General features: G+C 40.6%; 1 protein-coding gene across 2 annotated transcripts; it reads right to left on the reverse strand.

The window, feature by feature from the left end:
* Window positions 1-34,458: 34,458 nt before the first annotated feature.
* On the reverse strand, window positions 34,459-117,570 carry MFHAS1 (multifunctional ROCO family signaling regulator 1; the record flags this gene model as incomplete). 2 transcript variants are annotated; one of them, XM_080710740.1, is made up of 3 exons in its annotated part: window positions 34,459-34,492; window positions 44,230-44,356; window positions 114,573-117,570. In XM_080710740.1, 3 exons carry the CDS (start codon window positions 117,568-117,570, stop codon window positions 34,459-34,461), a joined length of 3,159 nt encoding a protein of 1,052 aa, XP_080566866.1. The 2 variants fall into 2 exon arrangements, with proteins under 2 accessions (XP_080566866.1, XP_080566867.1); XM_080710741.1 differs by lacking the exon at window positions 34,459-34,492 and having other exon boundaries at window positions 44,302-44,356; window positions 114,845-117,570.
* Between the last annotated feature and the right edge of the window lie 26,609 nt (window positions 117,571-144,179).

The raw sequence follows: 144,179 nt of genomic DNA on the forward strand, positions 1-144,179 counted from the left end.
GACCCCTACTCCTCTCTGAAATTTCTAGAACTTCACTGATCATAGAGAAAGTGTCCCTTAAGTTTTAAACTCATAGAACAGAATTTTGTAAAAACTATACACTCCCTTACCTAATTTCCATCACATTTAAGTAATTACAAAAGATGTACTTTTTGGTGTCTAACGTCAACATTCAGAAATAGTACAGACAGTCTCTGGCTTAAGGTTTTTTAATTTTACAATGGCAGGAAAGCAAAACACATTCAGTCAAAACCATACTTTGAATGTTGAGTTCTGATCTTTTCCTGGGTTAGTGATAGTAGTAAGACACCGGCAAGGGGCAGTGAGCCACGGTTTCCAGTCAGCCTCTCTGACTCCAGGGGAAGCAGCCAACTCTCCACATAGAACGATGTTATGTGGATTGTTTGATAGGTTAGACGTGTTAAGGGCGTATTCAACTTACCATATTTTCAGCTTGTGATGAAAACAGCTATGTCTGGACATAGTACCATCATAAGTCAAGGGACATCATTGTTTTGCTATATTCAAATGAATTCTATATAAACATTTAATGACTACCATCATTCATTTTAATGATACATCCATGAGTTCTTCTTTTATGGTAAGATATATATTTTTACTGCTTGATTCCCTTTAATTTCTACCAACATTTTATCCTTTGGTAATATATTTCTTTAAGCTTGATGGTCTTTTTTAAGCTATGCTTCATATTTCTTCATATTTGTTGGCCATAAAAATGGATGAATCTGAATATATATAATATAAATATAAATATATAAATATAAAATATATATAAATATAAAATACATATATAATTTTTGTGGTACTAGGAATTGAACCAGTTGCTTTAAAAAAATATCTTAAGCCAAGGGCATTCTACCTCCGAGCTACATCCCCAGCCCTATTTTTTTTTTTTCTTTTGGAAACAAGGTTTCACTAAGTTGCTGCGGGCCTCACTAATTAGCTGAGGCTGTCCATGATCCTCCTGTCTCAGCCTCCCAAGGACTGGGATTACAGGTGTGTGCCACCCTGAAAATCATTTTGCGAGAAACCCTTGTAAAGTTTCTGTGTAATCGTAGCATTACGCTTACTGCAGCTTGAAAACTATTCATTTGGGACACCAGGACTAGAGGTTCTTGCTGAAAATACAGCCTGCTAGGGGAAGCCTTATGTAGCAAGATGTCAAAGGTATTTGGAAACAATCCACCTTTCTAGGTCAGTGTTTCTCTAAATGGGTTTTTTGGATCACCTGTATCAACTATTATCCATGTATTTATTTAATATGCTTATTATACAGATTTCTAGGCTCTGCCTTAGACCAACTGAAATGGAATCTTTAGGGAGTGAGATCTATTAAACTTTATTTAATAAAGCACCTATGTGTTTCTTAAGTATGCTTAAGAAATACTCTGTATTGGAGACATTAATTCTATTATCTGGATCTAGTTTGAGCCATCAGGAGAAGGCATACTTAGCTATATTTTCTGGCCACAATTACTTACTTAGTTTTCATTTTATTTCTAAGATTTTATAAAACTCACTATAAGAAACAGATATGTGCATAACACAATTATTCTATCAGTCCGTTAAATATTACAGTATAAATTAATATATATTTATATATATTACCCACTCTCTATCATAAGCCTGGCTAAACAGTTTATATTAAAAGGTAGGGCTTAGAAACATAGTATTTTCTTTGAAGTTCTTCTCTGAGACTCAGTTACACATTGTAATTAAAAATTTTCCTCTAACTGATAGAATATCATAAGCTAATTCAATCACAACATTTTTAATTTCATTGTTTGTTTCTTTATAGTAAGCTATGCTTACATCTAAACCTTTGGCAAAAGTTTCTGTAAAATAGGCCAAAACATTGTAATTTCCTTTTTTCACATTTTATTAAATTTTTCTGTTTCTGTTTGTTAAAATAATATATATTAATAACATAAAATTTTTAAATGCTTGATAAAGTATGAAGACTAATCTATACTTTTACATTCTGAGATAGCCAGTTAATAGTTAATTTATTATGTTTCTTTTATTTATTTTCTATTCATAGGGAGTTTTTAACAAAATTGCAATCATAATATATAGTGTAAATCCTAGTTTGCTTTGTAATGTCATATTTATAAAAAGCAGTTAACTATGTCATTAAATATTCTTGATTAATGTGATCTTTATTCTTTTGGATATAACCAAAATTTATTAGTTGTTTCTAGTTTATTTTCTACTATAAAACAGTAGAATAGGAATATTATATACAAACTTTGTGCTCAGCTGGGATTGTTTTCTGGATAAACTCCTAAGGTATAATAACCAGATCAATGGGTATGAACAGTAAGTCTTTTGTGATCTTTACCAAATCACACATTATTTTATTTTATTTTTTTGAAGATTTAAATGAGTTTTGTAAGAAGTTAGAAATACAGAAGACAGTTACGAGGGGGTGCTTCGAACAAAATCACCCACCAAATCACACTTTAGAAATTACTCTGAATCATCATAATTCTCCATTCACCCAAACTCCACAACAACAAAAACCCACCCATCCCCTTCCACAAACCTCTTTTCTCTATTCCTGTTGCCCTAGTTCAAGAAGAGTGATCAGAACCTCCCAGCCCGCAGGTCCTGCTGCAATTCCTCAGACAGACTCGCCTCCTCTTCTCCTTCCTCTCCCTCTCCTCCCTAGCCTTTTTCATTTCCACATCTCCCAGCCAAGTGACTAGCACGTCTCTGTGCTTAATACATAGTGCTTAATACATAGTAAAGAATCAGTTCTAAGTGGGAGATAAAATAAGATGGGGAAAAGTGTTGGGGACTTCTCTATGATACAGTTAATGCTCAATTATAGATGCTAATGAAGGAATCCGTGGTGTGGACTAATACAACCAAAAGGTAAACCCCAAATCATTCCCATTTGGTCATAAATAAAAGTATAAACTCTTTAGACTACGTGGTGAGGGCGGGTCTATGACAGAAGTGCAGGATTATGGGACCGAGGATGGGGTTATGCTTCCAGTGTGGGGAACCGTGGACTATCAACATGAAATGCCTGAAGCCCTATCTACTGAGAACCCTGGGAGCCCCTAAGAAAATAGTAACAAGCCAGGCGTGGTGGCTCACACTTAATCCCAGCATTCCGGAGGCTGAGACCAGAGGATCATGGTTCAAGGACAGCCTCAGCTACTTAGTGAGGCCCTCCACAACTTAGTGAGAACTTGTTTCAAAATAAAAAGAAAATAGTAACAAGATGACTTTGGGATGTTTGTGAGGATATTGGAGACCCTGGCTGGCATTTCTAAACCAAGCCTATTGAAGCTCTGTACAGCTGAGGAGTTAGTGGTCTGATCTCAGTGGGGAAAAGAAGACCTTGCTACTCATGTGTCCAATATCTGAGAAATTATTTTAAAGGCCTTAGTATAAGATATTAAAATTAAAAGAGTCTGATTACCTACTGAAATCCTCATTAGTAGCTGAAAATGCTAGTGGGTAAAGAATACTCAACATCTCAGTGAGAAGACCCCAAAGCCTTAACACAAAGCAGCTAAAGGGAATCAAGCAATTGCCTATTATAACCACCAGGTGGCAGAGCAGAACGCAAAACGCTCTGCACCACAAGCCCGGGTCTACCCGGAGATGGTCCCATGTCTGGAGGAGGGCGCAGAGTCAGACACCATTGAGACTGTAACTCGAGACCTTAATTTCACCCTCCTCCCAATTTACACTTAAAAGTACTTCCAGAAAAAAATGAATTATCTGATAGGATGGTATCTTGAGAGCCAATTACTAAATTTCCAGGAATTAAAAAACTTTTAATTAGGATTAAGTTACATAAATTGCACTTATATAAATAAATAATTTGATAAATTATATTTAATAAATACTCAAAACTCACCGTTTTCTGTTAGTTCATTTGACTGTTTTCTGTGTTCTTGAGGCTAAGTATATCTATTGTGATCGTGCAATATGAATGCTATATAACGAGGCCCACCTCTCTACTCAACTTCACATTCAGTGTTCAGTGACATCAAGTTAGTGACTGGGGATTGGCCAGGAGAAGAATATTGACACCATGGCAATATGCAAATTCTACAAATCAGCTCTTCAGAAGGCTGGTTGTTAAACATTTATTTAACATCATTGACTGAAAAATAAAGACCTTCCACCAAATTATGCTGGGAGACAGAGGGAAAGTCAAGCCTCAGAATTAGCTTCTGATAATAATTAATACACAGCAAAGTGAAGTAGCTAAAAGCAGGGTCTCTGTAATCAGGACTCAGGCTCCAAATCTGTGGGGGGTGTGTGTGTGTGTGTGTGTGTGTGTGTGTGTGTCTGCTTTTGTGTGTGTGTTGCTTAGAATTGAACTCAGGGACATTCTATCTCTGAGCTGCACTCTCAGCCCATTTTACTTTAATATTTGAAAACAGCATCTCACTGGGTTGCTGAGCGCCTCTGTTGCTGAGGCTGTCTTCAAATCTGATCCTTCCTAGCTCACCTCCCAAGTACCGGGATTACAGATATGCGCCGCCAGGTCTGGATTTTCCTCTGATATTTATTAGCTGAATACTTTGGGGAATCAACTCTCTATATCTATCTCTTCACCTGTAAAAAGGATATAGCAGTGCCTACTTAATAAAGTTATTATATTAATTAAATGAATTAATGCATACAAGTTACCTTAAATAGTTACATGTTAGCTATTATTATTGAAAGGCAAAGAAGTTATGAATACCAGTGATGCAGAATCACAGAGACACATTTAAATTCTTAGGCCTTAGAGCCATTTGCTAATCTTGTTATATTTTTCACCTTTAATTTTACATCATGATTTAAATTTATTTTCTGAAAAGGGTTAAACAATATTATATTTATTATTCAGGATTAATGGAATCATAAACTTTTACTACCTTAATTTACTTTTTTCAATATTGGGGAAAAATAAAAAATTTCCAGAGTTCTAAAGGTTTTATCCAATTTCTTTTAATATTTTGTAAGCATCAGAAAATCAATTGGGCCGGGCGTGGTGGCGCACGCTTGTAATCCCCACGCTTGGGAGGCAGAGACAGGGGGATCGCACAGTTTCGAAGCCAGCTGCGCTGGCTTAAGAGACCCTGTTTCCAAATAAAAATATAAAATAGGTCTGGGAGTGTAACCCGGAAGTAGAAGGGTTTCCAGGAACCCCAGTACCACCAAAAAAAAAAAAAAAAAGTCTTAAACTGTTCAAGTTAAACAGAGAAATTGTTAGGACACCAGATTAATACAAACTACAAGTATCATTCCTCAAATCAGGGCATCAAGAAATTTTATTTATTTATTTATTTATTTATTTATTTAATTTACTTATTTATTTATTTTGGTACTGAGGACGGAACCCGAGGGCCTTCTGTCTCTTAGCTACATTCCCAGCCCTATTTTATTCTTTTATTTTTAAATAGGTCTCACTAAGTTGCCGAGGCTGTCTCAGCCTCCCAAGTAAGCATCCTGATTACAGAGACCATCCATGCTTGAATGGTGGCAGCCTTTGAGAATAAATTCAAAGAATGATCTCTCACAGTGACAGGAAGGAACTAGAAGAATCTGGAACAATGAGACATGTGACTCTCTTGAAGCCACAAATGAAATAAAAGATAGCTTTGTGATATGAAAAGCTTTGTAAGCTAAGTACGGATTTTGATTGATAAAAATCCACCATGTCTGCAGTCACCTAGTTATAAAGATTTTTCTGGAAGTTTTGAAGAAAGGTGGAGTGCAAGCCACCCTCTGGAATCCTGACCCGATGAGTCATCATGGTTGTAACGGTGCCGAGGGCCCTTTTCCTTAGTTGAAGTAAAATTTGTTGAATTGAGAAAACTAATCGCTTAGGTTGCAGCTTCAAACAAATTTTTATTCCAAAGGCAGTAGAAAATAAAGGGAAGAGAAGAAAAACCAGCGTGCCTGGCAAACATGCTGGAGAACCCCAAAATAAAACTCTGCCCCCGCCCCTCCTTCCCCAGCCCTTAAATACAGTTCTTTTATTGGTATGTTCTTATCAATGTTACTAAGGCAGTGGGCTAGTAACTTATTTTTTGCCAGGTGGTGTCTCTTTGTCTCTGGATAGTGCACTTACTAAGTACAGGGGCCAATAATCTCTCTTTTTTCCATCTTCATTTGGATCAGTTGCCCGTCAACTCAGGGTGCTTTGAAATAACACAGAGTTTACATTTACCAGGCTGGGTCACAAAGAAGAGCAGGTGCACAGAGGTGCTGACTGCCGCAACGTATTTATTTCTAAGGCCGAAGGCTTCAATGGTCTCTACAGGCTTCTAAGGGTAAAGGCCTTAATTGCCTTTACATGTTTACTATAGGTTAATCATTACAGCAAAGGGCAGAGAGAGAAGGGAGCCCTGCGGGGTAACAGCTGCCGGCCCTCCCTGCCTGAGTGCCTGTGCAGCACCGACTCTGGAAGCCTTTTACATTTTGGGAATCAATACCAGAGCAGTTTTACCACACAATGAGCACCATCGTGTGTGAGGCCAGAGGAAACTGCAATGACCTGCCAACGTCACTTCTAACTGGCAGGAATGGGAAAGCTGCGGACAGTGTGGTTAGGGATACCAAACCGACTCATAAGCCAAACTGCAGAGTTCAGGCCACAGAACTTTCTGCTCACACTAGCTATATATTGGGCAGAGATATGTAGATATAGACAGACAGACAGACAGATAGATAAGTACTGGGATTAAATCCACAGGCATTATAGGTCTGAGCTATAACCCCCAGCCCTGTTTTATTTTTTATTCGGAAACAGGGTCTCATTAAGTTGCTGAGGGCCTCCACTAACTTGCTGAGGCTGGCCTTCAACCTGAGACCCTCCTGTCTCAGCCTCCCAGGACTGGGATTACATGTGTGTGCCACCGCACGTGGGCTCAACTCACATCTCTTCAATTCATTTACTTCACTTAGTCCATCAGATTTATACTTTTTAGTTTTCTCTTATGTTTGCCAAGCATTGTGAAAAGTGCTGTTTGAAAATTTGTCTTCTGTCATATTCTTCATAAAATTAATTTAAAAGCCTATTTTCTAATCAAGAGCTTATAGCTTGATGAGAGGTATTAATAAATAGAACCACTTATCTAACAAAAAAAGAAAATTTATCTTAACAACTAAAAGGAAAAGAATCGTTTAGAAGAGCATGTTCTAAAGCCAGGCGTGGTGGCGCACGCTTGTGATCCCCGCGCTTGGGAGGCAGAGACAGGAGGATCGCGCAGGTTCAAAGCCAGCCACGTGCGCTGGCTTAGGAGACCTTGTTTCCAAATAAAAATATAAAATAGGTCTGGGAGTGTAGCCCGGAGGTAGAAGGGCTTCCAGGAACCCTAGTACCACCAAAAGAAGAAGAAGAAGAAGAAGAAGAAGGAGGAGGAGGAGGAGGAGGAGGAAGAGGAGGAGGAGGAGGAGGAGGAGGAGGAGAATATGTTCTATCAATCTGTAAGAACATTTTTTTTTTTTTTTGTGGTGCTAGGAATGGAACCCAGGGACATTCTACTTCCAAGCTACACCCCAGCTGACTTTTTTATTCTTTATTTTGAAACAGGGTCTCACTGAGTTGAAAAGGGCCTCACTAAGAAGCTGGGACTGTCCTTGAACCACGATCCTCCTGTCTCAGCCTTCCAAGTACTGGGATTACAAGGGTGTGCCACCATGCCCGACTGAAAATTTCCTTTTTTGAAACACCAAATGTCACTGTAAAGGTGCAGACAGGCTGCTCCCAGTTCACTGCTCCGGGCATCCGGGGCTGTGAGAAGTGACAGAGCTCCGCTGCCCCTCAGCACGTGCACGCTGCCACTTTTAGAATCCCTCTGTCCAGTGTACTCAGTGCCGCAGGGGAAAAGCACGTGACGTGCTAAGCCACCGGGGACTACAGCTGTCCATGTCACCATTCCATTCAGAGCTATTTTGGCACCACCACAGCTGCTGGGGGTCCAGATGGGTGTACCACGCGTGAGCAGAGCAGAGGCCGGGGACAGGACAGCTGACCCTGGGGGCACTTTGTGCGGCATACCAAGGCCACAGACCCCAGCAGCACCTTTTAAAACTTAAATTAATGTGTATTGTAAAAAATAATACATGTGTGTAATCCCAGTACTTGGGAAGTTGACACAGTAGGATCGCAGGTTCAAGAACAGCCTCAGCAACTTAGTGAGACCCTGTTTCAAAATAAAAAGAGCTGGAGGTGTAGCTTGGAGGCAGAACACCCCTGAGTTCAACCCCCAGTGCCACAAAATAAATGAATAAGTAAAGACTCATGGTTGAGTAGTTGTGAAATATAAAAGTATAAAAATGAATTTGAAATGTTCTAATTCATGCAATTCCATAGTAGATATAAACACTATTAAAACCTTTGATAAATTTTCTTCAATTACATTTCTTTGTGTGGTGTGTGAGTGATTTTTTTCTTTTTTATCACTGACATTTATTTTGAAGTAATTCCAAGATTACAGAAAAGTTACAAAAATGGTCAAAAGAATTAGTTCAATATACTCTTCACCCTGATTCTCCAGATACTCACATTGTACCACATTTGCTCCCACGCACACCATAAGAACGCATAGATATTTCTTCTTAATCAAATAATGGTAAATTGCAAACATGATTCCTCCTTCCCTCTAAATATTTTGTGTGTGCTCCCTAAAAAAGACCCATCTTATACAGACATGAATTTGATTTCTCAAAATCAGAATGTTGGCATGATGTTACTCTCGTATTTAATCTATAGAATTTACTGAATGTCACAAATTGTCTCACTATCATATACATATAAAAAGTAGATAGACGATATAGAGATAGATAAATGATTCATATATATTTCATACATGTGTGAGGTTTTTTTTTTTTTTTTTTGGTGGTACTGAGGATAGAACCCTTCTACCTCCGGGCTACATTCCCAGACCTATTTTTTTTTATTTGGAAACAGGGTCTCTTAAGCCAGTGAGGCTGGCTTCGAACCTGCACGATCCTCCTGTCTCTGCCTCCCAAGCGCGGGGATTACAAGCCTGTGCCACCACGCCCGGCATATGTGAGTATTTTTTCTGGATATTTTCTCAGACTTTTTTTGTCTGACTTTGCCATTTTTTTTTTTTCTCACGGTACTGGGGATGGAACCCAGGGGCATTCTACCTCCAAGCTGCACCCCTAGCCCCATTTTTTATTCTTTATTTTGAAACAGGATCTCACTGAGTTTCAAAGAGCCTCACTAAGTAGCTGAGGCTGTCTGCAAACCGCAATCCTCCTGTCTCAGCCTCCCGAATGCTGGGATCACAAGCTTGTGCCACCATACCCAGAAGTTCCTGAGATTTTTCTGATTGGATTCATGTCATGCCTCTGTGGCAAAAATATCACAGAAACAATATCACAGAAACAATGTCATTTTTTTCTTAGTGCCTTCTGTAGGGATAGACACTCTGAGTCTATCATTACTTTTGATCTAACTTTGATCACTTAAGGTGGTATCTGCCAATATGCTCTACTATAAAAGTTACTATTTTATCTTTGTTATAAAAGGCTATCTAGCAGGAAAAAATTAGATACTAAATATCCTATTAATGTTCAAGATTTTTATCCACTATTTTTGCCATTCCTTGATAATTCCTTGATAACTCTTGCCTAAGTAAATTTTTATGATGGCTATAAAAAAGTGACTTTCCTATTGTTTGTTTATTAGTTTGCATTCTAGTGTAACAAAGCATTTTCTCCTCTCTTTATTCATTTGCTTATATTAAAATTGATACAACAGGGCATAGTGGTGCGCACCTGTAATCCTAGTAATTAGAAAGTTGAGAATGGAGTATTTCAGATTTAAGGCCAGCCTCAGCAACGTAATGAGGTCCTCAGCAACTTAGTAGTGAGATCCTGTTTCAAAATAAAAAATGGAAAGCACTGGGGGTATGTTTAGAGGAAGAATGCCTCTGGGTTTAATCCCCAGTAACACACACACACACACACACACACACACACACACACACACACACACACACGTTGGTACTCACAGATTCCATTTTTATTCCATGAATTATAATCTTTACTCTTTGTTCTGATTCTCAAATTGCCCGAGTTGGTCAGTGGAGCTTCTTCAGTCTGGCTTCTGTATCTGTCTCATATGTTCCCATCATTCTTTGAGTGTTTCTTTACTCACGTGCACAGCAAAATACTCCAACTTTGGTGTCGATTCCTGAAGGAGTTCTAGTTCTTTTTAATGGAGGATGGTATTTAAAAAAACAGCTAAAAAAATTAAAAAAACAAAGGCCAGAGAGGAAAATAACTGAAGTTGAGTAAATGAAACAGAAGCAATAACTTAATACATCACCAGAAAAGAACATTTCATTTCTAAAATGATAAATGTATTTTAAAGTAAAATTTTAATTATAGTAGCTGAAATACTAAAAAAAAAAAAAAAAAAACAGCTTTGGGAGCTAAATGTATGTCATTGGTTTTAAACACTATCAACAAACAAAGCCAGGTATATATGTCTATGTCCTGAATTTCATCCCAATTCCTATATTTATTTATTTATTTATTTATTTATTTATTTATTTATTTATTTTGGTGGTACTGGGATTCCTGGAAGCCCTTCTACCTCCGAGTTACACTCCCACGGGCTACAGTCCCAGACCTATTTTTTTAACATTTTTATGTGGAAACAGGGTCTCTTAAGCCAGCGAGGCTGGCTCCGAACCAGCACAATCCTCCTGTCTCCGCCTCCCTAGCGCGGGGATTACAAGAGTGCGCCACCAAGCCCGGCTTCTATATTTAAAACAAGGTGTTTATACTGATACCTCCAATTCCAGTCTAATACCTCAGGGTATGTTCTAGCCTTCTCCAATTGTATATTTTTAGTTCCATTCTCTGATAGTAAAAGCCTCGGATATGCATAATTTTAGAATTCCTAACATATACTACTCTGAGAAGCCTACTGACTCCTGCAGTTGCTTGTAGTTTGGTACTGGGAATTGAACACAGGAGCATTCGACCTCCGAGCTACACTCCAGCCCCATTTTTTTTTTTTTTTTTGACGTGTGTTACTGGGGATGGAACCCAGGGGCATTCTACCTCCAAGCTACACCACCAGCCCTATTTTTTATTCTTTATTTTGAAACAGTGTCTCATCTGCGGTCAGATACCTGTGTTTGCAAATACTTGATTAGTTCCTCATGTTCAATTTCTGATAGCTACTGGTTTAAATATTGTTGATATTATTTGTTTCTGTTCTTAACTCTATTTGAAGTAGTTCTCCCAAATGCTTATTAATTCTATTTATTAACACATTTATTTTCTTGCTAATATATTTATTCTTTGAGTATTTGACTCATAACATGGTTTTCAAATTTAAAACTATTGAAAATTTTACTCATTCCTCCATTCTTCTACCTTATCCCCATAAACCTGCCCTGAAGGTGACCAATCTGATTTATTTTTGGTCTATTTTTCCATGATTCTTTTTGTACAAATAAGCAGATACATGTATATGTTATTTACCCACTTCTTTGTTACACAAAAGGAATTATACAATAAATACTTCTTTGTACCCTGCTTCTCTTTTTTTTTTTTTAAATTTAACAATATAACCCAGGAATCACTCCAACTCAGTTCTTTTTATATCTGGATAATACTCCATTGTGTAAATATATCTTTTATTTAATTCTTTTCTTATATTCAGGCACCTAAGTTATTTGCCATATTTTGAAACCACAAATGCTGCTGCAGTGGATAATTTTGTGTATATGTGCATTTCATTTTTGTACCAGGCTACCTGATTCTACTTCTCTAATAGAAGATGATGTCAAACTTGTAAATGTGAACAAATCTCCTGGGTAATAAATTGGTATCTCACGGAAGTTGTAAAGACTTTTTTCTAATTCTGAGTAGGACTGATTATCTTTTCACATGTTTATGGTATTTTTTACATTTTGCTTTGTGAATTATCTATGAAGTTATTTTATCCTTTGTTCTATCTGGTTTGGTCTACTGCCCTTAATTTTAAACAATTCTTTATATATTAGGAATATTAGCTTCTTATCTGTGATAAATGTTACTAATCACCTCCTAGTTTGTCAATTGTATTTTGATTTTTTTGAAAATTTTAAGTTGTGTATTTACATGTATCAATCTCTTTCTTCCTTTTTTCTATTATTATTATTATTATTATTATTATTATTAATAGTACTGGGAATTGAATACAGGAGCATTCTACCTCCAAGCTACACTCTAGCCCTATTTTATTTTGTTTTATTTTATTTTATTGCATGTGTTACTAGGGATGGAACCCAGGGCATTCTACCTCCAAGCTGCACCACCAGCCCTATTTTTTATTTTTTTATTTTGAAAGAGTGTCTCATTGAGTTGTAGTAGCTGAGGTTGTTTGTGAACTGTAACCCTCCTGTTTCAGCCTCCCTCCCAAATGCTGGGATTATAAACTTGTGCCATTTATGCCTGTCTCCCAGCTCTATTTTTTATTCTTTATTTTTATTTTATTTTATTTTATTTTATTTTATTTTATTTTATTTTTGTGCAGTACTGGAGATTTAACCCAAGGGCATCCTACTTCTGAGCTATACCTCCAGTCCTATTTTTTATTCTTTATTTTGAAACAGGATCTCACTGAGTTGCAAAGGGCCTCACTTTGTAGCTAAGGCCGTCCTCGAACCACGATCCTCCTGTCTCAGCCTCCCAAATGCTAGGATTACAAGAGCGCACCACCATGTCCAGATATTCTTTATTTTGAAACAGGGTCTTGGTAAGTCGCGGAGTGACTCACTAAGTTGCTTAGGCTGGCCACAAACCTGCCATCATCCTCCTGCCTCAGCCTCCCAAGTACTGGGATTACAAGTGTGTGCCGCCACCCCTGGTTTAGGCTATGTTTTTTTAAAATACTGCATTTTGAGCATATTAAGTAAATTATCTAATTTATCCCCTATTTTTTAACATTTGGACAGTTGCTGATATTCTATAATGTAATATATATCCCTATAGATGTTTGAACTAAATAGCCGACTATTTTCTACAGAACAACTCTCCAGAAAAAAGTAGTAGACAATTTTATGTCAATGAACAAGTTAATAGATGTGAATAAATTCTGATACATAAATATGATGAAATGCTATTCAACAATAAAAAGGAATTAATTAGGTACATACACAAATCTAGATAAACTCAACAACCACCATGTTTTTATTTTAGGCTATTTTTATGCTCATGTTTATCCTTTACATACACATTTCCTCCAGAAAACACATGGGATCATTCTACACTCACTCATGTGTCTGCACGAGTACAAGCTAACAAAAATTAAATTAGAGAGCAGGTGTGTTACTACAGAACTACTTTCTGTGGATGCTTTTCAAGCGCTACCTCTCCTGGTGCATTTTATGACAACATATGTTTGCAGGTACAGGAAATGACACTCACACCATTTCTGTTTAGTTCCATCAGCTCAACTTCCTCCACAGAATACTGTAATCATCCATTGAACTCTGTCTAAAAACTATTTTATATGTGGCCGTATTACTTTAATAATATAGGCGCCCTTTATAGCACTTTATGATTACACACAGTTGGAGGACACCACTGTTTACACTACGCTCTTATAAAATAGAGTCCCTAAGTGGGGTCACTGCGTCCCTAGCAAAGAATCTGTCTAACCTCGTCAACTTTATGGACATTTTAAGCCCTGTAATATTGGCCCTTTTTCCCTCCCATCCCCTCATACACAAGCTTTTGAAAGAGTCTCTGTAAAGACCTATTATGCCAGTATTCCTAGTGAAGCCTCCTTCTCTAAAGGCTTGCAGTTTGGTGGTCTGACTCAATGGCCGCAAGATCATGCTCCTTGTGTGTCTAGTGGGATCTCCTTTGGGATCTCCTATAGTGTGTCTCTGCAATGTCTCTCAGTGGCCCAAGTGTTAAAAGTTTGTTTCCCAGAGTGGCTCTATTGGGAGGCGGTAAAACTTTAGGAGGTGAGGCCTAGTGGCCTCTACTGCATCCCCTTTGAGGTTACCCCCAGGCTCAGAGGCAGGGAGCACACCAGTCGTGGACTGAAACCTCCTAAACAAACACTTTATTTTAAAGTTGATTATCTCAGAAATCTGTTACAGTAAACTAATTATACTGATCCTTTTTTATTTTGAGGCCTGTCCTTAGTGGAAGATGTAGAAATTCTGATTTACTTGCAGCCTGGAGACAGTTTGGGGAGAAGGAAGGAATAAAATGGAAATGGGAGGATTCTGTCCCAGAGAATAGCAGGGAAAGAGTTAATGATTGTTATCAGATCTGGAAAAAGGAGATGTGGTGGCCTAGTGACTAAGGCTTCAAGGATCTATTGGACTGACTGCAAATCCTGCCTCGAGGACCCATCCTTCTCCCTCGCCTTCATCTCCAGTATTAGGGGGCTTTCAACACTAATATATCTGCTGATGTGGATTCACAATCCAGTGCTCCTGTGGCACCCTGCACTCTTTCAGGTACCTATAAAGCAGGGGTCCTGCAGTGTGAGGCCCAGGGTGACGACACCAGCAGCACCTGGGATACCAGGCCGACTGAGCCAAAGCCTCAGGATGGAGCCTGACAAGCTATGATTTAAGACACACTCCAGGTGCTTTCTGATGTGTCCTAAACTTTAAGAACCACTGCTACACTGGAATTACTAATTAACTCATGTATAAGCTCAAGATGGCAAGTTTCTTCAAGACAAAGACAAATGCATTAATCTGTGCACTTATAGTACAAATTATCTAAAATGTTTGTTGAATGAATAAATGAGTGAAGCAGATAAACTCACGCATAGTCCTAAGAATTTAGCAAATACTCAGTAAGTACTTGTGACAGAATCAGACTTGAGGTATGTGAATCTCTTATGAACCAGAGCCAATGAGACACTGAAGAAAATCTCTCTTGCTCCAGAAATAAAGGATAACCAGACGTGGACACAAACATTGCTCTTGACACCAAGACTCAAGTACATTTAAGAAAATGTGTATTTATTTTCTGATGGAAAAATAGAATACAACTTCATTGTGAAACAAGTAGAAAAGTCAAAGAAAGTATAAGGAATAAAAAAGAAATATATCTCTTATTCTACCACCTTCTGTTTATTTTTTATGCACCTTTTTATGTATCACCCTCAATTCTGAGGCTAAAAATAAAAATTCTTCTTATTTTTTTTTTTTTTGGAGGTCTGGGGATGGAACCCAGGCGCATTTGACCTCCGAGCTACACCCCCTGCCCTATTCTTTATTCTTTATTTTGAAACTGGGTCTCACTGAGTTGCAGAGGGCCTCACTAAGTAGCTGAGGCTGTCCGCGAACCGTGATCCTCTGGTCTCAGCCTCCCAAATGCTGGGATTACAAGCGTGCGCCACCACGCCCGGCTAAATTCTTCTTTTCTTTATAAAATCATCATGAACTCAGTTCAAAATACTAGAAAATACAGAAAAGCATCACGAGGAAATAACACAAACAATAATTTCATTGTCCAGATATATGAATACCCTGTAATGTATCCCTTTAGACTTGTGCCAACACGTGTAGCTCATAGACCTGTATAGGATCTGTAATCTCCTAATCTGTGATTCCACTCGCTCCTCCAGCCAGCTCCAGACACTTCATATGTGATTTTTTCCTGCATTGTGAAATGTACAAACCTGCTCCGTGATAATCCACAAATCAAACTTTCAGAAAATCTCATACTCTGGACATGACCCTAAGGTCCAAGGCTTGGAATCTGCTCTATAGTTGTCCTTAAAACCATCTTGACTTCTTTAGGATGGGTAAACTCCCAGGCTGGGGGTGCTGCAATGTTTGTAGACTTTAGGGTGTTCACAGAGTGAAAAACCTGTCCCGAGAGAAAGCATGGGATCATCCAGCCTTCTTCCAGGTGGGTCATGTTGGCTTCTGTCAGCATCCTTCTGTCTTGAGCAACGCTGAGGATTTCACCAGTCACCCACGAATGGATGACTGTGCTTCTTACTGTTGCCTCAGCACATGCCTTTGAAAACAGATGGAGTGCTGCCCCCACCGGCCTCGGGACTTTCCATTAAACCTGTCTACACAGGCTGCGACTTTGTCATCACCAGCAGAGAAGACCGTGGCTCTCACTCGCTCCTTCTCGTTGTGTCACAAGGGAAGGAGGCAGTGATCTGAGGTCAACATCAGGTGCTTCAGTTATAATGACTTTTTATAATTTTAATGTAAAATTTATTATGAATAATTTTGGAAGTAAGTGTAAACAAGGCGAGAATAACCTGTTCTCTCTAATCTAAATTAATCAAGCATTTGCCTTACATCTTTTGGTCTCTGTCTTTGTTTTTACATGTGTTCAAAATATTGTGTGTAACACTTGAAACCTCACATTCTGCTTGAGATTATAGCAGAAATGTTTGTATGTTAATTATAAAGCATTCTCCTAAGCATCATGTTAGTGACATTTTCAATCACATACCTTGCCCAATCATTTCCCCATTGCTGCTCTAGATTTTGCTGAAAACATCTTTATATGTTTACCTTTGACCATCTCTCTGTGGTCTTCAGACAGATTTCTGATGAAAGAATTTGGATGCAATGGCAATTTAGGATAGATATTCCTCTCAATTCATTTCAGAGTGGAGTGACTTGCACAGCTGTGGCCTCAGCCAATGAGTTCAGAAGAGACAAGCTTCAAAGGGACAGTGTTTGGGAACATCCAGAGCACTAGATTTTCTGAGATGTCAAAAACAAGGTAGATTTACTGGTATGTTTTCTTTTAGCTTTCTTTCTCTCTCTCTCTCTCTCTCTCTCTCTCTCTCTCTCTCTCTCTCTCTCTCTCTTCTTTCGTGTACTGGGATGGAACCCAGGGGTATTCTACCTCTGAGCTATACTCTCAGCCCTATTTTTTATTCTTTATTTTGAAACAAAGTCTCACTGAGTAGCTCAAACCAATCCTCCTGCCTCAGCCTTTCAAGTACTGGTCCTTTTAGCTTTCTTTACAATCACACCCGAGAGCAGGCCCACTTTGGATTCCATTTACAGGGAGTTTGGCCTCAGAAAAGCCTCTTGTCAGTTATATTTCACAAACATGAGTTTCAAGAACAGCATTATGGAGATGCCCCAAGTGTAAGCAGTGCTGGTGAGGCATTGGATGGCCTGCTGGTTTTTACAAGCCATCACTCTTCACAATGTATAACCTCTCCACTTAAAAACTTGAACATTCAGTTCTTTTCCCTTGAGTTTAAAAATAATACTCTGATAAAACCCTTGAAGATCTCATGGATTGGTTCACTGACTGTTTATGTTACTAAGGTCTCAGCTTTCAGCAATCCTAGAAGCTGTGCCACCCTAACGCCATGTATGGATAAGAGGAGCCACTGTCACGGTCTCAGCCAAACCCCATTACCTCAGGCCATTGTGTGACAGATGCAGGGTGAGTCACAAAGAAAACCAGGTCACAACATGCATGTGAATCGGCACAATTAGGAAAACGACTCTAGTGTTGACGGGTTGCCTACATTAATTTTGTAGCTGTGGGATAACAGCCTAATGAACTGGCATAGATTCAACTCAAAACTGGCAGAAACATTAGGCAATAATCGAGGACACAGATGAACAAACTAAGGCTTGAAGAAGTCCAGAGAGTACCCAAGGTCTCATGGATGCTTAGTGGCTCTCTGGACCTTTAACCAAATCTGTGGTGTGTGTGTGTGTGTGTGTGTGTGTGTGTGTGTGTGTGTGTGTGTGTGGTGCTGGGGATAGAACCCAGGGGCATTCTACCTTCGAGCTATACCACCAGCCCTTTTTTTATTCTTTATTTTGAACAGGGTCTCACTGAGTTGCAGAGGGCCTCACTAAGTAGCTGAGGCTGTCCTTGACCCATGATCCTCTGTTCTCAGCCTCCCGAATGCTGGGATTATAAGTGTGCGCCACCACACCCGGCTCCCATTTTTATTCATTATATTGAAACAGGGTCTAAGTTGTGGAAGGCTTCACTAAGTTGCTGAGGCTGGTCACAAATCTGTAATTCTCCTGTCTCAGCCTTCCAAGTACTAGGATTACAGGCATGCAACACCATGCCCAGCTTTTAACTAAGTCTTCTGATTGCAAATTTGGTAATCTTTCTAGTACTCTGCCATCTGCCATGGGATCTTGGCAAGGTCCCATGGGCATTGGCAGAAATGGTCAAAGGAAAACCTCGGACACATGAGAAGACATCCTGTATTATTCATTATGTTGCTCCTTTGTCCAGTAACAGAGTTACGGGAAATTTTCTGGTGCATGCCTACTGAAGTCACTTTGCATATTTATCTCTCCAGAGGAAATAAAATTCACTTAAGAATGCATTTCCTTAGCCCATATTTAGTTCTTGTGCATGATAGGACAACTCCAAAGCAAGATTCTTTTCCATTTAGATGGAAACCAATCTACAATGAAATATGTAACCAGAGAACTGTAATTTCCTGACCCAAACATCATTAAACCTCAGCAATGACATCGCATTAGTTTGTTTTCATGTAATTGTATAAACACAGTGTTGCCGGTTCAAAGCATTTGGAAGTGTTTCATTATGCTTTCTTCCTAGTTGTGCAATGCTGACCACTTGCCAAGGCTGAAAAATAACTAGCTTGTCCGTGAACTAGTGATAATTCAGATTATAGATGGCAGCTGGACTAAAATTTTTAATTATGTGTTTCCATTTCATGATACTTTAGGATATGGAGTTATAGGGGTCACTTTTTTGTAGTACTGGGGGTGGAACCCAAGGGCTTTTCTACCACTGAGCTATACTCTCAGACCTATTTTATATTTTATTTGGAAACAAGGTCTCACTAAGTTGCTGAGAGCCTTACTAAGTAGCTGAGGCTAGTTTTGAACCTGTGTGATCCTCTCGTCTCAGCCTCCCAAGTGCTGGGATTACAAGCGTGTTCCACCACGCCCAGCAGGATATAGGGTTATAAGGACTCATAGTCAACATCCTGGGTGTGGAAGATGGCAATAATAAAGTCAATGTCCTTCTTCCTTTCTCCCGCGTTAGCTCCTCACAGGTTGAGTTTAACTTTAACCAGTATGTAGTAAATGAATCCTACATAGAAGATCATGATGGCCCTAGAGAGGAGGAATCAGGCCTGTTCCCTGTCCTCTAGGAGTTGGAGTTCTTGAAGATAAAATATATATACAAACACTTTGAGGTTTAAGTGTTATGAAAGCCACAGAAATGCCAAGCAGAACGGGAAAGAGGGCAATTAATTCTGCCCGTCCATCTGTGGAAAACTTTAAGAAGGAAGTACCATTTAAGTTGGGCCTGGAAGTGGGTACTGGTCCAGCTGGTGAAGTAGATTCTATGAAAAAGAAATAATTTGAATAGGATGAGTCAATGTCACATGACCATGGATGGCCAAGCACAGGGAATGGGTTATAGTCAAGTGATCCAGTATGAGTATCACACATCATAATCTCCAGCCACAAGAAAATCAGCTTTCTCAGAGGGGTTTCTGTGCTAAACTTCTGTGGTTCCAAACTGCAAGCAGCACCCAATGACTACTTGTCTTAGTTTATTGAGGCTGCTATAGAGACTGGGAAATTTATTTTAAAATATGGAAATTTATTTCTTACCATTCTAGAGGCTGGGAAATACAAGCTCAAGACCACCAGTAGATTCAGTATCTTGAGGTGGAAGGACCAAACTACCCTGCTTGGGCCTCTAAAGAGGCGCTAATCAAGTCATGAGGTCTCCATACTTATGACCTAATCATTCCTAAAGGCTGTGCCCCTTAATACCACTGCATTGTGGGTTCACTTTCAACCTATGAAATATGAGGACACACATGAGACTATATCAGTGCCCAATAATGGAATGAAGTTACTAATGAAGGAATATTGCTTTACTTGGAACTTCTGGTACAAATGTAGGGATGCATTCAGTTCTCTTTAGCAATCCATGGGGCTCTGGGGATGTGGGTCATGTTAAAATTATATTTGCTTTTTTTTTTGCGGTTCTGGGGATGGAGGGGCATTCTACCTCCGAGCTACACCCCCTGCCCTATTTTTTATTCTTTATTTTGAAACCAGGTCTCACTGAGTTGCAGAGGACCTCACTAAGTAGCTGTTCGTGAACCGCAATCCTCCAGGTCTCAGCCTCCTGAATGCTGGGATTAGAAGCATGCGCCACCATGCCCGGCTTAAAATTATATTTGGACAGGCACAACGGAAACAACTCTAGGCAACCCGATGGTCTGCAGACCCAGACACAAGGTGTGGTCCCAGGTGTGCTTTCCTGCATTGTTCACCCCTTTCAGCCAGGTGCTTCTGCTTTACGCAAGTCACTGCCAGGAAATGGCCACTCTGCCCTCTCTCCATCACAACATTCCCTCTCCTGCCTTTAACAGTATTGGTCATTCTCATTTTTAATGCCAGCAGTAGAAAATTTTCCAATCTGGCCTCAAAGTGCATACCAGGCCACCAGAGGTCCATGTGTATTATGAGTCCTGTATTACCAGCTGGCAATACTGGACTGGCAGAGGGACAGCTGGGGCCATGTGAGCAGGTATCTTCCTTGCAAGCAGATATGGTTGACTCCTCATCTGAAGTACCCCTGCAGAGGCAATAAAATTAAGCTCATTTTAAGCTAATTGGCCAAGGGGTTTAAGCTATATCCAGCAGGCACGATGTCCTGGAGGGCTTTTATGCAGATATGTGCTATTGCTTCCATATTCCTTCATGTTCTCTGACTCTAGCCTGCCACTGCCCACAACCTAACAACCCACTGGCCTCAAATCTTTTTTCTTTATTTCCATCCTGTGTTTCTATTCGCAATACAGATTACTCCACTCTACTTTGATTCCACCACTCTGCCTGTATTCTCGTGGAAACCTATGCCCCTCCAATCTAGCATAGGGAGAGATAGGTGGTGTGGAGATATTGGTGTGTATAAGGATGAACTCCCTAAGTGAACTGTTTGAAATTAAATGCTACCCCCAGCACTCATTTGTCATGGGACCCTAGGCAAGTCACCCGGATGCTCTGTGTCCCAATTACTTCATATATGAAATGGGAATAATAATAGTACCTACCTATTTGGGACTAAATTATACCTGCCCAAATATTCATATGTTGAGGTCCTAACCCTTAATAACTCAGTGCATGATTGTATTTGAAGAGAGGGTCTATAAAGGAGTAACTAAGGTTAAATGAGGTTGAGTGGGCCCTAATCCAGTATGACTGGTTCTCTTTTATATAAGAAGAAGAAATCTGGACTCAGATAAGCACAGAAAGAAGACCACATGAAGGCCCAGCCATCTACATACCAAGAGGCCTTTCTTCAGAGTCCCCAGCAGGAACTAACTCCCATACTTTGGTCTCAGACTTTGAGTCTCCAGAACTATGAGAATAAAAATTTATGTTGTTCAGGTTGTCCAGACTGTGGTACTTTGTTAAGATAATGTGAACAGGGAAGTCCATTACCTCATGTGGCTATTGGGAGGATTAAACAGTCAAGGAACATAAAAACAATTGCAGCAACAATAAGGGTTAGCAGTCAGTCTCCCAATCTCCAAATCCTCTATGCTCTCCCTCTTATTATGACTGCATAGTTCATGTACTACAACGTGTGAGCTCCTGCTTCCGCCAGTTCCCTGACATCAGGTTGACTTTTCCTAATTTTGATGTTCATAGCAAAGCCATAGTGATACATGCATATCCAAGATGTTGCTACCAATCTCACTAACATGTATGGTGGAGGATGGGCAGCGGGGTGGGATCTGGAGGGAAACACACTGGTGCTATGTGCATGGGTGTCTATGTCACGTCAAATCTCATTAGGATGCATAGTTACAATGCACCAATTTTTTTAAAAAAGAAACAAAGATGTGTGCACCTACTGTCTTCTTCTGGCAACGTGGACACAGGAAAGAACTAGAAGTAAATTCCAAAAAACTGCCTAACAAAAATTAAGTACAGCCAGCCATGGTGGTGCATGCCTGTAATCCCAGTATTTGGGAGTTTGAGACAGGAGGGTTGTAGGCCCTCTCCAACTTATAGAAAACGTGTTTCCAATTTAAAAATAAAATAGGGCTGAAAGTGTAGCTCAGAGGCAAAATGCCCCTGAATTTCATCCCCAGCACCACACACACATACACACATACACACACACACACACACACACACACACACACACACACACACTACAAGTCCTTAGAATAAATTCAAAGCAGTATTAATGAACTATTCAAAGTAAAATTTATTTACAGTTTTTTTTTCTCATGGTCATGTATAATAGGAATTCTTAACTGAAGTTTTCATGACACAATGAGGCCCCTCCAGGCCTCTATCAATCTGTTGCTACTGGTAGATTAGAAACTAAGGACTATACAATATACTTTTACACAGTGGCATTATCCCTCTTCTGCCATTTTTAACAGCTTTATTGCTCTTGCCATATAATCCACCCACATAAAATATATAATTGAACATTTCTATATTCACAAGTTCATCTAATTACTACTAAAATCCAATTTTAGAACATTTTATCCTCCCTAAAAGGATTTTTAACCCATGAACAGTCATTTTTCTATCTTTCCTCTCTCCGTCCCAGGAAACCCTTAGTCTTTCTGCCTCTATTTGACTATTTTGGATATTTGAATAAGTGAAATCATATTTTATATAAGTGAAATCTCCTAGGATTGTCTTCTTTCACCTAGCATATTGTTTTCATGGGTCATGCAAGCGATAAGACATATCAATATTTTATTACTTTTTATTGCCAGATGATAATTCATCATATAGCTATGTCACATTTTATTTATCCATTCCTCAATAGATCTCTATTTGGGTTGTTTTGACTTTGGGAATAATATTAATAATGCTTGCATGAATATTTATTGACAAATTTTTGGATGAGCATATGTTTTTGTTTCTTTTGGGTATATTTAATTTTCCCCATGGCTTCTACTTCATAACCCTTTTCCAAGGTAGGTCATAGAATAAGAATTTCCTTTTCCCAGGGCAGAGCATACAAATTTTGAATTTCTATCTTGATGCTGGACATAAGAAATTCTCTGACCTACCCTTGTCTAATAGTAGTTCACAAAACCCTGGTCATTCCAGCATTCCAGATGGGTCCCAAGCATGCTCTGGAGGAAGGTCTTCTGCACAGAGGCCTAGCACACTGAAGTAGACAGGCCTTGCTGGGTTTCTCCACACACTCTATTAGCTTTGCATCGTACCTTTTAGTCCAGTCATATTTTAGCATGGTTGTCCATGCCTTAATCTTGCTCATGCAATGAAGTCCCCATAATAACCCAAAGGGCAGGTTTGCAGAGCTTCCATATAGCTGTGTGCATGGGGTTCCCAGAAAGCAGAGCTCCTTGAGAGGGTAATTCATCCTCCTCCCTCACCCTGTTCATCTCTTAATATGTATACTTTGGAACATCCTTTATAATAAACCAGTAAATATAAGCAAGTGTTCCTCTGTGTTCACTCAAGTTAATGAATTGCTTCTGAAGAGGGGGTAGTAAAATCTCCAAATGATAGCTGCTCAGTCGAAAGCACAAGGCATGCAGGCTATTAGGCCTGAGCCCTCAGTCTGTGGGATGTTGTTTGCTGTTGACTGAAACACTGTTATGGTACACATGACTTTATATTACAATTTTATGTGATATAGAACCAATAATATAATTAGATACATATTGCTTTGTGCAAATGTTTTTTGAAAGTCAAGAGAAGAAAGGTGAAGAATATGCAATTGTGTAGTTATCGTTACTTTTACTGGGTCTCACTGAAGTCCTCAATCTGGTTTTCCCTCTTAGGTTCATTTGGTCTAGCTGCCCAGAGATTCCCCTGGGGTCTGCAGTAGTTAACTTATTGGGCAAAGATTGTACTTAAGTCCTTTTGTCAGTTAGACTTTGACACTCTGCTGTTGGATGTGTGTGGAACTTGGAGTTTACATTCATATTTCAGGGTATTTGCAATATTTTTGGCTCTGCATTCAGCCAGGAGCAAGGAGCTTGGAGCTCCTTCTCTGATCACTCCAGAGAGGGCTGGGCCCTGGACACTATTCCAGACCTCCAGGAATGCGTGTGGTTTAAACTTGGCTTCCTGGGTTGGAGTAGATTACTTTTCACTTGGTGTTTACTCACAGGCTGTGTTTTGGCTCCTTGTCAAGAGGCTTCTGTCTTCTGTGTGTTGGTCTGCACAGGGTCTGGGAAATGCTTTCAGGACTACTCTGCCTCCTGCAATGACAGGCTCCAAGAGAGTGTAGCCTAGAGCGTAAGCATGGCCTCCGGAACCCCAGGGCTGCCTGTGTTCTCAGGGGCACTCATCTTGGCTCTTCCCTGTCTATCAACCCTCCCACTTCTCTGCTGCTTCACCTGAGCCATGAGCTACCAGCCTCCTTCACTGATATCAGTGGTTTTAACACCCTTAGGCACATCCTGTCCAGGCCCCGTGGGCACCGCTCTGGAGCTCTCTCCCCTCATAGCCTCTTTCCATTGGACAAAGCCTAGTTCCTGCCCACGGTGAGAATCTTCTTTAGGAATGATACTTGTGCTCTGCCAGTCGGCTCTGGGGAGGTGAGGCAGCAGCCTCTGGTCTTCCTGGCATAGAGTCTGCCTGTGAGAGCTGAGTGGGGCGGTTGGGCTGTATTCTTGGCCCTCTGTGCCCCTTCAGTGTAAGGAGGTCATAGTCTTCTCATCCCCCCCTCTCCTGGCATAGAGCTTCTGCAACAGGGAGCTAGGGAGGACCAGAAAGGGCCTGCAGCCTGGCTCTCCCAAGGTGAAACTGTAGTCCCAGGAGTGGAGTTGAAGGAAGAGGAAAACCTCTTACTTGGCCACATCTGCCTGGAATAGAGGGCCTGGGATAGATCTTCTAGAACTAAGAGCTGGGGAAAGGGCTGTGACCAAAATATCTGACATAGTAACTTGGAGGAGGAAAATTTTATATTGGCTTATGGTTTCAGAGGTCTCAGTCCATGGCTGGCAGACTATTGATTTGGGCCTGAGGCAGAACATCATGGTGGAAGACATAGCAGAGGAAAGCTGCTCAGCTATGGCAGCCAGGAAAGAGGGAGAGAGGAAGGAAGGGAGGGAGAAAGGAAGGGAGGGAGGGAGGGAGGGAGGGAGGGAGGGGAGAGAGAGAGAGAGAGAGAGAGAGAGAGAGAGAGAGAGAGAGAGAGAGAGAGAGAGAGAGAGAGAGGAGGCAGGCAGCCATGGATAAGAAGTAGTCCTTAAAGGGTACACCACAAATGATCTATTTCTTCCACCCATGCCCTGCCTGCCTACTGTCTCTACCTCTTTTCTGTAGTCCATTCAAATTATGAATTATATAATGAATTAATTCACTTGTAAGAAGGAAACACAATCTCTTCTACTGAAGTTACAAGATCACATGGAACCTGCAGACTTCCCTTTTGTGGCTGTAGCTTAGTTTGCAACGTTTGCACACGTGTCCGAATGGTCCACTCCTAATATACTGGTTTCATGTTTCTCCTTTTGTAAAATCTGCCAATGAAAACTATCCAACAGGATTAGATTGTAAAAACCATGCACCATGCACCGGCTAATGGGCGCGGCATAGTGGCCTTCACATTAGGCTATAAAGGCTAAGTGGATGCCTGCCCAGGGTGTGCACCCTTCTGCGCTGAAGTAGATTGCCTTGTCCAGTTACTTTTGGTTTCATGAGGGCTTTTTTTTTTTTTTTTTGGCAGCTTCCCTAAAGTCTATTTCTTACACACTAATGAGATTAGAGTTCTCATGACCCAATCACTTCCTCAAAGCTCCACCTTTGAAATTGCTACACTGGATACTATTAGATCTCCAACCCATGAGCTTTCTGGGGACATTCCAGATCCATACCATGATACCAGGTAAAGGAGGTCACGGCTCAAATGTCACCCACTGAATGCTCTTGCCAACATTTACTATAGTTTCCCCTGAGTATCCATTGCAGTATTGGTTGTAGAATCCCATTTGTACATCAAAATCCACAAATGCTCAAGTCTCATATAAGATGGCATAATATTTGCATATAACTTATGCAAACTCTCCCACATACTTTTAATCATCTCTAGATGACTTATAATATCCAATACACTCTAAAGGTTACATAAATGGTTGTTTAGGGACTGATGAAAAGAAGAAAGGGAATGACAACAATAAAGAGTCTGCATGCTTGGTACATTCAATATTTTTTTAAATTTATTTATTTTATTTATTATTTTTTTGGTGGTACTGGGGTTCCTGGAAGCCCTTCTACCTCCGGGCTACACTCCCAGACCTATTTTATACTTTCTTTTTATTTTTGGAAACAGGGTCTCCTAAGCCAGCGCGCCTGGCTTCGAACCTGCGCGATCCTCCTGTCTCTGCCTCCCAAGTGCTGGGATTACAAGTGTGCGCCACCACGCCTGGCTACATTCAGTATTTTAAAAAATATTTCCCTTCCATTGTTGAATCTGTGGATATGGACCCCAAGAAAAGGAAAGGTCAATTATACATTTCCTTGAATGAATGCTTCATTTGTTGTATGTCTTTAGGATAATTTTTAGAGACTTTATATAACCGTACTTTATTTATTTATTTATTTATTTATTTATTTATTTATTTATTTATTTATTTATTTTTGTATTGGAGATGGAACTCAGGGGCATCTACCTCTGAGCCCCATCCCCAGCTCTTTTTATTTTGGAACAAGTTCTCTCTAAATTGCTGTGGGTCTCACCAGGTTGCTGATACTGGTTTTTGTTTTGTTTTTTGTTTTTATTTTTGCACCTGGAATTGAATCCAGAGGTATTTTACCTCTGAGCTAACCCCTCAGCCCAATTTTATTTTTTGTTTGGAAACAGGGTCTCACTAAGTTGCGAGGGCCTCTCTTAAGTTGTAGAACCTGAAATCCTCCTCCCTCAGCCTCCCAAGAACTGGGATTACAAGCATGCGCCACCATACCTGTTTTTGTTTTGTTTTAAAAGAAATTTCTCCTTGTTGAATTGATGCGCTAGGGAGAACTGCCACTGAGCTCCTCCCTCTGCTGCGGGAGGTCCTGCTCAGCTGCTTCCTTGGTGTGCAGGTGGAGGAGGCAGAGTGAGAGCATCACTGGCTCACAGGGCATCATGCAAGCCCCTCGACACATGCAGCATATGTGGCCTGTACCCAGTTTAAGTTCATGCCATAATTTCTCAAGAACTGAGCACAAAATAAACTCAAGCAATTTGTTCTGTTCTATGTATACCAAATCAGTTAGTGAGATTTTGTTTTTATTTCTGAGGGAAACAGGTGAGTTTGCTTTCTTTAGTCTCGCATTGGTAAGAAGAAATGTACAGAAAAAATGTATTCCATCAATGAGTGTCTCCTAAAAAATGTCAGTTTGCAGCTGGGCATGGTATTTGTAATCCTAGTACTTGGGAGGCTGAGACAGGAGAATTGCAGATTCACAGACAGCCTCAGCTCCTTAGTGAGGCCCTCTGCAACTTAGTGAGACCCTGTTTCAAAATGAGGAATAAAAAACAGGGCTGGGGTGTACTTGGAGGTAGAATGCCCGTGGGTTCAATCTCCAGCACCACACAAAAAAGTCAATTTCCACAAATCAAGTTAATTTTTTAAAATATTTACATGAAATTCTTTGCCTGCTCTAAGATATTTAAAGATGCATAACTTGCTTTTGATTTCAAATTTTAAAAATTAGCCAGGCGTAGTGGCGCATGCTTGTAATCCCCGTGCTTGGGAGGCGGAGATAGGAGGATCGTGCAGGTTCGAAGCCGGCGGCACTGACTTAAGAGACCCTGTTTCCAAATAAAAAAGTAGAAGGGTTTCCAGGAACCCCGGTACCACCAAAAAAAAAAAAAAAACAAAAAAACAAAAACAAAACAAGACAATTTTTTTTGCTTTTCTATTTTTATTTTTTTTCCTGTTTCAAAACAATTTATTTGTATTACAAATGGATACATTTATTTATTGATTTATTTTAAAATTTCTTATTGAACATAAATGGTATACATTTAAACTATACTTGGTGCCCTCTCTGCCCCCCACCCGTTTTCCCTTCCCCCCCTCCCACCAAGATTGTCCAGGGTAACCATGCCATATTCATAATTTTACACATATTCGGATGTAGACCCTCATTAATCAAGATCAGTCTTCCTCCTCCCCTATCTTTCCATTCAAGCTTTGCTGGTATTTCTCCTCCATTACATGGAGTACCACTGGTATCCTCTAGGTTCCCTAGTTTGGGCATATTAGAGGGAACATATGTACCTTCTCCTTCTGTGCTTGGCTGGTCTCACTTAACATAATGCTCTCCAGGACTTTCCATCTTCTTGCAAATGATATTATTTCGTTCTTCTTTATGGCTGAGTAGAATTCCATTGTGTGTATTTCCCAGAGCTTTGCAATCCATTCATCTGTTGATGGAGACCTGGGTTGATTCCATATTTTGGCTATTATGAATAAAACAAGACAAATTTTAAAAATAATAATTTTAAGCCGGGCATGGTGGTGCACATTTGTAATCTCACCATTCAGGAGGCTGAGACAGGAGGATCGCGGTTCGTGGCCAGCCTCAGCTATTACATAGTGAGGCCCTTTCCAACTCAGTGAGACCCTGTTTCAAAATAAAGAGTAAAAAATAGGGCTGGGGATATAGTTAGAATGCCCCTGGGTTCCATCCCCAGTACCAAAAGAAATAATAATGTTATAATTTTTCTATAATCCTCCAATAAACTTTTCTGGCTGAAATTTTAAAACTGGCAAAAGTGTCTTTAAAAGCTTTTGGAGGTCCTTGAAAGGGCAAATCACCCATGCTTTTCTTGGGCTGCATCAGGGAACTTTCTAGACAAGTGGTTTCAAATGCTCCCTATTATGTTATGCACACATGCCCACAGAAGTTTCATAATTTTTGCTTCACCCTCATGATTTCTTCTATATTTTCATATTACCTGTACTTATTTGATAGTTTTCTAACACATTTTAAGATTTTTTTTATTACTGGGCATTTGCTTTAAAATATCTTAATGTATTTTTAATGGTAGAACACTTGCTTAGCATATGCAAGGCTCTGGGTTCAATTATCTAGAGCCAAGATAATTTTTTTTTAATGTGTGTGCGTGTGTTGCCATGCTGAGGATCAAACCCAGGGCCTTGTACATGCTAGGCAAGTGCTCTATAACCCCACTGAGATATACCCCGGCCCTAAATGTATTCATTTTTAAAACAAATGTTTTGTCACTAATTTAAATAGACAATAAATACAATGGGAATAAAACATGTTAAAATTTTAGCAAGATACTATTAGAGGCTCTGAGTTTATGGTTTGCTTTCTCTATAAAAATGAGAACTCCTAATGCATATGATGTACTTTAACAAACATCAACGTCAATCACTAAGCCAACATGAGAAGGAGGGAGAGGGAGGGAATGGGATGGGAATTGGGTAAGGGCTAGTTGGGTGATGTGTGCATGTATGCCTCCACCATCTTGTACCACACTAAGATGTATGACTACAATGCACCAATAAAAAAATTAAAAAATAAAATGAGAACTCTACAACAGAATGAGATTTGCTGTCCTTAATTAGTGAAATTATACTTAAATCTTTTCTATCAAAGGAATAGCTTGACTTAGGTTCCATTTTGTAGAAGTGCCATTGTGTAACCTTGGGTGTACTTGTATTTTTGTAAAGATAGCATTTCCTGGAAATTGTGAGTGCCAACCTCACCTTCAGCATCCCCTTCATCCAATGGCATAAGCAAAAAAGGAGTGAGGCCACACTCCTACCAATAGGAGCACACCACTAAAGTTCTGCACTGGAAATAAAATACCCAGTAGTTTTCTCTATGTTCTTCTTGCATCCTTGACTTTACTGGCAGCAGGATCCCTTTTTACTCATAGTAAAATATGCTTTACTGAGCTGCTTTCAAATATGTATCTTTTCTTACAATGCCATGGAAATTTATTTCTAACATCAGTGCTTACTGTCATGAGCACTTTACACACAGCATCTCACTTAATGAGATAGACTGTTTTGCTCCATGCACGAGGAAACTGAGGCACAGATGATGGCAGAGTCAGGATTTGAACAGAGGCAGGTAATTCTGCATCACTTCAACTGCCTCGGGTCCCTGCGGGCAGTTATATGACAGGGCATGTGCACACTTCGGCAACTCTCTCTTCTCTCCTCTTCTCTCCACCCCCCCCTCTCTTCTTCTTCTTCTTCTCTTCTTCTTCTTCTTCTTCTTCTTCTTCTTCTTCTTCTTCTTCTTCTTCTTCTTCTTCTTCTTCTTCTTCTTCTTCTTCTTCTTCTTCTCCTCCTCCTCCTCCTCCTCCTCCTCCTCCTCCTCCTCCCTCCTCCTCCTCCTCCTCCCTCCCTCCCTCCCTCCCTCCCTCCCTCCCTCCCTCTCTCTCTCTCTCTCTCTCTCTCTCTCTCTCTTCAGTACTGGGGATGGAACCCAGGGGCATTCTACCTCTGAGCTACACCCCTAGCCCTATTTTTATTCTTTATTTTGAAACAGGGTCTCAAACTAAGTTGCAAAGGGCAGGCTTGCCCCAAATCTGCAATACTCCTGTTTCAGCTTCCCAAGTACTGAGATTACAAGCATGTATCACCATTATAAAACACACCATTTCTCAAACTTACTGTATCTCAGGGGGTACATGTTAGCATGTCGGAGTCATGAATGTTTCAAGGGACATTTGGAAACTGGATTAGGTTCAGGGTTAAGTAAAACGTCAAATTCAAACGTAAGTACACTGGAACCTACTTCAAAATCTCACAACTAAACTAGGCATAGCAGCACAAACTTGTAATCTCAGTATTTGGGAGGCTGAGACAGGAGGATTGCAGGTTCAAAGCCAGCCTCAGCAACTTAGTGAGGCTGTTTCCAAATAAAACAGGGCTGTGGTGTAGTCTAGAGGTAGAGGCTCCTGGATTCCATCTACAAAAAGCTCACTAGGTGGTGAAAACAGCCTTGGGAGAGAACCATGTATGTGATAAGTAATACACTTCTAATTGCCAGCTCTGACACCTGCTTTGCTGTGTGACCTGTTCAGCACATTTAAAGAACTCAGTTTCTTTATAAAGAAAGACAGAGGTTGGATTGATGATGTATGCTCAGATTGTGCTGTCTCCCTCACCAGGGGACAGCAGTGGCATTGAGCGTCAGTCCTGGTACCTGGATGCAGCTGAGAAAAAGCCACTCACATGGAGCACATTTCTTTTGCACTAGTCGTTGACACTCAGACTGTCAAGTGCTTTTGGCTTTTCAATGGTAGAGACATATTCGAATGCAGGGCACCCAAGGAGCCCACTGGCCTTTCTAGGGCATTGTGACAAGGCCCTCCAGGCTGGAGCAGCCCCTTCATTCCCTCATCCCCCATGCCACAGTGCCTCACGCTGGGCTTGGCTGGTCTTGGTCCTCTGCCTGGAGGCTGCTGCCACTCAAAGAAGCAGCCCTATTCCTTTCCTCTCTGTATCTGTTCATCTGTGTTTTTTAAACACAGGATGAAGAGGGCCTCTCACCAGGACCCTAGAAGCCTTTCTTTCAGCTGCCTAGGGATATTGGGATAAATACTTACCAGGCTGTGATGAAAAGAAAAACCAGGGAAAGGGAACTTCCAGACCTATCATAAATCCCTGAGCTTTGACTTAGGAATATGTGGGCTCACTGGGAAAAGATCTGATTTAAAGACAGAGGCAGCGTCACGCTGGAGCACAGCTCAGAGGCAGAGCACTCGCCAAGCATATGCAGGAGGCCCTGGCTCCATCCCCAGCCCCAGTGAGGAAGCCAGTATTCCAGAGGACTCCGCTGCCTTCCCTTGGCTGAATCCCCAAACAGATAGAACCACCGACCTCATAGCTCAAACTTAAGAACTAAACATATAAAATAATCGCTCCTTGATAAAATTGCAACTAAAAGCAAACAAAATCAGAAATAACTAAACTCTGGGAATATCATCGCTTAATCATTTTTCTTTGTATTTTTATTAAATCTTTTAAAATTTCTGCCTGGTTACCACAATGAACTGGGAAACCACAATTACAATTCACAGACTATGGCATGAAAAACAACACACTCCATCAGGAATCACATCAAACTCTTTTCTCTTTATTCATTCAAAAGAGAGTCCAACACACAAGTGTCAAATAGGAGCACTGTCATTTTTTTTTTTTTTTTTCTTAGAAGGGGGAAAACATTTATTCTGGCAGCACTTTAACAATTCCAGGAAGTGGCTTTGCTACCACAAGTTGCAGGAATAGAAACCATAACAAACTTGGAGGGCATCTGTTTGAGAGGCAAGTTGGAAAATTCCTCTTGTGCTTACGTGAATTGCCTGGCAACCTCAGAGGGCTGCTGAGCCTTCCTGGGTGCTGAAAGAGAAAACGGAATTTCCTACACAGATGTTGAAAACTCCCATAGAGCAGAGTGTTTTCTGTATCCGACCCTCCCCTCAGGCTGAAGCGGGTTCTCACGTTTTTCTGGAGCTTTATGTGGTCACATAACCCTCTATCCTGCTGACTCTACAGCCGAACACATGTGACATGTTTCCTCTTACGCTGCTTCTCTGGGGTCCAGGCGACAGCACAGAACATCACTTGTCAAAAAATAGCAAGAACATGGAAATCTGTATTCATGAGAATAGCAAACACTTGAGTGTGTTGACCAAAGGGGTGTTATTTCTGTTTTACATGGCCCTCCTGGGAGTTAGCCCAAAATCATACACTTGAGAGTCTTTTTCAAATGATTGGTCAGAGTTGGTTGATTTGACAGTGTAGGAACTGTCTCATGCCAATTAAAAGTCTGTTATTGCCCAGCAAGTCAATGGTCTATAAATCAATTAAATGTTACCAATCAGGTCACACACATACACACACATACACAGAGAACTGTGACAAAAGGATTAACCAGGTTAGTCTTGTGTCTGTGTTCTAAAAGGAAAATGAAATCTCAAACTTGGAAGTGTCATATTCAAAATAAAAAATGCAAAAATAATCTGATTCCACTTGATTTTAAGAGCCTAAGAAATCATAGTTTTGTAGCTGGGGCTTCTGGAGTCAATGTAGTTCACTCCTGGGGCAGAAAATATTCTATAAAAATTGATTTGTGATTTCTCAAAACACAGTTACTTTATTTTTTAAAACTATGTGGAGACTGCACAGTGGCATTCTAAGAGTCAATACCTTACAAAAAAGTGAAAGAGTAACACCGCTGACTCACTCTGTCTGACACTAGTGAGAAATAGTTCTACACGTTTTCTATCAACACGTGGAGGAGGCAGATGTAAACAGAGTCCTTTACATTCTTCAAAGAATGTGCTACTACTGCAGCATATGCTATTTGGCCCCAATTAGGAGATAAGAGAGCAATTTGTAGGGTTTGTTTTTTCAATTTTGCCTCTTGGAGATTTAAAAATGAGGGTTTTACTAGTTCTTGGCAGTAGATTGTCCAACAAAAGGCTCTGTAAGAAAAAACAGCCAAGGCAGGATTCTGCCCCCCAATTAGGAAGCTCACTGCCCACAGGTCTTGCAGCATGATGTGGGGTACAGGGGGCTCACAATGCTCTCTACTAAATTTTGAACCCTGTTCTCAAAAAGAAAACTACTTACTAGCAAAGCCCCTTGCCTGATTCAGAATTGACTCCTGATTATCTTAAGATTTTGGAAGACTCAGGTTTTCCATGGGCTCTATCCTCTTTGGTCTCCAAGAGCGTCCCATCTCTGCCCTAGTACGTATGATATAAATAACTTGCCACCATGTCCCTTTAATGAAGTGATGGGAAGGGACACTGTCTGAAATGCACACCGAAGGGTCCTGACTACTGGAAATTTCTACAAACCAATGCTAAATCCATGGACTAACGATAGACCTCTTTTTCTTTTTCCTTTTTTAAGTCTGAAAAGGCAGATTAAAGAATCAAGAAAGAACCCAAAAGTCTTACACTAAAATAAGAAATAGGCCCCATCTTGGCACAGTTCTCATGCAAAATATTGCACCCAGTGTTAACTAACGCTAGAAGCTTCAAACAGTATAAATTTAAATGTATTTGCATATTATAAAAATAAAGATAAACATATACATATTTTACACTAGTTACGGAACAGCAATGAACATCATTCAATCCCTCTTTCACATTGAACAGAACTGAAACCCGAGTGCTCTAAATACTGCCACTGCACTGGAACTATGGCTTATGTGCACGGAAAACAAAATCCCTGAGAAGCCATTCGACTTTTCTTCTCTTTTCTTCAAGTAGTGCTGTCCTTGGAGGATCACAGTTCTGAGGTTCCGGTTGTGAAACATTTGCTCCATGTTCTCTTCCATCCTCCCCCTCCCCTGCACCTCCCCACCTCCACAGTGGTCCCTGAAAGTGCCCTGAGGACATCTTCGCTCCAGTTCTCAGCACCTGTCGGGGCGCGGAGAGCTCGCCAGGTACAGGAGATGGTCCGGGTGAGCGCCCATGCTGTTTTCTCTATGGAAATTCCATAGCCACAAGTCACTGGTTTCTGTGCTTTTCACCAACGTTCTTCCTAGATGAGGTAGATGAGAAGAAAGCACAGAAATGACCAAAGGCAGCGAAGAACGACAGTCTTAATTACAAGAAAAGAGAGTAATGAGATGAATGGATTTTCTGCATGAATTTTCATTTATATTTCTAGAAATCTTTATAAATATGTAGATGTCAGGCCACCAATATCCCCACAAGAGTCTCTTTTGTAAGTTAGACAAGCATTTCTGTTTGTAATGTTAGGCTCAGATCAGTCATAAAGAATGTTGCTAATTGGCTATCGGCAGCTATTCCATTGTAAATTTACAGCAAACTGGATTTCTAATTAACAACCCAAGCTCAACACACAGAACTGCTTCCTCTCAATAAACATCCATGGGCACAACTAAATAACCCTCTGGGAGTAGAAATACACACTGCTAAGAAGGGAAAATGGATGTCTGCACGGACTTAAAAACACGATTTTATTTAAAGTATTATAAACAAGGCTGCCTGCTCCCCTGAGCCACTCCCCATTCACACAAACACTGAGGAATGCGAGAACACATGGGCATCTAAACGCAAGAGCCCACTGCTCCCAGTTTCAGCGTTTTTCCACACTGACACCACTCTTTCTGTTTGTATCCTTAAAGAAATGAGACTTACCTACCTCCCTGCTTCTCTATCTCAATAAACTCATCCTTCAAGATCCAACTCAAATACTACTGCCTGAAAGGAACTTTCCCCTCATTCTTCCTGGTGGAGTTCATTCTTCTGGGTGCTTAGAAAGCTCTGTTCATACAACCTTTGTGGCAGGTATTATAACTTAATAGTAACTCAACACTCACAAGTTTGTCTAAATATTTCTTTGAATCTCACTACTAGATTCTCGAGGGTAGGGTCTCTCTTGGTTATTTCTGCATCCTCAAAGCCTGGCATGCCTCCTGGAAGGCAAATATCCAACAAACATCTACTGAATGATGAATACAATCTGATGAAAAAGCCACAGGTAACAAGTAGCCAAGATACTCTGAGATCAATACCATAATGGAGGAGTATAAAAAGCAATAAGAATATGTGCAAGGAAAAATAACCGATGAAAGTCAGAAGGCTCCGGGACGGCTTCCCAGAGGAGGTGACACAGGACACATGGCCATAGGGACAATGGGCCTTTACCAGGTAGGACAGAGGGGTGGCAGCCAGCTGAGCACTGCCCTCCCACCAGAGGGCATTATAATGACTCTCTTCCACAGTAAGGGAGTGTCTCCTGGGTCCCCAGAGTGGTTGGGGTCTGACTGTGAAGAGCTTTGTGAACCATGCCCAGTATTTTGAACTTAAGCCTTTATAGAAATGAAAGCCACCCAAGGCTTTTAAATAGGGAGAGATAGCCGGGCGTGGTGGCACACGCTTGTAATCCCCGCGCTTGGGAGGCGGAGACAGGAGGATTGCGCAGGTTTGAAGCCAGCCGTGCTGGCTTAAGAGACCCTGTTTCCAAAATTAAAAAAATAGGTCTAGGAGTGTAGCCCAGATATAGAAGGGCTTCCAGGAACCCCAGTACCACAAAAAAAAAAAAAAAAAGGGAGAGATATGATAAGAACTGTAGGTTCAAAGGACAAAAGATTAGAGAGTACAAGGCCTGTTGGGACTCAATCATAAAGACTATTGCAGAGACTCAGAGGAGCGTCTACAGGAAAGCAGGAGGCTGCAGAGAAAGTTAAAAAACCAAATTCACCTAAGTCAAAGCAGACTGCAAAGATGGGGCAACAGGGCTCGGGACAAACTGCTCATTGGGAAGAGAGGAGAGGAAGGTGTTGAGGCTGACAGATCCCTAGCTTGAACAGATGGGTGCAAAGCTCTGCCATTACCTGAAACACATGGGCATCACAGAAAGATGAAGAGCTTTGGGGGAGGGAGGCAGTGAATTCAGTCCCACACCTGGGAGGCCTCTGGGCCATCCAACAGAGCTGCCAGGTAGGATGCTGGAGACTGAGGTGTGGAGCCAAAGGCAGGCCTCAGCCTGGGAGACTCCCAGGTTGGAGAACCTGCATCTCCTTGGATGCCACGAGGGAATTTTGACTCCAGGTATTGAAACACTCAAGCTGAAAATGAAGCCATGACATATACTAATCCTAACAGTGTCTTTCCTTTTCTATATTCTGATGCTTTGAAATCTGGGGCCTTCCTGACCCTGGCGAGAATGGCCCTCCCAGGGGTAGCCAGTTTTGGAAGTATAACCCTGCCAATGCACCTCCCATACCAGCCAGTCCAGACCCTAGACCCCCAGCACCTCTTTTATTGGCTTTTATGCTCTGGGTCACTATCCACTTGCCTGAATCATCCCAGAGCCAGGTATCAGACACCTAGGGATAGCCTCTGTACCCCAGAAAACACCGAAATTCTTTTAATGAGCCAATCCTAAGCTCATGTATACTGCCTTGTTCATTCCTTCTGATGGAAATCACAATAAATGCTCTTGCCCACAGTTGCTCCCTCTTTTTCTGACTGGTGGTGACCAACCCCAGTGCTGCCCTGTGTACCCTCCCGCCAGGGTGTGGCATGCCCCCTTTTTCAGGGACCTGGGGTAATGAGCTATATTTTCGATGGCATTCTAGGTCTTATTATACTTGAAGTCGTATGAAGAATACACTATATCTTAAAACACATAGGCAAGAGAGAGCAGCAGTATTGAGAAAATAGCACCTAACCAGGAGCCAGGATGCAGACTGCAGATCCAGCTGAGCATGAATTAGTGGCTGTGATTATGAAAAATACCTTCATCTGGGATGTGGTGCTCTCTGCCTTATGTGGCTTAAGGAGTTTCTAGTAGGATCCGGTGAGTCAGGGGTTTTGTTCTGAGAAGTCTATCCAGATCCAGTAGGTGTTTGTGACTATAATAAGAGAAAAGAATGCCTCTCATCTCCCCTCCTCTTTATTCCAAGAAGATAGGTTGGTGCACTGGGGTTTACTAACAGTGCTTTATAGGCAGACCTTCCTGTACTGAACCTTGGCCCTTGCGTAGTGTGTGTGGGGGGCAAGATCCTTATCTACCTATCCAGCATACACGTTTAACTTTTTGTTGGGCAGGCATGTCAATTTTTGAGCTGCTAAGATAGATAAGTCAGTGAGTAGATTTTACCATAGTATCTATATTTGCAGAGAAATTTTGTTTTTATTTTTATTCTGATATGCCATCCACAGTATTTACACATGTATTCCTAGTAGAAACAATAGTATCTAATTATATGGAGTATTTGTTTGTTCTATGTAAATACTAAATGCTTTACCTGCAATAGTCTATATATAAGAGGTAAGCTCATAAGATAAGTATTTCCATTATCTACATTTTATAGATATCTAGAGTAATGGTACTAAAAAATAAAGATTCAAATTTGGAAAACACAATTCTAGACCTCAAACTACCTTAAAAAAATAAGAACAAACATGGCTTTAAAAAAGCTATAATCTGAGTTAACCAATCTGGGCTGGGATTTTCTGATGTTATATTTCTGCAAAGTATTCAGAGTACATTTTTTTTTTAAAGTATTAGAGATTAAACTCAGAATTTTGTGCTTGCTACATTAGTGCCCTACCACTGAGCTCCATCCCACCCTCAGCCCTGTTTGGGTTTTTATTTATTATTATTATTATTATTATTATTTTTTTTTTTTTTTTTTTTTTTTTTTGCGGGTCTGGGGATGGAATCAAGGGGCATTCAACCTCCAAGCTTCACCTCTTGCCCTATTTTTTTTTTAATTCTTTATTTTGAAATAGAGTCTCACTGAATTGCAGAGGCCCTCACTAAGTAGCTGAGGCTGTCTGCGAACCATGATGTTCTGGTCTCAGCCTCCCAAATGCTGGGATTTACAAGCCTGTGCCACACCACACCCGGCTTTTTTTTTTTTTTTTAAATTTTGAAACAGGTTCTCAGGAAGTTGTAGAGGGTCTTGCTAAGTTGCTAAGGTTGGTGTCAAACATGGGATCTTCCTGCCTCAGCTTCGTGAGTAGCTGGGATTACAGGTTCCACTACAGTGCTCAGGTTAAACTCAATGTTTAAAAAACTACTTTGTTTCCAACAAAGATATAAGATTACTGACATACACAAAATTAAACAAAAGAATAAAGCAGTTTCCAATTCCCAAATGTGAGTGGATTTTGGACAAGTGAAAGATGAATAATCCTAGGATGCCCTGCTGTATGGATTCTCTTCATCTCCCACCCCCCAAGCGCTCCAGGTCTTTAGGCGGCCTTACCTATTCCAGAAACTCTCTGTGCTTCCCAGAGACTTACCCTTAAAAACTGGTGCTCCTAAAGTCACAGAGTGGGTACAGTAAAAATGATGGCAAAAGGGAAAGAAGCACTATCTTTTCCACTTAATTTTCCAAGAAAGTATGAAGATACCTAAGCAGAGAGGGGAAAAATTCCAACGTGAATGTGGCTGATGGGAGACTAAAGGATTAAAAAAAAACACAAAATTTCTCCTAGCCTGTAAAAGGAGCAAGGCAATGAGGTCTGTCAGTCCTGGTGCAGGAAAGAGCAAACCAATGCGACCCACCCCACAGGTTTGCCCACAGATATCTGACCATCTCCACCTTGCCTTCCGTGTTTCAAAGTTCTGTGGTCAGTGCAAAGTTCTCCACTCTGATAAAGCCAAATTCATTTCCTCCATTGCTTTTTAAAATGCTATCAAGCCCATACTAATGAATCTGGGTGTGCTTAGACATATTTTGTCTGTTTATTTGTGAGATAAAAGCCACAGAGTCTTCAACCTACTTTTTATAAAACGTTTTTTGAGTTGGTTTTAAATATCATTAAGTCACTGCAAAAATTCCTGTGCAGAGCAATCATTGTACTTTTGAGAATACTTACAAACAGCCAGTAATGGGAATTTAGTGCGTTCTTGCTTGAATGAGAATTATACGTATACAGGCAAGAAGCCAAGTTTTTAAAAAGTAATTCTGAAATGCAGCATCTCAGCCTTGCCTTCTCTTATTATTAGTATTTTCTGGAAAAGGCAAAAGCTTAACCCAACAATGTTCAAACCAGCTCACTTTTTCCTAATTCTGCAACGCATGGCCTGCCAAAATCGGAATTAACTGCCTTCATCACTCTGAGAACTCTCGCCACTCACCAGACAAGAGAAGGCACAGACAAGGTACCAATACAAGAGAAAGGTCAACGGGCAGGAAATTAAGTTTATAAATCCTTACTTCCTGTATGTTAGAAGGTCAGCCATTAAAAAACCGCAATGCAAGAATGTGGGACACACTCCAGAATTCCAACCTGTTGAATTCTGTCTTCTTTACAGAAAGCATTAGTTATGTGTGCTTATCAAGCAGTTTATCCTGGAGAACACAGTTTAAATGGTGGAGGAAGAGGTTGGTCTAAACTTCTTTGGAAAGAAAGAGAAACCTCCTATAGAGGATCTGAAAGTGAAAATGTAAGCGACAAGCTGCCATTCACCCAGGAAGCTCACGTTCCTTGTGAACTACAATATTATATGTCTCAACCTAGAAAACAACTAGACCAAGACAGGAATTTACAAGTAAAAATTTAGAGAGATTATCCATCTACTTTCCTACTGAGAGTACAGTCAGCTCCTAATCTCCCTGAGTTCCACATTCTCAGATGCAACCAGTTGCAGGCTAAAATATTCTGGGGGGAGGTGCTAGGTGATGGTATGTTCAGACATGTACAGATTTTTGTCATTATTTCCCTAAACAATAGAGTATAACAACCATTTATATAGGATTCGTACTGTACTAGATATTATAATAAGCAATCTAGAGATGACTTAAAGTATTTGAGAGGATATTTATAGGTTATATACAAACATTCTAGGTCGTTTTACAGATTCTGGTATCCCAAGGGAAGAGGCAACTTGGAACCAATCCTTCCATGGGTAGCAAGGGACCACTGCATAGTTTTGCCTTCCAACTCTTAAGGTTCAAGGTTTGGCTTCCCTTGAATAACTGGGTTGCTACTAAGATGTTCTAAAGAAGGCTTCACTCCTTCCAGGAAGCTCCACCTCCATGATCAAGTAAATAAGAGGCTGGTAGTAAATAAGAGGGGGTGAAGTTAATCAGTTGCCTTTGGACTGAACTGTGCTAGGGACAACTGTGTTTCTGTGAACATCTTTAAAATTTAGACATCTTTTTAACACCAACCAACCAGGCAGTAAAGCCATTCTAGAAAGTGATACTAAGAATACTTACTGATTACATGGAGCCAGATATTGTAGTAGACACGTTATGGCAATTAACCTAAGGTACCTTTTTGGGGTGATGAAAATGTTCTAAAATTAGACTTGTGGTGATGGGCTGCACAACTGTAAATAAACTGAAAATCTTTAAATGGGTGAGTTTTATGGTATACTAAGTTATTCAGTAACAGTAGGGCTTTAAAAATATGTATCTGAATAATCCATATCCTTAAGGAAGCTGGAATTTTTTTGAGCAACTCAGGTGTATTTGCTATGAGGTGCATGTTCAACCACATCAAATGCAGATGCCCTTAAAATCAAGATATGCAAAGTATGAGAGTTACTCATATTTCTATCTAATTATCAGCAAAGACAACAAAAAGCCACTCAGTCCCTGTTTCTCCCTGGAGGGTGAGATGTGGGGAGGGAGACGTTTCACTCAGTTTGAAACCTTTTCTAGATAAACGTTGGTGAAGATCTCAGCCACCAACCACTGAGACAAGTCACAGGAGTAAATCACATTCCCCAAATTAAATCATGAGCTACTATTCCCTATTCTCTACTTGTCTCCATGGGGGGAAGACAAAGAGTTTTATACAAGTAGAAACAGAAAATCTTGGAATCTGTAAGAAAGAACCAAACAACAGTCATTGATTTTTTTCTTTATAAACTCTACTGCAGCAACATTATTTTTCATATGGCCAAAGGCAGGCAGTTAAGTGGCAAATCTCTGATTGACCTATAAAGGAGAGGAGTAAATTCATCTGAGAAAAGCTTGGATGATATTTTTTAAATTACCATAAGAGCTCCATCAATGGTACCTGGGACCAGTCTGGCTAGTGCCTGTCACTCTCAACCCTTTCCTGACTTCAATGACGAATGATACATTCACCCTGCCTGAGAGTAAAGGGACAACTGGAGGCTGACAGCAATGTGGCTGCATCAGTTCTGTCTTGGTGCTGCCAACTGGATGTTGACCAGAGAAAGGTCCGATAGTCAAAGGTCAGGTCTCACTGGCCAAGAGCCTGCCCTTAGAGATACAGACGATCTGAGAGATTAGAAAGTCCAGTGCACACACATTAGAATCAACTGGGTGCTTCTGTGCTTTTTAGACTCAGGCTTGGTCTCTTCCCCTGGATGATCTGATGTACGTGCCTGATAAAGAAAGACTAGTCTTGTCCTCTACGTACATTTTATGGGATGACAGAAAAATAAAAGATTATTCTGTAGTTAGTTACCTGTAGTGTCAGTCTCCTGAGTTCTTGTGTCTGCCAGGACCTCAAGTCTCAGCCTCAAGACCAAGCTCTGGGGACTTAATGACTCTCTTCTTGACAGATGTCCTCATCAATTACCCTGACTCTCCCACTTCCAATAAACTCCTGTTCTCTTCAACTTTAGACCTTCCACCAGGCCTGGCCTGGTTTCTATGTGTCTTTGTTTTTATTTTGCATTAACAGCTATGAGCCATTGATGCTTACAGGACACGGGTATAAAACAGGATGGCATAGAACACAGGCTATCATATAAAAGCATGCTTTTATATAAATGGTCACAAAAGAATAAATTTCTCCTAACCTCCATACTAAAAAAACAAACAAAAACAAACAAAAAACAGTGTGTTCCTTCATTTAGAGTTATACAACAAACCTGCCATCCATTTTATGATACTTTTTCTTGAACTTATTCCAGAATCAAGCTATTCAGCTTGCTAAGTCAAAAGTAGTTTGACTTAGCACCTAATGGTGCTCCCTCCAGCAATGAGAGGTCTGAGGCTTCTGACTGCCTAAGATTTTAAAGCTACTAGTTCACCGAGGTTCAATAAACTGTCAGAAAGGCTGATAACATTATTTTTGGGTTGGTGTAAGTGCTAGCTTTCTGTGGCAGTACAACAAGAAGCCCATGGGAACACACTGATAACACTGGCTTGGTGCCACTGTGGTTTCTTGTGCAAATGGACATTGTAAATCCTACCTCTGTCTCACCTATTAAATGGCATGTGTCTCTGGCAAAACAATAGGTGAACATCTTTCTTGGCTCAGAAAATTTGTGCCAGTAGAAAATGTATTAAATAATTATTTCCCTCCATTCCATACCCTGCTGGTTCTAACATACCATCCTTACCCTTATGCCAGGTGTACCTAAAAGGAGTGAGCAGTGTACACAAATTCAAGTTTTAAAAAATAGTAAAATGTCTGGATTTTGTTGCTCAGGACAGGAGATATTCTAGTTAACAGGAACTTACTATGTAACCCTACTCCAATATTTAAGAAGCACTTCAAGATTTCACAGTGTCTTAGGTCATGTCAGGATGAACTCTACTCAGCACATGTTAGATAAAATAGCTTTCTAAATATAGCATTAGATGAGAGTTTCCCTTGGTGTCCGGTGATATTTTCCAGCAAAGATGGGTTAGGAGTATTCTTTCTGTCTAGTGAGTTGTCCAGTTTAGAGGAGGGAGCATCATGCCGCCACCACAGCTGCTGATGTGGGACAATGCCTCTAGAGCCCCTGGCAGTGCAGACAGCACCCCGAAAGTAGGAGAGCTGCCACCTCCAGGATGAGGTACAGTTCCTGCCACACAGAGCTCTGGCATGTGGTTGCATAAATATGTCCCAAGATGATGATATATCAGAGTTCTCAAATGTGAACTTTCTAGCCTCCCTATAAAAAAAACCAAACTTATATATGACACAATAATTCCGCGTAGCCAGCCAGGCAGAAAAATTAAACTTTACCACATAAATATAAATACTTGGCTACCTGGTAAGTCATTTTGATGATATCACCCAGATAATAAGATCTAACCCAAGAAGATCTGTGGCTGCTACTGTTTCAGATACGAGGTACATGGGCATTTCATCATAAGTGGCTTCCTACATTCCTAGTTCTAATATGTATTTATGTAAATTTAAGCCCGGATAAATAGAATAAGTTTTATCCAGAAAACTCAGCTCACATTCGATCCAAGTTAGTTTATGTGTGCATTCTCTGACTCTAAATCTCCTTTAGAAGGGGGTGGTGGAAAGCTACACAAGTCTGTGATTTCCACAGACAGACTAGAAAATCAGAACCCTGTAGCAAAAAACAATTTACTACAAAATTTTTAGCAGACTTTCCTTACTTAATACACCCTTGCTGTTCCCCAAAATGAGACCCACTTAATTACACAATGACAAGAGTTAAGAATTCACTTGGGTGGTTTGGGGGTTTGGTAATGCTCCGCATGGATGATCTTGGAGAAAAATGCTGTTTTGGTGGTATATACCATCAAGTATACTGAAGAGTAATGAACTGCACATTTTAAATGAGCATATTGTGTGGTTTATGAATGATAACTCAATAAAGCTGTTAAAATTTTTTGTGACTTTATCAGCGAAAATAAAATTTGCAAAAAAGAAAAAAAATGACAGTTCTTATTTTTCTGCATAAGCCTTGGTGTTGATATCACTGGTAAACACGTCAATCCTCGGCAACTTCTCAAGGTTTGTGCAGATGTAGTTTAACTTGGCTTTTGGCTATCACACCTAGAGAGTCTGGGTCTGGAGTGAGGAGCAGAGGCCAGAGGGGATCTCCCAACTCACTTGGAACAAGGGCTGATCACAGTCGGCGTAGGTGGGTAAACCAAGGCAACATTCACTCGTTCGCTGCCATTCTTAGGGCAAATGATCTCTGCCACCCCTTCTGGTCTTGGCTGGCTCAGCAACTCCCCTGCAGGAGGAGAGAAAAAATACATTAGGGAGATGTGCTTTGTAAAGAAAAAAAATACAATGACGGGTTGGGAAGACGAGAAAGGCAAGTAGTGAGGAAGGGAAGGGCATGTAGACAGTAGAAGCAGAGAACAAAAGTTCAACCAGAGGGATCAGCAGAGCTGGCTTGGCTCCCACTGCCTAAATTCTCATCTGCATCACCATGGGGAGGCACCTGTGTTATGACTGATGGGAAGGCCAGCCTCTAGACAAAGACAACATCTGCCGTGATCCTGCTTACCTTTCTTTTCACGGAATGACTGTGGAGATCTCTATGAGCCAGGCTCCCTAGAGCTCTGCCAAGGAAGTGCTTATAATTAGGATTTGGGGCAAATGGGACTCAGGCAGAGTGCAGCAGCCTCTCAACAAAGCCCTGCATGCAAATGAACTGGACACACAGCAGACTAACGATGTTAACAAGGTAAATGGCCCAAGAGCAGCCCATCACCTCCTGGCAAGAGGATTTCCTGGCTATGTCTGCATGCCAAGCTGAAAGCACCCATGAGGCATTGTCTTACAAATAATGGGTCCTAGTAAAAACAGAGGATCAACCTGATAGAGGACCACAGTACCTAAAGAAAATTGGCCACCGCACGCCCTGGATGTAATTTTTCTACAGCTAGATCATGAACTCTCTAAAAGCAGTTCCATCTTCAACTTATATTCCTTAGTTTCCTTAGAGCACTCAGTAAGTGGTTCTGGCTGATGATGGCACATGATTTTGCCTTGATTGCCCTAGTCCAACCTAGGGAGCTAATGGATCACACCAGGGACATCAAAAGGATACCCACAAGGGAAAGGCACTACTGGAATTCAAACTTCAATTGATGGTTGTCATCACTTCTATTGCTTATGTGACATTCTAGAGACCCCAGAGTATGCAGGGAACAATAACAGAGCTAAAATTCCTCAGTACAGTCTGTGCAAGGTCCTGAGGAAGATTTATCCTTATTTTGTTATGCTGCATATCCAAAATCATCAGAGAAAAGGTGCAGGATCAGGATGTGAGCTTGGGAACCAACCTCTGGGCCCTTACCTTTGGCTCCCAGCCCTAGAACCTCCCCAAAGAAGGGATTGCTTCTCTAAGCTTCAACATATCTGTCCTGGGGGAGCAATCTAAAAACCACTATTTTAAAATAAAGAAAATAAATATGTGTACATATCCCATAGTTTTGAAATCCACTAATCTGTTGAAGGACATCTTGGCTGGTTCCACGGTTTGGCAATGGTGAATTGTGCAGCTATAACACGGTTGCTCATGCATTAGTTTGGTATTTTGGCTTTCATTCTTTTTGGTAGATACCCAGAGGTGGTATTTCTGAATCATATGATAAGTTTGTTTTCCTTCTTCTGAGGATCTTCCATACTGTTTTCCAAAGTGGTTGCATTAATTTGCAATCCCACCAATAATTGATTAGAGCTTCTATCTCTCCACATCCAATCACTTAAAGTTTCTTTCTTCCTTGGAAGTCCTTCTTTTAATTTCCACAATGATTCCCAATTACTAAAATTCTGAAAGCCAGAAGGTGAGTAATTCTGACAAGATGATCCACTCACAACCAATTTTTTTTAAATAGAGGTCACTTGGATCTGGAAATCTGCTGAGATATAATGTGTACACAATGGAATTTTGCCCAGCCATAAAGGAGAACAAAATTATGGAATTTACAGTGAAATGTCTCAAAAAATAAGAAATCAGATGCTTTCCCTACTGTGCAAAAATGAGGGAGAAATGGGTAACATGAGGAACTCTAGATGAATAAGGAATCCTATAGAGCAGCAATTAAGGTGACCTATCTGAGGGGATGGGAGGGGAAAGAGTGAAACTCTTTAAAGCACATGATGTACTTAAACAAACATACCAAAGTCAATCAGGAAACCAAGTATGGGAAGGAGGGAGGAGGAGGGGAGGGGTTAGGGATTGGGTAAGAGCTGATTGGGTGATATGTGCATGTATATCTCCACAAGGTTTTTATTCCATTAAGATGCATGACTACAATGCACCAATAAAAATTTATTAAAATAAAAAATAAAGAACTTAATCATCAAGCTATTTACATTTTAGGAAAGATTTTAATTCCAGATTAGAACATTTCTTATATGGCTTTGCACAGTAGGAATGTAATTTGAATTCCTTCACCAACAAAAGTTAATTTAGCACTATCAACCTGCCTGGTGGATATCTGGTTGTCAGAACTGTTTTGATTCTGAATGCTGAGGCTAAAACAAAATAACCAAACACTCAGAAATGCCCCTCAGTGCCTTGAAGCTTTGGGAACAATTTGGAAAGTATTGTTGGTATGAGAGTATAATCTACCAGCCAAACAGAATGAGGTCAATTAGGGGTTTTAGAGATGCCCTTTCTCTAAGAGTGCAGCTCTACCCAGCTTCACAGTGGGCTTTCTTAGCCAGGTCAGCAGACAAAACCAGCATTAAAAAACAAATTTCAACACTCTTCTTCACCTTCTTCCTAAACCCTCCAAAGTAATGACAGAGGTGACAGTTACAGGTAGAAGGAAAAGTAGATCACAATCATGATTACCTCTATGACTCACAATGACACTACCCTAGGAAGTTCTAGATTCTCTTGATGAATAATACAGTGGAAGCCAAGCAGGACCCACACCCTGGGCACAAATGACACCTTCTATTGCTCCTTTTCTAGTAGGTGCTCCATGTCCCATGTCCAGTGAACAAGCTCAGCCTTTCCTGATTTCCCTAGTAGTAATGCTTGCTTATTAATTACATATTATTTTTGTCTGAAGGACAGGAAAGGAGAAAAAGATGAGTGTATATCTCAGTATCTCAAATACACTAAACAAAGAGCTGCATTTGCTCCATAGGGACCCTGCTGGGAAACCACTCAGGTCTCCTCTGGATTAACAAATTGTGAGCTTACATAATGTCAGTCAATATATATAATGGCCTCCATTATGGCCTTCCCACTTGGGAAAATGCTGGGTGGAGAACATGGAGAAGGGCTGGTCCACATGAGGAGGAAGATCTGCAGGCCTAGCTAGAACATGCTAGGGACAAAGATTCTTCACATTTGAGAGAAACATTTTGTCACTAAAAGTGAACCAACCTCTAAAGCACAGGTAATGAATGTGTCCTCAATTCCAACTGCCTGGATGAAAAAAGGGGTATAAGAAGGTGCGCCAGTCCTAGTTTTGAGGTCTGGTGGCTTTGTCATTGGCTGTGTCTTTGCATAGTGACTCAGGTTCTCTGAAATGCCATCCCATGGCAGGACATTGTGAGCCAAGCCTGATCACTAATGTGGTGGTAGGGAAGATCAATCACTGAGTGCTTTTGGGTCAGCTGTTTACATGTGTCGCCTACATAATAAAAATGATGCTACTATTAGCTGGGCATGGTGGCGCATGCTTGTAATCCCCGCGCTTGGGAGGCAGAGACAGGAGGATCGCGCAAGTTCAAAGCCAGCCGCGCTGGCTTAAGAGACCCTGTTTCCAAATAAAATATAAAATACGTCTGGGAGTGTAGCCCAAGGTGGAAGGGTTCCATCCCCAGTACCATAAAAAAAAGATCCTACTATTTAAACAAACAAAAAACACTCTCATAATTAAGAAAGCAAAATATTTTTCAGTTTTTGGCTGATGATAAAAGATAGTCATTCATAATTCTAACATTATTAACCTGCGATTCTTTGTGTAGGTTATAACTATATACATATGAGATCATATTGCTGCATTCATGACTTCATTACTTTACATTTGTCCCCAGCTATAATGTGAATATTTTGAATAAATATTATTACAATGTGAATGCTCTGAGTAAATATTATTCAAGATCAAAAGAGATTAAACAAAAAGTCATGGCTTCAAAATATCACACAACCCCCAAAACATTTGTCAAAAAAAGTCGGTCAAAGAAAACCAAGAGTTAAGATCACTATCAAAAATTTCTTTTCAATTCTCTACCTGAATCCAGCCCCTTCCTTCACAGTAGAAGTACACCCTTCCCTTTTATAATGTTTTTCTTTGTTCTTTTGTTCACATACAGACAACCCTCAGTAGCATTCTTCCCTGTGCCTTTCCAGGATTAACTACTTGAAATTTCCTTTCTTTCAGTGCCCCTGTGCCGAGCACCTGCAGGGGAGAAAGAGCCCCCCCTCCAGGTTGCTCACCCCCCTGGAAGTCCCCCTGCGGTGCAGCCTCAGGTCTCAGCAGCTCCAGAGCCCCTGGGTTAAGACCCAAGCAGAAACTTCAGGAGGATTCCACTGTGAAGTCTGAGGCTCTAACAGACAGGAAACCAGTATTCCTGGAGGCCAGAATAAACACTCCTAAACAGCAGGTGATTGTGGCTCCTGTGGAACTTAATCACCTGTAGGAAAAATGACTCCAGGAAAGCCGCAGGAAGCTCAGTCGCCTAGTAGGAAGGGCTTTGCTTTCGATTCAAAAAGAGCCAACAACAAAGTAAAAGATTTTTTCATATCACAGTTCTTTAAACTTTCTGTTCTCAGCATCTTCACAGCCCCAGATAAACCTAGACACATACGAGCTGCAGTAACCAGTACTATATAAGAACAAGAAATTCTCTCTTTAGATTTTGTATGAGATTTCATTAGGTGTAGCAAAGTAGCCCCATGGGGAGCCATTTGAAACTTGGAAGAAGGGAGTTCTGCTGAGAAAGCAGTCATGCAGGTGGCAAACGCACATAGTCAACTGTCTGCCTACAAGAAGTGGTCAGGGCTGGTTCCAACAGGTTCTGACAAATTTATACAGTCAATCAATAGCAGGACATAGTGTGTGTAGCAAAAGCCTGGGGGACTGAAGGCGCAGAGGACAGTGGAGTCTTCTGTAACACTATTCTCTCAATACTGGGGCAATGACCTGGATCACTGGGCAGCTTCTGTTCCCTAGTGGCACTACACTTGGGTAAGCCCTTAGGAAAATGCACAGGTACTTCCACCATCCTCTCTCCCTGCTGCCCCTTGAAAGGCCTGACACAGTCTGACCCAAGTAGATGTGGCGTGGGGACGGAGGAACAGAATGCCCTCGCCTATTCCCACCATTCACTCATTTAGTGTGCCTCCCCTAGACGTGCGTCTCTGCCACTTGGCTCCCGTCTAGTGGCTAAGAGTTTATATAAATACAAATCCACCCAAGAAAGGAAAACTATTTCCCTTTTTCCTGCTCTGGATAAAGTTCCAGCAGACTTGGCTAAAGATTAGACAAGCCTCACAGATCAAAGTGGGTTGAGGGGAGGAGGGAGCCTGAACCCTGCTCAGCTCTGCCCTCTCTCCTCTGCCAGTGGGATCTTAAAAACCTGCTCTGATGGACCCGAGTGCTTTCAAAGGGGGACTGTATCTGGGTGGCCTGTCACCTAGTTCATACAGGAAAAGAAACGGCATAAAACGTTCTCCCTCCAACATTAGTTTTCAATGAAAAATGGAGGAAGCATGATCTGCACGCGGAAGCACCGGCCAAAGGCCTCTCGCAGTCAGCCTGGTTCTGAGGGCCTAAGTGGGCTCCAGGACTAAGCAGAGCCACGCGTCGTCCTTAGGGATGATCAGAAACCACACATTGGCTTCTTGTCTCCTAACAAGCAAGAAGACAGGGATCTCAGCAACTTCATTTCCTTCCAAAAGTGGGGGGGAGGGGAGTGAAAGTTGAGAGAGCTGAGGGTTCCCTGAAGGGCCCTGGGGCACATGGAAACCCCACAGGCTTAGGGTCACACCCACATCACCTTAGGCAGGAGTAACCCCTGACATGGCTGCACTTCCATACTTTACATAGAAATAATATCTCATACTTGCATAAATAAGCACAGCAGAGCAGTATCCCGGAGCGGGGAGGGAAGCTCTCCTCACCAGGAGCATTTCTTTATCTTCTCCTGCTCCAACTGTCATTCTCAGAGATGCGGCCTCGACTTGAGGCCATATTAATCATCCATGAAGACTTCAGAAGCACTAAGCTGTACGAACCTCTGTGATCCAAAACTCCTTAGCCCCATCAGCCCCTGAAAAGTTGTTAATCAAGAATAAGAATGAATTTCATGTTATTCCTCAACTAGCAAACGGATGTGGCAGGTGTACAGACTGAGCCTTTAACACTGCCACACAAGGAAAAGAATATAATCATGGAAGCGTTCAGCCAGGAGGAAGGTGTGGCGTGGCCAAGGGGGCTGGTTTCATCAGAGGATAGGCTGGCGTGGGGAAGTCTCCTTTGCAGGCAGCTTCACAGTGGTACCTATGCTGTATCCTCGCAGAGTGCAGAGAGCAAAGAAGCTCAATCTTTACCAGGGCACTGATCACACCCACGAGGGTGGAGCCTCTAGATCTACTTGTTTCCCTACAGCCCCACCTTTCAATATCATCACAATGGTATTAGACGCCAACATACACACTGTTAGGGGGCATGGACATTCGGAATTATAGCAACCATTCTCCCACAACCAAACGAAATGCCTGACAGATTCCAGGAAGGCAAATTTAATGCATCCTCCCCATGAGTTTTACTCCATAGCAACATGAATCTTATAGATCTAATCTGTGGAAAGAAATGCCATAAAGACATGCATGCTTTGTGTGATATTGTTTTTTCAGAATCTAATTTAATTATGGTTAGTTCATAATTAAACTAACCCACTGTGATGGTCCAAAAGGGAAAAATATACACTATTGGATAAAATTCAAGCTGAGGCTATAGTCAATGATCTAGGACGTTCTAATATTAATACTATCTAATATCTAATAATAATTGACAAGAGATACTCTCTACCAAGGGCTGCTAAATTGTGTACTTCAAATGAATTAAATACAATTGATCATTTTAAACTTTCAAGGTACAGAGATAAAATGGAAAAACAGCAGTTGCTGCTGCTAAAGACAAACGTGGAAGGGCTGACATTTAGGATCAGGCAAGTCCAGGTAAAGACCCTTTTCCCACCTCTAACTGGTAACCAGACATGCGAGCTCGGCCTCCTCCTCCTCTTCTCCCCCACCTCAGTAAATGACTCTCTGCCTGTTATAAGGTTAAGAGCATTCTATCTTAAAAAAGAAAAAAAGGTTAAGAGCATTCTAATTTAAAAGTGAACCATAGGCATAGTTCACCTATTACTATTTTACCAAACCTCAAGGACCCAACAAGGCTAAGGGTAATTGGAGATAAAGACACTAGCTCCTTTTAGCATTGAAGTGCATGGCAAGTTGGTGGCCAACTCACTAAATTAGCTCAAAAGATTGCCATCTTCTCTCTACCTGGACTGGAAATGACACTATTTTTGAAACACTGAGCAGAAAACAGAAAAACAAAAAAGAAAGAAAGAAAAGAAAGAAGAACTGGCACAATAGTCCCTGTTATCTGTGAGGAAAATTTCCCTGCTGTTCATGGAAGAAAAAAGGCATTTTATTTCTTGAGCTAAGAAAATATACCCAATTATATCTAAGCTCTTTAAAGAAAGCCCAGTGGGGATTTTCCCCATATCAGAGATGATTAATCTAGTAAAGCCATTTAAAATTAAAAGTACACACGAAAGCTAGAAAGAAATAGATAACAGGAGGAACTCTAAATGAAGAAGGAGAGCCTATACAGGAGCAAATAAGGCGATCTAGCTGAGGGGATGGGAGGGAGAAAGAGGGAAACTCTCTAAAGCACATGATGTACTTAAACATATCAAAGTCAGTCACTAAGCCAAGCTTGGGATGGAGGGATGGGGAGGGAATGGGGTGGGAATGAGAGAGAGAGAAGAAAAAAAAAGAGAAGGGAGAAGAAAATGAAAAAAGATGAGAGTTCTGAAAGCTTTGGGGAAGTTACCTAGCTGCTCTGAACCTCATTGTCCCCATCTGTGAACTGGGCATAGTAAATGACAAATATATACCTTATAGAAACACTACAAGAATTAAATGATGATATTTACAAGTGATCTGATCCTATACCAGGCACTTAATAAAAGCTCATTAAATGTTTATTTCTTTCCTCGTGCTGAAACATAAGAATCAAAATTCAGGCATGAATAACTTCTAGAAAGCTAGGTGCCTATAAGAAGAGAACTAGAAAGGCCTCAATTCCCCTATTTTCTTCTCTAAAAATTCCATTGTTACTGCCACACCCCTATACACCAATAACTTTTTGCTAATTTCTTCTCTTCTAGGCAAAATCACATAAGCATAACTGCAACTCTCTTTTCTCTCAGCTGACAGTATATTACCCACAGCCGTGCTCAAATGAGAATTATGTTTACTTCCAATTCCTTTACTCCTCTAATGTCAACGTCTTTCTCGTTCCCACTGGCCTCACACTCACACAAACATTTTTACATAAATGCACTCATGTTGTAACTTCTTTGAATGGAATTCTGCATTTCCTAAATACCCTCCTCAAGTTCCCATGGAGGTGAGTATGCATGTTCCTGCACCAGCCCCATGGCCTCCTCCAGGCTCTCCCAAGTACCCAAGGCTTCTCAGAGTCAGGGGAGGCACCAGCCATGGATGCCTGGGCAACCCCAGCCGCTTGCCAGCCCGTTTAACATAGGTGGGTGCTGGCCACGTGCCAAGTATAATTCCAGGCTAAGGCTGTGGTGCCAATGTACATCATGGAATCAATGAAAAAGCAGAAGCCTCTGGAGGCTTTTAACAAACCCAAATCATACATTTGATTAAGGCCAAACAGCAGAAGTGGCAGAGAACAACAGCTCTCGAGCAAGTAAAGGACTTCAATGTAATTGTCCCTTCCCTTCTTCCTTTGAAAGACAGAGGGGACACATGAGTCACTCAGGCAAGTGGCCAGACCTCAGCCACACACACTGGTCCTCTCCTGCCCTGCCTCAAGGCTCAGCGGGCCACTCCCTGCCATCCTGGGGCGGACAGGGAACAGCTGCCAGATGGAGCCAGAGAGAACTGCGGAACAGGGGCTGCTGTGCAAAGCTCACAGGGAGGCTCTGAGCCCCTATGGTAGGAGGTCCAAGAAGGGAGAAGGGAGCGGAAACGGAGAGTGCTCACTACTAAGCCTAGTCCTGCCTCACATTTTGTGGTGCTTACGTTCCATCACGGCAAATTTTGAGGATTGCAAGTACTAATTTAGAGCATTTTGACTTTCTGCTCCTGCTTTATCCAGTTTCACTTTCTTTAATTTCAGTTACCAGTGGTCCATGGAGGTCTGAAAATATTACATGAAAATTTGCAGAAATAAAAAATTTGTAAGTTTTAAATTGCATGCCATTTTGAGAAGCATAATGAAGGCTCTCACCGTCTGGCTCCGATCTGCTGGGGACACAAATTTTCCCCTTTTTCCAGGGAATACACACTGTATAAGTGATCTGCCATTAGTCACTTAGCCAGCTTGGTCATTGGACTGCCACAGCAACATAGTGCTTGTGTTCACATCACCAGAGTACTGAAACCAAGGTACTGAGTGGCCACACTGCCGGGCATATGGAAAAATATAGCACATACAGGGTTTGTGCTTCAGGTACCTACTGGGCAGAGAGGGTCTTGGGATGGGCAAGACTACTGCATTAGAAATTCACTGATTAACTTGAGACAAGCCTGGCATCAGCAGGAAGGTAGAGTGTTATCTTTGATGAGTGGCTCTTTATTCATGACCTTCTGGCAATAGGTCCCTGGTAGTGTTTCTGATGCTCCAGCCGGTCTCCTCATCTCTACCGCCTGCCTCACGGAGCTGCCATGAGGACCTGATGAGATCTGTGTGCAAGTGTTTAGCACAGTGTGACCCTGGCCCCAGAACTAGGCCAGTACTGCCTACCTGGCCATGGAAGGCTGATTCCTTGATGTGGTAGCAACACGCAGCCCAGTGAGAAAAGCTGACATAGCCGGGTCAGGCTGCTCGCTGGGGAACTCGAAACTAGGGTGAGAGACAGAATTAGTCTGTGGTAGGTGACTGAGGTAGGGAGAGGTGGGAGGTTCTGTTTGGATCACATGGGAGCTGTAGAGGAAGCTGCTCTGAGATGAGAAGTAAATGGAGCAAGTCCTCGGGGAGAGACAGAGACAGCACTGTAGTGTGACCATGTTCTGGTCACAGAAAGGGATGGAGGGACATAAGATGGGAGTGCTGAGATGGAGCAGGGGATGGGGCCAAGTTTAGGAACTGAGATGGGGACTGAGGACTCAGAGGGGACACAAGACTGAGGTAGTCAGGGGCTGAGGAGGGGACAGGGGACTCAGATGGAGTCAAGGGACTGAGAAGAACAGAGGCTGACACAGAAACAAAATGGGGATGGGGCCCAAGATAGGGACAGAGGGATTAAGATGGGTCAGAGGGACAGACATAGGAACAAGGAGACTAGGATGGAGGTGGAGTATAGAGATGGAGACAGGGGACCAAGACGGGGACAGAGGACTCAGATGGGATAAGACCAGGATGGGGCTGACAGCTCAAGATGAGAATGGGATCAAAGTGGAGACTAACAACAAGAATGACAGCATAGGATTACCTACAGTCTCGGGACCTGGAGACAGGTGCTGGGTCTGGGATGGAACACACAAGGAGAAAAGCTGAGAGGAAGGTAGACCAGCCATAGATTCCCAACCAAGCACACAAGGAAGGCTTGTACTTTTCTTCCTACTTTTAAATTCTGGAGGTCCTTTGTCATAAGTTTGCTTTTTCTCTTAAATTAACTCAAAAGCTCTAAGTAGACTATCCCAATTAATAAGCTGCTTTTATTTATTAAGAGTCTGTCATTCTTTTATTATTACTGTTATTGCAAGTTACTGTGTGGTCCTAATACATTATTATCAAAAGAACCTTGGAAACCTTGGCTGTAAGAGACTCCTGTCACTGAAGCCCAGTGGGCATTCTTGCTAGAAAAGGAAGAAGAAGAAGTTTGGGGTTTGACTCTGGGTGTGTACTGACTCCCTGCATGTTTGTGGACAACCAGAGGCCCTCAGGGCCTCAGTCAGCAGCAGAAAAAGGAAGAGACTGAACTGGTTTATCTCTAGGACAGCTCCAGCTTTAAATAGTCTGCAGCAGCTTAAAATACTGTGCAAATGTATTTTCTGCTTAATTTTCTAGGCTTCTCAAGTTAAACTCCTTGCAAATTTAGCATGAAGTAGAACAATCTTCTAAGTAGGGCACACAAACATGTCCTTGGCTCTCCCTGGCCACACTCAACGCTAGTTCCCTCATTCTCCCATCCCCACCCTTGCCACAAGGTACAGAATCCAGCTGGCACCAAAAAGGACCTTATCTGTGAAATCTCAACAAACCTACAGTGGTGGAGCTGTCTCAGATTTAGCACAGAGGACAGCCAGGGCCAAAATAAGAAAAATAAAAATTTTAAAAGAAGGAGAAAAAGAAGAAATTATCTCTCCAGTATAGCCCTTCCCAGTGTGAAGGAGATGTGTCTGTCTCCACGGGCTTCAAAGAACTTAGCCATGTTATGCATAACGTATGAGTCGAATACCTACATAAAAGGCCAGTTACTCTGTTCTCCATCACAGCAAATTTCCCCAGCATGCAGGAAACAATGGCAACTGGTCCAAAAATAGGTGAGATTTCATTTTCTACACAAATAAAAATGCTTTTCAGTTCCCACTTAGCAAACAGTCCCCTTTCAGAGCTCACAGCTCCTTGTCTTTAACCAGACCTAAATATTTACATTTGTTCTGACACTCTGGCCAATGAATGCCCCCAGCCTACTCTGCGCCTGCTTTCCAGAAGAAATGGGGAAACAGGCAGGCAAACTCCTGAAATAAGGCCACCCACACTCTCAGGCTACACAAGGAGCAGACTCCTGAGGTCAATCTCTGCTTAGTTCAGTTATCTGGAAAAATGTTAAGTCACGTACGCCAGGCCCCCTCCCCGCACACAGGGCACCCCTTGGAGTGTCACCCACTGCAGGAGGGGAAAAGGCAGGAAAATGGATGGAACTAAAGAATATTATGCTACATGAGATCAGCCAGTCTCAGAAAGTCAAGATTCGTGTGTGGAAGTGAGAGAGAAAAATAAGAAACAAAACTGGATCAGAAATCGGGTGAGCAGGCTGGAGGCAGGGCCTGAGAAACCTAGAAATGAGGTGCATACCAATGTGGCCCTAGCCAGAGGCCAGCACTGGCCTTGAGGTAACAGAAGGTAACAGATTTCCTTCTTTCTTGCTGGAACTGACTCTCCTCCCAGGAATATTTCCAGGTTTTCAGGCTGGACTTCCCAGGAATGGTTTTCACCAGGGAAGGGATTTGAGGGTGTCAAGCTGTCCTGGAGATTCTTAAAAATAAAGAAGGGTCCTCACTGAAGCTGAAGGGCTAGAAGACCATTAGCTTGCTAGGCTATCACATACAGTGTGCAGGGCAGTGGCTGAACGAACAGACATCTCCTGCCTCACAGTCCTGGGGGCTGAAGTTCAAGGTCACAGTGTCAGCAGAGCTGGTTTCTTCTACCGCCTCTTTACTTGGTTTGAGGACGGCATCTTCTCCCTGGAGTCTTTCTCTTTGTATATTGTTTTCTCTCTGTGCCTATGTCCTGTCTTTACTTCAGATTCAGATTCAGAGCCACTCTAATACCCTCACTTAACCTTAGTGACCTCTTCAAAGATCCAGTCTCCAGATACAATCACATTCTGGGGTACTGAGGATCAAGGCTTAACCATATTTATCTTTAGAGACACAGTTTAGTTAGTCCTTAACATAGAATAAACAAGAACCTCTTCAAAATACTAGGTTTCTTTTCTAAAGGAGCAGACTCTTCTCTTCTCTAGCTCCTGGGAATTGTGTAATTAACTGGAGGAGGCCCAGAGATAGAGACCACAATGACAGCTAATGGAACCTCTCATTTGATGGTGAAGGCTGAAGCCCACAGGGGTTCAGGGACCTGGCTCTGAATAGCTGGTTGGACAGCTGTACCCAAGGAGTTCTAATAATGGATTGATGTTTACTTCCCATCAACTTCCTTCCTTTAGAGTTAACACCTATTCATTTTTTTTAAAAAAATCTCAACAGGAAAGAACAAAATAAAGTGAAAAATAAGTGTGCCTCTTCCTCTTGACTGCCAGGCAATTCTGCAGAGGTAGCTACAGCAATCCATTTCTAACACCTTCCTGAAATGTCTCAACAAATGCAAATGTGTGTGTTGTGTGTTTGTGGCCCACACTGCTGGCTCCCTACCCAATATCTCCTCATCTCTTCTTTCTTCTTTAAGGGATTGCGACTTTAAGAGACTGGGACTGCGTGTCAGGTAAGAACATAAGTGTAATAAAAAAATTGTCTTCACAGATTCCTTTGAAGGTCTGGGAAGCCATGGATGGTTCTAGCCAATAAAACTGCTATGGTTTCAAAGTAAAATGCCCCTTGGATCTCATGTTCTGGAGGCAGCCAAGAGGGGGTGGGTCCGTGGGCCTCGGAAGGTGGCACATGACTGGACACGGGTGCTGGGGATGTGGCCTGGGGCACTACCTATGTCCCTCTCTACTTCCCCCTGCTCTCTCTGTTTCCATCATGCCCCAAGGACCTGTAGCTCCAGTTCTGGCTTGCCAGTTGGCATAAATAAATATGGACTGAAATTTCCAGGCCTACAAGCAAATAAACCTTTCTTTCTCCAAATTTTTTTTTTGTGTGTGTGTCAGGTATCAGATCATAGCAGTGAGAATGCTGACTGAAACAAAAATCTAAGTACAAGCTGGCTGGGGGATTTCTGGAGATACTTTGCCTTTTGTGATACAGGAAACTTCCATCTTCCTACTTTCTCCTTTTTTTGTTTTCCTGCCCTGATGTAAATGAAGCCATGAAGCCCGGTAGAGTGCAACATCTTCTAACTATGAGGACAGACACCCACATAATAGTACTGTAAAGCCGAAAGACAGCCCTTAAATCAGAAATGGTGTACATGAGACTCTGTACTGACCCTGCACTGCTGCCATATACAGACTTCTTATTGCACCCAGGTAAACATACTCTAGGTTTTTTTTTTGTAGAGCTGGTATCTTCCTTACTGATATAGTGTATATATATTTTTTACTAATACATATAATATCAGCTTATTATACTGATTGACTTTTTAACATCTTAAATCTTTCTCAATTAGTGTATAGAGAAATGTGTCATTTTTAATACTACAAAGCACTTTACTGTATGACAACAAATGGGCATATGCACTGCTTCCATTTTTTGCTATTAAAAATTCTATTATGAGCCGGGCGTGGTGGCGCACGCTTCTAATCCCCGCGCTTGGGAGGCGGAGACAGGAGGATCGCGCAGGTTCGAAGCCAGCCGTGCTGGCGTAAGAGACCCTGTTTCAAAAATATAAAATAGGACTGGGAGTGTAGCCTGGAGGTAGAAGGGTTTCCAGGAACCCCAGTACCACCAAAAAAAAAATTATATTATAGTAAATATCTGTGTAGCCATTTGGGGGTAGTTGCTAGAAAATATATTCAGGATTAGAAGTGGAATTCTTGAGTCTAAGGATTTATCTATAAGTATACACCCTTTAAATTCTGATAGATATTGTAAAAATGCCCTTCACATATCCCCATCAATGATACACCTATGCCTCATACTCTCACCAACAGAGTATTCTCAAACTTCACCATAGTTGCTCTCACAGGTGAAAAAAGGAGATCTCAGAATTGTTTTCATTTAAATTTTTATTTTTACTTTGATTTTTATTTTGTGGTACCGGGAGTGGAACCCAGGGGCTTTTCTACCTCCAGGCTATAGTCCCACACCTATTTTATATTTTATTTGGAAACAGGGTCTCACTAAGTAGCTGAAGCTAGCTTCAAACTTGTGTGATCCTCCTTTCTCTGTCTCCCAATAGCTGGGATTACAAACGTGCACCACCATGCCTGGCTCATTTAACTTGTGTGTGTGTGTGTGTGTGTGTGTGTGTGTGTGTGTGTGTGTGTTACTAGGGGTGGAACCCAGAGGCTTTCTACCTTTGAGCTATACTCCCAGACCTATTTTATATTTTATTTGGAAACAGGGTCTCAGTAAGTTGCCAAGAGCCTCACTAAGTAGCTGAGGCTGGCTTCGAACATGTGCGATCCTCCTGTCTCAGCCTCCCAAGTGCAGGGATTATAAGCGTGCACCAGCTCATTTAAATTATTAAAGAGAGTGAAGTTAAACATGTTTTTATACACTTACTTCTAACAAGAAACATTGGTCCAACAACTATTTCACTGTTCATTTTTCTTCCTGATTTCTAAGATGTATTCCTGTACAAAAGGAGTTAGTCCTCTGACATGCATGTTGCAAATATTTTCCCCAATATATTATTTGTCATTAGGCTCAGTTATGGAATTTTTGCCAAAGAGAAGCTTTAAATTTTCACATGATTTTTTTTATTTTAGAAAGTTAGTCTTTTTCTTTAAGCATCTGTTTTGTGACATGACACACTTGAAAAAAGATATATTTAACTTTATTCACATTCTTGAAATATGATTTCATTAAATAAGAAATCTTTGAACTTTCCTTTGTAATTCCTTTTCCTTATTTATTTATTTATTTATTTATTCATTTTGTGTGTGTGTGTGTGTGTGTGTGTGTGTGTGTGTGTGTGTGAGTGAAACCAGGGGCATTCTACCTCCAAACTACACTCTCAGCCCAATTTCTTATTCTTTATTTTGAAACAGAGTCTAAGTTGTAGTAGCTGAAGCTTGCCATGGACCCTGATTCTCCTATCTTAGCCTCCCAAGTACTGAGATTACAAGCATGCACCACCATGCCCCACTGTAATTTGTTTTCAACTCTAGAATGAGAAGGGTTTACCTTTGTTTTTGGTTTTCTTTTTCTTCTTTCTCGTTTTGTTTCCCTGACAGCTGTGCAGCTGTCCTAAACACTATTTACTGAAGAGTTTACTTTCCCCACTGACTAGGAGCACCACCTTCCTCTCATCTGGAGGCACAGTGTGAAGCAGCTGACATCTGACAGGCCTCCGATGTGATCCTATCTCCATGAGCATTTTGGTTAATGATGATGATGAAGATATACGAGGGAGCTTGTACATCACTTTTTTTGGCTTATAGCCAAAAGAATGAATTATCAAGATGAAACCACAGACTGAAAAAATATCTTGAAAGGCTAGAGCAAGAAGAAATGTAGAAGATAATGTCTAGTAGAATGTAGTTAGGTCTTCTTATAAGTGTAGATACAGGAAAATCAGAGGCAACAAGTACAGAGTAGGACGTAACATGGACACATGTCAAGTCTTCTTTGGAATTTTATCAGTAGCTTTGACTGCCAGTTGTTGAAAGCCAATGTGTTCTCAGACTACCTTAAAAGAAACAGGTTCCCAATCTTGTTTATAGCATCTTAAAAGAAGGGACAGCCTAAGTCCTACTCTATACTGCTCAGATCATTAAGAAGAATATCAACTATATCATTTTCACAAGAAAGAAATCAAAAGATAAGGCCATCATAACAATATCACATAATGAAGGAGCAATCTGAGATGCCCATTGCCCCACTGAATGCTGACGCTCTACAGGGAGTGGGATGCCTTCTTGTTCTGCACATCCTCAATGCTGGGCAGTCTGGAAATAACCGGTCCCCGATCACAGGAGTTGAAGGAAAGTGAAGAATGAGGGAATGGCTTTTGTTTCTTTCAAGTTCTGAGGAAAGCCCATGATAGCCTGGGACAAGGATCCAGTTCCTGTCCCTCCTCCAGCCCCTCACCACCTCCGCGCAGGCTATGTCAACAAGGTGTTGTGAATACTTCCTACCTCCCTCTCATCACATTTTCCCTCTGGTCCATCTCTAGTCTTCCACACTGCAGCCAGCAGCTATCCTCCTAAAATACACATCTCTCCCCAATCTCCTAGATTAAACACTACTCCTGGCCATTGCGCAGCAGGTCCTTATGATCAGGCTTCCTCTCACTCTCTAGCCTCAGCCACTTCAACATAAACCAGTTCTTATAACTTTTCCATGTTCCCATCACATGTCTTCTTTCCATGTTCTTGGCAAAGCTCTTCCATGTGAAACATCCTTCTTTGTGGCTGTCCCAGAATATGTTTCCCACCCCATGTCAAGCAGATCCCAACTCAACTTATGCAGTCAGCTCCATCTCCAATTAGCAGCTCTCAATACCCTGATCTTCACAGAACCAACCACACTCCTCGGTGCCAGCTCAATACCCTATAAACTTCACTGAGTTCCCCTCACCTTACTATTGTACCATAGTTCAATCATGGATGGTTCCACCTATATTGGACCAAGTGTTCCTTGGAAAATAAGACTGTCCTATTTACCTCTTTATTCTCCATGCCTGGAACACTGGCAGTAGCAATGGAGGACCACAAGTTAAAGCAGAAGCAGAATATGTTGCAGATCAAAAATGAATCTTGAGGGGGAAAAAAATCCACAAGTGGAACAGACTGCCTCTAACAGAATCAACTTCAAAGGTGTCTGGAAGCCAGATGGTCTGTTGAGAAGACCAGACAGAAGATTCTCCACTGTTCAACTTGAACAGTGCTTCTCAACTATAACATACAAACCAGATTCAGTAGGTCTATGTTTGTAATGTGATTATATGTTGCTAATATGCTCCTAAAGATGCTGAGCTTCTGGTCCAGGGACCACCCTTTGACTAACAGGAGAAGAGATGGGCTCTCATTTCTCTGCAACCATGAGATCGTCTATGCAGACAGATATGAGAAGTGTTCTCACACCCGCTTTGCAGAGCTATGAATTAAGGAACATGTATTACTCCAAGTCACATGTCAGGAAATGCCAAGTGACAAGGCCCAAGGAAAGAATAACTAAAACAACTCCTACAATGACTAGAGTCTGCTTCTGCATCAGCTCTTCCTGAAGCACTGTGACCATGAGAGTACTAAGTTCTTATTGCCAGTCACTTTTTTCATAACCTACTCGTTTGCCAGGATTGTTTCTGCTTTGCTATTTTAAAACCTGAATCATGGCATAATGGATAAGTAAAAGGTGAAATCATGTATGATCCATCAAATATTACAGTTTGATAGATTTACACAGGACATTAGTGGGGACTGTTCTAGAATCCTCTAGGCCAATCTTTTTATTGCACAAGCAAGGATACTGAGGTGCCGGGCCATCAAAGATGATCCTAAGGCAAGTTCTTCTGTCCTATATTCTCAGTATTCTTGCTCTACCTTTAAATCTATTTAATGTCTATCTTAGTTAGCTTGGGCTACTATAACAAGATATCACAGACCAGGTAGCTTAAATAACAGAAAAATATTTTCCCACAGTCCAGAGGGAAATGATAGAGATCTCCAAATGACAGAGGCTGGGAAGCCTAAGACCAGGGCACAGCTTAGTTGATTTCTGGTGAGGGCCCTTCTCCTGGCTTCCAGATGACCACCTTCCCACTGTGTCCTCCCCTGTCAGAGGAAGGGACACTGGCTCCCTGATGTCTCCTCTTCTTATAAGGATGCTACTCCCATCAAATCAGGAAGCACCCTTGTGATCTCATTCACCCTGAATTACCTTCTCAAAGCCATCTCCAAATATAGTTACATTGAAGGCTTCAACATAGAAATTTGTGTGTGTGAAGGACACAATCCAGTACACAGTATTTTCAAGTTTAAAGAGAAATAGGCTTTTTGGTTCAGAAACAAGTAGAATAATGCATATTAGAAAATAGTTTGGTTTTAAAAATCAAGTTTAAAAACACATCCTCTAACCAGGCGTGCTGACCTGTAATCTCAGTACTTGGGAGGCTGAGACAAGAAGATCACAGGTTCACAGCCAGCCTCAGCTACGTAGTGAGGCCCTCTTCAACTTAGTGAGACCCTGTTTCAAAATAAAGAATAAAAAATAGAACTGAGGGTGAGGTGTAGAGATAAAATGTCCCTGAGTTCAATCCCTAGTTCTTTAAAACACACACACACACACACACACACACACACACACCCTTCCCAGAACACTACCAGGTTTCAAAATTTATCATGAAGCTACACACACCAAAGGTAACAAGAATAGATATGCAGATCAAAGAGAATGAACAGAGTTCAGAAATACACAAATACACCAGGCGTGGTGGTGCACACTTGTAATCCCCGCGCTTGGGAGGCAGAGACAGGAGGATCGCGCAGGTTCGAAGCCAGCCATGCTGGCTTAAGAGACCCTGTTTCCAAAGATTAAAAAAAAAAGTGTAAAAAATAGGCCTGAGAGTGTAGCCCGGAGGTAGAAGGGTTTCCAGGAACCCCAGTACCACCACCAAAAAAAAAAAAATAAATAAAAAAGAAAGAAATACACAAATACAAAAATGAATGATTTTTTACAAAGAACCTTAAGTAGTTCAAAAGCCAAAGCATGGTTTTATAAAAAAAAAATGGCTGAAACGTCTAGATCTCTATATGGAAGAGATGGAACTTCAACGTTTACTGTATGGCACATGCACAGAACAACGTGAAAAACACCCTACAATTGAGTGTAAAAGCCAAAGTAACAAAACTTCTAGGAGAAAACTTAAGTGAAAATCTTAACTTTGAGTCGGGGAGAAAAGTACTAACCAGGACAAAAAAGATAAATTAAAATTTTAAACTCTTGCTCTTCAAAATACAGCTAAGAATATGAAAAGACAAGTTCCTAGCTGGAAGGAAATATTTGTAATACAAATATCTGGCAAAATGCATGTATCCTGAATGAACGCATATCCACATATGTGTGATTATATACACAATATAAACTTACAACTAAACAACAAAGCAAGCAACTCAGTTGTAACATGAGAAAAATATCTGAATACACACACACACACACACACACACACACACACAAATAGCCAACAAGCACATACAAAAATGCTAATTAGTCATTAGGGAAATGCAAATGAAAACCATACTAGTAATACAACAAACCCAACAGAATGGCTCAAATTTAAAAAGACTGACGATACTAATTATTGATAAATATGTGGAGCAACCAGAATTTTCATACATTGTTGTAAATATATAAGATATAATCACTGTGGACAAGGTGAACAGTTTTTAACCATGCGTGGTGGCACACAATTGTAATTCCAGCATTTGGGAGGCTAAGACAGGAGGATTGTGATTTATGGCCAGCCTCAGCTACTTAGTGAGACCCTCTGCAACTTAGTGAGACCCTATTTAAAAATAAAGAATGAAAAAATAGAGCTGGGGGTGCAGATCAGAGGTAGAATGCCCCTAGGTTCAATCCCTAGCACTGCAAAAAAAAAAAAAAAGTTGAACAGTTTTTTGTAAAATTAAACAAGCACTTGCCATGTGACTCAAAACTTCTAATCTTAGAGAAATGGCAATATATGCCTACACAAAGATTAATGACTTACACATTAATGTTCACAGTGGTATTGCTAATATTAGCAAAAAAAGGGAAAAAATGGAAACAACCCAACTGTTCCCATTAAATGAACAGACATGCTGTGGGGCTTCCTGAAATGTCAGTCATCAATAAAACAAACTACTAATATATGTAACATCAACAATAAACCTCAGAAACATTATATGGAGTAAAAAGAAGCCAGACCTGCCTGTGGTTCCTAAACTGTGGGTGCAGTAAATCACCCCAGGATATCACAGTAAACTTACACAGGATATTTTATATTTTTGAGGGAGACAGCAATGACCATGAAACCATGCAAACTGCTTCCACCTCTGCATTCTCTGTATCTATGGTAACTGGTAAAGAGTGCCATGAACCAAGTGTGGTAACCTCTAAGCTGGACACAAAGAAGCATGTATTATATGTATTTCTGGATCAGGCAAACCTATTCTACAGTGGCAGAAAATAGATCAGAATTTGTTTGGGATTTAAGGTTGGGGAGGTTTCTTTCGGGGTGATGAAAATGTTCCATGTCTTGACTATAATGATAGCTGCACAACAAAATTCATCAAATTTACCAACTTACACCAGGCGAGGCTTCAGTCTGTGGTAGTTGGCCCACTGCTCCTGGGCCTGTGGTGAGGCAGCACATCACGGTGAGAGCACGGTAGAAGGGCTGCCACCTCTTAGCAACCAAAAGGAGTTACAATTTTTTTAACTGTGTGTAAGTTATACCTCAACAAATTTATTTTAAAATAAAATAGCCACCAAAAAGTTAGGTTTAGGTGGGTAGTACCTGATGCAGAAACTATGGGTTGGCCATTGTATAGCTGATCTCAAAGCACATTAAGGTCTCACAAGTCATACTCAGGAAATGTTCACCATTAATTACCTATTTCTTCAAAGTGAAGATAATTCTACAAGGAAGTGAAACTGAAACTAAATTTAAGACTTGCTACATAGTTACCTTTTTATGAGAATAAATTTTATTTTAGCCATTTAATTTTCAGCACTTATTTCTCCAGAATTCTAGTCACTGAATAAAATTTCAGATTAAAATTGTAAAAGATCCCTTAGCCCTCTCAGACTATTTGGGGCCCTATAACACCGTACAGAAGAGCTAGCATTCAAATACAATTCTCATGAACCATATGCTGAAACTAAAGTTTTCGTGGCCCTCTGTAATTATTGAGAATAAGGGTCAGCAAAATACAGCTGGCATCCATCTTTTCTAAGTAAAGATTCATTGGAACATAGCTGTGGCCAGTCACTTACTTATTATCTATGGCTGCTTTTCAAGATGGTGCAAACTCTGTCTTCTGCAGTCATGACAGGGTTGGGTAGTTGCCAGTTAGACTGTAGCCTGCAAAGCTGAAAACATTTACTTATCCTGCCCTTTACTGATGAAGTTTACTGAACTCTTATCTATCATATTTCTAACCCTAAACAACATAATGAGCCATGCTAGACAGAGATGAGAGAATAGAAAAAAAAATACCTAAAAAAGCCATTTATTTCAAAAAATAAACAATTACATGCAGGCTGTGATACAGGAGAGAAGAGGGTTGTTTCAAATGTAGTTTTCAGGCAACTTTGCTGCTTTGAAAATTTAGATCAAACATGTGGCCTTAGTAGTGTCAAGTGTCTCGAATGTGTCTCACTCAAGAAATCTTCTGTACATTTTAATTATCAATTGCTCTAAGCTTCTTAAGAGAAGTAACCAGCTTTCCTTTGTAAACATTTTCCGGGTGTCTCAACGCATCTATTCAAGGTCTCAAGGTCAGGAGAAAACAAATCAAGTAGAAATGGCTTTCTTTTGTCCCCATTCCCTTCACCTGGGTGGTATGGTATGGGTAAGTGTTGTCCACATGTTAAAAACTTGGTCACTAGCCAACTGAGTGGTGGTGGAATCTCTAAGAAGTGGGTCCTAATGAGAGGAGGTTAGGTCATTGGGGCATTCCCTTGAAGAGAATATCAGAACCCAGCCTCTTCCTTTCTCTCTTTGCTTCCTGGTTGCTAAAAGGTAAGCAGCCCCACCACACAGTACTCTCGCTACACTTACTGCCTCACCACAGGCCCAGGAGCAATGGGCCAACTGACTATAGACTGACACCTTCTAAACTGTGAAACCAAATCAGTCTTCTATGTTGATTACTAAGGTATTTTGTTACAGCATCAGAAAGCTGATGAACACAATGAGTCTGAAAGCTGATTCCTTTTCCCATCTGAACTTCATCTTTTTTTTAGTTAACTACCTTTTCCTGTTTCCTAATTTTCCACAGTATTAGTCATCTTGATGCTTATTTTAAAGGGTTCTCTTCTACCTGTTTAATGTAGTGACCAAAGCATGGTTCAGTGGAAAAAACAAAAGTTTAAGTAGTTTTGTATAAACTAAACTGGGTTAGGAAGAGTAATGGGAGGATTTGTGACTTGGGTAAAACATAATAACCAAGCTCAGCATCTACAAAGATCCATAATATACATTTAGCATTTTGAAATATGAATGATTATAAATATGTACCAGCAACTAGATGCTCCTATCACTTCAGTGATATGATAAATGATACTTTAAATATTCTCTTAAATTGGACAAACTTCCTATATTCTTGGGGCAGAAGAACAAAAATAAATTCTGCTAAACTTTTAAGTCACAATATTTTATAAAACAATGTAGCAAAGGACTAAAGTAGACATTTCTCCAAAGAAAAATGCCCAATAAGTATATGAAAAAATGTTCAACTCAACTAATTAAAGAAATGTAAATTAAAACCACAGTGAAAAATCACCTCATTTCCAATAAGATGGCTAATATCTAAACAACCCAAACAGAAAATAACAAGTGTTGATAAGGGCACAGAGAAATAGGAATCCTTATTGGTTGCTACCAAAACTGTAAAATGGTTTAGCACTATGGAAAAGAGAAGAGTGGTTCTTCAAAAAATATTAATAATTATGATAAGAGTCAGCAACTTCAGTTCTGGATATATATAACCAAAGAATTGAAATCAGGATCTCAAAAAGATACATGTATATCCATGTTCCTAGGATTATTCACAAGAGCTAATATGTAGAAACAACCTAAGTGTCCCTTGATGGATGAATGAATAAGCAATATCTACACAATCCATATTCCATGATCCATACTCCATAATATACAGGTGAATATTATTTAGCCTTAAAAAGGAAATTCTAAATATATTATAACATAGATGAGTCTTGAAGATATTATTTGAAATGAAATAAACCAGTCACAAAAAATAATTACTATATGATTAAACTTATATGTGATACATAGAGTTGTCAAATTCATAGATATAAGGTTGGTTGCCAGGAACTGGAAGGCGCAGGGAATGAGGGGTTATTGTTTGGTCAGTGGGTATAATGATTCCATTTTGGGAGATGAAAAGAATTCTGGAGATAGATGGTAGTGTCAGTTACAAAACAACATGAATCACACAAATACCCCAGTAAAAAATATACAAAGATCTAAATGGAAGAAAGACATATGAATAATCAGGCTTGGCCAGGCATGGTGGTACACACCTGTAATCCCAGTGCTCAGGAGACTGAAACCAGAGGATCAAAGCTTCAAAGGTAGTCTCATAACCTTTGTGATGTTCTCAGTCCAAATAAAAAATAAAATAGAGTTTGGGGGCCTATCTGGGAGGCAGAATGCCCCTGGGTTCAATCCCCAGTACCGCAATCATCATCATCATCAAGGTACACAAGAAAAGATTCTCTGTACACCAATCATCAAGAAAATGCAAATGAATACCACACATTTGCTAGAATGACTATAAAGAGAAAAAAAAATACCAAGTGTTAGTCACAGCATAACTGGGACTCTCTCCTACATTGCTAGGGGAAATATAAAATGGTACAACCACTTTGGGAAACAGATTTTAAGTTTCTTATAATGCTAAGCATATACTTACTACAGGATGCAGTAATCCCACTCCTAAATATTTAGCCAAGAGAAATGATAACACACAAAGACTTATGTATTAATATTCATAACAATTTTGTTTATAATAATCTGAAACTGAAAACAACTTTTATGTCTACCAACAAGTGAATGGATAAACTGAAATATTCAGCAATCAAAGGACAAACTAATGATACTGATAATACTGGCAACAGCATGAATAAATCTGGAAAATATTACACTAAGTGAAAAAGACCAGCTTCTAGGAATGACAGTAATTCCTTCCTTCCTTCCTTCCTTTTTTTTTTTTTTTTTCAGCACTGGTGATTGAACCCAGGGGCATTCTACCTCCAAGCTACACCCCCTAATCCTATTTTTTATTCTTTAGTTTGAAACTAGGTCTCACTCAGTTGCAGAGAGCCTCACTAAGTAGTTGGGACTGGCCTCAAACCTGTGAACCTCCTGTCTTAGCCTCCCAAGTACTGGGATTATAGCGTGTTCTATCATGTTCGGCTTATTTGCAATCTTGACTGTGGTGTTAATACAAACACGTTTGTGTACAAACATATCATAATATTGAACAGTATATTTAAATGGTATATTTTATGTTTTGCAAATTATGCTTGAATACAAATTTAAATTATCCTGCTGGGAGTTCAAATTAAACAATTAAAAAAAATCAAAGTAGGAATCTTGTCTGTTCTACATCCCCTACCTTCTAAAATCCTTATACAAAATCCACATAATATCAACTTTCCCTTTTTCTTTCCTGAGTAGCAGTCATTTTCATATTTTAGAGGAATTTCATTTTGTCTGATCTAACACAATGAGAACTAATCAAAAGAATGTGTCATTTTATGATACAGAGGATTTGTCTGATGGTTAACTCTGCCCATGTGAAAGACAGACTTTAATTCAATAAGTTAGTTGCTACTTAAAAAGACAAATGCTATTAAGAAATGAGAATAATACTGACAAACTAGAATACTGAAGTTTGTGAAAGCAATAAACCCATTTCCTGAAGGAACTATCTATTGTGTATATTAATTGGTATTATCATCTTTCCTCTCAAGAAACTTAAACCTAGGGGAAAAGGAAAGAATAAGGAGAAATAAGGATTATAAATTCAAAGAACTCCATACGATTTTATAGGAAAACAAAAAGCAAGCTTGTTTCTTCTCAAACCTCCTACATCATCAGTAATTTAAAGATAACATTATTTGCTCCAATTTTAATGAAATGTGGCATCTGAATAAAAGCCCTGGCAAACTATAAAGTGCTATTCACTTGAAAGCCATCACCATCAATGAGCCAGATGTCCCTATATGGTGGTCCAGAAAGAACACTGGGCTGGGAATCAGGCATCCTAGTTCTGATGAGAGCCCTACAGATCATGAACTAAATCACTTCAATAAGTTAACTGCTTGCCTTAAAATTTAAATTACAAGTTTGTTCTGCAGCTCTATTTGATGACTGCATATGATCAAACTATCAAAACCATCAAGCCTCTCTCAATCAAAGGTGATATGACTTATTCCTGTCTTTCTGGTTCAAACAACTTAATACATTATCAGTTGGACATAGCAATGGAAACCCCTCATGATATCCTTCTACCATAAGCCTAGAGGGTAACAATCACACAGCTGAGCCTAAATGTCCCTAAGAAATAAATACTATCTCATTTAATTTAATAGTAAAATAGCTCTAGAAGCTACAATGTCTAAACCTGACCTTTCTCCGGTGAAATTTGATGTCACTAGTGTCTAGATGCATTTTCACTTAGATCTAATATATAAATGAAAGAATAGATAGGTGTATGTGCAGTGTAACTCAGTGTTTTAAAGGTTTGCTGCTCATCAGAGCATATATCCAAGCCCCAAATGTCCCGATTTCCCTGTCACTAAGGAGACTCCAGGGAGGCAACAAGATGGCACCCCTCCCCCCACCATCTGCACGGTCAGAGCTCAATCTACAGGACCCAGCAGCTGTTACAGGTGACTCCTGGGCCTAGCGATGACACCATCAACCGGACATGACACATTCTACATAAAGCAAAGTGGCCCTCAATTATCATAAACACATAATCATTTTTAGATGGATGATCATTTCATAAACATTGCTTTAATAACAATGTCATTAGTTGTCTGATAGTGGTACACAGACTTCCTGCTCACTCCCAAATCTCTTTTCACTATACTTCTTCTCTAATTCTATTTGTCTGGAAACCCAATTTAATGATATGCCTTGCCTCATGTGATAAGTGAGTTCCTAAAAAAATTGTATAAAAGCTAACACTTTTAAAATAGACTTGCTGTTTTTTAGTTTATCACCTATCCTTTGGCAAAAAATTATTCTCTTCTTACACAAAAGAATATTTCCATATGACATATATGTAAACTATTATATGTAAATCTAGGTGTCAAGAAGCTCAATTGTATGTAATATTTTAAATGTCTTCATTGAAACCTTAATAACTAAAAAGTAATCAACTGAAGGGAAATTACAAAGCAAAGCTCTCTAACTGAAGTCATCAAGCTAAATACGCAACTTCTGAAAAATGCCATCCTAAACCAACAACTTTACGTGAGATTTTCAGCATTTAAAAAAAAAGAAGTACATAGGTTATGTTCTGTGTCAGGACCAGAAACAAAACCCCTCGTCAGTCAGCAAAACATGAAGTTAAAAAGAATCAGGGCCTGATTCTCCATAGCAATAAAATGAGGTGAAGAGCCCAGCCATGAGAGGGGTGGAGTGCAAACAGGATTTTCCTTTTCAATAATGCAGTCTACAAAATTGGATGCCGACCCAGGTTTCAAAGGGAAGCCTTAAAGGAGAAGCAGAACCCACCCAGCCACAGGTTTTAGACAGCTAATTTTAGATATTAACACTTCTCTTGTACAAAGTGAGTGGCAACTTCAAAGTGACGTGGAGGCATGTGTGATCCTACTAGAAGCCCATCCCTCCCAGCCTCGCTAGCAAGTGTGGCGTGGGCAGGACGCTAGCATGGCCTGCGAGAGCTAGTCAGCAGGGAGAGCCTCAGCCTGGTGCAAACTCCAGAGTGAGGTCCTCGTTCTGAATAGGGTGCCCGGGATGGCATGAGCACACTGAAATCTAGAAATACTGCCAAAGCCTGTAACTGTTTGCACCATCTCTACACCAGGCCATGACCTCGGAGTCCTCCCCACGAGTGCTTTCTTCAGGACAGGGATAAGCATTCCCCGCCGCCTCTCCAGCCCCTCATGTGCATTCTGGCTGCTTTGCTTTACCATGCAGCATGCTCTTAATCAATGAGAAACACAAAAGCAGGTGTCTGGGTTTTCGTGTAAGATTATGAGAGGGAAAGCAAGGGAGAGAGAAAGAAAAAAAGTGAAAGGCAGATAGGTCAGGTGCAGGGGGGGTAAGGCAGGGCTGAGGAGGACCAAACCACTTCACCCCGGGCAGCTCCCCATGAACGCCGGCAGGCTCACACCATCCTACAGGCTGGAGCTGCAAGACTAGCATTTCTCTAAAAATTTAACATGCACACTGAGGCTGGTGGTAACAAGCCCAAATGGAACAGCAGCATTAAAAGATTACTTCTCTTAGTATTCTCTGAAGAAGAGCTGTCTAACAATGACAAAATATAAATAGCAGAAAGTGGTAAATCATGATAGGATCAATTTAATGGAATTAAAAATCTGGTCTTCTCCAGGACTCTGGAGTGTCACTCTCTCACTCTGAAGTCAGGCGGCATGAACTGCCGTGTCCCTTTCCATAAACAGAAGGGGGCCTTGGGCAGGGTTCTGCAATCTCATCTCTGACATTTAAAAAGGGAGAGAAGTGAGCCAGCAGAATCTTAATACCAGCACAAAAATCTGTATACTTGTCGGTCAGATAATCACTGTCCTCACAGGCATGGCTATTTCTCTTAAAAACAGGGGAAAAGAGGATTCACAGATGTTCTCGCCAGATGCAGGTTTCAAATGTGTCATTTGTTCATTTAGGAAACAGTACAGCTTTCTCCAAACTATGATTCTAATCACACTTAACCACTTTTTCTAAACAATAAAAACAAATAAACTATGCACAGGCACATACTTCACTCCCGTCGTGGTTTAAAATTAGCATGACTCTTGCACCAGCTTCTTATCTGAGAAAATCTGAAACTGCACAGTTTTCTTGCCTTCACTCTGCAGAAGCAAGGCTGGCTTCTGGCCACCTTCTCTGTCATAAACCAAGAGGCTCATGCAGGAACAGATGTGTTTCAGATGCCTCCTTCTGGGATCATCTCCCACACACCATGCATCATACTCCTGCCCTGACCCTCCCTTGTATTTCCTCAAAGATTAAATCACCATAATATTTGTGTATTACTTAGATTAGTGGCTGTCTCCCTCTCTCAACTAGATTCTCAACTCCCAGAGCACAGGATGGTATCTGTCACCATGGTGCTCAGCCCTTTCAACTGTGCCAGGTATATGGGGCTGCTCCTTAACCACTAGCCAAAAAGCAAAGTTAAGTCTTCATACGGGGTATTTAGGTTACTGCTATATTTTTAGAAGCCAAATACTATTAGCATAACAAAGCAACTGTTGGACAAAGACATGAACAAGAGCAACATGAGCTAAAGAAAGAAAAGATAAACTCGTTGCAGTTGTGATAAGAGGAAAACAGAGAGGTCATATAAAATTCACTGAATGCAAATGTGTTACTTCTGAAAAGGGACCTCATAAAAATTAGAAGATCAACAGAGAAGTGGAAATGGCCCTGGAAAGGGAAGATGGAGGAAAAGGGAGGCTAGGAGAAGAAAACAGACCGAATATGTTACGTGCATACATCAATGTATCACTATGACTCTCATCACCATGACTGACTACAATGCACCAATAAAAAATTTAAAAATGTTTTTCCCCTTTACATCTAGAGATAGGCACTTAAACTGGTCTGTTCTCATTCATATAGAAAGAAAGTGAAATCATGTGGATTTGAACATTTTTTTAAAAGCCGGTTGTGGTCTTAAAGTTTAAACTAGGAGTTTAAACTTTAAGAACAGAATGTAACAAAGTCATAACTGTGGTTATCTCTGGATGGGAGAATATAGTGATTTTATTTTTCTCTTTCTACTTCCACACACTGAGTAAATATATTTTGTTTTCATAATTGTTAAAATGAAAATGCTATTTTTTGAGGGTCTGGGGAAGAAACCCAGGGGCATTCGACCTCCGAGCTATACTCCCTGCCCTATTTTTTATTCTTTATTTTGAAACAGGGCCTCACTAAGTAGCTGAGGCTGTCCGTGAACTGTGATCTTCCAGCCTTGGCTTCCCGAATGCTGGAATTACAAGCGTGCGCCATCATGCCTGGCTTTGAAAATGCTATTTAAAATACAGGATTCTCTCTGGCCCATAAACAGAGGCTCCAGGTACTAGAGCACAGACAACCACTTGAGCTTGGAGGGAACTTGCAGCTCAAATCATTCCTGATTTAATGCACACCATGGCACACAGAAGCATCAAAACAAGGAGTCCCTACAAGGACTCCCCACCACAAGGTTTAGGGGTTTTGTTTCCAATACACTCATTAAAAATATCTTAAGAGATACAGAGTATCAAAGTAGTCAGGACTTATTTGTATTGTAGAAAAATATGTATGAGCTAGCATAGGAATCTATTATTGATAAGACAGCGGATTACACATGAAGAAATAAAAACAAGCTATGCATATAATTGTCATGTATGAATGTCTTGATGAAGATACCTTTTTATAAGCAATCTTGCAGTAAATTTCTTACACATTCTACACCTTCAGAAAACACTGACTAGAATCCTATCTTATAAATGCTGAAAGGAAGATATCTGTTTCCCACTGCTTCAAACAACTCATGTCAAAGGTCAAATCACTGATCAATGGAATATTTGTTTAGTATAGCCAACACTTGGTATAGCTCACATGATGGGATAACCCCAATTTCCCATAATATTTGTACTTAAGAAATGCAGACACTGAGAAGGGGAGTAAATGTGATATGCATGGACATGTGATATTAAAGGCAGTTTACAAATATCCCTCCCTCTATGGGATATGTTTCCCTGTCTTATGATAAAGTGTACGAAAGGACAAGCACATCCTAGACACAGGCCAACAGAGCTTCTGGGAGCCTCACAGAGGCCTTGGTTTCTACACGGTCAGGGCCTGGCTAGACTCATTTGTCCTTTCTTCTGTCTCTTTGAGCAGGACTTTGAGTGTATCCTGACACCCGAGGGTTTGAAGTTCTACTTGCCTCCTTCTGTACTCTTATCTTTACCCATTCCTACACCATCTATCATAGTAGCACCCCTCCGGGTCTTCAATGAAAGGATCTTGACCTCATTGTGCATAAGGCTTGAGGTAACCTGGACATTTTGAGAGTGACTTTACTTTCTATCCAGAATGAGCTTGGCTTAAAAATGAAGAAGGAAATAATTCTCCAATTACATTTCCTTCTCCATCCTAAACAAAGGAACAAGAGGAGAAACTATTAAGATAAAAAGACACAAGCATAACAGCAAAGGGGGCTCCTGGAGAGCTCAAACCCCCTCAATTGTTTAACCAAGAACTAAAACATCAAAATATCCCATGAAATGAAGACAAGCCCTCTGACTAAGAGCAGGGCTGGGTACGTATTTTTAAACAATAAGTAAGTTATTCATCAGAGAATGAATCAAGAATTTAGTCCTCACAGGAGAACTTTTCTTTTTAAGGAAAACAAAAATTATACACCTAAGCAAGTCCCCTGCCTGTAAGCTCCAATACACAAAAGAATTAAATGTCCACAGCACCACTTTTACCAGGCAGTACCAAGTCAGCTGCTCACACAAAACTGGCTTGAAAATTTAGGTTTGAAAAATTAAATCACCACTTTTTTCTTCTTCTTCTTCTGAAAGTAGGCGAGGGATTTACTTCTGAATTCAAAACACCATTATACTTACTTTCCTCCTAAGTTGCTAAGTGAATTTATCACTTTCCCACTCTGGGAAAGGCACAGAGCTGAAAGAACAGTTAGTTGTACTCTACAATCATTAACTAAAAATTAACAGTTCACTGACTTTTAATTCCTTCTCCAGCCCACATGTATAGGAACCCACAGGCACATGAGTGTGTTCTATAAGAACATGGAGTTGTTAGAAAAGGATTTGCCCAGCTGGGCGTGGTGGCTCACGCTTGTAATCCCAGCATTCGGGAGGCTGAGACCTGGAGGGTCACGGTTCATGGACAGCCTCAGCTCCTTAGTGAGGCCCTCTGCAACTCAGTGAGACCCGATTTCAAAATAAATAAAAAATAGGGCAGGGGGTGTAGCTCGGAGGTCAAATGCCCCTAAATTCCATCCCCAGACCCACAAAAAAAAGAAAAAGAAAAGAAAAGGATTTGCCCATTCTCACATTTATACCTTTGCAGTTTTCTCACTCTCAGCCCAAGTCCCTCACCAAAAGGGTATGCCAGGAGCTCAAAATAGAGCAGCCTAGGTGGCTCTTTATTGTGGTCACAGGAAGCTATGCTTTTGTGTAAATAAACTATTCCTTTGTCTGCACTGCAAATAGGTATGGGTAGATAAGTTTTACTTTCTAGCAAGGGCAAAGGCTATCTTCTTTCCCTTTCTATCAAAGGGAACCAAATCCTAGGAGACAATTTATGGCTCAAAGCCATGGTTGCCTAGTGTGAACCAGGGAAAATTCCAGTTTGGAGAAGAAGTATTTTCCTTTAAATACTCTGAGACAGAAAGCAACAAGGTCTCTGGAAAAGCTACTAGACTTCTTCAGGATGAGAGAAACTTCTAGGAAAGCAAAGAAATTTAATTTCATAAGACGCACAGAATTTGAAATCTTGAGTGACACTGATAGTGATACCAACTTTTCTAATGAAATTATTTTTAAACAAACTTCTTGAGGAAGTTTGAAGCTACCAAAACCAAAAGTCTGAGTGTGAACCTTTAACTCTGGTGGCAACTGCCTGCTATTAAAGTAGTTATTTATAAACTATTAACTCTCAGCTATACTCCTTGAAAATGTGAGCAGTCACTTAAGTTCTTTCATTAACTGACATGTAAATTGATTGGCAAAGGTGTGATAATTTGCACTAATAATTTCCTAGCTTTTAAAAAATGTTTAATAACTTTCACTGATACCCAACCTGAAAATACTTCCCATATTAAGAAAGTAACTGAAGTGACAATGTTTTCCTAACTGTGAATTTCAACTAGTAGGATTTTTTAATTGGAAGAAACTTTATAGATCACTTAATTCAGCTCCTTGTTTTAAAGGTCAGGTGATAGGACTTCAAAGAATTATAATGTCCAAAGTCACAGAGAAATAAAATCAGAACTTCCAGGCCATCACGTTACATAACAACTTCAACGCTCAGGTCACCTCCACAGAACTCTTCCTTCATCTCCAAAAATGCCACTCACACCTCCAACAGGTTCCATGTTCAATTCACCCCAGTGCCTCCACCAAGAGTTTTACCCCCTTGTAACTAATCACCTCCAGCTGATCAGGTTTTTCTTTCAAGGAAATATTAATTCAAAAGTCTTATCTAGGGTAATATATGTAGCTTTCCCTCAAGGATTTAAGAGCAAATACCAGGGCTACATGAACTACAGAAAATTAAAAATACAAAGTTGGGGGCAGAGATATAGCTCAGAGGTAGAATGCATGCTTAGCATGCTCAAAACCCTGGGTTCAATCCCCACACTCACCCCCCAAAAGAAATGAGGAGGAGAAGTTTATTTCTTCTTTTTGTTAAGCATTGTTTTCAGGATGCCTAATATGCCTCAAAGAATGTGCCTTTTCAAATTGTGCTTTGGTTTAGCTTTGGATGTTTTATGAATAAGAACCCAACTTTGTTGTCAGATCCCAAATACTGATAGTTAGCATTCCTCCAGCACTTAATGCTAGCAGAGCTGCTCCATCTAAGTGAGCTCCATTCTGGCAATGAGGAAGACAGGACACTGGGCCTCAGCCACATAATGAACAGTCAGGGAACAAGGGCCTCACATATGCACACACAAGTGCAGGACACTCTTAGAAGTGAGGTCTGGACACAGCAAAACAACCTCTTCAAATTCCATGTGTGGAGCTGCTATCTAAACAAGATGAATCTGCTTGGTGGTTGAACCAAATTCAACTACAGAATGGAGTTTTCATGTGCTGGTAAGCAACCAGGAAATAGAAAATTTAAGATTCTTTTCAAGTGTTGCAAAACAGAGCTGGAAACAAAACTCTGTTCTCTACTCTTATACCTCTTCCTCTTGCCTTCTTTTCTTCCCTCCATTCACTAACACTTTTACCAAAGAATGCACTTAAAATAAAAACAAACACAGGGAGTTAATTTAACTAAAACCCTGCATTAGCATTAAACTAAGGTAAATGGAAAAACTGGAAGTTTCAATGCGTCCTATAAAACAAAGACTTTAAAAATAATCATCATGTCCTCTGCTTTCAGTTAAATCCTCGGTGATAAAAGTACTTTCTCTGGACAAAGTTGAAGTTTAAGTGCAAAATCCAGGTCACAAGAGGATCCCTAAGAAGGACTGAATGTTCCCTCAGAATGAGAGATGTACAGCCCTGTTTGGGAGGTGCATCGGGTATGGATAGAAACCAGTTTCACCAGAGAGCAGGTCCAGCTCAGGGTGGGGAGGGGGCACCCACACCAGATATCCTGTCCTCCAAGAAGCCAAGATTCAGTACAATGGGGGTTTTATGCCCAGTGTCTACTGGTTTCAATGTTAGCCAAACCGATGGGATTGTTTTGTTTCTTTACATTTAATTGCTTATCTGGCCACCACCATTCTCATTGAGGTTAAGATTCCAACTTCTAAGTCCATTTGCCACTGCTGCTTTTAATAACCATGCCCTAATTGGGTCCTGAAGTGGAGAGAACAAACTTTCTATTTTTGATTTCCCTAAAACAGTATGGCCAACAGCACACACCCCAGCATGCAAAGCTCTACTGTGGCTGACATCTGAATAGTTTGTATCATGTTTTCCTCTGTTAGGCTATTGTTTTTAGCCCCAATGAGTCAAATTTGCAGGCTGGAAGAAGGGCATGGCCCTCTCTTCCAAATAATTACGGTCAGAACTGTTCATATTTCCACAAAAATATTTATACCCAGACATATTACAGAGCATTAGTCTGTAGACAGGAAGATGGCCTAAAACACCAAGGTACCCTGAAGGAAGGAGGGAGCACTGACACTGTTCTCAGCAGAGTCACTTCCTAACCCAAACCTGTCCCTGTTCTCAAGTCCCCAACTCCCTTTGACCTACTCCACTTTCTCCTACAATACAAATGAGGGTAATACTATCCACTCTCGTGTATTTAGCTACACTGTGTGTATATATATATATATACCAACCCACACATACATACATTCTACAAAAAAGCCAAGCTTAAAACATCCCATGTTGTCATTCTGTGCTTTGGACTACTGCTCTTTAGTTCAGTGGTTTGCAAACTCCTCCTACTAGTCCTGTCCCCCTCTCAGGAATAAAGAACCCTGGGCATTGTATCAAGAACCTCAGCAACAATAGCAAAGAAGGAAAAGGAGCAGAACCTGGCTCCAAACTACAGTTCCAGAACCCCAGACAACTGCTGTAACAGCTGATACACAATCATCCAAATTTTCTGCTCATTGTTAAAAACAACAACATAGCCAGGGGTGGTGATGTATGTGTGTAATCCCAGTACTTGGCAGGCTGAGAGAGAAGGATCACAGGTTCAAGACCAGCCTCAGCAACTTAACTAGATGTTCAGCAGCTTAATGAGATGGTCAGCAAGTTAGTGAGACCCTATTTCAAAATAAAAAATAAAATAGGTTGGGGGTATATCTCAGAAGTAGAGTACCCTGGATTCAATCCCAGTGCCATAAATGCACACACACACACACAAAAAAAAAAAAAAAAAAAAACCTCTTCCATGATCAAACCCATTAACTCAGGTCCTAGCTACACACTCTACTTTCATCTAATTGTAGGAGAAATGGTCCATTCCCACTAACATTGTTGGTAAAAATAAGGTAACTTACTACTGTGTGCAATTCCATTCCTGTATTTTATAGAAGAAACCAAGTCCACAAACACTTCGAATTGTCTTAGTTATGAACTAACACATTATAAAATTATACCTATTTTAGATCTAAAAATTTGTTTCTAAGTAAAGGACACTGTACAGAGTTCCTTGATTTAGTAAATAAAAGTACAGGATGAAAATTAAACCTGAGCCTTTCATGAGGCATATTAATATTAAAAATCTATTGCTGTTTATCTGAAATTCAAATTTAACAATATATGCATGCAAGAGACATAATATACTTAATACGTCATTGCTTGTTTGAAACTCAAATTTTACTAGGTATTCTGTATTTGGTGAGGCAATAGCAACATTTCTAGGACCTGGAAAAGCAAAGATGAATTAAAACACTGGATATGACTTGCAGGAGTTCACACAGTGCAGAATTAGAGGTGCTTACTAAGTGTTCTTTTGAGAGAAAAAGTAAAATTCTAATTTAGATGCATGCAATGCTATCCTTGACAATGAAAATAAATAGCACAGAATTTACTCTGCAATTCTATATGCTCTACAAATTCTTTAATCCTGATTATGAACTTGCTAAGTGTTCTAAATGTTCTTCCCTGGCTGGACATCATCCAGCCTTCGCTCTTCAAGAGTAAATTCACAGCATAGGAAATAAGCCCCAAGCTAGACTGAGTTTCTGAAGCTTCCAGGACCTGCTTTGATGATAAACTGCCAAGAATCCATGTAAAAACAGCACCATGGCTAGCAAACAGAAGGTGTTTTTAAGGGTCATCTGGGTAAGAAAGCAGAAGGGTACTGATGCCACATAGACTTCATGTGCAGGCCCAAGACTTGAACAATTGAGAACTATAAATGGTACAGAATTAAGCTCTCTCCTATGATTTACACTGGAAGCAAGTACCTGCCAAGGTCATCCGAAAGAAGTTAGAGAACACTGGCCATCAACAGATTTAAAAAGACAGATGAGAATGAAAGCTGCATGTTCATAATGCCAAATTATCTTTTATCATTTGCTGACTTTGAGAGCCAGTAGGGTCTGAAAGCTTACCTGTCTCAGAACTGCACATTACTGCAGTAATGTCTTCACCATTACTGCCAAAATGAGAGATTCTCCACATACGCCTCACACCACTGTGAAAATAAAATTTGGAGGCCATATTTGGAAAACTCCCCAGCTATTTTTTGCACCAGCAGCCATGAGAGATGGCCAAGGCACTCAAGCTGACTGGACAGGTGAGGTCAAGCGAGGACAGTGCTGGAGCCACCTGCTCTAGGCTCAGGCTAGGCCCTTTTCAGGGTTGCAGGGCAGGTATGCCGTGCACACCCCAGCACAGAGCATCCAGCCTAGAAGATACTATGAGCCTTCTCCTAAAAAGGTATTTCCCCCTTGATTTAAAGATCAGCTCCTCAAAATATGGTTCTTCTCAAAAAAAAGGGCAGAAACAAGCCAGGCATGGTGACACATGCTTGTAATCCCAGCATTTGGGAGGCTGAGATAGACTGTGGTTCGCCGACAGCTTCGGCTACTTAGTGAGGCCCTTTGCAACTCGGTGAGACCCTATTTCAAAATAAAGAATAAAAAAATAGGGCTGGGGGTGTAGCTCAGAGGAAGAATGCCTCTGGGTTCCATCCGCATCCCCAGCAATGCAAAAAAAAAAAAAAAAAAAGGCAGAGAAGAGGAGAGAAAGCAAGGACGGTAAGAGATAATGTGAAACAAGATCTTCTGGTTTTCCTGAAAGCACAGAAAACAGCAGGACAACCGCTGTGTGCATCATGTAAGGCTTTGGGAGCCACTGATGGGAAACCAGAATACATTTTATATCAAAGACAATATAAAAACTTTAAATTGGGCAATTAGCTTGGTATTATTTACTTATAAGTTTTCATATTTTAATATTTAAAATATTGACACGTTAACAAATAAAACTGGACTTTTATTCTTAGCCCATTGCCAGCACCAAGCATCACCATGGGGCTTTAGAAGAACCCCTGGGATATATGAGTAGAGTAATGAGTTGCTGGATGGTCTCCACAAAGTCTCAGCCCTATGGGCCAGATGCGATAACATCTGTGCTCATTAGGTTATTATGGCACACAGAAAACTCCACAGCCACATGTTTTTATTTATTCTCTATGTGATAAAAATATACTTGTGTTCTCATCTTTCAAGACCCAACATTACAATTTACCTCAAATCAGACACTTTTACATCATAACACAAAAAACTTTTCATTTCATTTTATTGCATAAAATTTAATTTTATATGTGTGTGTATGAGCACACTCATCATTGGTGTGTGTGTGTGTGTGTGTGTGTGTGTGTGTGTGCCTGCTTATAATTTTATTTTGGAGGCAGTGCAAAAGAAAACATCTTGGAATATTATGGCAAATTCTATAAAGACTCTTAAATAAAAGCCAAAATCAAATTCAGCCTACCAAACAAAGTAGGGGGGAAACTATCAATTCAAGGCAATAAATTTTGAACAGAAATTTCAAACAAGGTTTTAAATAAATTCCATATGTGGCCTTATTATTTTAGTCAATTTAACTTTCATTGGTGAATCAATATAAGACAAGTTTGCTTCTTAATATCCCTTTCTGACCTCTGACTGCAAAATAAGACATCTTTCAGGCCCAAATAAGCCAACTGTCTGCCTTTCAGCAAACCTATAAATTTTTTTTTTTTATTGGGCTTGGGGGTGGAACCCTGGGGCATTCGACCTCTGAGCTACACCCCCTGCCCTATTTTTTATTCTTTATTTTGAAACTGGTCTCACTGAGTTGCAGAGGGCCTCACTAGGTAGCTGAGGCTGTCCACGAACCGCGATCCTCCAGTCTCAGCCTCCTGAATGCTGGGATTACAAGCGTGCGCCACCAGCCCGGCTTGAATTTTTTAAATGTAAGAACTTTTTCTTCTTATTCAGGATAATACTTTCAGCACATATAATATGTGAGTATATAATTAAAAACATATTTTATTTAAGTAATATATGTATGACATATGTATTGTGTATATAAAATTTTAATGAGTATAGACAACTGTCAAGTTAAATTAATATAAAGACTTAATTAAAAATAGTTCAAAATCAGTCTTATTTTATAAACTCAAGAGATATATAATTATCGCTTAACAATTTGCTAGTCTAACAAAAAGTGGCTTTTACAAATTAATTTTTTAGATAATTTAGAGCTTAAGTTTTAGCCAGTTTTTCTCTACAGTTGGGCAAGTTCCATCTGCTGATCTCCCCCCTAGTTGATACAGACACCCTGCTATCAGTAATCCCCAGCCCCAATTTCTTTTTTTTTTTTTTGTTAGTGGTGGTGGTTCTGGGGTTCCTGGAAGCCCTTCTACCTCCGGGCTACATTCCCAGACCTATTTTTACATTTTTATTTAAAAACAGGGTCTCCTAAGCCAGCGCACGCAGCTGGCTTCGAACCTGCGTGATCCTCCTGTCTCTGCCTCCCATGCACGGGGATTACAAGCGTGCGCCACCACACCCGGCTCCCAGCCCCAATTTCTGATAACCCATTCTCTAAACTGATGATAAAAGCCATGGCGATTCAACTGAGATGCAATGCTCTAATAAAATAACTGCTGAATATGGATCTGGGTCATCTCCCTACCTGAAGCTGAACAACCCTTGACCAGCTAAGGAGCAATGCCACCCGGTGTTGGAACATGCATGGTGTGGGTGGGGCAGGAAGCAGGCGGGGAATGGCTCAGAACCAGAAGAGAAGGAAGTTGTTAGTGAATGCCTACTACTTGTCAGGAATTGCACACATCATCTTATTCAATCCTTATGATAGCTCAATCAGATTCTGCTTTTTTTTTAATAACCAAGGAAACAGGACTTAGGTATTTCCATGTTATCTAAATCTAAATATATCAAATTGTTCTTTTTCATGTTTTTATTACCCCCTGAAAATTCCATTAAGTGAAAAAGAAATGCAATATTTAAAATCCTGTTAAATAAAGAAAATTCTATTGAATGGCTCATCCAGATTGGGAAGCTAAGAAGGGTCAATATTGAATGATATATTTTACTAGGACCTAAGCCACAGATTAGGTCTATCCAACTTAACATGATTATTAATGCTATGAATATAGCTATATTAAATATTTTCAGGCTGTGGCTCATGCCTGCAACCCCAAAACTTGAGAGGCGAGATGGTTACATTACAGGTGCAGAACCAGCCTCAGCAATTTTGAAACACTCAGCAATCTAAAGAGACTCTGTTTCCAAACAAAATATAAGAGCTGGGGATGTAGCAGGAAAGTAGAATGTCCCTGGGTCCAACCTCTAGTTAAAAAAAAATCATGCTTCCTGGTAGTAAATACATTCTTTTTTATGTTATAAAGATCTCACAGGATACATCTATGTCAAAATTTGTCAAATTATACATTTGAAACATGTTTAGTTTACTGTTAGTCATTTACACCTTGGTATGGCTGTTTAAAAAATGCATACACATAGATAAGATCTAAACAGAAATACACAAGTAAAAGTATCCATTAATTATAACAAAAAAGCATTGACTCAAAATGTTATCAATAAATATAAGCTAGATTTCTCTATTTAGCTTTCTCAAAATATATCGCATATTATATTATACCAACTCCAGGGGAAGTTACACCTTACACACACTCAAGGGTTCCATGGCCAAACAAGTTTGAGAAATGCTTGGTTAAACAAAGCTCGCCATGTTCCTTACCTCTAGAACTCCCCAGAGACTTTCTAATATGCTAAGATACTCGGTGCTACTTAAAGACAGCTCTATAACATATAGATTTCTCAAATTAAATTTTGTTTTGGTGGTACTGGGGTTCCTGGAAGCTCTTCTACTTCTGGGCTACACTCCCAGACCTATTTTATATTTTTTTTTATTTGGAAACAGGGTCTCTTAAGCCAGTGCAACTGGCTTCGAACCTGCGCGATCCTCCTGTCTTCACCTCCCAAGCGCGGGGATTACAAGTGTGAGCTAGCACGCCCGGCTTTCAAATTAATTTAACAACAAAAAAACTTTTTTTTTCCAGAGGATCTCTGAGATTAATCATCTACACAGCACACACTGGCAAACACTGCTCTGACTCAGAGACCCATTTAGTTCATGTTGGCTGGAACAGAAGACTGTGATTCTCAGAACTCAGCACAGAGCACACCACAGCTCTGAACTCATGAACTATCCTTCACTTTAGCAGCAACAGGGTACAGTGTACACGACTCAGAGGCACAGGGGCAGCAGTGAAGGGATGCTGGCAGAGATGCACAGGCCAAACTGTAGAAGTCCTCTCGGCCCCCATGTGAGTGTCCCAAGACCACCAAAACGCAAGCTGCCATAACTGAGTGGCCCACTCCAGAGCAATGGATTATCTCATTGATCCGGAGGCTAGAAGTGGACAGCAGTGTGTCATCAGGGTTAGTTCCTTCTGAGGGCAAAGGGAGGGATCATTTAAGGACAGTGTCTTAGTTTCTGAAAGCCACCATGAAAAAGTGCCACAAACAGCGTAGCTTAACAGAAATGTATTATCTTGCAGTTCTAGAGCCTGAAGTCCAAGATTAAGGTGTGTGCAGGGCTGGCTCCTTCTGGGGGCTGTGAAGAAGAATCTGTCCCAGTCCCCTCCCCTGGGTGTCCCTTGACTTGACACATCACTGCAGTCTCTGCCTCTATCATCCCATAAGATTTTCCCTCTATGGGTATCTCTGAGTCTCCATATTAGCTTTTTATAAAAATACCAGTTACACTGGATTATAGCCTGTCTTAGTCTTTTTATTTACTTATTTCTGTCCCCAGATAAGGTCACATTCTGAGGTACCGGGACTTAGGACTGCAATGTAATATTTTTCAGGAAGAGGGGCACAGTTCAATCCATAACAGACAGAAAGACTGGGCTTAGTTTTGCCTCTGATGTTGGACTACAAGTAACCAAAAGGCAGATAGCAATTTTTAAAGAACTCTGATTGTCTCAAAAGACAGGGAGACTTAGTAGACAAGCATATATATTAGCACTTTTGGTCCTCTGGAGCAAATGTTAAAGGTAACACAAAACATATTTTTGTTAAATTCCATGCCAATATATGATTTCATTACAAATACTTTGTGTAAAAGTAATTTTGGAGTTGAATTTTTTCAAGGAGCATGCAGGATTGTGTACATTTTTATAAGAAAAGAATGACAGGATGAAAAAATAAGAAAATATATAGTTTTCCCCTTCCTTCTTCCTCCTACAACATAAAAAAGGATTCTGAATGTAATTTTCTTAATGTCATAAGCTAAAGATTTTCCTAAGTTTTGGGTGATGTAAAATATAAACAAAGAATAACTTGTATCCCTAGAACCTTCTTTAAGAAGGTTCTTTATGAATGGCAAAGTATGTGATCATAAAGGAACAGAGGACAGCATTTTTATGTGGTCATGAATTATTCTGTGCCGTGATTGTAGTAGTGATTATACAAATCTATGCATGAGTTGAAATTCATAGAACTGTACACCAAAAAGATCAGTTGTACTTTATAATAATATTTTTAAAGACTACTAATGGTTATATAGTGTCTATTTTCCTACAATTTTAATGTCATCTGGTATCTATTCCATTTTACAGATATGGAAAGCGGCAGTTCAAAGACCTAAATAGCCTGCCCAGGATTACATACCTTGGGTGGATGCCCTAAGATTTCAAACCTCAACTGACAAGCTCCAAAACCTTTTACTATCCTGTATTGCCTCACGATGCCCCCAAAACCTCCTAGAGTCACTAGTTGGATTGAAGCTGTTCCCTCTCAGAGCTACAAGAGCTTAATCAAGGACAAAGGTAGCATCTGGAGTACACACATGCAGGTCTGGGATTCTGTACAGAGAGCACAGAACAAAACAGGGAAACCCATCCCACTTACATAACCCTGATCCTTGAGTACACTCTCTTCCATGGCAGCTGTCCAAAGGCAACAGATTATGTGCTACATGTCGTCAATGTCGCCACTGCTTGCAAGGGTAGGCTCATTCCACATAGAATAATAACTACCACCTGCCTCCTCAGTCCCCTGTGCTTAATTATTAGAAAAAGAGAATGGGCCAGGAAGCTTAAAGTACGCTTTAGTCCTTTTCCGTTTTGCACTTGGGTCTTTATATTAGAGATCTGAGAAGACATGGTGTCAATGACCAGCCCACACATACCCCTGTACTGAATTATCCAGAACATGTCTTTAAGCATTTCCTGGGGTTCTTCATTTGATGCCCAGTGTGGCCCTTGTCACCATGACAGCAAACAAGAGGTGTCAGGATGAAGTGACAGCACTTTTCCAGCACATTATTTCCTCCAAGTGAGATGCCATGAAGTCACTCAGAATGTCTCTTTCAGAGCTAATGGCTTAATCCATTCAACCAATGACTAAAGAAAGTCAGCATGAGGTCATCCACTAAGTAATGGTACATGAGTCAAACTGTTCCTTTATCTTGAAAGAGGCAAAGAACAATGCTTGCCCTCAGCAGACTTCTAATTTTCATGCAAAGTGAATTACTGGCCTCCATTCCATTTTTTCAGGCTCATATTCATACATGTATGTATGTGTGTGTGTGTGTGTGTGTATATATATATATATATATATCTCACCGGGTGTGGTGGCGCATGCTTGTAATCCCCGCACTCCAGAGGCTGAGACAGGAGGATCACACAGGTTCGAATCCAATCTCAGCTAATTAGTGAGGCTTTCAACAACTTAGTGAGACCTCGTTTCCAAATAAAATATTAAATAGGTCTGGAAGTAGAGCCCAGAGGTAGAAACCCCCTGGGTTCTCGACCGCCAGTATCACACACACACACACACACACACACACACACACACACACACACATCACAACCATTTATTTCCTCAGTATGAAAGCCCAAAAAACTTCTTATATTTACCAAAAAAACACAACAACTGAGAGTTGTATTTCATAGTCCCTTATCAGTGATTATGACAAAAGTCATACTTAAAAGTCATTTAATTTCATCACCTAAATTATTTGGGGCTGAAGCAACAAAAAATTCATCTCCATGTCAATCTACTCTAATTCCTAATAAGATGTCCTAAAAGTAGACAGATATAAAAAAACAAATTTATGGAGCTGAATTAAAGAAAAAAACAAGGCAAAATAAAATGCATAACTTGGAACAAAAAACAGCTTTTTTGTCTCATAAAACCCTTGAAATCTAACGACTGCCAACGTCTTGAGCTGTGACCATTGCCAAAAGTCATTCCACTGAATTAAAGAGCAAACGAAATGTCTTCTATTAGTGAAGCCATATGAAATTGCTGCTTTTTGTAAAAGGTCTAAAATGATTCAAGATTAATACTTCCTGTGGTTCAACCTAACAGAACATAAGCAATCATAGAAACTAAGATGAACAACCTGGATACTGACCTAACAACAATGCTCCACTTATCAAAATATCCATATACTTAGGATATAATCTAAAAGCAAAAGTTAATGTGAAAAAGGTATGTTTCAGGGTATCGAAAGAAATAATTTTAATAAAAACTTTTCCAATTAAATTTAAAGAGGTATAACTTACATAAAGTAAAACTCAACAATTTCAAGTGTAGAAGTTGATAAGTTTTGATAACTGTGCCCATCTTATATCCCCTACCACAATCACAATGTGGAATATTTCTTCACCCCCAAAAACGTTCCCTCATATCTCCTCCTTAAACGACCATCCCCTGATTGCCTTTCTGTCACTGTAGCAGTTTTGCCATTTCTAGAATTCTACATAAATGAACTTACACAATATGTATTATTTGTGTCTGGCTTATTTCAATCAGTATATACACTTCTGAGATATATGCATGTTGTTTTATCAGAAGTTCATTTCTGTTCATTGCTGAGTAGCATACCATCATTTATTTACCAATTTACTAGAAAAGATGTTTTCTGGATTTAGCTATGATGAAAAAGCTACTATGAGCATTTATGTCTAACTCATTTTTAAACACATATTTTTATTTCCCTTGAGTCAATATCTAAGAATAAAATTGCTGAGCCATTGTGATATGTAGGTTTAACTTCATAAGAAGTCAACAAACTGTTTCCGAACAGGGTTATACCACTTCCCATTCCCATCAACAATGTAAGGAAACTGCAGTAATTACATATCCTTTCTGACACTTGGTATAGCCAGTTCTCTTAATCTTAGCCAAGCCACTAGATGTGGTAGCATCTCCTAGTGGTTGTAATTTATATTTCTCTAGTGACTGATGTTGACAGCTTTTTATACACTTATCTGTCATCCATATATCATATTTGGAGAAGTGTCTATTCAAATATTTTGCCCATTTTCAACTGAGTTGTCTCATAATTAGATTATAAAGAGTTTTTTTGTTTTTGTTTGCTGGTGTTGCTTTGTTTGTGGTACTAGGAATTGAACCCAGGGGCATTCTAACTCAGAGCTACACTCCCAGTCCTTTCATGTTTTATTCTGAAACAGAGTCTTGCTAAGTGCTGAGGCTGGCTTCTAACCTGTGACCCTCCTTATCTCAGTCTCCCAAGTACTGGGATTACAGGCCTGCACCACCAAATCTGGCTTGTAAAGTTTCTTTTTTTTTTAATCCAGTATGTGGTCTGCAAATATTTTCTCCTAAACTATGAACTGCCTCCTCATTTTCTTAACAGATATTGTAAAGACCAAAAGTCTTTAATTTTGATTAAGTATAATTTTTTCATACTTTTTTTTTCTATGCTTTAGAAAAAAATCTTTGCTGTGAGGAGAAAAGATGAACAGACAGAGCACAGAGGACTTTTAGGTAATAAACTCTTCTAATACTACAATGGTAGATACCTATCGTATAATAATTGTCCAAACTCATAGGATGTAAAATAGCAACAGTGAACCCTAATATAACCTATGGACTTAGATAATAATACTCTCAAAGTAGGATAATTGCCTGTAACCAATACGACTCTAGCTGGGTGTTGGTAATAGAGGAGGCTGCCATAAGGGAGTAGGAGTGCAGGGGAAATCTCTGTACCTCCCACTCAATTTTACTGTGAATTAAAACAATTCTAAAAATAAAGTATATTTTTTAAATAAAATTCTTGCCTACCCAAAGGTTACAAAGAATTATTCTTATGCTTTCTTACCAAGATTTTATAGTTTTGGCTCTTTTTCTTAGATTTATTATCTATTTCAAGTTAATCTGTGTGTTTGATGTGAAGTTCATTTTTATGAAGTTTCTTTTTTTTGTGTGTGTGTGTGTGGTTATGGGAATGGAACCCAGGGGTATTCAACCTCCAAGCTACACCTCCTGCCCTATTTTTTATTCTTTATTTTGAAACCGGGTCTCACTAAGTTGCAGAGGGCCTAAGTAGCTGAGGTTGTCCGCGAACCGCGATCCTCCGGTCTCAGCCTCCTGAATGCTGGGGATTACAAGTGTGTGCCACCACTCCCGGCTATGAATAGTTTCTAATAAGTAGGTTCTAATTGTTTCAGACCAGTTGTTGAAAATATTACCCTTCCATCCTAGAATTATATCTGTACCTTTGTCAAAAATCAATAGACTATAAATATGTAGATCTATTTATCTTTTCTTAAACCAATACTATAGTGTCATGATTACTAGAGCTTCAAAGTAAGAATTTAAATCAGGTACTGAGAATCCTCCAACTCTGAATACTTTTTTATTTTTATGTGTATCATATTGAACATGGCATAATTCAGACTGTGCTTGGTGAATACTTATTTTTAAATAATTTAAAAACTAGAGGCTAGTTACCCATTCACTCTCAGTGAGTATATGTATCATAAAACTTTCAATAATTGATGCTGTTGCTCTCTCCATTTTTTTACTCTTTTTTTTTTTCTTTTCCGCTCTTTGTATTAACAGTGGCTTCTCCCACACACATCAGTCAAAGGGCTTCATCTACTTATACAAAACACTCCTACTCATGCTGGGCATGGTGGCACACACCTGTTATTCCAGGATTTGGGAAGGTGAGACTGGAGGAGTGCAGGTTCTAAGACAGCCTCAGCAATGTAGGGAGATTCTGAGCAACTTAGGGAGACCTTGTTTCAAAACAAAAAGATATTCAGTTTCTAAGCAAATCAGTTAAAATAAAAGAAAAAGTTTCACCCTCAAGATGACTGCTGAAGCTAGGCGTGGTGCGCTCGCTTGTAATCCCCACGCTTGGGAGGTGGAGACAGAGGAGGATGGCGCAGGTTCAAAGCCAGCCTCATTGGCTTAAGAGACCCTGTTTCCAAATAAAATATAAAATAGGTCTGGGAGTGTAGCCTGGAGGTAGAAGGGTTCCATCCCCAGTACCACCAAAAAAAAAAAAAAAAAAAAAGATGACTGCTGAAAAACTACCCATAAAGACTTAGCTGTACTTCATTTAAAACTGAATGAAAAGGCAAACATTAAAAACTCCTGGATATAGTAATTAAAAGTGAGCAGGGAATCACTATGTACAAGAGGTGGAGAGGAAGAAGACTGGGGTGACCCTGACTCAGATGAGTACAACCAGAAATGCCACCTAGGAAGGGCATGGGGAAGTGAAGCCACAATTAGAAGCAGCAGACAACACATAACCTTAACCTCCCTGAAAAACTCATCTTTAGAAAGTACCTCTCAACTGCTGAATCCTCAACTACTTGAGTTGAACTGCCTACAAATTCTCTGAAATTTCTAGTATTATAAAACTGAGTTGCCACACCGGGAGTGGTGGCACACACTTGTAATCCCCGTGCTTGGGAGGTGGAGACAGAAGGATCGCGAAGTTTCAAAGCCAGCCGCGCTGGCTTAAGAGACCCTGTTTCCAAATAAAATATAAAATAGGTCTGGGAGTGTAGCCCAGAGGTAGAAGGGTTTCCAGGAACCCCAGTACCACAAAAAAAAAAACCCACAAAAAACAAAACAAAAAACCAACTGAGTTGCCACTACTAAACCATTCAGTCACTTTGTCTGGTTATTTATGTCCCCCAAATCTAAGATTTGGCATCTTAGAAGAATTTAATATTCATTGACCAAAAATGCCAGAAGGCTATTTTATAGAAAACAATGGGAGTTCTATTATTTTACTCAGTAAGACAAAAAGTAAGGCAGGGCTCATTCCTTCTAGAGAAGAGCTGTCCTCCATCCCACCTTGATCAGCTTGACCAGACCTCCTGACAGCACAACTGTGAAGGTACCAAGCCATGGTAACCTCAAAAGGAGAGGGTGAGGAAATGGCTTAAATTCTGGGTCCCCTGGGGCTTGGGTGGGCAATTTTGGGAAAGCTTTATTCTTAGCTGGTTTTGTTATTCTCTTTTTCTAAACAGAAAGAACACAGAGGAGAGGCCTGGAGCCTAGGAGTGGTGCTCTTGGTCACTGGTTCATACTCACTTGAGTCCCTGCCCTATGTATGACAGGCCACTTGCCCACTCAAGTTCTCCCTCTAGCTGATCACTGTGGTTTCAGAAGATGAAACTCAGGCATTGAAATGGGGACCTGGAAGACAGATATGTGGCTACCTGTAAGGACCACACTGGTAAGAAGGGACAGTGATACTTAATTACCTCTTGGGTCCCTTTTCTCTCCCCAACCTATATATTTTCACACAGTGACTGCTATTATTTATTGCCTGCAAAACACAGAACTGCAGGAGCAGGGTGGAAAATGTTCACATTATTGCATGGATTCTCTCATTTTATAAACTACCCCCATAAGCAATTGCCTCAAGGAATCCTAAAACAATATAAATTCAAGAGTCAAAAAAGGACAGTTCCTTGTGTTAAGCTTCTTTTAGAGAATGGGGAGAGATATATATGACACAAGACAATTCTTAAGGTACAATCCCATCATTTTCAAATGACTAACTATAAATTTAGAAGGTAGCACTGCAAAAGAAAAGGTGATTTGATAGGATCTATTTTAATATACAGTTCATCTACATGTAATTTAGTCATAAGATTTCCTGTATTATAACAGAGAAAGAGAAAATATACTTTCACATTGAGGTAAACATGATAATAAAGCAAATGGATTGAGTACTCCAAGTCTGTGCTAGCAGAGAATGCAATGTGGTACTGGGGGTGGAAGCCAGGGGCATTCTATCTCTGGGCTATACTCGATTTATTTTATACTTTATTTGAAAACAGGGTCTCACTAAATTGCTGAGAGCCTCCCTAAGTGGCTGAGGTTGACTTCAAACCTGTGTGATCCTCCTGTCTCATCCTACCAAGCACTGGGATTACAAGCGTGCGCCACCATGCCCAGCAAGAATATGGTTCTACTAAAAATCACAACTGTTAAGTACATACTGCTCCACCAAATTCTTGACCTAATAAACTTTCTGGTGCATTTTTATGAGTTAAAAATAAAATCTCACATTCTAGGAATTATGTTTTAAACTGTTCTTAAGAGAGCACAGTTAACAATAAATATCCCTAAGATAACAAAAACAAAAGGTGGAACAAATGTACTTCCTTACTGGTTTCACATAGGAAAACAATTTTAAATATAATCAGTGTTTCTACTCTTTTAGTACTAATTTTATCCTAGGATTTCAAAAGTAATGCAAAGTATTATTATATGAGAATGAGCTAATGGTAATTAAAAAATTATTAACTACTGCACAATTTTAATTACAGGTTAAAACTCAGGGGCATGATTTTTCTAAGGAAAAAAAAAGACCCTTTGTTTTGTTTTGTTTTTGGGGGGGCAGTACTGGGAATTGAACCCAGAAACATTCTACCTCCTAGCTATACCCCAACCCTATTTTACATTAATTTTGAAACAGGGTTTCACTAAGTTGCAGAGAGCTTCACTAACTATCTGAGGTTGGGCACAAATCTAGGATCCTCCTATCTCAGCCTCCCAAGTACTGGAATTACATATGTGCCCCAGTACGCCTGGCTAAGATCATTTGTTTAACTCATTCCTTTATTCCTAATATGCCTTTCCAACCACTAATAAATAGAACTCTGGTTTTTCCGTGGCCCACCCACTTGGAAGGATCTTTTGTCCCTTGAACTCTGGTAGCATTTTGTCTAGATTTACTTCTGACAAGGTATTAAGAGCTGTGTACATGCCTGATCTCCCCTCTGGACCAATTTTCTTGCGGATGGGCTAAGAGTTTGATACCCTTCTGATCTCCTATGGGCCTGGACTTTGCTGAAGTCCTCAGTAACTTCCTGATGAGTGAATACCAGATTAAATGAATAGGCATGCTAATAAGTATCGTCTCCCTACAGAAACTCTAGACACTCACATTTCTCTATATTTCATGAGCATTATATTGCATCTTTTAATAAATAAGTTAAATGATCGTGCTTGCAAACTTTTTTCAAAATGCTAGTATGAGCTAGAAACTATGATTAACTCTGACATCTTTATACTGAATGTAAATTAATTACATTGGCTCACTCTTGACACATATATTGGAACCAGTTCTTGTAGACAGACCTGCATTTTCAGAGCTAACCAGTAGGGCTGGTCTCAATTTGGAGTTACTGTCAACTGCTCAAATCTCTGACTTGGACCATCTTATGGGATATGAGGCAACTCACCAACCCACAATAAAATACACAGACAGGGTCCTTTCTAATTAACTGCTAATGAGCTTGGCATGACACCTGTGTTGGGAAGCTCCCCCCTTAAAACACAGGTATTAGCTTTTACTGTGGAATAAAGGTATATATGACTAAAACGAGTAATGCGACAATTGGCTTCTATTTATTGTCATTGCTAGTTCATGTGTGAAATTTGAACAGAACCACTGACAGCTCAGTCAGAACACTTTGCTGGGCGTTGTGGAGGAAAGAACAGGAAAAAGAGAGACTAATCCTCTGCTCTATTTTATATTTTTTTATTCTATTCTCTTTTCATCTAGAGTCCAGAAAAATCTACGGTGTGTGTGGGGGGGGCAAAGAAAGAGTGGCTTTGGGGGTGCCAGAAACCAATAAGAGATGTGCCGGCCCTATGCTCTCCCTTTAGCCCAACAGCAGCTGTGATGGGCATAGGGGCCCCTCCTCCTGCCTTCCACAAATCTGATACTGAAAAAACAAAGCACCAAAAAGCAACACACAACACAGACTAGGACAGCAAACCCCATCAGCCTGCACGGAACAGACCTCTTTAATGCACTGGCTCTGACCTCTTCTTTCACAAGCACCACCACTGAAAATAACCTGGAACAAAAGAAGATTCGAGATGCAGTCATAAAGAACTCCAGGGCTGGCCGAATACATAATTCATGATGCAAAGAAAGCTGCCGTCAGCATCATTTAGTCTTTCGATATTTTAAAGTGGAGAAAGGTTACCAAACACTATTTATAAAGTCTCTCTTTCTACACAACCCTTCCAAATTTAAGAAATGGGGAACTTCTTCTTTCACAAATGGTACTGCTTACAAACGTGGCACTATAAATCTTCTGAAATTCACTTGTGTCCATCCAACTGAGGAGCGTGTCTGAACAACCCTTATAAACCAATTAAGGCAGCAGGCAGCATGGATAAGTCCTGCTGACATTAGGCTTATCAAATCATTTCTGCTTTTAAAATAAATGCCCCAGTTTTCTTTCCAGGGTTGCTAAAATTTATCCTGAGCCATACACTCAAATCAAAGAGTCCAGCTTTCAGTGTGACTGACTGCCGAGGAAACTGAAGCCTGCAGAGGTCCCTTGGCATGCCCCAGGATCTCAGCCAGGAAAAGACCCCCAGGCTCTGCCTCATTAACATCCTGGCCTGTGCTCCCAGGATCCCCGAGGACCCCCTGAGGCCCTGCGTCATTTATTACTATCTGGCTAACCTCACATATTTCCTCTAACTCCTTGCTTACATCACTTAAATTCATCTTTAAGTCCCTGAAAGTTTCTACAAAATGTAAATACCACAGTTTCCCATTTGATTTCAATATTTTCCTCTCATCCTCAGGGGGAAAAAAAGCAGGCATTATCTTAACCTTATATAGAGAGCTGCCAAGAATTCTCTTTAAAACAAAAAATAAAGAAGAAAAAGATAATAAATTAATTTTAGTTGATCAGGCAGACAGGCTTAAATCATTTACACAGGATATGCGTTGAGTGAATAGTTGGACTCCTGTAATGTTAACCTTTGTTCTCCCCACTCTCCTCAGTGGTCCTGGTGTTTCACAGAGCGTCTGCAAGCACACCTCTTCTGGGGCCTCTCCTTTCCATCCTCCCACCTGCCTGGCTCTGCACAGCTGCCCTCCAGGGCCTCACCTGCCTCTCAATTCCAAGTTCTTTCGGGCTATATGTTTGCTGCCCACTCTGCTTCCCTGGCCTGCAGCTTCCTGGATCAGGGCTGTGTTCACCTCTGGTGCCCATGACCTGTCCTATGCTGTCACCATAGATCCCTAGTCAGTGTTCACAGTCCAGTCCTCCACAGTTAAAAACAACCACATGCATTCCATACAAATCAATCCATTTTTCCACAACCACACACTTTTGGCAGGTGGAAGCTCTATTTTCCTGAAAAGCCATATAGGGTAGTAGCAGAGATGATAGGTTCCAAGAGACAGCCTGGGCTCTGCTACATTCATTCTCTGTGCCCCTGGCCAAGTTACTTAGGCCTTTTATGATTCAGTATCTCTCATCTGTAAATGTGTATAACTGAAATCAGAGCTGACACTGAGCACGTACTGTTTGGTAAAACCACTCCTGGGTTTTGATGTCCATTAATTCATTTTATCCTCACAAAGTCTAAGGCAATGGTGATAGCAGGTATAGATGCTTAGGAACTGTTAGGGCTCTTTCTTCTCATTTACAGATGAAGAAATTGAGGCTAGAAGAAGCTTTGTGGCTTCCCAGAGGTCCTAGCCTCCTTGCTCCCTAATCCACTGCTTCGGACTTGATCCATATAGTCTCCTGGGGATGAAGATCGGCCCCTTTAAAGAAATGCAATCAGATGAGGGGTGTGATGGGAAGAGAGGGACAAAACAGAAAGCTTTTCCTACTTTGAGTAATACATACCCAGATTCCACGCACTATAAAATGACCAGTGTAGCACATGCTTCTGAATCCTCGGAAGGCGAGAGCATGTGTTTCTGCATGGATGTGAACAAAGCCACTGACACACTACCAGATTCTTCAAGAGCAAATATTTGTCTACAATCAAAGAATAGAGATTCTTTTCTAACAATGAACAATGGACACCATTATGATTCCTGACTCTTCCTCCAGGCTTCCAGTGGGTTATGATCTCAATGGAGATCTCCCATGAATAAACATGTCTTAAATTACAAATAGCACCGTAAGTCTGAGAATTGAAAAAGGGGGTGCCATGAGTATTCTGACCCTGTTGCTTCCTTCATGCAGAACATCTGTGGCCAGATGTGTGGCAGTTTATCTGTTTCTGGAAATGGTAACCTATTTTTTTTGGCTGAGCGAGAGAATTTTAACAACCCCAATAATGAACAAGATGCCATCTTCCCGGCTCTGTGGAGAAGTGCCCGGTACTGCACCGTGTTCTGCAGACAGGGCTCACATGCTTCAAAAGTGTTCAGAGCTGGGGAGGAGAACAGCCTGTGGCTAAGCTCTGTGTGGCTACAGTGAAGCCAGGTCCAATAGCCCCAAAGCAAATTCCTGAAATAACCAAACAGAAAACCAGTGGATGTTCCTTTTCCCTACATGGAGGGGGAAGAAAAAAAAAAAAAGGACTGAAACTGTCAGAACCAGGGAGAAACAGAAAGCAGCACATGTTCTTTTGGTGGGGAAGGGGAAAGGGACACATAAGTGCAAAGGCTTAAAAAGGAAATAAATTCAAAAGAATATCTGCCTCATCCAAGAGAAGGAGCTAAAACTCGCAGAAGAGTGAAATGGGGACCACTAGTGCTGTACAACTCAGGAGCCATCTGGGGGTGAACAGTGTCAGCCGGGGGGACAGAAGCATGCTACAGGGGCTTCGCATTCCGTTTTTTGTTACTAAACTATTCTGCGTACCCAACAGCCCAGCTCTCAGTGGACCAGTGAGCTGTTTTTGGCATGGCTGTGTTCTTCTGGTAAATTCACATTTCTATTTTTAGTTCTTCCCATGCAATTCATGAGCAACAACCCACCCAAATCAAAGGCACCTCAACTATGCCATGAGTCAAGAGAATCCAGGTGAATGTGTTTCTTAATCTTCAGAGAAAAGGCGAACTGCCCTTTTCCTTTATACTGTCTGTATTGATTTGGACACCCGTATGAGAGGAAGAATTTTAAAGACCAACCACATGGTTCAATGGGCCCTGTAAAAAAAAAAAAAACTCTAAGAGGCTGACTAGTAACTTCATTAGCTTCACATAAAATATGCCAGTGACTATATTTTAAATGCAAAGGCAACTGAAACAGGATTTCATCATTTACTGATTTTCTAGGTCAAACACATTTGTGTGTGCTTGGTTAAACTCCTTCTTTACTTACACAGAAAAAAGCACCAAGGGTGAGTGAGCTCTGAAATTGTAAACCCCCACCTGGATGAGGACAAAACATCTAAGGTTCATGTCTTATATATAACACACCACACTGTTATATGTAAGACATGAAAACATGATGGCACAGAACCGCAGAAGGGAGGTAGCAGACAGACATGAAAACATGAAAACTGCCACTGGGTATGTGGCTCAGGTGTAGAACACTTGCCTAGCAAGCACAAGGTGCTGGGTTCTATCCTCAGTAACCGTGCCCCACCCATACAACACAGGGGGTGGGGGGAGAGGGAGAGAGAGGGAGGGGAAGAGGAGAGGAGCGGAGAGGAGAGGGTGAATATAGAGTTGTCAAGGAAAGAATTGTACACCTCCCTTTAACCTTTAAACATTTACAAAAAAAGCTGGGCATGGTGGCGCACACTTGTAATCCCAGCATTTGGGAGGCTGAAACAGGAGGATTATGGTTTACCAACAGCCTCAGCTACTTAGTGAGGCCCTCTGCAACTTAGAGCCTGTTTCAAAATAAAGACTAAAATAGGGTTGGGAGTTTAGCTTGAAGGTAGAATGCCCCTGGGTTTCATCCCCAGTACTGGGAAAAAAGAAATAAAAGTGCCACACTGCCCAGACAGATTTTGTATAGACAACAGCTGGGTAGAAAGGCAGAAGCAGTGTTTTGAGTCAGCAAAATACAGTTCATTATCAATGATTTGTCATCGATATCTTACATGGACACAGCATTATTCTTGCTGTAACAGTCTTATTTTGATCCGTGGCCTATTTATCTGTAAATATGTGAGATTTGTAATTAGTGCTAGGTCTTAACACTGCATCACATGATAATGGAGGAATTAAGCTGTGAAATGCATAATTATGCTGAAAACAATGGTCCTCCAAAATGCATCACAAAAGCCAATTAAAAACATTACCTTTGTTTTAAGTCACAAAATTAAGCCTTTATTTTGGTTCAGGGATTTGTCTTTTCTAATTGTATCTCAAGAGTGTTCTGAACACAAAGAGGGATTACTGACCTTGAAAGAAATAAAGTTAAGTATTTCTTTTCTTTCTTTTTTTTTTTTTATACTTTATTTGGAAACAGGGTCTCTTAAGCCAGCGCACGCGGCTGGCTTCAAACCTGCGCGATCCTCCTGTCTCTGCCTCCCAAGCCCGGGGATTACAAGTGTGCGCCACCACGCCCGGCCAAAGTTAAGTATCTCTTAAACTCCTGGAAGGTAGAAAACTTACTTGGCTTGAAATCCATAAAATAACTTGTAAAGGCCCAGAGGTCTGTCAGGACAAGTCTCGCCAAAAAGTACAGCCACTGGTAGAGTACAATGAGACATGTGGCTATAGATGATACATATATATACAATAGGTGTGCAACTGTTCATGTGGAAACATTCCCAAACTATATTTTTAAGTAGCCAAATGCAAGATACAGAACAATGAACAAAGCATGATCTCTTTCAGGTTAAAATATACGCAAACGCATACCTTATTTTTCCTGAAAGAAATCACAAAAAACATTAGATAAAGGAGAAAAGGAGTTTGAGGGAATCGTTTGCTATTGAATTTACTATCCATATACAGATAGTATTTTTTTTTAATGTCAGTTAAAGTTGTATGGGTGGGAAGTCACTGTAAAGTTTCTTCTGTTATCTCTCTATATTTAGAAAAATAATAATGTTATGGATTTTTTTAAGTTCTAGGAGAAATCCCAAAAGGAGCTATCAATTGTATCCAATAAAATTTAAAACCTCAAAATATCTAAAAATTTTTAAATAATCAAAAAGGCAAACAAGCTAGAAAATAATGCCTTAAATATGATAGACAAAAGGTTATCCTTAATATACAAGCTAATATCAACTGATAAAACGCTACAATAAAAATTTGAAAACCAGCCGGGCGTGGTGGCGCACGCTTGTAATCCCCGGGCTTGGGAGGCAGAGACAGGAGGATCGCGCAGGTTCGAAGCCAGCCACGAGCGCTGGCTTAGGAGACCCTGTTTCCAAAATGAAAATGTAAAAAATAGGTCTGGGAGTGTAGCCCGGAGGTAGAAGGGCTTCCAGGAACCCCAGTACCACCAAAAAAAAAAAAAAAAAAAAAAAAAATTTGAAAACCAGCAACAAAATTAAAACTATCAAAGGTGTTAACAGAGAAATCAGTAAAGAAGCAACAGAATTAGGCAATATGCATACAAGGAAAATCTGCATTTGCTAATTAGAATTTGAATCACCAGTGAGATGGTGTTTTCTATTAAATGTTGGTGCTTTTTTTTTTTTTTTTTTTTTTTTGGCGGATCTGGTGATGGAACCCAGAGGCATTTGACCTCCAAGCTACATCCCTGCCCAATTTTTTATTCTTTGTTTTTTATACAGGGTCTCACTGAGTTGCAAAGGGCCTAAGTAGCTGAGGCTGTCCGCGAACCGCGATCCTCCAGTCTCAGCCTCCCAAATGCTGGGATTACAAGCGTGCGCCACCACACCTGGCTAAATGTTGGTGCATTTTTAAAGATGATATCCAGTGTAGCAAAAGTATTTGAAAGATCTTGCACCCAAATGAGGTAGAAGTATAAACTCCACCACCCTCCTGGAGGGCAATGTAAACATGAACTGAGACCTAAGTGACACTCTTTGCCGTTCACACAATGATTCTACTTTGGAGATGTGCAAATAAGAAAGAGCTTTTATAAAGAAATACAGTCATCAAGAACTTCAACAAGGGCTGGAAACAACTTAAGCATCCAAATGGCTAAACCAAGGTAACGTAAGTGTAAACAAACAAAGGTAAGATCACCTTGAAGTATTAGACATGCAGGTACTAATCTTCTGAAAGTATTCACAATAACTTGCATTAAAAATCAATATTTGCCGGGCATGGTGGCGCACGCTTGTAATCCCTGTGCTTGGGAGGCGGAGACAGGAGGATTGCACAGGTTCGAAGCCAGTCTTGCTGGCTTAAGTGACCCTGTTCCCAAATAAAAATATAAAAATGGGTCTTGGGAGTGCAACCCGGAGGTAGAAGGGTTTCCACGAACCCCAGTACCACCAAAAAAAAAAAAAAAATCAATATTTTCCAGGCATGGTGGCACATGCTTGTAATCCCAGCATTTGGAAGGTGGAGACCAAAGGATGGCAGTTCACAGACAGCCTCAGCTACTTAGTGAGGCCTTTCGCAACTCAGTGAGACTCTGTTTCAAAAATAAAAAGACAAAAAAAAAAAAAAAAAAAAAAAAGAAGGTTGTGGGTGTAGCTTGGAGGTAGAATGCTCCTGGGTTCCATCCCTGGTATTGCAAAAATAAAAATAAAAAATTTAAAATCAATATTCAAATTATTTATACAATAACTGCATAGTTTAAAAACCTAAGCTTACACAGGAAAAAAAAATTCTGAAAGAACCAGTGTAGAACGTGTAGAGTGATTCTATCATATAGCAGCCATAGCCATTTTCCCCTACTGTCCCAATCTGTATATATTTTAGTATGGAGGGAAAGCATTTGAAAAAGAGCACAAGGTATTTGGGAATAGAGATCATACTTTGCTCTACCCCTGCTGTGCAAAGCTTCATCCACAGCCTTATCAGTGTATATCCAAATACACCTTGAAGACTTTGGTACCTCAGGAATTACTGCAGTCACAGCAGCAGCCCACACTTGCTGACCTCCTGTCATGTGTCACGCATCCTTGTAAGCATTTTACCCAAATTAACCCAACCCTGGGGACACTCCCACAAGACAGAAACTATCATGACTCCCAAGTCACACAGTTGACCAGTGGTGGGACAGGTACTAGAAAGCCAGCAGGGCACTTGCAACCAACAGCTACATTAAAATCTTTCAATTCTAAAGGCAGCACAAAATCCTGTGTTTCAAGTCAAAACAGAAAATTAACACAGACAAAACATAAAGCAAAATTTAAAACTATCTTGTAACCTACCAATTTAAATGTAATTAAGTATATTTTTGTAAACTGAAAAGGGAAGACAAACTCAACCCAATATATTATCGGATAGGATAAAAGTGCAAAAAACTACTGTATTAGTGTGATGATTTATATCCACACATATGAAATGAATAAAATGTGGTGTTCTGATAGTGCAACATCAATTAAAAGATGAATTGTCAGTGTATAGTGTCATAAAAGAAAGCATAAAGATATTAAAATGTAAACTGTTGACAGTAAAATGCTAATTGTGTTAGATCCAAGTTTGCCTGTGTCTTGGGGTCTGTTATTGTAAGATTTAGGGCGAGGAAAATCAATGTTCTCGGGTACATTCCTGAGGATTACAGAGGCATGCTGCAATCTGGCCATTAAAATGATCAATGCTCCTTTTCTCCCTGTATTCAGACATATAGAAAGTGGTCTGTGGCACTTAAACATGGGCCTGTGGAGCAAGTGTTCTGTCAGCTCCACAAAAAGTTGATCGTGAGTCTGAGCAAATGGTTTGAAACCACCCTTCCATTGTTCCAGCTATAAATCTCTATGGTGGTCTCAACAAAGCCTGGCCTGATGGCAAAGAAATGTACTAGGATAAGGCTTCTAGAACGCTAGCTTATGGGCTGGCAAATGCTTTCCAGTCCAGGAATGCAAATGAAATAAAGAAGCATCTTTCTTATTATACCTGGTAATGCTAAAGGATGTTGTGTGCACACAGACACCCACTGAGCGCTTTGTAACCACTCCCCCAGCCCTTGCCTGTTTAAATGCCATTCCTATTGGAAATGCCCTTCCCCACTACTTCTTTATGTGGCTACCTAGAAGTCATCCTTAAACACTGAGCTGCAAGTGGCCTTTCAAGAACCCCTGAGACCCTTGGCAGTGCTCTCCCCGCCACTCACCCCATCTGATCAAGACCTCCACTGACCTCACGTGGACAGGTTCCTGTAGACCCAGCTCTCAACAGCACAGAAGAGGAGGGCAGAACAGGTGAGTTTGAGCACATAGGGAAGCATTCCTAACCTGAGAGGCAGGACAAGCAGCAGGTAGGAGCAGGCCAGGCTGAGATCCCAGAACACGCTCACTCTGGGGTGTTCACTTCATTTGAAACCCTAATGTCTCCATCTGCAAATGACAATGGTACTAATATCTATTCCACAGGCTGCTGGGAACTATGTGGGATCACCCATGTGAAGCACTTGACACTGTCTCAGAAGATGGTCAACTCCACACCATCACCTGGTCTCCTCTGATGATAAACACAACAAATGTTTATTTACAACATGAGACATAAAAATCTTATTAAAATAATAGCATGAGAGGTGAAAGAACAGCACCAAAGAGAAATATTTTTCTGACTTTACATTTTCCCTCTTCGGAAAGAAGTAAGAAAAAAGAAAGGAAGAAATTAAGGAAGGAAAGGAGAGGAAGGAAAGGAGGGTGAGGTAATGGCTTGTCCTACTACCCCCAAATTTGCTAGTACTGTAACATAGTATTAATATAATGTTAATAACATATACCTTCTTTTAGGGGCAGGGAAGATCTAAGAATATTAACTCTTTAATTCTCTCAGTACTTAATAGGATAATAATAGTACTGCGTCTCAACAAAGCTCCCCTCAACAAAGACATCTCTCATTAGCAGTCATATATTTTTATTGTGATGGCATCCAATTTAATTCATGCTGTTTTTGGAGTCAGTCTTCACAGTCTGTAGTGTCTACAAATGACTGATGACTTCAATACCTTCCAAAAATGGGAGTAAATCCATAAATGACTAAGAAAGGAAACGATTCCTGATGAAAAGGCATTTCTTGCCTTCAAAAATGATTCGTTTGGGAAGTTTTTGAAAGCCTTTTAGTTTTCCAGCATCCTCTCAGGTTCTGCCTAAGATTTCTTGCAAACAAATGATGCAGACTGAAAACCAGTTGAAATAAATGACCTGGGCATGATTTTCCACCTATTACACACGTAAATCAAGCAAATGCAAAGCTGCAGCTAGGTTTACTCAGTATGAGCATGTTGTTGCTGTTATTATTTCTGGAAAACTCAAAGAACAGATTTTTTTTCTCTCCATCAGTTTTTCAAATATGCAAATGATTTTCTCTATACGTGGTCTGATTCCTATATTTAAAAAATCAGCAATTACATTAATCAAGATCTCACCCCAGAGACTTCCGGGAAGATGGCGACCGAGAAAAGCGGGGCTTAAGAGCCCCGCTAACAACCAATCTCCATTACCACAAAACCAGCGCCTTTCATAGCCAGAAAACACCATCACCAGAGAAACAAGAAAAAATCACAAGGCTCCAGAGAGAAAGCGGACTGAGAACAGAGCTCAGAGCCACAGAGGAGTTACACCAGCCTCACGCCTGAGGACGCAGCAGCAGCGCCATACTGCCGGCGGCAGCGGCGAGTTCACCAGACGGCTACAGCAAGCCGAGGTGAGCCACTGCGGAACAGCCAGGCGGGATATTTCAGCACAGGGAGCATCTAAAGGTCCCAGTGGCTGAGCTCAGCACATGCTGCAGGGACTCAGAGTGGAACTCAAAACCAAGAAGAAATAAGCCAGCCTCACGGCCAAGGGCGTAGCAGCGGCGCCATATTGCCACCGGTGGCAGGAGCAGTGAATTCACCGAGTCCAATACAGCTACATCTGCGAACTCAAGAACAGAGAGTCAAATTGCAGGCCCCAGAGGAGAAATCCCAGTACTGTACTCCCTGGGACTTGACCCAGTGGGGGAGTGGCGGTGGCAGAGATATCACACCATAGGAGAACGTGCAACCTGGCACCCCCCCATAGTTTAAAGCAGCCTCTATCGACTCCCTGGGTCGGAGACTGTGATACAACCCAGTAAAGGAGTAGTGGGGTCTGAGATACTATAGACTCGAGATCCAGAGCACCTTAAGTGAAGCCGTAGTGACCCAAGGGAAGAACCCAGAGAAGGCACAAACTTCCGAAATCATGGGAAAGAGGAATAACACTGGAGCAATGAATGCCCACAACCCCACAACATCAGAACCCGATAAAACAGAAAATCAGAGATTTCTAGAAGATCAAATCAGGAAAATAACTGTAGAAATAATAGGGTGCTTCGAAAAGAACTCAGAGAGAGCCAAAAAGAGATAAAGGATGCAATTAATGAAGTAAAGGCCTCAATTCAAAGCACAAACAACTGATGGAGAACAGAATCTCGCTCTTAGAAGATGATCATTCCAAAAATGAACGCATAGTTTCTAATCTAGAAAAAAAAATCCGACGGCAGGAATCTGATATTGAAGAAATATGGGTCCATTTTAAGAGAGCTAACCTAAGAATAATTGGAATAGAGGAGGGAAAAGAAGGTGAAACCAAAGGGATCAACAATCTCTTCAAGGAAGTAATGGCAGAAAATTTTCCAAACATAGAGCAAGAGGTTGATACACAGATCCAGGAAACTTATAGAACCCCCTTTAGACAGGATTGGAGAAAAGGATCCCCACACCACATAATTGTCAAAATGACCAATGTGGAAGCCAAGCAGAGAATCTTAAAGGCAACAAAAACAAAGGGCCAAGTGACATTCAGAGGCAAACCAATTAGAATCACTCCAGACTTCCCAAACCAAGTCATGAGAGCCAGAAGGGCTTGGAGTAACATATTCCAAACCCTGAAAGAAAACAACTTCCAGCCAAAAATTTTCTACCCAGCAAAACTTTCTATTAAATTGGATGGAAAAATAAGAAGCTTCCATGACAAAGAGAAACTGAAGGAATTTATGTCTTCAAAACCAGCGCTAGAGAAAATACTCAAAGAGATTAACTACAAAGAAGAAATAGGTAACACACACCAGAACCAGAGAAACAAGAGTTTCCATCCAACAGACAATTAAGATTGGTTATCTGTGGAGATTCATTAATTATGTTAGTCTTTTACCTACCTCTAAATTGTATTGTTTGCTTTTATTGTTGTTAATTTTTAGGATTTCTAGTTGGAATATTAATATACCTTCAGATATAGCATTTGGAAATATTTTATCCAATTCTATTAGTAACTTTTAACTCTGTTTACATTGTCTTTGGATATCAATTTTTTTTTTATTTTTTAGGGAGTTTATATACTCTTCTGTTGCCTGTGCCATTGAAATCATAACCAAGAAATCACCGCCAATTTCAATGTTGTGAGGTTTTATGACCCAGATTTTCTTCTAAAAGTTTATAGTCTTAAGATTTATATTTAGGTCTTTTATCTATTTTGAGTTAATACTTGTATATGGGATTAGGAAAGGGTCCAATTTTATTCTTTTCCATATAATTATTATTTTTCAACAATATTTAGTTAAAAGATTATTATTTCTACCACCAAATGTTCGTGGAAACCTTGTCAAAAATAACTTGACAATATAGGGAAGAATTTAGCTCTAGGCTTTTATTTAACTCCAATGGTTTATATATCTGCCTTTAGAACAGTACTACACTGTTTCAATTATTGTAGCTTTATATGGTTTGAAACCAGAAAAGATATATCTTCTAGCTTTGTTCTTTTTCAAGATCATTTTGGGTATCTAGAATCCATATTCCATATTAGGATAGATTTTTTTCTGAAAAACAAATATATAATATATGATAGTTTCACCTAAAAAAATAGAAAAAAAATATTTTCTGGTAAGAAAGAAAGCAAAAAGAAATATTGAAATGTTATCTTTAAGTCATCAAAAGCTTGGTATCAGACAAATGAAACTGTTATGTGAGATTATCATTTTTACTTTTGGATAAAGTGCTATAATACTAGATGTCAACCACTAAGCCAAGCACGGGAAGGAGGGATGGGGAGGGAATGGGGTGGGGATCAGGTGGGGGCTGACTGGGCGATGTGTGCATGTATGTCTACAAAAGTTTGTATCTCATTATGATGTATGAATACAGTGCACCAATAAAAAATTAAAAAAAATTAAAATCTCACCCCAGCTCCTAGTAGCCAAAGCCTTGTAATTTATTTTGTTCTCCTAAATCTCCTAATTCAGTGCAAACTTCTACATATAGCAAATATTCAACACCGACAAATGGCAGAATCCAGTCAGTGACACGGTACACTCACCCATCTCAGCTGGTAGCATTCCCAGTCAGTGACCCCAGGAAGAAAGCTACCCAGTTGGTATCTCTGCCACCAACCCCCTTCCACTCATGTCCACCTGTGGCCTTGCCACAAGGCTCTCAAGGAAGGAGCCACACACAAGATTGATGGGTAGAGGCTCTGTGCAGAAGACGGCACTCACGCAGCACTCCTCTGTGCTTCTCTTCCACGTGTCCTTCAGTGTGCCGTGTGTGGCTCCCATTAAATCACACTGGCCAGGGGACAGTCCTGAGGGCCTGGATGAGCCTCTTCCCTACATGGTGTAAGAGGATACCCCCTCAACCCTGATAAAAGATGAGAAGCTAACCTGGCATCTCAAGACCAGCACCAAATTCCCTACTCTGTTTAAGTCATGCCTTGGAAAGAAAGTTGTCACCAAGATCTTGATGAAAGCATTCCCAGTCAGTGACCCCAGGAAGAACGCTACCCAGTAGCCCATGTGCTCCTTGCTGGGCAAACACGTGACCCTAGGGTGACAACTGCATGCAATTTGAATGTGGGAAATGCCAGGTGATTGTTCACTTGAAAAATGGTTAGTTTCTCTGGTTGCAGTGGTACATGCTTATAATCCCAGTGCTTGGGAGGCTGAGACAAGAGGAACAAAGGTTACATGTCAGCCTCAGCAATGTAACTTGAAGGTAGAGGCCCTGGGTTCAATCCCCAGGGGGGGGAAAAAAAAAGTTTAATTTCATTATGTGAATTTCACCCTCAAGAGAAAGAGGAGGAGGAGAAGGAGGAAGAGTAAAAGAAGGTAGGAGGAAGTGAGGGAGAGAAAGAAGAGGAGGCAGGGTACGAGCAGCAGCAGGAGCAAGAGAGGGTGCTTCTCACTGAGCCACCCCACCCAAAAAGAAGAATGTCACACGCGAAGCAGGAGCCTCCTTGGAGAGGGCCTGACACCTCACCAGGTGTTCTTGGATCCTTGCTTCTCCTGAAAGTCTTGCCCACAGATCTGCAAAAGTGAAGGGACCAGCAGCAAGAGCCTGGTTGCCCAGGCTGTGCCCTGAGCAGGAAGTCCTCTCCTGAGGCAGGTGAAGCAGTGTCTGGGCTGCTGCTGTGCCTACAGTCTGATCCCAGTTACCTCGGTCCTGCCCCGCCTGCAGACTTCTCTGTATTCTTTGTCTTCCATAAATAAGTTTACAGTTAAAGGGGGAAAATGTGGCTGATGGCTTTTCACTAATTCACTCTTTAAGAAACCAAGCTCTAGTATTTGCAGTTAAGTGATTACACTGAGGAAGGAAAATGAGAAAATGTTTTCAAGCATTTCGTGCTAAAAATAAAAATAACTCAAAATTTTTCCTTCTCTGTCTCCACAAATAAGTCAGGCCGGCTGGCAGTGGTATCTGAGAATTATTCTCCACGCTACCACCAAAGTGGAGTACACACAGAATCATATCTGCATTGCAGCCAAGGACTCAAACTGTCTTCCATGAACTCAAACTGGCAGGCTTGGGCCAGGTCAGGCTTTCTGGAAAGTGACAAAACCTGGAAGAAGGCAAAGCTGCTGGTACAACCCCCAGCAACATCTGCTTCCCACACCCATTCCACTTTCACCAATCGGATTTCCTGCTCCTCAGTATCTATCTTTTCCCTCTTAGAAAGGTCACGGTGAAGGGAAGATAGAGGTCTGGACAGAAAGAGCTGCAGAACAGGAGCTGTGGGGAAAGGGGTGTGCACTGTCACAGCGAGGGCAAACAGGAAGTCAGGTGGGCAGCAGACAGAGGCTTTCAGTGACCAACTCCTATGCTTGACCCACCTAACCTCCTGCTAAGCTGCCCCTTGCCCACCCCTCTCTTGCTTCTGTAAGGTAGGAGATGTATACAGGGGCAGAAATACACATGGCTGAAAAATCACACATACTTTCTTTAAGGAACATACTTTGTGCGTGTGTATAGTACTGGGGATGGAACCCAAGGGTCTTTTATCTACTAGTTACATCCCCAGCCCTATTTCATTTTTTATTTGGAAACAGGGTCTGCTAAGTTGCTGAGAGCCTCATTAAGTTGCTGAGGTTAGCTACCAACCTGTGATCCTCCTGTCTCAGCCCTTCAAGTACTGAGATTACAGGCATGTGCCACCACTCCTGGCCCTAGGGAATATACTTTAAGATAAAGAACACCAAGAGTAACTAAAAAACATGCCCAGAAATCAGTAAGAAACACTGGAAGTTCTTGAGTTCTTCCAAGACAACCAGCATGCACTGAGGCCCTGTAACCAGCCACTGTCCCAAAAGAACTCAGGACAGTGGATAGCTGTGGGTAACACTGCATTCTTTACATACAAGACGGTCTTTGGGTCTGACCACAACATATGGTCACACGTGTTCTATGGCTGTCTGACATGTCTACCAATCACTCCAGGGTCAGTATCATTAAGCTACAGCAGCACAGGAGCACAAAGGCTAGAGTGAAGGCCGTAGCACCCAGAGGCAGGTAACCTGACAACCATGCGACAACTCGTTTCATAATCAGAAGAGCCAAGTCCTGGTTGGCCCTGCCCCGGGTAGCCCCTATTGGGTGTATTTTCCATAAAGACTGGGAATACTACTTCACACCCTCTGCCCCAAGGATAAGAAGTGCCAGGGCCCCAAGAGACAAGAGAGGAAAGAGACTAGGCCAGCACTTGCCCCTGGCTTTCAAAAAACAAAACAGAAAGTACCCCAGTGGATGGATGGTCAGGTCTTTCAAAAACAGGCTCTAGTGAAGACAAGCAAGTTAGCAAGGTAAAGAAGAAAGAAACCACCAACATTCAGTCCAACAGTAATGGTTCTCTATCCACTCCTGCCTGCATAATGGGCAAAGAACTATTTTCCTATATTATTCCTTGCCCAATCTCCAAAATACCTCTATGACATTCACCTTAACAGTATTTCAGAGGTTAGGATGAAATAAATGAATTAAGAACTAAAATAGGTGAGATTTGCTGAGTAACAAGAGGAACAGGCAGCAGACTACGACATAAAATGTCTGTTAACAAAAAAGACTTTATCTATGGAAATTCTAAACCACTTGTACAGGGATGACTTGAGATTCCATTCTAGAATTTAAAGAAGAGGTGTCTAATTCTTTAATTAGAACCCTCCTAAAGGCCTTTCCAGTCTTCTAATTCTGCACAGTGTTTTTGCACAACAGAATGATTACAGTTTTTATTTGTATTCAAAACAAAGTCCCACAGAATTCAAAGAGGCCTATTCAAAAAAATAAAAGCCAAGGGACATCAATATTAATAAAACTAAAAATATATTGAATAACTTTTGTGAAATTAAAAACAATGACTAATTCAATCCAAACAACTAGGTCATGCTCAAATTCCAGTAATTCTAAAACTTTGATATAAGGCAAGAATTTTGCTTTGCTTCAGTAGTCAAAATGAAGGACCCATTCAAGGGCAAGACCAGTCACACAGGCACAAAATGAAGGCTAGAAGACATTTGGGGATGCCAGGAAGCAGAACAAAGCAAGATCAGAACAAGCAGAACAAGGCTATACCTGGACATTTGATGGAGTAGGAAACAACAAAGAAGATGTTTCTCACAAAAGACCAAACAATCATTCAGGCAACATCTGAAAGACTCTCCCAGAGACTACAAAGCCTCGGGTGTGTCTCTCACTTGGAGGAATCCATGGAATAATCTAATCAAAGAAATATTATACATATACAAATGGTACTGACACAAGACAAAACACACTGAGTGTGGTCAGCCAGGTACACACCATGAACACAGAACTGTGGAAGGGACGAGAGGCTCTTGGAGGGAGAGACAGGCCCTGTTACTGAGCAAATGAATGGCTCAGCGGTTAAAGAAAGCCATACAACTAATTCGGTTTGCTGATTTCGGTTGTTTTTCATTTTCCTTAAAAATGGTGTTTCATCATTTGGAAGATAGAAGCACAAATTAGAATCACTAAGACACAGCTCTGACTTAAAAGTTATAAGGCACGCACTCACTGGGCGGTTGAAATGGAGCATAAAGCACTGGAATCTTGCTGCAGGGCAGTGTTCTAGCCACTGAGTATAGCTCAAGACATTGCTCAACCTCAGGAGTACTAAATTTTTCCAGTTCAAATGTCATAATGGTAGAATAGAATAAAATATTAGAATCTAGAAAAAATATAATAAAAAATATTCCAAAGGAAGAAATATACTCTCAAACAAGAACACACAAGGCTAAGTAACAAGCAGGCAATGAACAGAAGAATATGGGATGTGGGCAAAAGCCAGCACACGCAGAAAACAGGCATGGACTTCCACAGTTACGTATGAGCATCATTACAGACCTCCCTTGGAGTTTCCCAAAGAATTTCCTATTGCTCAATCCAACTGTCTTAAGACAAATAGGTAACCTCTTTGGCAGTGTGATTAGATCTTCTCTACAAAACTTTTAAAACCAATGGTTGCTAGCTGGGCATTTTCCAAAAGATTAGATTTCCAAATCCAAAATAAGAAAAAAAAAAAATCTAGCATTACACCTCCCTCAGCCAACTACATAAATGCAGTTCAGGCCAAAAAATTCAAGAGGACAGGGCCAAAATAGGCTTTTCACATAAAAACATACTAATGCAACTTGAGATTTCTTACTATCAAGGGAGACAGTAATTTTGCTATTGTTCTTACTGTAATGTTGAATAAAAATTTCCCAGGGTTGAAAAAAAAACTAGTAGAACTCCAGTTTTTTTCACTACTATATACAAAATTGTTAAAACTTAAAGAACTCAAAACTTTAATTAAATGCAAAACTAAGCAGCCAATTTTTGTCCCTAAAAAGCAAAATGACTTCTTAAAAGGACATAAAGGCTACCAATAGATTCAAAGGTATCTTAATAATCTAATAATTTAACAAATGAATATTTAAAGTGTGACCTAACTGAACATCCAAAATTATAGTTATTCCTCCATCATTTCCTAACTTTTATTCTTTTAGCCCTTACCAAATCTTTCAGAATTGCAACAACTACTAGCAAATGATTGCTATCACAGAAAAATAAAAAAAGAGAAAACCTGGTTTTCCTCTGTCTTTATAAACTAGTGAAAATGTACTATAATCACCTTTTCCCATTATTTTGAGCCCTTTGCTACTTTATTAAATAGGGGGAACTAATTGATCCAAAAGATAGCATTTTTTTATAATAAATAAACAAATAATACAGAACTATATTATTTTTTAAATGATGATTTATCCCTACTCAATATATAAGAATTTACAACTTTTCAATCACTTTTGTTGTTGTTGCTGTTGTTTTTCAAGTTCAAAAAAAAATCTTTCCTTTGAGCCTGGACTGCCAACCAGGTATGCTTCATTTGAAAGGCAAATTAACAAAACAATAAAAATAAGATGGGCTTGTTTCTGTATCCCAAGCTTCCTTAGTACAAGCTTCTGTAGTACAAGCTTCGTTATGGAATATGATTGTTAAAAATAAAAAATAAAGTGCTGAGGTTAGGAGAAAAAAAACCTCCAGTCCCACTGTTTACCTCTCAAAGTTCTTGGAATTCCTCAGCAGAGATCTCTATTTGTTCAATAACCTATGTCTTTTCCTTTGTTGTTAACAGCACCAGTTTTTATCAATGCTCCATCTCTGAATAAATAACTGGTTTTAGGAAGCTCCTTCAATAAACTACCCTGTGAATATGTAACTCCCCACCACATTATACGACTTTGCAATCCAGTAAGAAAGTATTTTGCTTCTGTGGATAAAATACAAAGGCAAATATAAAACAAACTGAAGAGGTCACCAAGTCATGGACTGTGACAAGATACCAGATAATCATACAGAACGGATGGCTCAGTTGTCTGGTAACCCAATATAGTGGCTTTTTTCACACTGAAGAATTAAACTCAGCCTAGATCTAGGGCAACGGAAAGATGTTACCTTCGGAAATATTGGTATCCAATTCCTTCCTGATACTACTATGAGCTGCATTCATTTTGGCACCCAGACCAGGACAAAGATCTGAGCGGCTACAGTCTTCCATTTCATCACCACTCAAAGTACCCTGGGGTTGGAGGACCAAGATGAGGCACCAGATTGTGCTTAAGACGCTTGTAATGCTGTTAACCAAGCCTGTGCCCCCACCACACACACTAGATGTTTAAAGATGTAAAAAAATAAAAAAGAGGAAACAGACATGTTCCCAGGGAAAGACTTGTTTAAGAGAAATCAATGAGGCTCAAAAAAATCCCGCACAAGGAAAAGGCAAAACTATGGAGACAATAAAAAGGTCAGTGCCTGCCGAGACTGAAGGAAAGAGAGAGAAATAAATGGATCACGGAGGAATTTTAGAACAGTGAAATTCTTTTGTGTGATACTACAACGGTGGATATATGTCATTATACATCTGTCCCAACGCACAGAACATACAATACATAGGGTGAACTTTAAGTATGAACTTTCGGTAATAATGACATGACAATGCAGGTTCATGGACTGGAACAAACGTACCACGCTTAATTCAAGATGCTGATAATGGAGGACATTATGCATGTGTAAGGACAGGGGTATATGAAAAATCTCCATATCTCTCATTCAATTTTGCTATAAACCTAAGACTAATTTATTAAAAAAAAAATAATAAAGCCTTAAAAATAATCCCAGACAATCTGTCCTGGAATTCTCCCACTTAATGAAGATTAAAAAAAAAAAAAAAAAAAAAAAAACAGAAGTCTGTTGGAAAACCTCCTCAGAGGCTTTTTGCCCCTTCCCTCTCTCTTCCCTTTCTACTGCCAGAAAGCTCCATCTCTAGACATTTATGGAAAAACAGACCTTATGATATCTATAATGCTCAAAATTGTCAGGAAATACTCAAAGACCCTCCCTTCAGATATTTCAAAGACCAATCCTTCTCCTTCATGCCTCAGAGTACACCGAGTGCTTTAGTCATGCACTGCAGCTGAAATGTTTGTCTTTACTTGTCCACCATTCTCCTCAATTACAGAGCATTGTTCTCTGGAATTTCTTAGGAAAAGTGAGCCATCATTTTGACTTGAAGATTGCATATTGGCTGGGCGTGGCGACACTTGCCTGTAATCCCAGGATTTGGGAGGCTGAGACAGGAGGATCACAGGTTTGAGGCCAGCCTCAGCAATGCAGTGAGACCTTGAGCAACTTAGCAGAACCCAGTTTCAAAATAAAAACTAAAAGGGGACTGAGAGTGTAGCTCAGAGTTAGAATGACCCTGGGTTTAATCCTCAGTAGAAAGAAAATAAGGAGATTGCACACTGGATTTAAACAAAAGAATATGACCACAGACACAACTCAGACTCCTCCCCGTGTCTAATTTCCTTGACAGCCAAGTCTGGATGAGTGGCAAATGTCACACTAGTCCCAGCTTCTGTTCAGCCACCTGAATTTCTTTCCACAAAATGTGGCCAAATTGAGAAGAGGAATAAAAAAAGGAGATAGGAAATGTTTTGACTTTGAAAGAACGCCTGTATCTCCCTGTTAGGAGGAGGACACTGGCGGCCGCATTTTACATTGCCCAGATGCTTACTAAGCCTTTTGCTGGTCCCCAAGAAAAACTTTTCTGAGGTTAAACATTTTGCCAAAGGAGAAACAAATATCTCCCAAAAAACACAACGTGACCTTCTTTCCACTTACCTGGAAAAGCGTGTGGATTGGGCGACCCTCTCTTAAGGCACTTAGAACAGAGGATGTGCACAGTATAGTGCAGTCCAGGCCATTCCTGAAGTAGGACATTCAGTTCTTCTACCAAGGGGGTGATGGCCTGCCATGCGGTCCATATATTTGGTAAAGATGCATGGCTGGCAATGGACAGAGTGTCTGGCTGCAGGACCCCCTTGGCAGGTCTGTAACTGACCACCACAGGAACTTTCCCTCTATATGCAAAGATTTGAAATTTACCATCCGACCTGTGCACCACGTGGCTGTTGATCTGCACACTGTAGCGAGCAAACAACCCAGGGGGAAAGGTAAAGGGGAAACTATATTCAATCTGTAACTGCTCAGCCACAAAAGACTGCCCAGCGAGGTTGGTCCCGTTAATCCAAGCCTCTGCATGGGGCACCTCATTCTGCACATAGCATGGGAACTTGTACCAAGCCGTGGACCCATTCAAAGGCTTGCCCTTGGGTTTATTGAGGCAGTAACAAAGTCCCATCTTCTCCAGCAGCTCCAGCAACAGCTGCAAGTCCTGCTGGGCCTGGACATGAGGCTTAAGCAGCAACCGAATGACATGGGCTGGCAGGAGCCCATGCAGCAGAAAGCCCTCCACGTAATGATGGAGCTGGGTGGCTGGGAGCGGGTCCTGGCTCTGGGTAGGCAGGGACAACCCTAAGGAGTTCTCACCCTCACCCTCACCCTCACCACTGGTCCCCAGAAGCAGTTTATGCAGCAGCAAGGAAGCATCCCTCTGGAAAAAGACATTGAGAATGTCAATGAGGCGGGTGAGGTTGTGGAAGACATGCTCCTTGAGGGTCGGGCTGTCCTCGAAGTACAGCAGTTTGCCGCTCTCATGCAGGTAGGAAAGGGCACTCTGCAGTCGGTCCTCCGTCAGACCTGCCTGCAGGCCCAGGCGCGCGGAGTCCCACCAGCTCAGCCAAAGGCGCTGTGCCTGAGGTGGCTGGAAATGCAGCTCCTCCAGCACCTGCCAGGACCGAGGCAGGACTCTATGTAAGTTAGGGAAGATTTCTCGGTGCTCAGCTACTGAGAGCAGCTTGTCCCTAAGGCGCTGCAACTGGCGGGGGTCCCTGCAGCTCACAGGCAACACCGGGGAGAGGATCTGCAGCCTGTGGTTGAGCAGGTATTGAAAGTGGGCCTTGCGCCGCCGGAGGTTCTTGTCCGAAACACCATAGTAAGCCGCATGGGGGCTGGCGGAGCGCAGCTCGAAGTCCCGGGTCAGGGCCTCGTCCACCACCTGGGCTAGCCGGCTCAGGCCCTCAGCATCGTGCTTCTCCTGCACAGCGATCTGCCGGTGAATGTCCAGACACTTCTCCTCCAGCTCCCGCTCCCCGCACAGGTCTGCATGCGTGCCCACGATACACACCACGGCGTGAGGCACCCGCGCCCCCACGCGATGCAAGAAGGAGCCCACGGTAGTGGGAAAGCGACATGGCTCATAGGTGGCCAAGTTGACCACCAGCACATACAGGGCACCCGGGGAGAGGAAGAAGGGCTGGATCACCTCATAGCTTTCATCACCAGCTAAGTCGTACACAATGAACCGCAGCCCCCGGGAGGCATCAGCGGTCCAGCTGGTCACCTCGATGCCCTTACTCCCAGCAGGTGGGGAAGGCGGGTAGCTCCTGTCCTTGTCCCCTCCTCCACGGCTACCCTCCAGTGTCTCCTCAGTGAGGCAGTGACGGAGGAGGGTCTTTCCTGCAGCCTTATGGCCCATCAGGAGCAGCTTGAGCCGAGGCTGCACCGCTGGCTGGGAATGCGCCAGCTCCTTCTGGTAGGCTGCGATGTAGGGGATGCCCTTCATGCAGACCTCATAGGGGGGCTGGATCAGTGGGTTGTCCTTGATCTTCCACAGGCCCACCCGGGAGAGCTGGCCGAAGTTGTCAGGCAGCACAGCAATCTGGTTCCCTTGCAACACCAGCTCCTCCAGGCCAGTCAGCTCCACAATGGAGTCGGGAAGGTAGCGGATTCGGTTATTATCCAGCCACAGGGTGAGAAGGCGGCCCAGCCCAGAGATAAGGGATGGCACTGAGGTGAGCTGGTTGCGACTAAGGTAGAGCTCCTCCAGACCAGCCAGGGGCAGCAGCGCGGTAGGGAACTCCTCAAAGAGGTTGGAGGAGAGGTTGAGCATTTTGAGCCTTTGCAGGCGGCTGAACTGAGCAGGCAGAGCCTGCAGCCCGTTGTTATCTAGCATGAGGCTCTCCAAACTGGCCAGCTCGCAGAAGCCGTTGGGCAGGGTGCCAAGCTCGGCCCCGCTCAGCCAGAGGATCTTAAGGGCATGCAGGGCACTGATATCCTCAGGTAGGCCTTGAAGCCGGTTGCTGGACACGTCCAGCTCCTCCAGGGCCGCCAGCTGCAGCAGCTGCCCGGGAAAGGCCGTGAGCTGGTTGTGGTCCACGTCGAGCGTACGAAGGCGGTGGAGGCAGGAGAGGGAGTCGGGCAGGTGCGCCAGCCGGTTGAAGCTGACATCCAGCTCCTCCAAGTGGGCGAGAGCACCCAGCTGGGCAGGCAGGGCCGGCAGCTGGTTGTGGCTGAGGTTGAGCTTGCGCAGCTCCCGCAGGGCACTCACCACCTCCGCGCCCAGGGCGGTCAGCCGGTTGTGGCTCATGTCCAGCTCGGTGAGGTGGTGGCCCAGCTCGGCCACCGCCGGGGGCAGCCGGGCGAAGCGGTTCCTCCGCAGGACCAGGACGCGCAGACTGCCCAGCGCCGACCCCAGCCCATCGGGCACCCCCTCCAAGCCGTTGTTCCCCAGATTCAGCACCTCAATGTCCCCGATGTTGGCCGGCAGCACGAGCTGGGGGGCGTCGGGGGACTCGAGCGGGTCGGCTCCCGCCGCGGGGCAGCCCCCCGCCGCGCTGAGGGTGAGCTGGCGCAGGTTGCTCCGCAGCTTTCTGGCGCGCAGGGCGGCGTCCCGCCACAGCCTCGCCGTCTTGAGGTCGCCGCTGTCCTTCCCAGCCATGGCGGGCCCGGGGCCGGCAGCCTCACGCGGGCCCCCGCAGCCGCATGCCGCGCCGCGCCCGGGCCGGCGCCCGCCTCCCGGGCCCTGGGGCCGGGTCTCCTCCCCCGGGCGGCCGGCGGCGGCGGGTCCTAGCGCAGCCCGCGGGGCGGCCGCGGCTGGGGGGCGGCGAGCCGAGCGGCGCTGGGGGGCGCCGAGCGCGGCGCGGGGGCGGGCGGCGGCCGGCGCGGGGCGCGGCGCGCATTCTCCGCGCTCGGGCCGCCGCGGGCTGCGCTCCTCCGCGCCCGCTACGCTCGCCGCCGCGGCCCCGCGAGCTCCGGGAGGGCGCGGGCGCTGGGCTGCGCGGCTCGCATGCTGCTGCGGGCGCAGGCCGGGCGCTGCCCGAGCAGGGGCGGCGGCGCCGCCTTGTCTCCGCGTCCGGGCGCTGGAGGGCGCGATCCGGAGCCGCAGCGCCGCCGCGCGGCCACGTGACCCGGGCGCCGGCCGGCCCCGCCCCGCCCGAGGCCCCGGGGCGGGCGAGGACCCGGGCGCGGGGCTCGCGCGGACGGACCCCTGCGCTGGCCCGCCCCGCTCCGCCGGCCGGGCTCGCCCGCGCGGCCTCTTTGTTGGACCTGTGTCTGTCTCCAGGGGTTTCTCTTTCTCCCTGGGCCGTCTGACCCGCCGGCTCCCTCCCTCGTTCTTTACCCCCTCCCCGTCCACCACCCTACATCCACACTGCGGTGTGACGGGCAGAACCCGGGGGCCTGGGCGCATCACCGTAGGCGCTTAGGACCCTATGCGGGTTAAACAAAAGAAGGGGAAGGCAGCCAGCCTTTCATTCATTTGGTAAATGCTTATGGAGACCCTATGTTTTTGCTAGAAGACCAACTAAAGCTGAGGTTTTCAGCCTCCCCGCCCCCCATCCCGGGGAGGAAGGGGAGGGATCTCTTTTATCTTCACAACAACCGCATAAAACAAATACCACATCCTCAATAGTACAGGACTTGTTGCTCTATAGGTTCAAGAAAATGACAGCTGTTTCAGGCGGAATTCACTGTGCAATGTTCAACTCTGAGGTTTATGTTCCCACAGTGGGGAAGGGTTTCTTTGAGACCATATGTATACTAAATATAAAATTTCTTTGGAATTTACGAAAGCCATGACACCTCTCTGTCGCCTGCATCATTGCCTCCAAGTTGATTAATCAACAGCCAAGTCGTTTTCAGGGAGGCGGAACTGAATTTAATTCATTAAATGTATCGCTTAATATCTTGTGGCTATACCTCCTCCACACATGTCGTTCAGAGACATGTTTTGGAACAGTTATTGGAGAGTAACTGAGATGAGACCTGCCCGTTGTAGTGCTTGTCAAGGTGGCTATGCATGCTATAACTGGAGGATGCTCCCAGGCCAGCTGGGTACCACATAGCACCCAGGACAGGTGAAAGCAGAGATTAACAGCCAGAGCCAATCTGTGTTCACTCTGAAGAATTTCCTAAGAGATTAAATTGCTCAAGGGTCCTCTTTATCCTCCCAGGGATGCTAAGGTTTTGTTTTGTTTTGTTTTTGTTGTTTTCAGTTCTGGGGATGGAATCCAGGAGCCTTCTACCTCTGAGCTACACCCACAGCCCTATTTTTTATTCTTTATTTTAAAACAGGGTCTCATTGAGTTGCAAAGGGCCTCACTAAGTAGCTGAGGCTGACTACAAACCACAATCCTCTCGTCTCAGCCTCCCAAATGCTGGGATTTCAAGTGTGCACCACCAGCGGATGCTAAGAAAGAAAAATGTAAATCATGGAGACTGACTTTTTTTTCACAGAGATAAAAGGGCTCAAACATATTAAGGCACTTCCCAGTCCTCCAGCCAGGTAAAGGGCAGAGCCATGTTTGCTAACTCCCCAGGTAGGAGAGTACCACCCTCATATTATTGAGTCAGATTCCCAATTCTTCATCCTTCAGCTTCTTTTAACACAAATCTGAACCTCAGCCTGGAGAAGAAGAGTAGACAAACTATGAGCGCCTTACTCCATCTTAAATTGCTAAACTTAACTCATAGAGTGGTTTAGATTACAACCAAATAATACCAGCTAAACTATTTCCCCCAAGAGCCATAAAAAATGAACATGTTTTCATTTTATTTTTATTTATTTGGCACCAGGGATTAAACCCAATAATGTTCTACCTCTTCTGAGTTACACATCAGTCCTATTTTATTTTTATTTTGAAACAGGGTCTCACTACGTTGCTAAGGGTCTCACCAGGTTGCTGAGTCTGGCCCTGAACTCGAAATCCTCCTGTCTCAACTTCCAAAGTACTGGGATCATAGGCTTGAGCCACCTGTACACTTGATTTCAAATGTCTTTTGAGAACTGTACTCTCCCTTTGTCATTAGATAATCAGTAATTTACTTTATCTGATAAAGAGAACTGGACCTCACAGGGGCCCAAGCCTGGTGTGGATGAGTTCACTCAACAGGAACTGTTCTCTCACCACCCTTTGGGCTACAGAACACTGAATCAATGAGTCGTGTAGAAAGCCTGGGAAGAAGCTTTGGTCGAAAGTTTATCAGAAAATAGTTTGCTGAAAATCTAAAAAGTCAAATCGAAAAATACCCAACACAAAATAAAACCCCATGGAATGAAAATGTATTCAGTATAGCTCTGAAACCCAAGTAAGAATTCCTGCCCTAGGCATTCAACCTGGCCCTCCTACAGCCGTTCTGTGCCCTAAGTGGTTAAGTTTCTGATGTATCAAGGGGACATGCCTTCTCTACTTTCTAGAAGATGCTAGAGTGAAGGACCTAGAATTCCAGATGCAAATACCGTGAGAGCTGGTTGGGAAGTGCTATGATTTGGATCCTAAGTGCCCCCCACCCACTATCCAAGGCCCATGTGTTAAAGGCTTAGTCCCCAGCCTGGTGCTGCATGGAAGGTTGTGGGGCCTTTAAGAGGTGGGCCCAGTGGGAGGTCTTTTGGTCATTGAGGGTGTACCCTTGAAGGGGGTTGGGCAACACTGCCCCTTCTTCTTTCTCTTTTTAGCTTCCCAGCTGCCAGGAGGTAAGTGACTTGCTCTACCACATGCTCTCCTTGACCCAGGCCTACAGCAATGGAACCAATGGATCACAGACTGTGAGCAAAACAAACCTTTTCTCTGTTAATTATAGCAACTGTCTGTTAAAGTAACAGAAAACTGACTAGCACAGGAAGGATTGTGCAGTCATAGTCATCCAAAAGGAATAGCCCAGTCTAGGAATATGGCTCAATGGTAGAGCACTTCCCTAGCAGTGTGAAGCCTTAGGTTCAATCCTTAGACCCACAAAGGAAAAAAAAAGAGGGATAGCTCATCCTTAGGCCTGGGGTTGGTTCATGGAGCTTGACTATAGCCATGTACTCACAAGGATTCTCACTGCTGCATGGAGCTCAAGTCAGGATAAGAATGGTGGTGAACATGCCACCTTTGTTAGCATGATGTAGACCATTTATATATTTAGGTATATGGTATATGGGCCTACCTACAAATGGTAGAATTTTCCTACAACAAACAACTATAACAACATAAGCCATCATAATTTGGAGAAGCAGATTCTGATCATTAAAGTTTTCTTACCTTGGAGGTTTATCCAATCTCATAGACCTAATCTGTAAACTTTCCATAATTCCATAGGCCTGTTATTTTTTTCCCCTCTTATGCTGTAATCATTTGAACTGCCATGCTGTAAGTGCAGTGACATTCCATGCCCAGTGCCTTTGTCCCAGGGTCTTGATCCTCTGTAGTAGGGTTGTTCAGGACAACAGGAAGAGTGTGTGTAAAAAGGTGGCACTCTGAGTTGGACTTGAGAGATATGGGTAGGGAGAGGGAAGTACCTATGCACTCAGATAAGGACCTTGCATTTACATATCTGCCAATACCAGTCTGCATGAGAAAGCGGGGTTTCTTTGCTCTTATCCCTTGCTAATATAGCAGTGGCTTCCTGGGAGCTTTCATCTCTGAATTCTTTTGCTCCATCTTCAACATTCAACTTCATCTTGACAGATTTCCTTTTGATCATGTTAATGCTCCAACTATGGTATCGTTGCCCTTCTCTATAAAATATCTTATCTATGTGGGTCAGGTCAGTCTAGTTCCCTCCCATTGCCCAGGAATCTGGCTCCTATCTCCATCCTGTTGTCAGCCTTGCTCTAGAAAAAGTCAACTCACCCTTTCTCCTTCCTTGACCTTCCATCATTGAAAATATTTAAACTTCCTTTGGAAACTCTTCTTTCTTAGCCTGTAGGATGTTGGGTGTCACTTTAAGTTTGGGGTTTTCAACACTGTAGAAACTTAGTTATTTATTTCAACACTGTAGAAACTTAGTTATTTATTTCTATGAATCAAGTTTGCGATTAGGTTAGGTGCTACAAAATGACCTTCCGTAACTATGGGGCAAATTGGTCAGGATTTGTCTAGTTTTGGGCAGCTTCTTACAACACTATGGAGTCACTGTGTTTTTTCAACTTATATTATTCTGCCTGTATTAAAGATGCATAATTCTAAAAGTCACACAAGTGCCATTTTCCACTGAATTTTAATTTTATCAGTCATAGTTTAGTTGAATGTTTATTGTAGCATGACCCAAATGTGCCAGATTGTGTAGAACTGAGGGATTTCCTAGTAAAAGAGACATGCTGTGCTTAAAACCAGGGCAATCCTTAGAAACTAGTTCAGTTAGTTTACCTACTCGTTCTTTAAAATGAGCCCTTCATCTTGTTCTTCTTTTATCCTTCAGGAATTCAAAAAGTCCTGCTTCTAGAAATGCAGCACTTCGTTGCTTCAGATGCTTTAGACTTTAAAAATAGTTTTGATTTCATTTACTCAGCTGCTTTCTGATTTAGGAGACATTTGTGGACTGGAGGTTCTAACTAACTTTGGAGCATGGAAACTACCTTTTTCATCTTGAAAGGATATATAACAAACCCTTAACCCTGCAGTTCAAAGGAGACTCAGGGCTAGGTCACAACATTTCATGAGAGAATTAAGTTAAACTGTTTTTGGAGTCTGAAGCTGCTGATTATGTGCTGTCTTTATTGTGAACGGAGAAGGACTTCCCATATTTCTCCTCTTTTATTGTAGATTCAGCCAATATTTTGCCTTAAATAAACAACAATGCTTCCTCCACTCTGGCTAAAAGATAATTAAGAGAAAATCTCATCTCCATGATTTTCAGCCCTTCTTGGCTTGAAGTAGAGGAAATTAAGGGGAACACAGAAAGAAGAAAAGGAAGGGTTATCTTTCTAAAAAGTCTGACATCAATATCCCTGTGTTTACTAAGGCACCATTCACAATAAATAAGATGGAACCAACTTAGATATCCATCAGTGGGTAAATAGATAAGTAAAATGTGGTATATATACATAATAGAAGACTATTCAGCCATAAAGAAGAGAAATCTTGTCATTTACAGCAGAATATATGGAACCAGAGGACATTATGATAAGTGAAATAACCCAGACACAGAAAGACAAGTACCACATGTTAAGTGGTACTTTTCCTTCCTCATAAGTAGAAGCAAAAAAAAGTCAACCTAATTGTAGAATAGTGGTTACCAAAAGGGAGTAAGGAAGAGGAGGATGGATGAAGAGAGGTTGGTTTGATCAGTGTACACTGCGTGCATGTGTTGAAATATAACACTGAATCCCACTAATATGTACAAGTAATACATGCTAACCCAAAGTAGCAACACATTTTTAAAACTGATATCAAACAGTTTAGCCAACAGGGTTTGCTACTTATCAAGATTGTGATTCTCCGTTCCAGGTTTCCAAGAGTAATTGTTAACAGCAATAGCTGACATGTAGTTAAGGTTTCTGTGCACCCAGGCTTGTGCTCTGTTCATTTAATCTGTGCAGTGTTTCATTTGATCTTCAAAACTTCCCCGAATAATAGATTCCTTTATTATCCTCATTACTCTAGAAGTAATTCTTTAAAAGTGATGGCAGAGATATTGAGTAGCAAAATCCAGGCTCAAAGCAAGAAAAGTACAAAACTCATGTAATTGTTCCTGAGCTATTTGTTAAATGGGTTGGGAAAGTGGAGGGAACCAGTTCTAAGTTCTAAGTTCACTGGGAGGGAGCAGATGATACATTTTAAACTGTAGAGCAGAGGTACCAGATGGAGAGTGGGGCCGACATCCAGGCCTCAGGAGAAATTGAATTTTACTCATACAAAATCAAAGAAGGTCATATCGGGCAATCCAAATCTCTAAACATGTATTACCAAAGTATAAGATCAGAGTTTAATGTATATTACTAAATGTTTCTGCAGGAAAGCCACAACATTTCTGTGCTAGTTATTGTTTGATCCGTTCCCTTTAAACAAAGCAGATTTAATACCAATGTCTATAAAATATATACTTCAATTAGAAAGCAGTTCAGACTATATTTTTATATGGGCCATTGGAAAAAAAACTAATTTATGAGGCTGATATCAAGGACAAAGAATCTGACTTTTTTGGGGGTTAAAAATAATTTAAATATTTCTTAGCACTCCTCCCAAAATTTAATAAATTTTCTTTGGGTACATCATCTGATTTAAATGCATACCATTTCCTTTGAGCAAGGGCTAAGAGCCAAAGCACTGTCACATAAATACAAACAAGGAACATAAAATATGGGTTTAAGACATTGACCCCGCCAAAGACAAAATCACACTATATTGTACATACGTCCATTGTTTGTTTGTTTCTCTTGCTCTGCAGAAAACAAATTTATCTTGGAATGGGCACCATTAAATTTAACATTGGGTCTCTCTGTTTCCAGGTCAAGTGGGAACACTTAGGCTCCCTACTAAAGAAAATAAACTAATGCATTTTTAGCATCTGTTGAAAGTACTTTCAGCTGAAGATGATATTCTTCAGGAGCCAGTTCATTTCTCTGAAGGCCAAAAAATTTGCCACCATGTCCCATAGAATTTCAGGACTTTTTCTGGGACCCTCACCCTACATAATCTTCTGCCTGCCATTTTCAGACCCAACCCTGGAGAAAATATTCTCTTTCTGAGCAAAAGAAGGAAAATTAATCTAGTGAAAGATAAATGGAAAACATCTGTGAAATACTTACGGCAAATGAAACTAACTATAGCACACTTGGCACTTTGAAATGAAGCATGTCCAGGAGGGAATTGGGAGATTGTATTGCAGAAGGATGCTCTCCCTCCACTTATGCCCAGTGCTGAAGGTAAGCCATGGCTGGGGCTGCTTTATGGTGAGGCCTTTGAGACGGAGCCTCTTGGTGTCTGTCAGGCAGGCAAGGCATTGCTCTCCACAGATACAGCCAAGTTCCAGGGCTCAGTGAATGGAACATGGTGACTTCAGCTTCTACCTTTATTCTATCTGAGTGAGTTCTGCAGTCCTGGTACTGAAGTTTTAGTGATGAGTGTGACATTTAATGAAATTTGGTAACAGTGAGTCAGATCTTTTAAGGTCTACAGACCTTATTTATGTCCACACCTTTGGAAATTTCTACTTTTTAAAATTTATATAACTCCTAGTTTTTTAGATAAGTAACAAAGGAATATTGGGCCCTTCTTAGGAACAATATCATCTAACATTTTATAAAATCTGTAACACAAAGTATAACACATATCATAAAGCATGGCATCAAAAATATAAAGTCTTCCCAAATAACTATAATTTTGATTATTATTATCATAAAGCATGTCAGCTAGCTTTCTGTTTCTATAATACTTTCTCTGTTACTTTCTGTTACTATAATGAATACTGAGATAAAAAGAAAAGACATGTTTGGGCCTACAGTTTTGGAAGTTTTAGTCCATTACCTATCAGCCTGGTTGCTTTGGGCCCGTGGTGAAGCATCATGAAAGGGCAAACTACCTCATGCCAGAGAAATAAAAGAGAGAAAGAGGATGGGGCTGGAGTCCCAATATCCCCTTCAATGTCATGCCCCCCAGTGACCCTGAGACCTCTCACAAGGCTCTATGTCCTAAAAGTTCTACTGCCTCCCAATAAGACCAAGCTAAAGACTAAGCTTTCAACATATGGGCCTTTGGGGGACATTCTAGATCCAAATTATAGCAAAAGTCATGTACTTATTAAATGACAAGAACGCCAAAGTTACCATTCATGATCTTCCTGGTACTTACTACAGTCATTGCAAAAGACAAATAAAAAATTTAAAAACTTTCTGTTTACTCCTCTGTAAAACAGAACTGAAAAACCTAATTTCTTCTCAAATCTCAACTCCATCCTATGAAATGGTGAGATTCCTCGAAGCAATGTCATGTAAACATAAGGGACTTTGGTGTGTTACAATATAAGCATCGTGGCTGGTCATAACTATTAATCTAACAAATAGTTATGTAAAGTCCTGTTTAAAGTGCCTAAATCCCAGATAATTTGAAACTTCTTTGTTCTCTTCACCAGGGTATTAAAAACAACACATTGTCTGCTATTGATTAAAACAGTCTTTAAAATCTGTGGTCCCTTGGTAAGTTAAAAAGAGACTGTCTATTTAGGAATTCTCAAAAAAGATTTGATGAACATCTAGATAAAGTAGCCAACAGACACCTCAGTTTGGTTCCTTTGTCCCCGAACTACAGTGGCTATTCAGGTATTATAGAATAATTTGAGGAAGCCCTTCCCTTCCTCTAAAGGAATATTGTCCCATTGTCTTGGTGGTTCTTGAATACATTTATATTAAGATTTAATTTACATTTTTAAAGCTATACTTGGAATGTTAAGTTTAGAGATTTGAGTTTTGTTCTAATATGAAATATTGAATGTATTACTTTTTCCTTGGTTTGGCATATTTTAGTTTTCTCTTATCAAGGTTAATGTAATATCCAAATTAAATAAAATATGCTCCAGTATAAACTGGAAAAGTTATAGGAGCTATCCTAGCAGTTTAGGGCAAATTGCATTTGACATAATCACATGCCTTTGGTGCTTGTCATTGTTATGTTAGAGGTTGTGTTGTGCAGAACCACTGATTTAACTAGAAGCAAATTCTCAGGTTCTCTCTCAAATTTTAGTGTTCTCTTTCTTGCAGAGGATTATCTTATAATGGATAGTTTTAGTTTATTTTAGAATCTACTTGCATATAACAGTAACTGTGACAGATCATAGGACATGCTTTTAGAAACGCAGTCGATGTGATGCACAATTCTGATATCTTTGTAAACTCACAGTTAACTATATTCTGACTGTCTAGCATATGTTTGTCTCCTGTGGCCCACACTCCTGCCTTCAGTTAGACATGAATGAGGTACTTAACTGAAACTGAACCAAAGTCTCTTTCTTGAACATTTGGACTTGGAATTGGAGGAGGAAAGTCAGGCTCTCTATGGGTCTAGACAGTAAATGTGGAGCCATGAGTAGATATCTCTATTCTATTAAAGAGATTTAGAAGCAAAAGAAAGCCAATCCATCAAAAAATAAAAATCAGAAAACCAGATCACCAAAAAAAAAAAAAGTCAGACCTGAAATAATGACCGATAGGAGAGACAATGCACTTTTCTTGGGTATCCAGCAACATTTTGGTTTCTGGTACTAGCTACATTCTCTGCCCTGAACTCTTATGACAAATCCTCTGTCTGCTTCATTAGATTTTCCTCTAATTCACTTCTCTTCTTTGAAGCCAATAGAATCTTGAAACGGAAAATTATATATGGAAGTGAATTTGTAACTTACAGTCCATCAAATAAAATGGTTACATCAAAGCAGAAGGGGTGAGAAGTAGATGATCCTCCAACCAAGGGGCAGTATGTTAGAGAATTCTCAGTTCTTCCTCCTTTCAAGTGCAGTAAGATTATACAAAAGAGAGAATTCAGGCCAAGAGTTTGTTGCCAAAATCAGACAGAGGAAAACAGAAGAAAAATTATAATTATGTCCAAGAAGCTTTTCTGATCATAGCCAGACATCTAAAATGTTCAAAGTCAGTCTAAAAACCATCTAAATGGACAATAATCCTATCTCTTAGTATCAAACAGATATTGTGTTGTACCATTTTGGAAACTAAAAGTGGAGCAGTTTAGAAAATAAATCATCTTGGAAATTAGAATAGGAATATTTGAGAGAAAATAGAGTCAAGAATTTCAACTTCAAAACTTTAACTTTCCCAAATCCTTCTGATGTGCTCTTTCTTTTCAGTTAATTCATCCAATAAACATGATTGAGACTTGCCCCTCTATGAAGCAGTTTCACTCAAAGCAACTTAGGTGATGTTTTGTTATCTACAAGAAGAAAAAAATGTTATCATGAGCTAAAGAAAATGATAGAGGAAATATTTTCAATACATATGCCCCTGAGTTGATACTCAAAATGAATGAGGTTCTACAAATACATTTGCAAAGGTGAATTCTATAATAGAAAAATAATGGGCAAACAGTTTACATTAGAAGAAATTTAAATAGCTAATAAATATATAAAAAGTTTAACCTCACAATTAATTGAAGCAACATAGATTACCATAGTATTATTAGTCATGGGGGAGATACTCAAAGCAATACTCAAACCCATACCAGATGTCATATTTAGTCTATCAAATTTGCATAGATTTTTAAATGGCCAATATTAATAGGAGACTAGAGAAAGGGAGTTCTTTCAAGTACTACAGGTTTAAGTACAAATTAGTTCATTCTCATGTAGAATATTTAATAATCTATAGCAAAAATCATTAAAAATGTTCTATTCCAGGAAATAGTTCCAAAGAAATAGAAATATACTCAAAGATCTGCATTAGGATATTCAATGGGGAAAACTGAAAACACTCTGCATTTCCAACAATAGAATAATGGTTAAATAAATGTTGTTCCTGGATATATGATAGAATCAGTATACACATTAAAAAATTGTTTTCCAGGGGCTCTGGGTATAGCTCAGAGGTAGAGTGCATGCTAAGCATGCACAAGGCTCTAGGTTCTATCCCCACATCCAATAGGAAAAGAATGTTTTCCAAAAAAGTAATAACTTTACAAAAGATTGTGTAAAATATTAAAATACAGTTCTTCATGTAAAACATGACTGTACTTTAATTGGCATAGATACACACATAGTTATATGCATGTATATTTATATAAGTGTATAAATTATATTCATGGAAAAAAGCATGAAAATATTTGCATTGAATTTTTAGTAGTTATTACTTCTGCTCTCTGAGATTATAGCAATTTTATTTTCTTCCTTTTGTAATTTCCAAGTTTTCTATAATAGGTATTATCTGCATAATTAGGTATTATTGGAATAAAGTATTTTTCAAAACAAAAGCATGCAAAAATGTAAATATATTTCTGTTTGGGCAGTCACACAATAGCACTTGGTATATTTAATGCAATATTTCTAAAATTCACTTTGTAATTGAGAGCAAATATGTTCACAAGGAAATCCACCTCTGTTCTGGTCAGCATTCGCACAGCCATAATCTAAAGACTTCACCATGTAACTTAAAGGAATGAAGATTTATTTTCCTCCATGTGAGGCCAAGGACTGAGGATCTCAGGGCATGGTGGCAAGAAGCAGAGAGAGGGAGAGCACATGGGCTGTGCTCTTCACATCATGGAGGCCAGAACCCAGAGAGAGGGAGTGTGGGAAGGAGAAACCATATAGAATTCCCCAAGGCCAGACCCTCCCCCAGACCCTCTCCAGCCACAGCCTATCAGCCTACCAGCCTAGGCCACCACCAACGATGGACTTAACCCTGCTGGGATTGTAATCCTCATGACTCAACTATATCAACCCTGAATACTAATAAGTAAGCTCTTCAGGGGACATTTTATATCTAACTATAACACTCTCTTTCCTGGAATATCAGTCTGAACTTCCTCCTCAGCCTTAACACAACCCTTATTCAACATGTGCAGTTTCTCCAAATTAATTGCATGTGACTCATACAATTGAGGATTTTTTAAGTACATTTGAGCAATTTCAGGAATCTTGTTGCTTAGTATTACAATACAAAACATTTCCAGAACTCTAGCTTCTAACTGAAAAAAGAAAGAAAAAGAAAAAGTATATTTGAAGCAGATGAAGTTTTGCAAATGCTGCTTTTGCTTAACTTTAATCCTGCCAAAGAGACTATTCGGTTCCATCTCTGCTTTTTAGATACCGTATTTCTCTACTGCCTTTGCCTTGCTTAGCAGAGTTGTTCACTGGAGAAATAATCAGATGCAAATGGAGTCAAGGTTACTTGCAGGTAAGGAAACCAACAGCCCCAAATTTTAGCTGAGGAAAACCTGCTGGGCTAGTGACCCATATCATCTTTCACTGCCTTCAGCTGGCATTTGACTGGAGGATAGAGCTGAAGGCCTTGTGCAAGTTAAGGCAGATATGCTACCTGAAGTCCCCACCTGTGAGAATGTGAAGCAGTATCTAGACTGTGCCAAGGAGCTGCTCACATCAATCCACTTAACTTAAGTGAACTCTGTTTAGAAGTTTCATAAGGTCGGGTGTGGGAGTACATGCCCGTAGTACTTGGGAGGCTGAGTCAGCAGGGTCACAGGTTTAAGGCCAGTCATATCAACTTAGCAAGGCCCTCAGCAACTTATCAAGATCCTGTTTCAAAATTTAAAACCTAAAATAGGGCTGGAGGTATAGCTTGGTGATAGAATGCCTCAGTACCAAAAACAAAAACAACCCCAAAACAGAAGCCTCATAACCAAATAATAGTAAAAAATTGCTTTGGAACTAGAATGAGCTCTACTCTGCTTCACCCTGAAGTTATGGGCAAGTTGCAGAGTGACCATGACTCTTAGCTCAGTCTCATTGATCATGAAAGGAAGGCACTGAACTGCATCAGCTTCTTTTGCTTTTAATCAATTAAATTTTTTATATGGGCATATAAAATTATATGAAATTTTCATGTGCCACATTATGTTTTGAAAGATATGGACACTGTGGAAAGGTTAAATGTAGCTGATTAGGAAATTGGTTACCACTCACAGTTTTAAGTTTTGTGGCAAAACCCCTTACTAACCACTCTCTTTGCATTTTCAAGATGCAATATATCGTTGTTAACTTTGGTCACCATTAGGCTCCTTGAACTGAGTTTTCCTAACTAAATATGTGTCCCTTGACCAGTGTTTCCTGACATCAGATTCTTAACATCGAGTACGAAATGGGCATCACAAGGTTCATGACCTGGTGAAATTATAGGTAGAATGATATGAATTTTTCAAAGGAAAAGATCCATAGCTTTCATCATATTGTCAATTCATGAACCCAAGAGACTGAAGCCTACCTACTGAGTTACAGCCTTTAGGTTCAATTTAACATTAACATTCATTTTTCTGCACTTGTGGATTTTTTTTTAATTGGTGCTTCTCAATGGAGTACAAGTAGAGGCAAGCATGCACACATCACTTATTTAGCCCTTCCCCAATTGCTACCTCATTCTCTCCCCCTCCCTTTGTCTCATGTTCCACTTATCTACTTGTCCATATTGTGAATACGGCTTTATTGTAGATAGAGAATTTTATTTTATGCTATGTTTAGTTTATGTTTAATTTTACTAAGACTTCAAATTGGTGAGGCTAGACTCCAATGTGAAGTGAAAATTAATTTTCTCTTTCATGTGTAAGAGGTTTTGCTACAAAAGAAGTGTGTGTGTATATATGTGTGTGTATATGCAAGAGTTACAAAATACAGAACATTTACTAAAACAGTTAAATATATTTTTGTCAATGAAAGAAACTCTGTAATTGTGTAAAATTAAATGCAATTTATTGTTTTTATAAACCTAATTAATATAATTAAAATTAATATATATTAAGGCTGATTAAATACAATATTATCATTATATCATTCTGATGCTGACCTTAGTATAATATTTTTAAAGAATAGATTGGAACGAAGTGGGGGAAAGTCATTAAACTATAATTCAAAGATTCCCCAAACAACCAAGGTGTAACTAATATAACTTTAATGAACTCAGAATCTTCAACTTCTCACTGCCTGCTTGACATCAATAATGCAAAATTTTATTCAGATCTGTCTCTCTGACATTTCCCTATTATCTCAAGAGACCACATGAGAAATGACTCGGCGATGATGCAGGACCTGAGCACCCTGTTCTGGAGAAGCCGACTTCAGATGTATTGGGAAATTCTGTCTGGGGAGGAACACTCTGGCAGCCTCTTTGCCAGGGGCACTGAATCACCATGCCAGGTCACATCCTTCTTTTCTGACCAGTCTTGATGAGGAAGAGCCCATCTTGCTAGTTCTGGGTGCTCTGCCATGATGTGCAACAAAGCTGCTACACCCACAAACAAAATAACAGCCTGGCCCTGCAACTGTGGAGAACAGTTTATTTTTGTTTTAAAAGTAGTTAATTTCTCCGGGTATGGTGGCAGTTGCCTGTAATTCCAGTACTTGGGAGGCTGAGACAGGTGGATTGCAAACTGAAGGCAAGCCTTAGTAACTTATTGAGAGCTTCAGCTACTTAAGGAGACCCTGTTTCAAAATAAAAAATAAGTAAAAAATAAAAAAAGGGCCAGGGGTACAGCTCGGAGATAGAACATCCCTATGTTCAATCTCTAGTAGAAAAAAAAAAGTGGTTAATCTCAGAGTAAGATTACAAACATTTTACAAAGGGTTCAATTCAGTCATTTACCTTCAGACTCCTTATTTCTTTGAGTTTTTGAAGAGAATCGCTATTACATATTTGATATGCAGCTTTACCCCCAGAGTTCAGTAAACTTGCAAATAAAGACAAAAATAGGAAAATTGAAAAGAAATGTGAGACAATAAATGAACACAATGCACTATACATGTACAATGGATGCTGAGCCATAAAAACAAAGCGAATTCTGAAACTTGCTACAACATGGCTGGGCATTTGATAACCTTATGGTAAGTAAAATAAGCCAGCCATAAAATATCATTCAAAGATTTGTATGATTCCACTTGTATGAGGTACACAGAGCTCTCAATTTCATAGAGATCCCAGCACAGGACTCGGGACTATGTCTCCCAGCACAGGACCTGGGACTGGAGGCCAGAAGAGGCAAAGCCAGAGGAGCGTGGATAGAATGGTGTCTTGATTTCCCTGTAATTCTAGATAGTTTAAACCTAGTAAATAATTGGTTGCTGGGGTTATTTTTCAGAAGGATCTAGTTTTCAAGACCTAAGCTTTAAGTTAAATTGGACTAAGATCAAGAGGACGTAGAGATGACAACACTTGGGACAAAGTGTGTCAAATACTTAGAACAAGTCATAAAAATGCAAGATAGTTATTTTTAATCAAAACTTTGATGTGAAACATGAGCCATACAGATGAAAGTAGTTGTTTGGATGATATAAACTGCCTTGAAAATAATTCTTATGCACACAAAAGATGTCTGTTTTAATTCTGTAGGTGTTATTTAATTATCAATCTATCTCACTTGCTGGAAAATGAATGTGGTTTTTGAAGACTGGGAGTACCACCCATCTTAATACCAATAGTTTAAAGTGAAACATCACCCTGTTGTATCACACTGGCTATTATAACAATGCAGATCTTTCTATGTGAAAACTCACAGGACATATGGGTTTGTTTTCTAATAAATTCTCATACCTGGCATGCATTTGGTTGACTTAATGTTAATTGTGAATGGTAACAAAGAAAACAAAAAATTATATTCAAGTGAAGAGTTACTAAGAAATATTATTTAAAATCTCAGCAAGAAAAAGCAAGTGTTTGAGCTAAAACTAGCTGGGCATGGTGGTGCACACCTGTAATCCCAGTACCTGGGAGGCTGAGACAGGAGGATCACAGATTCAAGTTCAGCCCCAGCAACTTAGCGATAACTTGTTTTAAAGTTAAAAAGGGCTGAGGGTGTAGCTTGGTGGTAGAATGCCTCTGGGTTCAATTCCCCAGTATTACACACAGAGAAAAATGCTGCCACTCTCAAGACTTTGCATCCACTTTGGTGCTTTCAGACTCCCTCCCACCCTTCTCTGGCTGTGGATCGCAGTTCTCATGTGATGAGACTACTTAAACCCTCTCATAGAGTAATTTCCTCCTCCTTTGCTCCAGGCTGCTGGGCTTGTATTTGGTGTAGGTTCTCAGAAATAACCAGGCTGCTGTCATCATTCAACACCCCTATTTAAACACTCTTTAATTCTTCATGTTTAGTCTGGCTCATTGGGTGTTGCCTATAAAAGCAGTTTGGCTTTTGTAATCACCCTGAGAGCAGGGCGGGTGACTAATCTGTTGGTCCCTGCATCTCTGTTATCTTCTGCGAAATGAGTCCGTTCCAGTGTCGGCTCCATGCTCTTGTGTCACTCCCTATTTTCAGTGCTCAAGTCTATATTTGTTACAGACTTTTTAAAGTCTGTTTTCTTTTTATAAACATTTAATATTTCCTCTCAAAAGTAGAACTAACTGCACAGAAATTTGGGGGTTTTTCAATAACACTAGCCCACTATGCAGAAATCAGAAATCCCAGGGCAAGGAGGTCCTTTGTTCTCTGCATCTGGGGACTTGTACCAATAACAATGCCACTTTGAGTCACCATGAATATATTGGAAATTTACAATGTGCCAGGTACTTTTCATATATCATTCTTTTAAAAACAAATATTATTTTAGAGTGGTTTTATATTTACAGAAGAATTAAAAGATAGTACAGAGTTCTCATATATCCCAGATCCAGTTTCCCCTGTTATTAACACCTTACATCAGTATGGTACCTTTGTTACAATCAATATATAATGATATAATAATAGTTCAGTATTGATACATTATGATTAATATCTATTCTCTGTTCATATTTCCCTGGTTTTTACATATTGTTTTTTTCTGTTCCAGAATCCCATTCCAAATATGACATTACATTTAGTCATGTCCCCTTAGGCTCCTCTTGGCTGTGACAGATTCTTACATTTTTTTTTCTTTCTGATGAGCTTGATGGCTTTGAAGAGTAATGGTCAGCTATTTTGTAGAATATCCCTCAGTGAGGCTTTGTCTGATATCTCTCTCATTAGACTGGAGTTAGGTATTCCTGGAAGAAGACCACAGTGGTAGGATGTCATTTTCATCACATCATACAAAGAATACATCCCATCAACATAGCTCACACTAGTGACGTTACCTTTGATCACCTGGCTGAGGTCATGTGTACCAGGTATCTTTGCTATAGTTACCTCCCTCACCTTCTATTCTGCGCCTTTGGAAGGTAGGTGCTACATAGCCCATGGAAGGAGTAAGAAGTTATGGTGTGTTTCCTTGAGACAAGGCATTTGTGTGAATTGTTTGACATTCTTTAGTCATTTATTTACATCAATATGGACTAAAAGGTTTGATAATGGTTTGGATTATAATCCAACTTTTTTATTTATTGCCTTGTTTTCTTTCCCAGCTTAGAGCAGTAGCAGCTCTTTCAATTGACTCCTTTGTCCCTTGGGCATACTCCCTGATGGTGGCAGGGGTAGAGAGCACTCCCTTAATTTCTGGCTCTGCAACATGCTCCAGTCTCTTCTTGGGTATTTCTTGCTCTACTCCAGGCATCAGACATTTCTCCAAGGAGCCCAGGATGTTGTCCTTGGACAGTGGTATTAGAAATCAACTTCTAGGGAAAGTTGTTGCCACTGGGGTGTGTTTGCCTCTCATTTGAGTAAAAGAGGAAATATACATGCATGTATTAACCCATATATTTATGCATATTCATACACATTTCCATATGTAGTCATCTGTATCTATGTTAATATAAACATGCACTTATAGGAATGCCTTCAACTCTCTTTATTACCACACAGACCATTCTAGTCTCCATGGCTTGTGTAAAGAGTGGAAAACATAATACTCACTATTTATTATCCATTTATTTACTTGTTCAATTCCAGTGTACATATTTGCAGCAGAATTGCTGTTAACCCCTCGGAGGCAAATTCATTAAATGAACTCATTTTCCAGAGTGTGTGGTAGACATTATTCCAGATGGCATGAGCCTCGCATCAACTCAACAATTTTGTTACCAAGGAGGAAGGAGACATACAAGAAGATAGTGGTCTCCACAGAGAGTAAAATAGAGTTGCAGGCCAGGAAGGAGAAAAGTACAGTGGTTTTCTTTTGAATTTTATCTGAATTTCTATTAAAAGCTCTGTTTTTTTTTTCTCCCTCAACACATTTACATACCTTCCATCTCACTACTGTACCATCCATCAGTCATCCCTAACAGAAGCAAGAGGAGACATCTTAGTTTGTTCTCCATGAGCTGAGAGGTGAGATAGCACAGTGGCTATGTTAGGTGGTAAGGGTTGGATGAACTTATCAGCAAATATTGTTGATAGAAGATATTGACTTAATGGCAAAAAATCCTGGAAGATGTGATGGGCTCTTACAGATGGCTCTTTGAGGGGTTCCTTCTTTACTCTTGATTTGGCTATTACCCTTTATTGATCAGTTACCAAATAATTTGTCAATGTGTTGTTTTTGTCCAGCATCAGTTGGCAATTTTAAAGACAATCTGATGGCTGCTTTTCAGGTCCAACCTGATGTCCAGAAAGTATTATTACAATATATGGGAAAGAGCAAGTAGCACAACACAGGGAAATCTAAAATAATCCTTAGGCTGGCGTGGTGGCACATGCTTGTAATCCCAGCACTTGGGAGGCTAAGACAGGAGGATCCCAGGTTCACAGCCAGCCTCAACTTCGTAATGCCCTTTTCAACTCAGTGAGACCCTGTTTCGAAATAAAGAATAAAAACAGGGCTAGGGTGTAGTTCAGAGGTAAAATGCCCCTGGGTTTAATCTCTAGTACCACAAAAAATAAAATAAAATAAAATAGTCCTTAAATATAAGAAGATTAAAGATGTAAGACTCTTGAAAAAATAAAAGGGGATGGTGGGAGAAAAGGAGGGTTTAAGACCCACTCACCTAGGTTTGAATCCCAACTATGCCACTTACCAGCCGAGCCGTCTTTGGCCAATTATTTTCTGTGGTCTAAATAAACATTAAATTATTAAATATGATTCATCAAAATATTTAAATATATTTTATTCTTAGAAATCACATATGACAAAACCCATAGACTTTTATAACACAAGGAGTGAAACTTCATGCATGCAAATACATAAAATCATCTAGGAGGTGGAGGGGTCCCAGGGTGCAATGCAGAATGTGGCAAAGCAATCATATACAAGTGCTATGATTTGGATTTGGAAAGTTCCCCAAAGACACACGTGTTCAGAGGTGGGGCTTTTGGAAAGTGCTTGGATCCCAAGGGGTCTGACCTCATCAGTAGATTGATCCAGATGGCTACATGGTCTACTGGGAGGTGGGATCTAGTTGGAAGAAGTGGATCACTGAGGGAATTCCCAGAAGGATTATGTTTTCCCTGATCCTCCCCCCACCCTCTCTCTGCTTCCCAAGTGCCACGAGCTGAGCAGCTTTCCTGCCATGATGTTCTGCCTCACCTCAGGCCCAGAGCAATGAAGCTGGCCAACTATGGACTGATAACTCTAAAACCATGAGTCAAAGTAAACTTTCCTCTTCTACATTTTTCTTGTCAAGTATATTGGTCAGAGGACCAAAATGCTGACTAACACAATAAAAGTGTGATAGCACCTCACTGAAGGGGTAGAGGGGAGAGATGCCAACATTGTAACTGGAAATAAGTGGAGTCTCTCAGACCAAAGCCCAAATAACTGCTCAGGCATACTGTGTTCTAGTTGGAAGTGAAATGGGAAGCTTCTGGGACATGTCTATAAGAAAATATTGGTGCCTTTTTCATCACTTCTTTTCCATTGGGTAGAGTGAGGGCAGGATATCTGGGAAGAGGCACCAATCTTGGAGCTCATGAGGTACTCTTGTGTTTAGAAAGCCACCATACAACCAAATTTTCCATGTTATGAACTGGAAAACTTCAACCTTGCTAAGTCTTCTTTCGGATTTTCTGTCACTTAGAGATGAATCTAATCCTAACTAATATAGATTTTGCTTATACCTTTTCCTTCCTGCCTTTCATCCCTCACCAACTCCTGGATCCTTCAAAAAATGAGACCATGCAGCTTTTTATGACATAATTCTTCTTGTGATCCAGCTATCTGCCTGTCTGTCTGTTTGTTTTAGAAACAGGGTTCACTAGATGGCTGAGAGTCTTGCTAAATTGCAGAGGCTGGTTTCTAACCTATGCTCTCTTGTCTTAGCCTCCCAAGTCCTGGGAATACAGGCATGTGCCGCCACAACCAGCTGTATTCTGAGTATTCTTAAGCACCTAATTGTAGTCTATAAAACAGAGAAGTGAAATGAACTCTCAGAAAAGACTGTGCCCTTGTATGAAATAATGATTGAAGATGAGTACCGTAATTTGTGTTAACCCAAAAGAGATTGTTTTTATGAGCCAAACAACAGTTTAAGTTTAGCTTTTGTTTCCTTTTCCTTTATGTCAAAACTGCACACTTACTGACTTTTTGGCAGAATATCAAGAAGTATAACCTGTAAAAATGTAAAGCATCAAAAATTGCTTTGCTTTGCAGGGAGCACTTTAGGGGTCTTTAAAAATGAACATATTAAGAAAATAGTTTCTTATGAATGTTGCATTGCTTTCGTTTACATTATTTTCACAAATTTTGATGTTATACTTGATTTAGGAATTAAGATTGGGATTTATAGAGAGACCAGGAAACAAAGATGGAAATTAATAGTTGCTAGGTGTCCATCTCAACTGTTGCCTAGCAACAGTTCCAGATCCCACAGCCTAGAGGCCTGCTGAAGCTACATATCTGCTCTGTTAAACATCTTACTTACATCTTTTAGTAAGAAACTGCCTTTGGAGGTTACATGAGCTGACACTCCAATGACCATCTGTTTTATTTGTCTTCTCTCCCCCTCTGGCAAGGTGAATGGGATTGTTGTGTTTATAGAAAATTACTCAGGTTGTTTTAAAAAAAAAGTCTGGTAGTATTTGGAGTAAAAACAAGATATCTTTCAAAGTTTCTATATACCAGATGATGGCAACTATGTAACTCATAAATAGATTTGTGTTTAAAAGTCCACTTTTCAGTAAGAAAATTAAGTTTATTTAAACCCACAGAATAAATTGGAAGAGTTTAAGTCAGTGTTAAATAAAACAACTTTCACTAAAGTTAAATGTTATTCTAAGAGCACTCTAACTAACTGACCAAGCCTCCTAAATTTTTATCTCTTTATGTTCAGTTCCAGGAAAAGAAGACAAATATCTATAAAAAAGAAATGCAGACTGTTTGGCAGTGTTTGTAGGGCTTGATGTTGATATTGTGTTATTCATCTGTGTTTTTGTTTCCTTTGTATTAAGTCTCTCTCCTGTTTACACCTACTTTCTATCTATATTTCAAAAGCATATCAAATATTTTATCTCTATAGTTTCTTTGTAAAGGCTTTTCAACTCTAATTTCTTGGGAGGAAGACCTCTCAACCAGGTTTAAATACATTAATACGTGCTAAATGTGTTAGTAATAAGATTTCTAGTGAAAGTCAAATTCAAGGGAATAAAGCAGATATCTTGTGCAACAAAGTTCATAGCAGAATTATGCACAATATGAAAAGGTGAAACAACCCAGTGTCCATGATGTCCGTGATGATCGGATAAACAAAATGCAGTCTACACATGCACAGACATGTATGCACGCTCTGGAATATTTTTAAGCCCTTAAAAAGAAATGAAATTTAGATACGTGCTATAACATGGATGCACCTTGAAGACGTTATTTGAGGAGAAATAAGCCAAACACAAAAGGAAAAATACTACACAATTCCACCTATGTTAGGCGCCAAGAGGAATTAAATTTAAAAAGTACAGCGGGCTTTCCAGGGGCTGGAGGGAGGGGGCAATGAAAGTTATTATGTAGTGGATAGGGAGTTTCAGTTTCGGAAGATGAAAATTTCTGGAGATAGACAGTGATGGTAGTTGCAGAACAATGTGAATGTTCTGAGTGCCAATAATCCGAACACCTATAAATGGTTAAGTGGGTCGGTCTTACATCGTGTACATTTTGCCACAATAAAAGATCAAATGTACTTATGTGATTTACACCAAATGCTAACAATGCTCTGCCTCTTCCTTGTCTACATTGTCCTGTCATATGCTAAGCAAGATCACTTGGTTACAGGGAGAGAAGAAAGTGCTGTGGGTGTTGTGTAATGTGCCCCCACATAGAGAGGAGGGAACCATGGTATGTAAAGAGAACGTGTCTGCCTTATTCATACTTAGAATTCTGATAGTCGTTAAATAATATTTTTTAAAAAGTGAAAAAAATGACTCTTTTGAAGGTAGGAGGAACTGGCAATCATTATTTTAACAAATATTTATTTCATGGTTATTAGTCTTTTTCTTATGTGTTCAGACATTTCTTAAGTTTGCCTCTGCTAAAGAATTAAATAAAACATATTTTAGAGTGAGCTAGACTTGAAAATATATTTTATTTTTGCTTCCCTAAGTGGCAGTTGCATAAACCATATGTGGCTTTTTGTAATTGATCCTGTTAAACAGAGTGATTACAATACTAAATTTGTTTGCATTTTTCCATCTGTAGTAAGCCATTATATACCAACACTGCTATTTTTTATAGTGTAATGGGCTAATAATGATTGACTACAAAAAAGGCCCAAATCAACCTTTATGCTACTCTAAGTTACCAACTTAAAATGCGTAAGTTTCTTTTTCTAGACTAAACTTCCAGCCCTTTTTATATTTTATTGCGAAATAAAGTGGCTAAGTTGCTAACTGTCTTGCTAAGTTGCTGAGGCTGGCTGTGAATCCGTGACTCTCCAGTCTCAGCCTTCCAAGTACTGGGATTATAGGTGTATGCCACCACGTCTGGAAGCTTTAATATTTGTTTGCCTTTTTTTTTAAACATGTATTATGTTCTTAATATACTTTCATTGGTGCACAAATGAAGAAAGACACACGTATAATAGTGGAAGGGAATTAAGGAAGGGAGACAGAGTGGAGAAAAAAACGGATTTGATGAATAGTTCAAATAATCTATCTATATAAACTTAACAATGAGTAATTTTTATAAAGAAGACTTGGTTTATTTAAAATATGGTTTTATTTTTTTATGAACATTTTCTTTAAATTTTTATCATTGCAAAACAAAGTGTGTAGAGTAGCATTTCTCCTCTAAAAGTGTCACACTGATCAGGTCCATTCTGCACCCTATTTTCTGTAGATCACTTCCCTTGATCTTCTCTGTGCTGTTTTATCCTCTTAGAAGCTGACCCTTATATACTATATAACACCAGGATTCTTGCCTTCTGTGGACTTCTTGAGAGGACTAACAACCACATCACTAGCGTCCCAAAAGAGGAGCTCTTTCCTGAAGAAATTGTTTTCTTTGTGGTTTCTCCAAAAGCTGATCTTGTAATAATTGAAATGCAAGTCGTTCATTTGGGAGCTTGTCCAAAAAATATGGTAGGGAAATGGAGAATTAAAAAAGAGAATTGAAAAAGACAAAGAGGTGTATATTCAAGTAAATATGTACTCGCTAGTTGTACCACTTGAGGTAGGCATTGGGGTGTTATGGTTTAAATCTTACAGATCTTCTCAAATTTCAGGTAATGTAGCAATGTTCAGAGGTGAAATAATTGAAGATCCTAACATCTTCAGTGGTTTTATCTATTGATGGATTAATAATTTAAGTAGACTGGGTGGGTAACTGTTTGCTTGGGGCATGACTGGAGGAGGCAGCTTCACTGGGAGTGTGGCCTTGGGGACCATATCTGTTCTTGGTTACTTCCTTTCACTCTTTCTGCTTTGAGCTGAGCAGCTTTCCTATACCTCACCCTGCTGCCATGATGCTTCTGCCTTGGAGCCAACCGATCATGGACTGACCTCTGAAAGCATGAGCCAAATAATCCTCCTTTTCTAAGTTGTTCTTGTCAGGTATTTTGGTCACAGAGACCAAAATCTTACTAACATATGGGAATTTATCACCCTTTCTCATCTCACTTACCTCAGACTGGTGAACATGATAATGAAAAGAGTGAGTGGATACATACGGGAGGGATACTACATATTGGGTCATGAGACCAAGAGAAGAATGAGGACAAGAACAAATCCTGTAAGTACCCATTACCTTCTTAAAAGGAGTTTCCATGGAGTGGCATTGACACTTCAGTAGAGTTGGAGCCAGAATGCTTTAGAGAAAGAAGTAGAGAAAATGTGTGCACACAAGTCTTTCATAACTTTGCATCTAAAAGGGAGGAGGGGGCATGGCCTGAAGACTGTGAGGCTAGAGCAGTGTTTTACAGACTGGGATTCTTGAAAGTATTCTCATGTCAGTCCATAAGACCAGAGAATTTTAAAAAGCACACCCACACCATGTCGCCTGAACCCATTTATAACTGAATATTGTTTCTGAATATAAGTTCTTCTGTTTTTATTTGTGTTTACAATCAAGTTACAACCAGGTAGTGATCCTTTAAAGATTACTTTTAAACAGAACTTGTTTATGCTGTATCAAAGAAGGTATAATATCCATACATGTTGATAAGAGAGAAACACAATTCTGCCTTTTTTTTTTTTTTTGTACTTAAAGTGTTAGGGGAATTTATTTGAATTAGAGTGAGCATTCCCAAAGCAGAAGGCTCACGTCTTAAAAAAGACATTGATGTTCAAAGGAAACAAAGAGAAGCAGAGCAAAATATTGGGGATAATAGACTCATTGTATTAAAACCAGAGCACAAGCTAAAAGCTTTATCACATCTACTTATTAGCGACCACAGGGCACTGCCTTCCGAGCATCTCTGGAAACTTAAAACCACAGACTTATGGCCTTGATTTTCAAAGAAGAATCTCTTTAGTGGGTGTATAAGGGCAAGAATCCAGTGAGACCGAGTAGGGTTGGGCTCCCTCAGGACCATAGCACTGTTGGAATTGGGAAAGTGGTAGGCAGACCAGATGTAAAACCATCTTTTTGGCCACCGACTCATAATCTCTTTCAATATAAAAACTCAGATCCTAAATATGATTCATGTGTATCTGTAGAAAACAAAGTGAACCTACATCATAGATAATAGCAAGAGCTTGATAATTTAATGAAAAGGTGAAGAGCAGTTTCCGTGATTAGAATAAATAATCTTGGAAGTATCTAGGATTTAAAGAAATCTTACAAAGAAAGCCAAACACACGGACATATATGTACAGAAATAAATGCTTTATTTTAATGGTGAACTATTCACAACTTGTGGCTTTCCCACTCATGATCTGTTTACCTATGGTTTTAAATTACTGTGGTCAATGTGTTGAATATTTCATCCCCAGACAAATGGAAATAATTGTTTTTATCACTTGTGAAAACAAGTGAAACAATGTAGTATAAAAACAACTTACAAACTCTGAAGTGTATAATTATAAGGCATAATGTGATTGCTTATTTGATTTCCTATGGATCATTTTAATGGCATTTATCATATTTAATGGTACATATCAAAATAATATGTAATAATATATATTATTTTAACTTAATTGCTATCATAGTTCATTTTAATCATAGTCTAGTTGTTACTCATTCTTGTGTTTTTGCCATCATGAATAAAGTTGTTTATAATTACCTCGGCATGGTTAGCATTTTTTTACCTTCTGAAATATTTCCTTAGGATGAATTTCTGGAAATGGAATGAGTCCAAATAGTAGTTGAGACATTCTTCTTTAAATGATACACATTTTGCACAGAACAAACAAACCAAAAAAAGCTAGTTAAGTATGATGTCCCATAATCTAGACGTATTAAGAAACTAAAATTAATTCTGATATATATAGCAAGCCAGCATATAGAAAACCATATTAACATATTGTTCTTAAAGCAAGTCATTTAAAATTCTCTCTAATCATGGAACATGTGTCCCAGGGGCTTGAAGATCTCTTTGGATAGTGGCAATTATGAGATGCACTACAAGATAAGAAGCCTTTGACTTTTGAGCTCCAGATTTAGTATCCTTTGTTTATAAGAAATCTGTTTTCTTAGAGGATAATTATTTTCTCATTAGAGGCCTTGGGTTCCTTTGGCTTTTCAGAACAAAACAATTTTAGTAAAGGATAGTTTGCTATGTGACTTGTACTTCAATTCAGTGAAAAAAATTTCAATATATATATCTATAATACAAAAGTATATTTTTCATGATCTGGTTCCAGTTTTCTGGAAAGATTATGTTAATATATATGAAGTATATGCCAATTCCTAGACTACTGAACTGTAAATGCTCCTAACATCAATTATCTATGATTCAATTTTTGAAAGTTTAAATGCTCAGATTGGCTAGGGTTTCCTGCCTGTACTTTCTCTTTCTGGAGTGAAAATTCTGCTTTTCTCTTGCGTATTTGTTTGTTTGGTGGGCTTAGGAATTGAACCAAGGGCCATTATGCCTCTAAGCTACATCCCCAGGCCCATTTTATTTTTTATTTTGAGACAGAATCTCACTAAGTTGCAGAGGGCCTTGCTAAGTTTCTTAGGCTGGCTCTGAGCCTGCAATCTCCCTGTCTCAGCTTCTGAGTACAAATAACACACATGCCATCACACCGGGATCTTGGCCACTTCTTTAGAGATGATTGCAGAAATCAAACTAGTTTTAGCTTCAAAATAGTTTCAAGCTAATATGGGTTGGTAGAAACTTTCCCTACAAGGTGTTTCAGAGGAATTTTTCTTCTATCACCAATCAAGGGCCCAGTGCAATTGATGTTAAGT

Source organism: Muscardinus avellanarius (assembly GCF_963383645.1).
Source record: "Muscardinus avellanarius genome assembly, chromosome: 14".
NCBI classification, from domain to species: domain Eukaryota; kingdom Metazoa; phylum Chordata; class Mammalia; order Rodentia; family Gliridae; genus Muscardinus; species Muscardinus avellanarius.